The 144,179-nt window shown below is 42.2% G+C and overlaps 2 long non-coding RNA genes across 4 annotated transcripts in view; one reads left to right on the top strand and one right to left on the bottom strand.

Moving 5' to 3' along the window:
• The window catches only part of LOC105071831 (uncharacterized), a 19,783-nt gene extending 2,813 nt beyond the window's left edge, over positions 1-16,970 (bottom strand). Inside the window, exons 1-4 of one of the 2 annotated variants that reach the window (XR_835562.3) lie at positions 16,548-16,970; positions 10,739-10,877; positions 6,909-7,071; positions 1,104-5,302 (exon numbers count right to left, since the gene is read on the bottom strand). This is a non-coding gene — a long non-coding RNA (uncharacterized LOC105071831). Of the gene's footprint in view, positions 1-1,103; positions 5,303-6,908; positions 7,072-10,738; positions 10,878-16,547 lie in introns of those variants that run through there. The other variant, XR_006726204.2, reaches the window with a different exon arrangement.
• Positions 16,971-25,972: 9,002 nt separating this feature from the next.
• LOC141574068 (uncharacterized) lies at positions 25,973-109,419 on the top strand. 2 transcript variants are annotated; one of them, XR_012500676.1, is made up of 9 exons: positions 25,973-26,451; positions 73,781-73,885; positions 73,982-74,081; positions 79,936-81,906; positions 83,816-83,959; positions 84,228-84,488; positions 85,792-85,896; positions 87,897-88,130; positions 106,112-109,419. It is a non-coding gene; the product is annotated as an uncharacterized LOC141574068 (long non-coding RNA). The 2 variants fall into 2 exon arrangements; XR_012500675.1 differs by having other exon boundaries at positions 83,816-84,488.
• The last annotated feature ends 34,760 nt before the right edge of the window (positions 109,420-144,179 follow it).

Raw genomic sequence — 144,179 nt, 5'->3', positions numbered from 1 at the left:
TTAAAGCTCAGTCAGTAAAGGCTCAGAAAGTTAAGTGACTTGGTTCAGATCACACCACCAAGGAACAGTGCAGCAGGACGTACAGTTGGGCTGGTGTGATCTCGAAGGGCTTGTTCTTTCCCCCGTGGTCACCTGCGCTTTGTGGCACCGTCTCGCTTCCTCATGTCTCTCCTCATCGTTATTCCTTACACTAAGCTCTTGGGTGATACCTCATTAATTACAAAGATCGAAGAGTAATTTTTTTTTTCATGTAAGAAAACCCTTATACTAGCTAAATGATCTCATTCCCCAAAGAAATCTTGAGAAGTGTGTCATGAAAGAAAGAGCACGGTGGGCAGTGGGAAAAGCACGCCCCCCTCCCCTCTGGGAGCATCGTACGTGCCCGGGATGGGCATAGCAAGGTTTCTGAGAAGCACTGTAGTGAAGACATGGTTTAACTTGGTGAGCACGCTTAATAAGCTCAGGTTTTTCCCAAACTTATTTGACCAAAGCATCCAATTCGCCAGGAATATCTGTTGAATTCCTCAGAATCTGTTTTATCTGAGACATTTGGGAACAAAAAAGATCATCTAATTAGTTTGGGAGACAAGATAGCTTTTTGCATATTTGCCCTACCTTTTGCAAAATTGAAGGGAGCCCAAGGTTCTGCCCCTGCTTTGAGCACCTCCTGTTCCCTGTCTTCCAAAGTCCCTTCCTCGACTTCATTCACAATCTTTTCTCAAATATTCCCCCAAGGATCTTGAGTATCAGAGGCTTTGGTGACACTGAGGCACTGGGACAATGTTGGATACCAGGGGTGGGGGAGGGTGATGGCTAGGGACATGTCTGGGGTCCTTTAAATCATATCAGGAGTCCTTTGCTGTTTGGTTTTTTTTTTTTCAGTTTATCCCTTCCCATCCCCTTCCCTCCTGGTAACCATAAGTTTGTTTCCTAGAGTCTTTGGAATGACAGATTAAAACAAGATTCTTGTTAAAAGGTGCTTTATCTGGATGACTTCAAAATCTGTGGACTTGGCTCTAAGTCCAGCATTCTTGCTCTGTTGCGTCCCACTGCCAGCCAGTTCCGAATGTTTCATCAAGGCACAGCATGAAGAAGTCTGGTCAGATCAGGAAAACGAAATGAATTTTTGCAGCTTAACTTCAAACTGGGGGTGGCGTTTCTTTTCTTGACTCAAGAGGGCTTGACTAAATCCTCCATCTTGAAACTAGTTAAAGTGAAGGTAGGTTCCCCCAAGCTACCAATCAAAAGTAACGCCTCTTTTCTCAGAGTTCTTTTTTTGTGTTTTATTTCATGATCCTCTAATGACCGTTGGCACGTCTGCCACAGGTCATCATCATAGAGGACTCTGTTCTTTAAACTCCTAGGTAAAAAGTCCTCCATAGCCAAGATCTACATCATTTCTTGTAAATCACTGACCACAGCATCCTGCATTCAGTAGGTGCTCAGTGACTTGCTGGCATGAGCAATGGCCTGGTTGCTATGTTAGCAGGAGCGACAGCTATGAACCTCGAATGTGGGTTCACTTCCAGACCGTTCCAATGCACTGTAGCATTTCTGATTCTAATTTTGCTTCTAGAGTTTTCTGATTTTAGTAGCATACAGAGGCCATGGAGAATGGAAGGGCATACGTCTTGGAGTCAGATGACCAGAGCTCTGTCATTTACTGGTGTACACTCGGCTGGTTGGCTTTTTATGCGTCTATTTCCTCACCTGTAAAATATGTACTAATTTCTTTTTATTGAAGTACAGTCAGTTACAAGTGTCAATTTCTGGTGTCCAGCACCATGTCCCAGTCATGCATATACACACACTAATTCGTTTTCATATTCCTCACTTGTAAAATATGGATAACAGTGAGCCTTTCTTCGTGCATTTGCTGTGAGGATTAAATGAGGTTTATTCCATATGAAGTGCTTGGAACAGTGCTCAGCGAACAAGAAAGCTACCAGGGACACGTAAGGGAGATCCACAGAAGAAAAGCCTTAAGTCATGTGTCACGTTTGTAAGGGACGGAGAGGCAGGAGAGAGATCTAGTATGATGGCACGTGTGACTCAAAAATACAATATACGTTTGAACTAAGAGGTGCTGGGATGTTTTGGAAAGAATAGCGGGATGGAAATCAAAAGATCTGAGATAGATTCCTCATCTGAGCAATGAGATGATCACAGTCTATAAATAATAATCAGTTCAAGATTTGCAGTTACTAACTGCTATATACAAAATAGATAAACAACAAGGTCCCACTGTAGAGCACATGGAAGTATTCAATAACTTGTAGTGACCTAGAATGGAATAGAAAAGGAAGATATGTATGTGTATATATATGACTAAACATAATGCTGTACCCCAGAAATTGACACAACATTGTAAACTGACTGTACTTCAATAAAAAAAAATCTAAAAAAATAATAATTATGAAGTAATACATGTTGAACTTGGCCATGTGTGAGGCCAAGTGTGCTCTGAGGGCTTTCCCCTTCTTACAACAGTGCTGTAGGAACTGTATCAGGTTTACATTTCCAGCATATCTTCTTTCGGATTTAATTGAGACTATTATCGCCCTCCTTGGGCAGAGAGCTTGGGAGTTCAGCTTCATCTGTCAGCCCCTAAATTGAGGTCACTCTCTCTCTCTCATAATCTGACTCCAAGTCTCACGCCCTACGAGGCTCTCTCACCCTGACCACATGCAGCTAAACCATGCCATCAGGCACATTACCTACAGCCATTCTGAAACAAACACATAAGTGGTTGATGAAAAGGGTGCTTGGGACCACAGCATCAGTCTCCAACACATACCTGTAGACCCAGCCTACTCCCGACTTCTCTTTCCCCAGGACAATTAGTGTAATCTGATGACTCCGAGATCTGTTTTGAATTTATTCTTTATAATTTAAGCAGAAAGAGGGGGCCAATAGGTAACATTGCAAAATGCTGCATAATTTTGTGAACTGAGAGCAGCATAATGAAGACTATTTAGTACATATTTGAAAAGCTGTGTGGAAAGCATGGAAGGTGTGTGGAGATAATTGTTGGATTGTCATGGTAATTCATGAGATTGATCCTTGTGGAAGGTGTTTGGTATTTCAAACCTCGTGGAGAGAATTTTCACCATCTAGTCAACATTAATTTGTGAGTATTCAGAAATAGGGTCTGGAGAGGGAGTGCAAGAATGCATGTGGGGAAAAAAAAAACCAAACAAACAAAAAAAAATGACACATGACACCCAACACCCAAATGGGATGAATGCTCAATTTGAGTGAGAAATGCAGTGATCTGTGTTGTCAGATAAAAGCCCAGGTTATCACTCATTTTGTTAAGCAAAAATACAGCGTGAGGAGGATATCATCTTTAATTATTTCATTTCATCCCAAGGATAGATTCAAGTGATGCAAATCTTAAAAAAAAAAATATGTTCACTTGGGTGAGATTTAAATCTTTCAGCTTACACGTGCTAGGGAAATCCTGATTTCACAGTATAATTTTGAGCTTTCTCTTCTCTGTCTTCACAATATACTGTTGAGCTTGAAAAGGCTCTTGCCTGCCAACCTTCTCTCTTTCTCCCTGTGGCCCGGGTCTCCAATCTATACAAGCTCCTTGTGCTACACCAAAGGTAGAATTTCCTTCTTGCATCTGACAGCTGTGGCTAATGGGCTTTATTTTCAAATTGAAGAAGTTAGCATCCAGAAGAGATTCCAGAAATTTCTAACCACCTAATGAATGACACAAATCCCTGAAAGGTTATTGATGAAAAGGTGGCAGCTGATTAGATATTTGAAGGCAGAATTTTAACGGAGCCTTACAGACTTCTTCATTTGAAGGTGTAAGGGGCAAACGCACTATTAGGGTCCCAAGGAGTTTGTATCTGGCGGAAGGTAATAAATCATAAATGTGAAAGAACATGCAAGTGCGTTTACATTTATAAGGGCCATTCGGTGTAATGAGCCATTATTGCCAGTCTTACTAGGAGAAGCCCACATTTCCAATTTTGGAATTTATGTGTTTTCAACAACTAGTTTTTTTTTCTTTCTTTCAGAATCTATACAGTATAGGTATATCGTCATAAGGGGGCATCTGAAAACATCCTATAGAAGGACGCTGTTTCATATGTTTATAAAACTTCACAAGCCTTTACTAGAATTGAAGAATTTATAGAATTCTTAAAGAATTAATAGAATTGAACTATTTACACACCCATACGCACAACTTTCCTCTCTTTTTTTTTCCATTCTTTTTTATTGAAGAATAGTCAGTTTACAATGCTGTGTCAATTTCTGGTGTGCAGCATAATGTCTCAGTCATCCATATACATACATATATTCCTTTTCATATTCTTTTCCATTCTAGGTTACTACAAGGTATTGAATATAGTTCTCTGTGCTATAGAGTAGAAACCTGTTTACCTATTTTATATATAATAGTATCTGCAAATCTTGAACTCCCAATTTATTCCTTCCCACCCTCCATTCCCCCTGGTAACCATATTTAACTTTCCTCTCTTGAATCTTAAATTTGTTCAACAGACATTTAATGAACGCATGTCCTGTGTACTGGAGATACAGAGACCTCATTTAACTGAGCACGTACTTTTAAACAATATTAAACGGATCCATTACATAAGTAACACAGACTCACTTAAGAAAATCTGGACAACTGAGAATTTTTGAAGATGCTGGTGCACCTCCTTGTGACTTTGGTTCACCAGTTTCATTCTCTCCACTTTGTATTTTATGTGAAACGGGATTGTATTATGCATCCTGTCTCATAGACTCTCTTTCTTCACTTAATATTGTTAACATGTCCCCAGACCAGTGACTATCCTTGGACAGCAGGATGTTGAACAAGCACTTGCTAACTCATCATCTGGTTGTACCATGTTTTACTTAGCCTAATGTAACTGCTCAAGAGGGACATTCACAGCTTTGTTGCTCTGGTAAATAACACTGTAACAACTGTCCTGGTGAATACACACTGCAGTACATTTCTGTCCCCGTAGGACACATTTTTAGCAGTGCCATTTCTAGATTAAATGAATGAACATTTTGAGGGGTTTAATACAGTTGAGAAAATTGCTCAAGAAAGTTTGTACCAACAACCCCTATGTTACTCGATTTCATGCTATCTCGTCCGTCTCCTGGGCAGAATTTATCACAGTTGCAAATGAATGCTTAATTTGTTGCTTTATGTCCACATCTTCCATGGGAATGTAAGTCCTATGAGGACAGGGGGCTGCAGACTCCGACACTGCTGTAACTTCGGCACCTGGCGCTGTGGCTGGCACAAACAGACGCTCAATAGATGTTTCTGAGTGAAAGGAGGGAAGAGGGGAAAGATGAGCCAAGTGGGAGGGAAAGAAGAAGAAATTTGAAGTGAAGGGAGAAAGAATGGAAAGATAGAATCATTCTGGCTCAGTTTCTTTTGTTTGTTGTTGTTGTTGTTGTTGTTGTTGTTTTCAGTTTGTCAGTTAAGGGGGAGTGGTTAATAGGTAGGTCTTGCGTTGTTTTCAATCTGACATTTTTCAGCACTGGAAATTATAAATAATATAAATAGTATCTATCCAGGTCAGTGAAAATGGCTTTTAGAAATGAGAAGGATTTAATGGAAGAGAACAGGTAGAAATGTGTAGATTAATGCCTGATTGCACAATGTGATACAGGTTACTTCCTACTGGGGAAACAGAAACCAAGGACTGCCTTCCAGTGTGGATGCAACACCTGGTGATAGAACACTGGACATAGCGGGCTTACCTCGGGCACAAGGGACATGAATGGAGGGAGGATGGCAGGGAGATAAGAGGGAAAAAATAACAAGTAGACAAATATTTGCACTTATGCTGCAAACACAGATTGGCAAAGCATTAAAGAAAATGAATGTCTTCCCTCCAGTGACTGCTGGAGAGGACACGGAGAAGTAGAGCCTTTAAGGGAAGCAGAGGAAGAAATATTGGTACAGATAAGAAGGGCCTGCTGTTTAAAAGACTAGAACACAGATTCTTAAACTAACGTGTATGTACTGGGTTGAAGACCGTTCAACTTAGAAAAAGGAAATTGTTTTTCTTATGTAACTTATTTCATAGACTTTCTTGAAAAAACTTTTTTTTTCCCCTGCCTCAGGAGGAAAGGATCTGGCCCCTTTGAGAGGATTTTGGAGCTAATACTAGGCTGTGTGCCAAGTATGGTAAATACATTGACATGGGAGAAAATCTGACCATAATATCACGAGATTGGGACTATCCAAGAGGGAACCGTGTGCATCAGTGGAAGCTAATGCAGAATTGTATATTTGGCTGGTGCACAACAAATATTAAATGTTAATAAAACAAATTCCACTGTTTTCAACTCTGGGGAGTGGAGGCTGTGCTCAGGGACTTTTGTTTTGAATCCCGTAACTAAAATTAGTGTTTTAAAAAAGTACTGTTCCTCTATGAAACTACAGAAATTTAAATCCTCTCTGTTAGGTTTATGCTGGGTTTAAGAAATGCAAAGGTGAGACTTCAGGAGAGGAGGTTAAGATAAGATTAGAAGGAAAAAATCAAACAGAGGGTATTTAAATACCATACTACGAATGAGTAATATATTCAGCCTTGTAAGAAGGCTTGCGAGATCTAAAGGAATAAGCGGAGCTGTGGATAAAAAGGAATTTAAAGCAGGATAGGCGCGTTGGAGACGGCGGTGATTAAAGGGTACCATTCAGAGTCTTAACAACGTGAGGCAAATAGCTTATACTCAGTGTGGTGGCTCTTAGATGAATTCATTCAATATTTCCCGTTTCTTTAAGAGGATGTAAGAAAGTCATTTACTCTGTACTGGGCAGGAGACACCGTGTTCCAAAATGGGGCTCTTAGCGCTCCAGCTCTAGGAAGGGAGGGCTCTCCGTCAAGGGGATGCTTTATTTAACTTTGTCTCCTTACCTGCCTCTAAATTCTGGATCCCTCCAGGGAAGCCAGGTTGCTCCTGGGGCTGTTCATGCCTTGAGATGTTAACTGAAGTAGAGAGCGTGATGGCTCAAGGAAGTCTCATGATTCTGCCAGTCGTTTGACGGTGGAGAAGAGAAGGGGGAGAGGGACACAGAGCCTGCAAAGTTGCAAAGGGGCTTCATTCCACAGGGTTTTGAGTTAGGTAGACCTGAGCTTAAACTGCAGCTGTCTTTTGTTGGTCAAAACTCTAGGCAAGTTACTGAAATTCTCTGAGCTTTATTCCTCCCCAGAGAATAATATTTGTGCATTATAGATTGAAGACAGAATTTAAAATAATTCTGTATGCAGTGACCTTAATAGAGCCTGACACAGTAGAAACATTTAGGAAGTGGTAGTTTAAAACCAAAGTAACAGGAATAGAACAGTGGCTGCTTCATGATCGATGGTCACACGATTTGGCCTTCTAAGAAACATAAATTTTGAGTTCAATTTTTGTTTTTACATTTAACTAGGCAGTGGAAAAGAGGAGAAAGAATCTTGCAGTGAAGTTAGAAGGCTGGGTTTCTCTGCATGACCTTGAGCAAGTCATTAAACCTTGTGGGCTTTGGTGTTCCTGTATTAGCTTCTTATTGCTGCTGTAACAAGTTGCCTCCAACTTAGTATCTGAAAACAAAGTTAGTTTATTGTGGGACAGTTCTGTAGTTCAGAAGTCTGGCACAGGCCTCGTTAGGCTACAGGGTGTTAGCAAGCCTGTGTTCCTTCTGGAGGGTCTAGGAGAGAATCCACCTCCTGGCCGTTTCCAGCTTCTGGAGGCTGCCCGCATTCCTTGTCTTGTGCCTCTTTCTTCATCTTCAAAGCCAGCAACTGCTGGTGGAATCCTGTCCCCATCACATGCCTTTGAGCCCCCTCTCCTGCCTCCCTCTTCCACTTTTAAGGAGACCAAGGTAACCTGGGAACATTGCTCCATCTCAAGGGCAACTGATTAGCAACCTCAGTTCTGCAAGTCTAATTGCCCCTTGCCGTATAAGGTGCCTGTATTCACGTGTTCTGGGCATCAGGACATGGATATTTTTGGGTGGCTGTCATTCTGCCTACTACATTTATATCTGTTAAACAGAAGTAATGGCTAGTATTGTAGAAGTTATTTTAAACTAAAACATGTTGCCTTTCCATTCATTGGCTAAGCCTGTTTAGCACAAGGGCTTTTTTCTTTTATTCTGCATCTTTCTTACGTAAACCATGTGATTAACCCGTGTTGATCGTCCCCAGCTTCTTTTTTTTTAATTAAGAGGGAATAAAAAATACTGTGAAGCAATGTGTGTAGACTATTTTTAGATACTTTAATGATTTTTCTCATTTTATATGGTTTTCTCACTCAAGCCTAGGTCAACTACCTTTCCAATTTCCAATTTAATTTTCATTGAAAAATTATTTTTCACTAATATTCACCAATTTATGTAACATATGTATGCCTTCAATAACATGGCATAAGCAATTACACTTGATCTTGGTTTGCATAGAATTTACCCAGCAGAAGCACAGGTGTTTAGGCAATCAGGCGATCCAGGGACTAGTAAGCATCCGTCACAGTGTTTTACTGAAGCCATGGAGATTGTTGAGTTCGTTAAGCGGAGATTAATTAAAAGAGCTTCTAAGATAATAGACACTAATGTTATTGAATGCTTATTACGTACCAGGCACCATGTGATATGTTTACCTGCACTGTATCTTTTAATTTTTATTACAACCCTTTGAGGAAAGTTGAACCTGATAAGAGAAGTAATTTCCCCAAAGCCAAGTAACGAGTAGGAATAAAGTTAGGATCTGAAGTCTGACTCTGCAGTTAATCACACAGTCTTACTCCCAGTCTGTTACCCACTCTGCCGTACAAACCTCACGGGCCACATGAAGGATTAAGGAGCACTCATGCAGAAATGCCTGGAGGACCCAAGGCTTGGTCATGGTTGGTGTTTTATCCCATTTGGCTGATTCAAATCTAAGGATTTAGCTTAATAATTATCAACCAGAAGCAATCAATTATGCAGCACGGGCTGTCAGTGAAGTCCTGTGCCTGGAAGTGTTAAGATTTATAAAAAGACATAATAGACTACATATAATAATAGCTATGAGGTATTGAGCACTCATTCTGTCCCAGACCCTGGGTTAAGCTCTAGCATATGTTATCTCCTTCAATCCATGCCCATAACTCTATAAGTTGATACTATTACTATCCCATTTTACAGTTAAGATTACTAAGCAAAGGGAAGTGAAATTGTTTGCTCCAGGTCAGAGAGGTGGCAGGTGGTAAGGCTCTAAGGGGATCTGATGCAGTTTATCAGATTCTAAAATTCAGTCCTGGAAATCTTTCTCTGAGGAGAAAGGTAGGTGGAATAATACAATAAAGAAACAACTGACAAAATTTAGCCAATTGTCAAATTGGCTTAGTAACTTTTGGTTTCCATTTTATTATCTCCCCGAAGTCCTGTTACACCTGCAGACATTGACGTAATCTAAGCGTAATCTGTATAATTGATCAAAAGCCAACAATAATAGGATGCACACATGTTTTGTAGATTTATCGGTTATGTTAAAAATTTTTAGAATTAGGAACTACTTGAATGTAACACCAATTATGATAGCCATGTTGAGATGAAAATCTGATTGGGTAGAATACTGAGTCCCAGAATTCTTGGCCAGTTACCAACAGCCTTCCCATTTTTGAAGGAGACGCAAAAAGAGAATACTCTTGAAAAAATGCTCAGCCTGCATTTTTACAGAGAAATTCTGACCCTGGACTGTGAAGCTGAACCATGATGACTCTGTTGGCTACACTGGCCAAAGGTCTTCCTGAAAAACAGGTTGACCAGATATTTTTGCTCTGCTCCCTAGCTGGGTCTACAACCTAATCAAAGTTGTAAATGGTTTCCATCTAGGCTCTTTCGAGCCTTCAGAGTTCCATGGACCTCTGAACCATGCTACCACCCAAGAGCCCTTGCAAAATGGAAACAGAACAAGTGGATTGAACTCCCACTTCTCCTCTCTAGTTAATCTGGGTGGCTGTCTATCTGGTGTGTTTATTTAAACTCGGGATTCCATTTTGTTTGATTAAATAGTTCTGAGGCTTTTTTTCTCTCTCTTTCTTCACTGTTCTAGGTATTGGTCCTTTGAAGATAGAGACCAAAAAAGATGAAGCAAAGGAAACAGGTAATAAGAAGTGTTACCCTCGAGGCCTTTCCTGGACCGCTGAAAGCAATGTGTGCTGATCACGTGACCCCTTTGCCCTTTGTCCAAGGATGTGTCGGCCCTTTCTCATTTCCATCACATGTATCTCTCTTTTCTCAGGAGAATACAAGCTCCAGAAGCAGGACCGTTGTCCACCTTCAGCACTTTGGTCCCCGTTCTCAGAGGAGCATCTGGTTATTGGTAAGCATTTATATATTTGTTTGAATGAATGAATAAAACCCAGGTGCATAAATTAATGAATGAAGAGTCGTTGGGGAGGAGCAGACTTGACAAAGGAGGGCAAATTAGGGCAGGGAACGGCGACATTTAACATGATCAAATGAAATGACTGACACAGGAGTGGAAGTGCTTTCTGCTTGGTTTGTATCGTGATTTTCAAGGTCAGTATCAAGATCATGTCAGCTTGGGAAAGTGGACATTTCTTCTCCCCTTTCAACATACCACCAGTGGGTCCACTTTAAAGGAGACTATTTCCGGGTGTAGTGTGGCTGGAATATCTCTTGGAGTTGAAAGGGCAGAGTTCTGTCCCCTCACAGTAATTTTCTAGCTATGGGATTTGGGAGCAAATCACGTAAACCTACCTGTGTAATGAGGTTTGTAACGCTTTTGCCTCCTACTGTGAAATCAGAAAGGTAAGTCCCCTTTTCGAGAAGGGAAATGTGAAATAGATCTCTCTTTCTGTCTTCCTCCATCTCCATTTCCCATCTCTTCTGGCCCAGCCTTGATGAAAGGAATCATAAGTTAGGCGAGGGATTTTGCAAAGAGAGGAAACAATCCTAAGGACCTAAAAATACCTTTTTGTTCAGGTGCTCCGATGGGCAGCATTTTTCTCTATAAACAAGACAGAGGAGGATACGGAATATTTAAAACTTGTGAATGAAATATGGGGCAATGGTTCCAGGTAAAATTAAATTTGATTGTGATCAGTTCTTTTTCATAAGCTCGATAATCTCCCCACGTTTTCTCATATTCAATGTAAAGAAGATAAACCTCAGAACCATCAAATATTTAGAGTGTACAGACTTTCTTAATTTTAATTTAGGACTCCAACCTTTATCCCAGGACTTGAGTGAATGCTAGAGCTCTAGTTTTAGAGAAAATGTGTCATAAAGCTACGTTGTAGAAAGAGTGTTCATAAAACTTTGTCTTATCACTTCTACTAATTGTCAACAGCCTCACAAGTTCCCCCTCCCCACTACCCCCTTTTTCAAAAAATCTGTGAAGGAGAAAGCAGTTCAGCTTGTGTTTAAAAATTGACTCTCACGTGTCGTTAGAAATCCAATAATTGCCAGAGCCTCTTGGTCTTGGTTATCTTACAGGCTTGTTGTGAAAAACCAAGTGAAACGATGGCCTCCCAAACTGTTAACTGTACAAGATGGAAAATGCGCGTCTAAGACATTGGGTGGTGCTGTGGGTGGTCTGAGCTTCAAGTGTGGGCCACGTGTGAACATCTGTCAACCATGGGCTTTGGAATAAACCAAGACACTTTCCATACATTATCACTGTCTCCTTGGAACAACCATTAGAGATTGAGCCTCTTAGATGCCCTGAATATTAGGAAGATTATGACCTAAGTTCCTACTTCATGTGAAGTTCAAAATAATCAGTAAACAATACACATATGAATGAAAGTCCTACAAATTTCTGCTTTCCCCCTCAATTACTATTTAGACTTTTAACTTGTAAAATATCCATTTCTTATCCCCCCCAAATTAATGCCTTTGCCAGTGCCCCAATCATGTACTGCATTTGCCTACAGGGGACTCAGGCACGGGATTTATATCGTCTTCCAGATGGTGAAAATTAAATAGTAAAATCCATCCCGAACTAGTTGCTAACCACCTTAATCCAACATTTTTTTTTCAAAAGAACTTTGGCATCTTCTAAGATTGATTTTTTTCCCTGGTCCCAAGTTTGGCTAAGTGAACCATTAAGAGAGAAACAAATGGAACCACGTAACAAATTAAGACCCGCCTCAGGCACCAGCACACTTTTTTTTTTTTAACTCCCATCTGCCGAGCTCAGGTTTCTGAAGTGCAATGCGGCAGAATGTGGGTGTGCGCTTTTCTGCCCTTGTCTTCTCTCCCTGGAGATCCCTGTCCTTCCTATTTGAAGGCATGATGTGACATGAGGACCCAGTGCCCAAGGGCGACCAGAACATTGTGCAGTCCTGGTGGCCGGGAGCCTTGTGCGCAGACCTCATCTGGGGGGCAGGTCCCCTTGATGGATGTATCTTTCTTTCCATCTCATACACCTGTTCTCAGCCGCTCCCCGCACACAGCCTGTGTCTGCGGGCCCCGCCTGGCAGCGAGTATTGATGGCGGGGGCTGGAGGACTACTTTGAGGAAGACTTAGGGAAAAGGAGTCCCTTCGTTTCTATGGGGTAATAAAGAATCCGGTAAGGGTCCTGTTTCTGGAACACAGGTGCATCCTGAATTTATTCAGCACCTGCCCTTGCAAAGCAGTGCACGTTTTCTCTCAAGTCTGTGTGTGATGTGTCGGGGGATGTGCTGCCTTCTCTATGCCAGGAGGATGCTGGGATCCATCCTGGGGCGGGGGCGGGGGGTCTCTCTCCTCCAGCTCTGACACCTGTGAGATTCGCATTCATGGTAAATCCCTTGCACTTTCCCTCCTCAGTGTCTGGGAGAGAAGTGCTCCCTGCTGTTGACCTGGATAGGTGGCTCCAGTCAGAGCTGTCTTTGAAGGTGTGGGTTAAAGGATGCTATCCCCAAGTTTGTATGATTCCAGTGGCTCCCCATTATGGTTGGGAGAAACCCATCCAGCTCGTCTCTGGGACCTCACCCCTGATCCTTCTCCCCAAGCTCAGTGGGCTCTGGTCCCTTTAACAAGCCGACATGTGCTGGAGTGAGATCCTTGCCTTTGTTCTTCTCTCTGTGTGGATCACTTCCTTCTAACTCTTCCCCTGGCCAGACAAGTGTCATCCCCAGTGTCACCTCCACAGGGAGGCTTCTCTGATTCCCCTGATCTAAGAGCCCAAGGATGCATCCTCTCCCATCAACTCTTTTCATTTTTGTCACAACCATTAATGGAAGCTGAAATTACCTTGTTTATCTGTTGTTTGTCTGTTTTTCCTAGAAGGATGTATGGTGATGGTTAGCAGCCTTGTCTCATGTATTGCTGTATCCTTCGCAGCTTGAAGAGAGTACAGCAGGTGTCCAATGAATGTGTGTGTAATGACTGCATAACAGCAAAACAACATGGCGGCCGATACTTAACTTACTGTGTCCGGTTACTGGTCCAGGTGTTTTTATATTGACTAGTTGAATTCTCACATTGGCTTTATGAGATGGATACAATTAGGACCCCCATTAACAGCCTAGGAAACTGAGGAACGGAGAGAATGACTAATTTGCCAAGTGTGTTGATGACATGACCGAATGGACTCTTCTCTGGCTTTGTGCTTTCTGGGTGGAGCGTAAAAGATCAGCCACAGACATCTTTGAATACTGTGATCTGAAAACTTGGAGCTTTTACTGTGTCGTGATGGTCCCCACTCAAGTGAGAAAGCTCACAGTTCCTTTGTAGGTAATTAACAAAGCTTATTTAAGAAGTAGCATTTTTTTAAAGAAAGAATTCTCTACGTCTTCAGCACTGGAGAATCAGAGCAGGAGTTACACAGGGACACAGCACTGGGTCATCTGGCAGGTACCTGAGACTCTCAGGGACTGAAACAGTTTTCATTTTCTTTTCATTTTTTTTTTCATCACACCCTTAAACCCTGTACAATTAAGAAAATCCCCTCAATATGTTCAGATTAATAAAGCAAATATTTTACAAGCTGGTTTTCTTTCCTGAGTATTAGAATGAGCAATTCAGAGCAACGTGAACCCTACTGGCTTTATTGAAATATTAAAACATATAAATAATTTATATAGAGAAACTCACAGAAGATATGAAATCTTCAGAACATTACATGTATAAATTATATACACTGTTTGATTCAAGAAGTTTAATATATTAGGAAATATCCCTCTCTCTCTCCCATGCTCAGCCTACTCTGAATAGGATTTGAGGGGAGAGAGGTTAAAATGAATACGGAGAAAGGATATTCGGATTCCAGACTACCGGTTTTCGCAAAGAGCAAAACCAACCATTGTTCCCAAATCAGCCAGACGTGTTCCTTGGGAAAACAGATGCCTGTTCATGAGAGGCCATAGTACAAGTGTTATTGCTGGAATAAAAATATCCAAGCTAGGTTGGGTCTCATTCCCTTCCCCCACTCGACTCCTTTGTAATGGTTGTAATGCCTGCAATTCCTCCTTCAATGCTTTATTCTCCCCTAGACCTGAAGCTCAAGGAGGATGTTGCCTGGCTCACTGCCGTGTCCCAGTAGCCAGAGCTGTGTGATTGGAGGCTCATTACTCAACCTCTCTGTGCCTCAGGAGCCTCATTTGTCAATTGCAGGTAGTAAAAGTAGTTAACTCAAGGGTTATTACGGGGAATACACATGTCAAGGCAAGTAATACAGAATAGTCTAGACGTCCAGAGTAAAACCCAATTTCAGTTGTTATTATTTTCAATAGAATGTTGGTTACTCGGGAGACGGGACTTCATATCTTTTGTCCGCTGATTCCCTAGTACCTATAACAATGCCTTGGACCTAACTGGCACCTTATTAGTAATTCTTGAATAAATTAATTATGAAATTAATATTTTAGACCCTTAATGATTAGATTCTAATGCGGGGCTGCAGTATGGTGAAGGAGCACCACGGCGCACACACGCACACACTTTTATTTTTACGGTTCACAGTGTAAACGTCTGTCCAGCTATTGGGAGGACAACCGAACAGCACGAGGTGTCCTCACAGCTCGGGACATCTGGGACGGCGGGTCATTTGCCGTCAGCTCTCAGCTGTCTTTGAACTTCTGCCTCTGGCCAGTTCCCCAGATGTTTCCTGATGCTCTGAATCAAAGCCATAGCTTGCTTTCATTTTGCAGAGGGGCAGTGCAACTTCTCACATGCATTGTAGCAGGGAGGTAAATAGCCTCTCACCTTAAATGCCAATTTATTGTCCCCACTCTGTCACACTTGATTAAAATACAGAGTTTGCCTCCAAGGCTGAAATTAGCTTTTCATTTTGACTGACTGCCATCCAGGTCTGAAAAATAGCAGCTCGTTTGTTTCAATATTTACCACATCTCTTCAGAAGAGGTTTACATTATGGCCAATTAGGACTTAATTGTTACCCATAACTCAAACATTTGCTGGCTGTTAACAGAGTAAAAGCCATCTTTTTTTTTTTTTTTTTTTTTTTTACTATCCTGACTTCCACAACCCTTGGACCCTTGGAACACAGACTGGAGGATAACCTCTCTCCCTTAAGATGGGACTGGTGGAGAACGTAATGGTCCTTTCCGCTCTTTGCTTCAGGAAGTGGCTGGAGGCAGGCGTTAATTGTCCAGTTCAATGGAAGATGGGTGAGCCCGGGTGTCAGGCATCTGTTGTTTTTACCTCCCTGATCTGCATTTCCCAGTGTCCTGCCAGCAGAAATCTCATTTGGTTTTGGAGACATTCTCTGCTGCTTGGATTACACCCTCCTCCCAGCTGGGCTTCCGGCTTCCTCCACTGGCCCCCACCGTATCCTCAACACAGCAAAGCAGAGCGATCCTTTTAAAATATGTCCAATCACGTGATTCCTCAGTTGCAAAGCCTGCAACACCTGCTTGTCTCACTCAGGATTAGGGCCAGTGCAGTGACTCGTGGGGCCCTGTGAGCCTCCATGCCCGGCACATCCCATGACACTTGCTTGATTTGACATATTATACATTTATTTGTTTATTGTCTGTCTCCTTTTTTGAAGATATAAGTTCCAGGGCGACAGGGATGTGTTTGTTTATTTCTGTAGCCTAGTGTCATTATTATTTCTCTCTTACTTTATTGGCCACTGTCTTCAGGTACCTGGTACCTGGTACCCAATTGCCCTGCAGGCCCCGGCTTCCCAGTGCCTCTGAGCAACTTCCCCCTTCTCATGACGCTGCAGGTGGCAGAATAACCCATCCTTTATTATTATCGTTATCCCACATCACTCTCTTCCCCTCGGTGCGTGGTGCAGAGAACTAATTGACTCTGAGGTAAGAGAGGACTTTCACACTAGAAAGTTTTTACTGCATCCAAATGCATGTCTAATTGCAGGAATTTTAGGCAGCACGTTAAAGTTTTGTGTTTGCAGCAGATGCCTGAGAAAGGGACATTGAGGAAAGCTTTCCAGGAGTAGTTTAGATGACGGCACCCAGGAGGTCTGTGGGCCAGGAGATGTCCCACAAATGACAGGAACCAGAGGGACGTTTCTTTTAGCCTGACCCGTGTTTAAAAGGAAAAAGGACCAATATTGAAAAAACGAGAGATTTCATAGAGAAATCCACTTACCAGCTTTTCCTGAAAAACTGGACAATCTTGCAGATTTCTTCCCGGCACCGCTGTCTGGAGCTGGGGCTCGTGTGGCCGTTTTGGTGTCTGCGTTCACCATGGCCCCGCCCCCCAACCCCCTGGGGCCTCTTCGCTCATTTACGTGGTTGGGCCTGTGTTCACGTCAGTGACCACGTCTTCAAGCCTCAACTGAACATGTCCCAGGCTTAGTTTCTGAGTGAGTTGGAATCTCTTATCTCAGTCTTAGGAAATGCACCCCAATCTAGTGCTGGCAGGCGTGGTTACACGTGTCCCTTCGGTGTGTCTGGCGGGTGTGTCCGTGAGCCCAGCGAGCCTGCGTGGTCTTCCTGCTCTGATACTCTTGAAACCACTTGCTCTGCAGCATTTAAAAAAATCACTGATGCCTGTGTCCAACCCCAGACCAACTGAGTAGAAGTTCCTGGGATCGGAGCCCAGTCTTGGCAATTCTTTAACCTCGCCAGGCAATTCTAAACGTGTAGCCAGGGATGAGGTCTGTTATGAAAACACTCTTTGGCTGATTCCCGTCCCAGGGGAAAGTGTAATTCAGTTAGGGTGGCCTGGGGTGGATGTGGCCCAAGGACAAAGCCCAGGATGACTCCGGTGACCAACCTTCACACCATCTCTCCAGGTGTGGGCGTGGCATCCTCGCCCCCCAGGTGAAGTAGCAGCTCTAATTGGCTGAGGTTTCCCTTGGCTGGCTTCTGTCTTTATTGGAACAATAAAAGGATAAGAAACACGAGGAGTGGAAAACAAAATTGACTAGCGCGGCCAGTTCCTGACCTGAAGACAGTCTCCTTTGTCTAATGGAGTTCTAAGAGAATGTAACTTTTGGGCGTCACTATTTTTGCATTCGATTCTGGACTGGGTTTGAAAGGCTTTATTTAGAGCTCAACCTTGCTGTCCCTCACCAGACTTGACTGATAATTGAACACAGTGATTCTCTTTTTCTCTCTCTGAGTTGAAATTTATAGCATCCTCCAAAAATGACCCCAGACTATCAGATACGTGCCAGAAAACACAGTTAGAGACAAGTCCTTACTGCCTCAGGACTGCAAGGGAGATGGCTAATCTGCAGGGACCTGAGAGGTGGCGGGGGGTCCACAGGTCACGCCCACCTGGCCTTCTGTCTTAAGCAGGTGCTTTATTGCAGGAAAATTTCAGAGTGCTGTCCTTCTGAGATTGTTGTCATGGCTTTGAAGTGCTTCAGCTTGCTCTGGGGCCGTGGAAGAGAAAACTTTCAAATACCTTTATGTGAACACATTTTTCCAGCAGACCGCAATCCGCAGAAGAAGCCTGCTTACAGACCAAGCCTGGAGTGCGATCAGTGGGACGAGGTGGAGAAAAGTTACCTTAACTCAGTTAGCCGTGAGCTTGTGCCGGGCTGAAAGGGCGACTGTGAACGTGGTGCAGCTGCTTAATTTCAGACTGTTTTATGCTCCAGCATCACTCTTCCCTCCAAAACTCTGCCAAGATTGTTTTACCAAGAGCACTTGCTTGAAAGCCTTTTTTGGGGAGAAAAAGGCAGATAATGTGTTCCATCTGTCAGTGAAGCAGCTACTTAGAGACAGCGCTTTGATGATATTCCTTGAAAGAAAGAGAGATTGGGGTTTTAACCACTATCCGGAATCTCTCACCTCAGGAAAAGAACACCGCACCCCCCTTGTTCCTACTGCACATTTGGACAAAGCTGAATTAAAGTAGGGTTATTCATCAAAAATGGCTCGCTCTTTTCGTTAGAGCAGGCGCTGTGTGATTTGCTAACACGGAGAGGAGTTTCCCAGGCGTGTTTATCCGATTTGGCCTGAGATGTTCTCCTAATGATTTAGGCAACAGCAGTGTCCCTGGACCCACTCCTTCTGTTGGTCTCCTTGAATAAAGCAAATGAGCTTTAGAAGAAGGATTTCAAGTGGAGCCCCGGCCGCCTTCCCCGAATCCACAAGTCATTTTTACTGAAGACTTTGCCGGTCAGTTGGAAAGCCTTTGAATAATTTTCTGAATTTATTTGTGTCCCTGGTTTACTGGTATAAAACCCCATAAAGAGAAAATACAGTTACATTTTAATCCAAATAAATCTCATTCATTCTTTGCTAAAGTAAAGTGTGCGGGTGAGCAGAGGGGCTTCGGAGTTGAATGACATCACCTCGGCCTCAAGAAAATCCTAGTCTAGTGGGAGAGATGAATGTAACGAACTTTTTTTTTCTTGTTGTGGTTTGTTTACTCAGTGCCTTTTCTGGAAATGGTACCTCCCCCCACGAACACAGCTAACGGTCAGTAGACCAGCTCCTCGTTACCACATGCTGCTGCTACCTTTGGTTCATTGCTCAGGCATGAGGACCTTGTTCTGGCCGGGCAAGTGAATCATTTTCCAAGAATTTTGGATTTGGGACAAAAACAAGAAATTGTCTAATAAGTCACGCGTCTGTTACTTCAACACACATTCAGTGGTGAAGGTATCTAGGTGTCAACAGTGCAACAGGAAAGAAATCTCTGCTTTCATGAAACCTGTGATGTGCTGGGGAACCAACTGGCGGGAAAAAATTTTAAAGTCCTGGTTTGTTGCATTTGTTAATTTCCATCATGTAACTATTCTTGCCATGACCAATTTCAAGCTACCAACCGTTTAACAACCGGCTCCCTAAATTCCTGGTTATTTGACAGTTGGCTGTCATGAGCCCATGTGAGCTGGCCCTGGCGCACAGCCGCACGGAGCTCCCGTTGTAAGTGATTAGACAGAAATGACATGTTAAACTAAGAGGTAAACACAATACTTTCAGATTTGGAGTAAATAAGCAATGGATGGGAGTCAGTTGTCGAATGTTCAGGGATTCTGTGAGCCACAATCGCGTATGGCAAGTGCCCAGCAAGTATTAGCTCGGGAAGTCCTCTTGTAGGAGTTGGTGTTTGAGCTGAGTTATAAGGAGGGAGAACGATGCTGTCAGGTGAAATGCTTTCCAGGCAGGGCACAGCAAATCCTGAGGACCAGGAGCAGGAGAGAGTTCAGTTCTGTGTGTGTGGCGGGGTGGGGTAGGGTGGGGGCTGTAAGTGGAATGAATGGGAAGTTTCTGGTTCCTTGCAGACCAGAGAAGTATGGAAATTCACCTTGCAGAGAAAGAGAGGGAGAGGAAGGGAGAGCGGGAGGAAGCAGGTCCCACAGAAAGATAGAAAGACCTAGATAAACAAAGACAGGAAAGTCTTCCCTGCAGCTGAGCCCCTCACTCGAGACGTCTCGGGGAACCGGGCGATTTCCTGCCTTGGGTCTGAAAGTATCCAGCAGCCCTTACAGTAAATTCCGCCCCTGTTAGAATTTTGTGACTTGTGACCAAAACAGTTGTGAAATAACTTTTGTGTGCTGGTACGCACACGCATACGCACACGCACACTTCATTCCCACCCCACCCCCCAAGCCTTGAAGAATTCAGTCTCTTGGCAGATGATGCATTTACAGTCTAAGCCCAGAAAATGTACTGCGGTGCTGGAAGGTGTTGCTTACATGCCAGTGTTTGCCACCGTGCTTAGCGTGGCTCACGGCACCCCAAAGCCTCAGAAAACAGTTAATGGAGGAAAGAATAAGGCACTCAGCTATGTTTTGGGGAATGGTTGTCAAGTTTGAGGACGCATCAGAGACAGCCTTGTTAAAAATGCAGGTGGAAGGACTCTGCCTCCTAGGATTCTGTACTTTTAACAATCACCCTGGTGACCTAGGATCCAGGGAACCTAGGCCAGGCTTCAATAAGCTTGGGTGTAGCAGAAGGACTTGCTGGAACAGCATAGACAGCAGACTTGCAAATTATTCTCACGTTATCATTCAGGAGGTGGCAAGAGCTGGCAGAAATATAGCCTGGGGCTCCATGTTACAGCTTAACTCTTAGATTCCGGGACGCCATTTTCCCTTGGGTTCTGAGACACGTGAAATGAGAGGATTCGATGATCTCAGCTCCTCCTCCTACTTGCTCCGACCTTCTGTGACCTGCTTGGTAACGCGCCTGCCTTCCCCTTGCAGTGATTTCTGCCTTGACAGTACAGCACCATCCCGCAAGCCCCTTGCTTCCTCTAGGTGATGGTTCTCAGGGTACTGATGAGAAAACACCTCCTCAGAAGTGGCTATTCTGTCTTAGAACTTGGACCAGGTTCTCATTCCCTTTCAGTCACTGTTTTCCCATCTGTACAGTGAAGTTGTTGAGCTGTATCTCTGTAATCAAAGGGGAGAACATGAGTCTGAAATCATCTTAGATGAGAAGAGGATGTGATATTAAACAAATTGTATTCAAGAACGTTGGCACTCTTTTAAATTATTTTTCAATCTTTCTGAAAAAAATTAAAGGCTCACTTTGGGGTTACTGTGGCTACAACACTTTAACCGCTGATAATTATCCCTTTTTTGAGAAAAAGATAACTTCCAGTTTTGGGTTTTGTATACCTGTATCTTAAAATACGTCAGAACTGCCTCTGAACAGCACACCTGTAGCCCCGTGTTGTTTCTGTGGGGCTGGCAGCCTGGGCTGGCTTCTCTGGCTCAGGATCTCTCTCAAAGTGTCGATCAAGGTGTCAGCCCGGGCTGGGTTTCATCTGAAATCTCAACGGGGGAAGGTCCCACTTCCACGCTCCCTCAGTGCCTACTGGCAGGACTCAGTTCCTCGTGGGTTGTTGGGCTGAGCTCATGACATTCATTCTGGTTGTTGGCTGGAGGTCACCCTCAGTTCCTTGCCCTGGGGGCTTCTCTGTCGTGGCAGCTGGCTTCATTAATGCCAGCAAGAAAGAGAGACTGTTAGCAAAAGGAAAATTGCTATCTTTTGTAACCTAATCACAGAAGTGATTTCCAATCACCTGCGCTGTATCCTATAGTTAAACACAAGTCAAGGGTTCCCTACACTCAAGAGCAGGTGACTCTACAAGAGTGTGAGTCCCAGGATTTGGGGCTCGTTGTGGCCGTCTCAGAAATCTGACCGCCACTCTCAAGCTCGCCTCCTTAATCCTGTTTTTCTTAGAACATCCACTACCACTCCCTGCACGATAAGTGGATGCATAGCTCAAGGTCATATCAAAACTAATCTCATCTGTAATAGATTTGCCATTACAACAACGTTGTAACAGGTTCACAACATCAATTCAATAAGAAAAGATTTTCCGACTACGAAATTAAAGAAAATATAGTTGAACTGAACTCACGGTGGAAGCATTGGACTATTGGTCATGCCTTCTACTATTGCATTCTTTCCACCATCACAGATTTATCAGGGATTTGCTATCAGAGACTTGAATAGTTTCTCTGGGTCTTTTGTCTCCTAAATCCTTTTTTTAAAAAATAAATGTGCATTTCAGAATGTTGCCTTGATCTTCTCTACTTAGTGGCAGGTGAAGTAAGGGGCTAGTCAGGAAGCGGCCATCAATCAAGCGAGTTCCACACCAATTTGCTATAAATTATTAGTACAACATGTCAGCCCTTGGGATCATAGACCTTTTAATGTAGGTGCCTTAATTGTATGCATCTTGCTTATATTAGATGAAAGGAGTGTAGAATTTTAATGCAAGTGGTTAAACATGATCTTCCAAAGAGAATACTGTCACTCGGGGATAATTAATTAGCCTTTACACAAAGGAAAGTTTAGTTAAACAAGTTAAACAGCACTACAAGATGTAATTTGTGAATTCTGGACTCTGATAATTACACAATTAAAGCGAAGTCTTCCTGTCATAAGAGCATTTTCCTTCAGTTTTGCTCTGCACTTCAAAATTTCTTCTAGGGATTAATTCAGGAATGGGGACATTGCAAGTGTTAAAAATAGAGAAAATGTGAAATAGCCAGAGAGTTGATTTACCATTTCTTTTGTGCCAGAATATGTGTAGTTCATTTTGTCCATGCATGGGAATCATTTAATTTAACAGCACAATAAACATTTAGAAAAACATTAATATTTGATTACAAAGTTGTATTATCACTGTTTTGTCATTTCTTTTCAAAATATATTGGCTTTAACCTCTCATGGAATTACCATTTTGAGAACAAAAGGAGAAGTAAATTCTCAGCATATGTCCCAACCTAGAAAGCAGGTATCAGTCATCCTTAGAGCTTTAGAGCTAAGAAAAAAAACAAAACAAAACAAAACAAACAAAAAAACACCTCTGATTATTTAGGACTTTGGAACAATTAACATACTTTTATAATGAAAGAAAATGTTCGTGCCTCAATTCTGTCAAATATTTATTTCAGTCATTGAACTCAACTCACTGAGACCAGTTGCTTGAGTGAGTTGAAAGAGATTGTAACTGAACTGACAAATAAGGGCTGTCAACTTCCATAGTGTAGCTTGAATGAATAAATTTTGAAAAAAAAAAAAACATTTAAAATAAAATACTCCATGTTAGATTTTTATCTATTACTTATACTATATTTGCTTTTTATAGTTGGTCATAAATTACTTATATAAGAAGATAAGCCACAGTTAATCAGAAATCTTGGGAAAGTAGTTTCTGCTAACTGAAATACTTGCTTAGCTCAAGATGCCACCAGCAAAGACATCTTGGTTTCATATTCTGTTGTGCAAAATATGACCCCAATTCATTTCTTCAGAACTTCTGTACTGAGCATCGACATATCCCAGGCCTTGGTTCAGGTACTTAGGATACACTGGGAAGCAAAACAGGCGAGAGTCCTTGTCCTTGGGGAGCTGCTGCGCCGGAGGGGAGGGCAGACAATGAATGTAACAAACTAGTAAATTAAGTGTTTTTCTCTTGAGGGGGTGATAGGTTACTGGGGCAAAAAGAAAAAATGTGTGCATGGTAAGGGGACTCACCCGTGGCGAGGGTGGGCAAGCACTGACTGCTGTGTTAAATATTGTGACCGGGGTGAGCCTCCCTGAGTTGCTGCCCATAGAACAGAGCACTTGCCAGTGGAGGAGATGGAAATGTGGGGGAAGAGCGCTTCAGCCAAGGGAGAGGCAAGGCCAACAGCTCCAAGTGGAAGTGTGCGGGGATTTGGAGCATTTGTTTGCTGGGCTTATCTGTATTACATTGTATATAACGGCCAGGATGGAACTGTGATGTAATGAGAGCTTTAGGGCAACTTAAATGTTCATAGTTCAGTCCTATTCACTGGAAAGGTCACAGAGTCGGGGGTGAGTTTGTACTGACTCCAGGTACTTAGAACACGTGAGGAATTTTAGAGCATCCAAAAAAAAAAAAAAAAAGAAAAGAATTTGACATCACCTTTGCCCTCAAGGTGACTGGACTAGCTTTTGTGAAAGAAAAATACTGGAGAACGACATTGCTCTAGCAACGAGGTGTGAACCGTGCCGTCAGCACTCGTAGCGGGAAGGTGATTGGAAACACATCTGCTTGTTAAGGAAACGACAGGCCAGCCGAGAAACAAGCACCACTCGGAGGGTTGGAGTACTCAGATGTATTACGCCGGCGGGCTCAGAGGGGCTTCTGCTCCGAAGCTCTGAGCACCTCCAAGACGTGCGTGTGAGGTTTTATAGGGTAAAGTACAAGCTTGGGGTATTCGGCCAATAGGCATGGAACAGCTTTAGCAGCATCATTATCACAAAAGTGGAGGCAGGGAGGCAGCAAACCAACATTCCAAAGCCAGATATGTCTCTTTGAAAATCCAGCTGGCTAGCAAAAATACATGAACAGCAAACCAACACTAATTGACTTAGATTTATGAGTTAGTCCAGCAGAACTCAGATCAGTATTCCAATACTTAGATTTGTGAGTTATCTTGTTAGTCCAGCCTGGCTTTTCTTGTCAGCCCGGCTTTTCTTTCACATTCTTAGACTTGTGCATTATCTTGTTAGCCCAGTTTGGCTTTTCCTTCACATGCTCAGGGAAGCTTTCTGGAAGCGGGAGAAGTTAAGCTGGATATTTAAGTAACAGTGAGAGCATGAATTAACGTGGCAGCTGGTGCTGCTCTCCATCCCACCCTCACTTATCACACTCACCCACTTTAGTATAAATTACTGGGCCAGGCACTGTGGTAGCCCCCAGCGTGTCCCCCGGTGGTCCCTGCTTCCTGGTGTTCACACCCTCTGTGTGAGTGCCTCCCTCAGTATACCAGGTTGGTCTGTGTGACCCAGGGGAAATGATGGTATGTCACATCTATAATTATCCCCCTCAGTGTCTCTCTCTCTGGTTGCTTGTTCAAGCCAACAGCTGTGTGAGTGAACCAGCTTAGAAGCTGATTCCCCAGCCCCAGTCAAGCCTTTGGATGACAGCAGCCTGGCTGACAACTTGGCGGCAGTCTCATGAGAGACTCCAAGCCACAGCCACCTGGCTGTGCTGTTCCCGGATACCTGACCCCCAGAAATCATGTGTCCTAAATGTTTTTTCTTTTAAGCCACCAAGTTTGGGATAGTTTTCTTTTCACAGCAATAAATACTTCATACTAGTCCACATACAGCATTTGATTTATTTGGCTATAAAATAAAACTGATGAGAAAAATTGAAATCTCTCTTCCTAAAACTCTTGAGGCATAAGAAGCATTTGAGGAGTGGTAGTGCTAGTTACGGGCGCTAACCAGAAAGACACTCTTGGCTGCTGGGATCCGTGGCGAAGCTGCTGCGATCGCTGTCCACCTAAGCCGGGAGCCAGTGAACATCTGCGGGCAAGTGTTTTAAAACAGTGCAGATAACTGAGTAGAGCTGGAGATCACTCAGGACTCTCTGGGTCCCCAGATGCTTTTCCAGATTAACAATACCGATAAAACGGTAACAACCCAATAATAACTACCATTTATTTAGAAGTTAGAACGTTGTACAGATAACACACTGTCTTATTTCAGCCTCAGGTAAGTCTACCAAGCAAGGGCTTTTCCTCTTCTTTATGAGTGAGGCAAACAAGACCCAGCTCAGCGTGTCTCCAACTCAGATTCATCTTCAGCATCTCCCTGAAAAGGCAGAGCTTACTGTCTCCATTTTGCAAGTGAAACAAACTGAGTGTCACAGAGAAGACGTACTTTTAAAGGCATTTTAAATAATTTTCTCAAGGGTGCACAGTTATGTAATAAGCTGCTAGGCTGGAATCTGAATCCAAGAATCTGTGTAATTCAGAATCTATGTAACTGCATGTCTCACATACCTTCACTATGTCTCATGGAGCCAAAGCAACTGACCCTCCATAAAATAGTTGTTGAAATAAACATACATCACAGAAAAAAGGATGGGATAAAAATAATACCAACATGATCATGGTGATACTTGCCTGACGCCCAGCCCTGTTTCTATGCAGGTATGTGGTCTTGGAGCCTCAAAGACCTACTTTGATAAGAATATTCTGGCGATTGCATTCCCTGCTCCCATTTCTATGTATTTTGGTATTGGGGATGGGGGAATGAAGACTTTTTCTCAAAATGACAGAAAACGGATCAGGATCATTTGCATGGGGAAGGCCAGCTGGGGAGAAGGGAACATACGCTTGCATTCAGGAAAAGTTTCACAGGATGTAAAAAGAAACCATCTGCTTTTTCTTTTTGTTCTTGTTTAAGAACAGCTTGTGTTTGCAACTCACAATTTAAAACATGGTAATAACCTACAGGACTTTGTGAAGCATGAATCGTACTCCTTTTTTTTTTTTTTCCCCTTCCTCCTCATTTTTTTTTCCTACTTATTTTTTCACTCTGTGTTTGCAGAAAGCAGAATGCAAAGAAGATATTTGCATGCTGCAACTTGGATAATAAAATCCTTCTGATCACGGCTGAGTTTGCTTTTTTCTCTGTGTTTTCTGGGCACTCCAGGATCCTGCAATGAAATCCAGACAATATGAATCAAAAGTCATGCTTGACTTTGCTGCAAGAAACACCCTGGGCTAAGACCGTGGCTCCGTGCACCTCCTGTTCATCCTGCGCAGAGAAATATTCCCGCCACCCTGCTTTATCTGCAGCAGCACCTGGTAAGGACTAGGAAATAGGTTTTGAAAAAAAACAGCGGTTTTATATGTTTACTCTTCTCATTAGCATTCATCTCAACGGCTTTGATGTGTGCCTTCTCTCCCTCCTGAAGTTTTCTTAATGACTCAGACTTGGCCCCAGCTTAAGTGCATGAGCTTACCATTGGTGGGAAGAAAGATGGAGGGGCTAGTGGAGTTCCCAGTGGAAAGGGTCTTAAAGGACTTTGGAGTCCGCAATCAGACAACATTGCGAAGTGGTTAAGATCAGAAAAACGACTCTCTGAGTGAGAACCTTGGATCCTCCAACCTTCCAGCTCTGTGACCTCAAGCAAGCTACTTAACCTCTCTGGTCTTAGTTCTCTTATCTGCAATATGGGAATAATAATATTACTCACCTGCAGTTCTCTTATCTGCAATATGGGAATAATAATATTACTTAACCTCTCTGGTCTTAGTTCTCATATCTGCAATATGGGAATAATAATATTACCCACCAATATCTAATTAATATATTATTAATATAATAATAATAATAATAATAATAATAATAATAATAATAATAATAATAATAATAATAATATTATGGTTGTTACAAAGGTTCAGGGAGTGAGTTGGAAAGTGCTCAGGATGGTATCGTGAACACAGGGAGCAGTGGTGGAAGAATCAGGACCTGTGACCGGAAGTCCCCCAAACTGAGTAATCCCCTGTCATGTTTCCCTGTCGGATGTAACACTCCCGCATGTGGACACACAGGGATGTGGCATATATAACTTTAAAAATACGTGCATTCATATTTACATAATTGCACATCAAATGTATTAAACAGCTCTCAAATAAGGACTGTAAAGTCTACCCTGGGGCTTCTTGGCCTCTGCCCCACTGCAATTCTGAGCCAGCTCACCCTCTGTTGTGGGGCTGTCCTGAGCACTGTAGCGTGTTGAGCAGCACCCCTGGCCTCCACCCACGGATGCCGATCGCCCCTCCCTCCCCTGTTATGATGACCAGAATGTCTCCAGAGATTGTCAAAGGTACCCGGGAGTCAGAATCGCCTCCGTTAACCGCCAATCTAATTGTTCTTGCCCAACCTTAAAATCTCCAGTAAACACGGTCCTAAATTCTGATGAGGAAAAAGCAAGGAATTTACAAGGCGTCGTTGGGGGGGCATCTCAGTGGGAAAATGTCCTCTGGTCCTGTTTGTACTAAGGCTTCAAGGAACAAATTCAAATTTCACTCTTTGTATGTATGCCAGTGCAAGTGCACTGTGCTAAATTTATTTCAGAGGAATCACTGCAGACTCATTAAGCACTCAATTTCCTGTCTCTTTGTATGAACCTCCTTTAAATTAAGATGTTATCTTAACGCGTGGTGGATGGGGTACTCAGGCATGTACACCAGACTAGTGAGTTTTTCCTTTAGAACTGGAAGGTTCAGGATGGGGGGGAATGTAAGGGTTAAAACTATTTTTGGAGTGATTTTTGAATTTTTTAATGTTTTGATATTGCATTTTTGGAAGGGGCAGCAAAGCCCTTATCAGTTGATGGATATTAGTTGCAGCATTCGTTAGCCTTTCCCAGAGGTTTTAAAAAATTAATTACCAAGCTCCCATTCATCAAATAGTTTAAATTATTCCTGTTTATTCGCAGCTTTCCAAGTAGCTAATTGACTCTTGTCGAATTCGAGTGATCGATGCAAAATTTTATTTTCTTTTGTTTTAAAATATATAAATGAATGATTTTATGCAGTGTGAACAATGAACGCAGCTGCAGTTGGGATGATATGATGTTTTCATACTTGGGTTCTCATCTGCAAAGGCATAGTGATGAGAGATGAAATCACAAATAAGAAAGGCCCAGAAAGACAGGGCTACACGTGGGAGCAGAATACACATCTTCTCAAGCTGGGCTCCTGGTCCGGAAGCAGGCAGCCGGGCTGGGCTGGTAGGACATTGTCTGCATATAACTGAGTCAAAGATGCTGCAGGGGAGGTGGGAAGCCAGAGAGCTATCTGTTGCATGGAGGCAATGCCAGGTGGAGACTACTCTGGAAGGGATCTAGAAAAGACATTCCACAGGTTGATGCCAGGGGCTGTGGCTTCCACAAGGTTGAAGACCTGGGGAGGTATGAGGCCACGGTCTCAGCCTTGAAATCAAGAATTGAACAAAATCATCCCTAACTCCGTGGTTGGATATGGAATCTCCTCTCTGTCTCCACAGACATGGAGTCTCAAATCATTAAAAGACCATTGTTGGGCAGGTGAGGGTGTAGCTCAGTGGTAGAGCACACGCTTAGCATGTATGAGGTCCTGGGTTCAAGCCCCAGTACCTCCATTAAAATAAAAAGCAAATAAAACAAATTACCCTCCCCCCAACACTGTGATATCACAGGAAAAAAGTGAAAAATATAAAAATAAAATAATCCATCCCACTTAGAGGTTTTGTCTGCATGTCCAGTAAGTGCAGATGTGCTAAGTCAGAACAGTTTTGTGAACCACGCACATGAAGTTACCTAGTGCCAAGAAAACTGTGAAATAAACAATTAGAGCAATTAAACTCATCTGGAAAAACCTAGTTTAAGGCAACAAGAAGTCCTTGAGTGTGTAACATAGTGCGTTCATAGTGCCTTGCTGTCACAGCACCTATGTTCTCATGGCACGTTTAAGAAACTCAAAATACAGAAATTGCATCCACAAGGAAATACAAATCCATAAAAAACTGTAAAACAAAAGCAAGCAGCAATGGAATGAGAAACATGGCGATCAAACAGAAATCTTAGCCATGATTCAAAGAGGCATTCATTACATGGCTGAATTCTAGAATAGACATTGTCAAAAAGAATTTGTGTGGCCAAAATAAAATTGAGATTTCAAAACACAGAACAAAAGTATGAAAGACCAGTAAGATGTCACAGAGACTGAGAAGTTCCAATATATGTATGTTAAAGAGTAATTTTTTAAAAAAGAGGAAACCATGATTTTCAAACAGATATGAGATGAACACAAGTGAAAGATTTGATTTAACTCATTATTAATGAGGGAATCTATAAGACGTTACAACTGGTTTGGAGAAGAAGCCAAGGAAGGGCAAATTTGCCCTGAGTTAAAGGAATGCTGACATGAATTTCCAAATAGATGATGCCCCGCAGGCTTTGTCCATGCAGAGCTGAGGTTCGTGCATGAGTGAACTGAGACTCTGTGGGTCACAGTTTTCGTATCTATGGATGTTCTGTTCTGGGGGGTGGCAAATTATTATGCTCAGAGACCGAGACTGTCTTGCCAATAGCTTTTTTAACATAAATTCACTGCTATTTAACATAAGCTAATAGCATATAGAATAATGTCTCTTCGTGAGCCAACGAAGAATAACATTCTCCAAACAAAGGATAAATTGATTACCCTGTTGTTCCAGGCAAGAGAGGATGAAAGAAATAAAGTCCAAATTTAGTTTGAAGTATTCCTTTGTAGGAGTTGGTACCAGGGAGAGAGGGCTTGACCAAAAGAGCTGACTTGTGCAAAAAGGAAGGTCCCCTGTTGCTAGATGTTGGTTGCTAGGGAACCAAGGCGCCATGCTGGCCGCAGGCTAGGCTGCTCCGAGGGTTATCACTCCAGGGATGTTGAGCTTTGTGCCACAGCCTTTGAGGATTCCTCCCCGAGGCAGGAGCAGGTGTCCCTTCTCTCCTTGAGACTGATGCACATTTAACAACACTGCCTGCCAAGAGTAGCCTGGCCAGGACAGAAACAAGTGTCTCAAGGTCTCTGAAGACCTACATCAGCAAAGGGTAGCTTCTGCCCAGAACAAAACTCTCGGATACTCCCCACAGGCTCCCGGCGTTTGTTTTCTAAATGTCCCCCCGCCACAGCTGCCTCCTCGCCGATTCTTATCAGTAAGCCGCCAGCAGCTGAGCTACTAAGTGCTCATCAGCCCCAACAGATGAGGTGACATTCTGACACAAATCGCCTTATTCTTTTTTTTTCTTTCAATTTTTTAAATTGAAGTACAGTTAATTACAATGTGTCAATTTCTGGTGCACAGCACAACGTCCCAGTCATGCATATACATACATGTACTTGTTTTCGTATTTTTTTGTTAAAGGTTATTACAAGATATTGAACATAGTTCCCTGTTTTATACAGAAGAAACCTTTTTAAAATCTATTTTTATATATAGTGGCTAACATTTTTAAATCTCAAACTCCCAAATTTATCCCTTCCTACCGCCTTTCCCTGATAACCATAAGATTATGTCTGCAAGTCTGTTTCTGTTTTGTATATGAGTTAGTTCATAGTTTCCTTTTTTTTTTTTTTTTAGATTCCACATATGAATCATATCATGTTTTTTTTTTTCTCTTTTTAGCTTCATTTAGAATGACGATCTCTAGGTCTGTCCATGTTGCTGCAAATGGAATTATTTTATTCTTTTTTTATGGCTGAGTACATTCTTATATCAAATCAACTGTACTTCAGAAAACAACTTTTTTGGTTTGATTTTTGTTGTCTTTGTCATGAACAAGTAGATTAAAACTTCACTTCAGTCATAAACAAATGGATTTGAAAATGTATCAAACCAGTACGCAAGGGACAAGGATTCTTTCCCATTGCTGTTAGTTACTTGCCATTCGTAGAGTTTGGAAGCAGCTCAAAGGCAAGGAAAGACCAGAATCAGATAACACAGAAGGGTACACTCAAAGCCAGGGGTTGGCAAACTGTGGTCTTGGGCCAAATCCAGCCTCCAGTTTCACTGGAACATGGCCAGGAACCTGTTTGCCTGTTGTCTCTGGCGGATTGTACACTGGGTGGCAGAATCAAGTGGCTGCAACAGAGACCATGTGACCTGCAAAGCCTGAAACACAGTTACTATCTGGATCTTCACAGGAAAAGTTAGCCCCTCCTATTCTCAACAGGGCACAGAGTTCCACTGAAGAACAACATTTCTCAACATGAATAATAGAATTCTAAAAGAAAATAATGGAGAAAATGGTAAAGAAACAATATATTTTTAAAAAATTGACATTTATTTTCCTAGATTTGAAGCAAGACATTAATCCTTAAACCAATATTTCACTCTGAGAACAGAGAGATACATAAAATTAGATTCACCTGGTCACATTGTAGAAAAAGCTGCAAACATTAACAGAAGCAGGAAAAAAAAAAACTAAGAGAAGAAAGTGTGGACAAGGGGAAAAAATGTTCAATGAGAGAATAAATTCCGAATCAGAAATTTAATGGAAAAGTATTTTGCATGTGTTATCTGATCTGATCATTGTAATTAGTCTAGGAGCAGGGACTGAAATTGCCACCGGTCTTGAGCAATAAAGAAATTGAGATCAAAGACACACACTGGCAGAGCTAAGGTTGGAACTTCGGTCTTCTGGCTCAAGAAACATGAGATTTGGCCATTCTGCTCTGCTACCTTGTTCTTATAAAGACATAGATTTTTTCATTTTAAGGGTGAGTAACACATGATCCCCAGTCAGGAAACACAGGCTGAGAAGTCAACTAGCTGATGGTGTTAGTATAGAGACTTCTGCAGCCAAGAAACAGCATATGCAAGGACTTCTGGCTGGAGGTGATACAGGAAAGACAAATGTGGGGTGAGAGCAGGGCAGTGTACCAGGTCTCGGTTAAGCCCCTGGGACGTGTCCCGCCAAGTATGGGTCCTTGGCTTTGCGCAGGAAAGAATTCAAAATTGAGCCACAGTTGAGTAAAGGTAGATTTATTTAGAGAGATGCATAGGCTGTTTCAGAAGGGAAGAGAAAGTCCACAAGCTGTGGGGGATGGGTGCTCAGGTTAAAGTAAAAGTAGGTACACACTCCATAGACAGAGTGCAGGCTGCCTCCAAAGACAAGGGAGCAAGTGAGGCGCCACGAGGCACCACGTTGCCAGTTTTTATCGGCTTGGTAGCTTCATAGGCTAACAAGTGGGAGGACCATTCCAACTGCCCTGGGGAAGGGGCTGGCATTCCCAGGAATTGGGTCACTCTGACCTTTTCTGGTCAGCCTTGGAACAGTCATGGCGCCTGTGGGCATGTTATTCACCATGCTAATAAATTACAATGAGCGTATAATGAAGCTCAAGGTCTAGTGGAAGTCAAGTCTCCATCTTGAGCCTCAAGGCCTACTGGGAGTTGAATCTTCCACCATCCTGGTGTTGACAGCTGTGTCATTCCTTGAATGGCTATGCCCTGCCCCCTCCCCTCCTGTCTCGCAGGGAGGCTGCCACCCATCCAAGAACTGGAGGAAGAGTTACAGGTGGAGAGGGAGGGGTGAGGGGCAGACGGGGCTGGAGACCCGGTGAGGCTCTGCAGGCTTTCAGGTTGTGCCAAAGATTTCACATGATTCTAAGAGCAATGAGAAGACACTGAAGTTTTAAAAACAATGTGAGCAGTGGGTGACTCGATCGCATTTGCCTTTTGAAAAGAGCCTTTGGGTTGCAGTGTGATGACTACTGGAATCCAGCCAGAACGGATGTGGGGAGACCAATTAGAAAGCTGCTGACACATAACAGCCACGATTATTACATGCCCAAAGGGAGCTGCGAACCAAATAAATCTAGGAACTTGCGGTATTCGGGACTGGAAGTCGTGAAGGCTAGGACGCGGGCGTGATTATTTCCATATGGAATCTCGGTCCCTTTCCCTGGCTGGCGTGTACTTTCATTTAGATTCTTCAGGATTTGGCCTTACTCACAGATGGAATAAACTTCCCTTGTTCGGGTGCCTGAATTCCCAGGGCGAGCAAACACGGTGCTGTGGCTGATTCTCCTTTTGCTTTTCACGCCTGCGCGCTTTGCGCGTCTCGTCCCCAGTCCAGCACTTCTCACGTTGGGTTATAATGTCCAGTCACCTCCGCCTTCCTGCCTAAAGTGAACCCCTCCAGAAGGAAGACTGTGGTTTACCTCTGCCTCCCCACTGCCTAAAAGGGCCGACCAAAAATAGTCGCTCCACTCAAGTTGTCGACTAAATGAGAGACTCCGTTCTGTGCAACAGATCGTTTCTTCTGCCAGTTTTAGCAGCTCTCATCAGTTACACGTTTCTAGACTCACACTGATTCCCAGGCTCCTTAGGAATTGAAAATCTGTAATAACCCTATTATTCATTTAAATCAATACTGTTTCTTACATAGAATATATAGACCATTATGTTGTGGGCGTAACGCGGTGGGCTGGTGACTCGGGTTGGAAAAGTATTACCAGAGCCCGCAAGGAGTTTAGGAAAGTTTAATAGGGGTGCTGCTTTAGGTAACAGTGGGGCCACGGTGAGGGGTGCCTGCGTGAGCCCTGAGGGTGGACGTGCAGGGTCTTTTATTGCGGTGGGGGTGCTGTGTATACAAGGAGTAGGGGCTGCATGACTAATTTGTGCACAGGTCCCTAATTGGTTGTAAGATCTGCCAGGGACTTCTCTGAACAATAGGTTTTACTTTGGTAAGGGCAGGATGTGGCCTAGGGTATTGTGAACCGGGCTGTCTCCTGGGGCGATGGGTTTTGTTAGGGTAAACACACAGCCAGAGAAGATGCTTTACAGCTTGCAGAAATGCAGCTATGCGCAGGCTCCTGCGAGTGGGGGTGAAGGTGTCAGTAGGCTCCAGGCTCATAGAGAGCCCAGGGGTGGGGGGTTTATGGCCAGGGGCTCTGCACATCACAGATGTTTTGAATGACACTTCCAGAGGCAACTGAATTCTTCTGCCTCAGTGATAAACTAATCCTTTCTGTAGAAACGTGTGTTGTTTGTTTTTATTTTCCTGCACAACTTGCTCTTTGTGTGAGCTGGTACCTCTGATGCAGGAAAAACAGATGTGGAGCATTAGGAGGGCTGTGTCCCAGGTCTTGGTTGAGCCCTGGGGACGTGCCCCGCCAAGTATGGGTCCTTGGCTTCGCACAGGAAAGAATTCAAAGCTGAGTAAAGGTAGATTTATTTAGAGAGATACACAGGCTGTCTCAGAAGGCAAGAGAAGGGCCAGGAGGTGTAGGGGATGGGTGCTCAGGTTAGAGTTAAAGTAGGTACACACTCCATAGACACGGTGTGGGCTGTCTGCAAAGATGAAGGAGCAAAAAGGGCCATGAGGGGCAGTGTTGCCAGTTTTTATGGGCTTCGTAGCTTCATATGCTAATAAGTGGAACGACCAGTCTAACTACCCTGGGGAAGGGGCTGGGACTCTCAGGAAGCTGGCCATTGCCCACTCTTTGACCTTTTACAGTCAGCCTTGGAACTGTCATGGTGCCTGTGGGCATGTTATTTACCATGCTGATACATTGCAATGGGCGTGTTACAAAGCTCAGGGTCTACTGGAAGTCAAATCTCCATCTTGATGCTCAAGGCCTACTGGGGATTGGGTTTTCCACCTTCCTGGTGTTAACGGCTGTGACTTCTTGAGTGGCTGTGCCCTGCCCCCTCCCCTCCTGTCTCACCTCTGTGGGTCTCAATTTTCTCACCTACAAAACAGAGATAATATTTATCCACTGTGCCCGTTTTCATAAGGACAAGTGAGATCATATGAAGTATGTTGAGCACATGGTCGGTACAAAGGCATTAAATTCCCTTCTATTATTTTTGTAACTCTGCCTGTTATTCTTGTTTTGTTTTGTTTTTTTGTCCTCCACGTCCCTGTCACACCATGGATTATCTAACTGGCTGGGTGTCCTTTTTAAAATTCTCTGAACTTGCATTACTGAATCTCCTCCAATATTTGCTCAGATTTTGCCTTTTATGCCTCTAGACAGAATAAATCAGAAGGCCTCTATCCCCTACATCATGAATATTTTGATTTCAAAAACGCCCCCCAAAGTTTCCCCTGCGAGAGGACAATTCAAAGTTTTCTCATCTCTCCGTTATTACCTCTTTTCTGCATGGCTTGAAAACCTGCAGACGGTATAGCGCTCCTCGGTTCCTCCACCCCGTTACAGCAGATGCACTGTTATCCAGGGAAACTGGGCAGTGCCAGCTTGGGCAGTGAATAGCCGGAAACAGTGAAGCCTTTTATTCCAGGCAGCGCTTTGTAGGGTCCGTGCATCTGAATTCAGGATCTGCAGATGCATCTGTTATCCCCTCCTCATCCACCCCCATCCCGCCTCCCCCACCCCAGGTTCCGGACTTTCTTTAACCGTCTGTTTTGCCTGAGTTTCCACTCTCCCAGTGTATTTTGATAGGCTATTATTTTGAGTCCCAGGTGAGAGTTTCTTACATTCGAATATCCCACAGCAATTCTGTGCACCTTTGTTGCTTTCAGTTGTCAGATGAAGCCCCTTTTAAGATAAACATTTTAAGCAACACACTCTTTTCACCCGGGTGGTCAAACTAAGTTGAAATGAATGCATTAGCAACCCCTGCCTTTCTTTGCGGGTCTCAGACAGCCCATTTGGTGCGTTACTTAGCTTTGTTCTCAAGGTGTCATGTCACGAAGTTGGAAGGGCCCTCACCCTCTGAGTCAGAATTTGCACGTCTTTATGTTCTGAAGTCTCCTGGAATTTGTGTTTCCGCTAACATTATTTCATAAACTTGGGCAAGACAGAAACGGAACACTTCTTATGTCCTGGTAACACAAGCACTGGGATCAGGAAGACACTGCTAAGGGTGCTAATTGAATTGTCTAGGGCAGAGATTCTCACGCTTTAATCTGTACATGAATCACTTAGAGATCTTGTTAAAATGCAGTTTCTGACTCAGTGGGTCTGGGGCTTCAGATTGTCCACTTCTAACACATTTTAAAGAAGCTCCCAGGTGGTGTCGGTGCTGCTGGTCTGTGGCTGTAGCTGCGGCTGTAGAGGCTTCTCCCAGCTCTCCTGTCCACTTCCTGTGATGCTCACCATCCAATACGCCGCCCGGGTAAGGCTCACTGACAGCCGTGTTTGGGAACTGCATTGGTGCTCCAGGGCTGCCGTAACAAACGACCTCAAACTGGGTGGCTTATCACAACACAGATTTGTTCTCCAATAGTTCTGGAGACCAGAGGTCCAAAGTTAAGGTGGCAGCAGGGCTGTGTTCCCTCCAGAGGCTCTAAAGGAGATTACGTTCCTTGCCTCTCCCAGCTACTGATGGCTGTTTGCATCCCGTGCCTTGTGGCTGCGCTCTCCAGTCTCTGCCTCTGTCTTCCCATGGCCTCCTCCTCCTCGCCTTGTCTCTCCTCTGTGTCTCCTTTAAGGACACCTGTCACCTGTCATTGGATTCAGGATTGTATTAGGGTTCTCTAGAGAAACAGAACAAATATGATATCTATCTATCTATCTATCTATCTATCTATCTATCTATCTATCTATCTATCTATCTTATCTGTCTGTGTTAAATACATCAGCAAAGACCTTTTTCCACTTAAAGTCACATTAACAAGCTCTGGGGGTAGGATATGGACATATCTTTTGAGAGCCAGCATTTAGCCAACTCCAGGAACCATGTGACTACACGACACCTTCACAATGTCCCATTCAAGCCAGAGAGCCTGCAGTTCCAGGTAGGTAGGCCCTTCATTTGAATTGCAATCTACTGGGGAAATGAGGGTGTTCTGCCTGGTGTGCTGTCCGCGCCCTCTGGATGTCTGCAGACGGCAGGGGGAGATGGGAGAGGACGAGACTGTATCAATACCAGTGTTCCAGTCAAGGAACAAAGTAAGTGAAGGAGGAAAGTGTGGGTGAGAGTAAAATAAAAACCAAAGACAGCAGAAGCCAAGGCAACCCTAAAGAAACTGAGTATCTGGCTCCCATCCTGAGGCCCCACTGGCAAGTCTCTAAAAGGCACGTGGACCAGCTGAGGATCCTGTTAAGGTGCAGCAGGTCGGGGGTGGGGTCTGAGATTCTGCACATCTGATGTGCTCATGCGCATGGCTCATCCATGGACCACGCGAGCAGCAAGAGCTTAGGCTGCAGAGTAAAAGGCATTAACTGAACCGGGGACCCCTCGCTAGGGAGCAGACCCTTCAAGTCTATGAAGATCTGGACAAAGTGTGTGTCTTCTTTTCAGCCTCCTTAAAAAATTCAAGTCTCGTGTTGCCAAACTTCTGACTTGTCAAAAGTTATATAAAACTCTACATATTTATCAGCATTGGCAACATACTCAAAAATTTCAAAAATAGCTAGTGAGACAAATAAATCAAAAATATATTTTTAAAAAGGACTGCCAGTGTTTAACCTCTGGCCGGTGGATCTTTTATGCCCCATTCGTCAATCAAGCAGATTTGTGACTCCTTTTGTATAAAATTGTAATGATTAAAAACATTGACAATGATAAAGGAGAAAAAAAAAAGACCAGCAATTTACCATTAAGTGTTGAACTAGCGTGTTTTCTGTTTTGTTTTACACAGCTCTCCAAGTGGGTTGCTGTTCAGAATACACCATGTCAAGAAGGCAATGAGATATTCCAAGGGCTATTAACTACTCCACCAGAGATCTAGGAAGATCACTGCGGTGTTATTTAGTGTTGGTATTTATTTAATTCTGGTGCAGAAGGGCAAATTTACCATGCTCAATGGTCCTCAAACTCACACTGGCTTACATGAGTGTGGCTTAGTGGCCCATTGACAGTAGACTATGGAGTTACCTTATAAAACAAATAATGACAGGAGAGAGGACAGCCTGGAGTAGTTGATTTTAATATTTTATACATCTGAAGAATTTTTGTTGTTGTTGGTAGAACTCAGAGTTACCATGGTTTTATCAGCTGATTTGTTTGATAGTTGAAGTTAAGCTGGTTGTGGTCACTGACAACCCCCCACCTCTCTGTGGTCTTAACTCCATTGTGAATTTAGATGAATGAATCAATCCTAAGCAAGTCTTTAATCTTTTGCACAATGCTAGGGGATCTGAAACAGGCTAACTGGTATACCTTAGGCATCCCCAGAAGAACACTGCTAATCCTTTGCATATATAATCTAGATCTTGAGGTTTTAAAAACTATGAACATTGATGTAAATGCAGTGTCCCAAGGGATGTATAATGAAGTTGCTGGAGGTGCAAGAAATACAGCAACTGTTTGCAACTCTCCACGTGAAGTTAGAGAGCCGTATCGCAGTATTTCACTGTAATGGAGTACAGAGAATACGACTTAACTAGCAGAAGAACCAGCCTCATAATCTAGGCAGATATTTCACAATATAGCTTTATTGTATAAAACTTAGAGCCATTCCTGGAAAACCTTGCAAAAGCATCCTATCACTGCAAAGAAAAGCGTGTACTCTGCAGAGCTCAGAAGTGACCAGTTCAGGATCTGTGGCTGAATTAAAGCCTTTGGGAACAAGATGTTTGAGGAACTGAAGTACAGAAAAGGATTTGGGGGCTTTATTTTTTGTTTGTTTGTTTCATATTCTTTTTCATTAAAGGTTATTACAAAAAGTGGAATATAGTTCCCTGTGCTCTACAGAAGAAATCTGTTTTTTTTCTCTTTTAATCTATGTTTATATATAGTGGCTAACATTTCCAAATCTCAAACTCCCAAATTTATCCCTTCCTACCCCCTTTTCCCCAGTAACCATGAGATTGTTTACTATGTCTGCAAGTCTGTTTCTGTTTTGTAGATGAGTCCATAGTGTGCTCTTTTTTTCTTTTTCATTCCACATATGAGTGATATCATGTGGTATTTTTCTTTTGCTTTCTGGCTTCACTTAGAACGATAATCTCTAGGTCCATCCATGTTGCTGCAAATGGCATTATTTTATTCTTTTTTATGACTGAGTAGTATTCTATTGTGTAAACAGACCACAACTTCTATATCCAGTTCTCTATTGATGGACGTTTAGGTTGCTTCTACGTCTTGGCTATTGTATATAGTGATATTCTGGGGGGCTTTATTTTTTACCCTACTTGGTTGTTTCCAAGAAGTTTTGTTTTTTTTTTTTCCTTTAAGTAAGATGAAAAAAAAAAAAACTCAGTATGCAATCTATGAAGTTTAACATTAAAAAACTACATAAAATTAGGAAAAGATAGGCCAAACACATGGTCCTGTTTACCTGAGGAGCTCACTGTGAGTTACCAACATTAAAAGCCTGCTACCTTCACTTGATGGATAGCAGCTTCCTGGAACTCTGTCTTAGGAGAAATTCTGAGGCTGGTTGTTAATACATTGGGAAAGAGTGCCACAATCGATTAACAATGTCTGCCTTGGGCATGGGAAAGGAGTAGAAGTAAAGTATATGCCATCTATTTGCATGGATTATTTGTATTGATACTTAAAGGGATTCTTTTACTTGAAACTTTATAGAGAATACAAGGGTCAATTGAGAATGTCTGAACCCTCTCTACTGAAAGAGAACTGAATATAATTTATTAGACAAATTACCATAAATAAGATATAGACAGACCACGTGGAAAATAACAAAATCTGATTCTTGACCTTGGCAATGGATAAATCTCAGACCTTGGCAAATCCTTTGTGAAAATCCCGTGGGAGCAGTTAATGGGCGTTGCTACCAAAGCAGCAGCAGTAAGACAATACTGAATGGTGTGGGTGTGAGGATGCTGAGTGGCTGACTGGGACCACCCACTAGTCAGGTGACTTCTCCAGCATATCAGTGATCATGATGTAGTGGGCCTCTGACAGCTCACAACTTACTTCAGTAATGAAACCTTAATGTCACACTCTGTGGTAGACAGAATGACAGCAAAGATGCTCACACCCTCATCCCTGTGAACCTATGAACATGCATGTTACTTGGCACAAAAAAAAAAAATGCAGGTTTTAAGGTTCTAAACCTTAAAAGTGGGAGATTATCTTGGATTGTACAGGTAGGCTCAGTCTAGTCACACAAGCCTGTGAGAGCAGAGATTTTTTTCCTGGTTGGAGGCAGAGAGATGCCACGGAAGAGAAATTGGAGAGATGTGGAGTGAGAGGGGCACGACCTGCCACTGCTAGAAGGGGCCCCTTAGAAAGCGTGAGAAGAGAAGTGTCAGCCTCGGGGCTGACAGATACCAGCCCCCACCGGACAGCCAGCAGGGAATGGGGAACCTCAGTCCTACCACCACAGAGAACTAAATTCAGCCAATAACTGAATAAGCCTGAATGTGGAACCTTCCCCGTAGCCTCCAGGTGAGAGTCCAGCCTGACTGACAATTTGGTTTGACTTTGTGAAACCCAAGTAGAAGACCTACTCAAACCGTTTTGTGCCTGGACTTCAGACCCACGGGAACTATGAGTAATAAATGGGTGTCATGTTAAGCTGCTAATTTGTTACAACAATAGAAAGTGAATCTACTCTCAAACAGTTGAGACTGATATGTCAAAGTTCTTGAATATCAAAGATCTTAAATTAGGGCATATTAACACCTGTAATAGATAAACCTTGACTCTTTGTGGCTTCACACAGTACATTTTCCCATTCATGTCATGGCCAAGTGCAGGTCAGTAGATTCTTCCAGGTGGCTGTCCTCAAAGGGTGAATCCAAAGAGTAAGGCCACCTTCTCCAGCACTTAGAATTCCTTGTTGCTGCAGAGGGAGAAAGATTCTCTGCCCAGTCACCCAGGGGCATTGAACAAATCAGTCGCTTGACTCTAACCAGCAAAGGAGAATGCGAGGTTTTGTGTGTGTGTGTGTGTATAGGAAGAAGAAATGTGATCGGCACCCATTAAGCCATTTACTGCCATAAGTACATTCTTTTTAGATTCTGGCTCTTTCATTAATTAACGAGCTTTCTTTACTAGAACATTGAGAAATATATGTGTATTTATTTATTTGAAAAAAGGAATTACTTTTCTTCCAGTTTGTTGGAAGTCATTGATTTTGCATCACTCTGATCATCCACTATTTGCTAATTCTTGCAACGTCCCAGGATAGCCTGTGTCCTCCACTCCCCTATGAGTGTGTAGACTGTCACTGATTCCTTAGTGCTGTAGTCTTGCTGAAGAGCGTTCTTAGTTTCCTTGCCCACAATTGCTCCGTAGTTTTTAGACCACTTTAAGTTTACAGTAAAATTGAAACAAATACAGAAATTTCTAGGCTCTGTGAGCTGCATGCGACCAGGAGGGAGAGAAGCACAGTGAGGGCCAAAGAGCACTCAGAGCTGGCTGTGGGCAGGTCAGCATCCAAGCAGTTTGCTAACGAGGTCCCAAAGGCCCACTGTGGGTACCACACTGGCAGCAGCACACGTCCCCCCGCCGAAGCTCTGTGAGAAGCCCAGCAGCTCTGGGCGGCTCTGGCCAGCAAGAGGACCCGAGCACAGCCCGGAGTCAGGCTGCAGCCAGCGTGGAGAGAACCGGGCACGGGCATCCTGTGGTCAGGCAGGCAGGGAGGTGGCTGATGGATGCAGTGAAATGAAGAGCTGCCACTCCCAGCATTAATTTCCTGCTCTTTTGGATAAATACAAAGGAGCATGATTGCTGGATCAAGATAGCAGCTATTCCCAACCTGATCTATGGATACTATACAATCCAGTCAAAATTCCGGCAAACTGTTTTGTGGATTCTAGAGTTTGTAGGGAGAAGAAAAAGATCCAGAATATTCAACACAGTGTTGAGGGACTGACATTACCCGACTTCAAGGCTTACGATAAAGTACAACAGTCCTTACGGTGTGGTATTGGTGACAGAACAGACAAATAGGGCAGTGGACCAGAACAGAACGCCCGGGAACAGACCCACATAAATGCAGTCAACTGATCTTTTACAAAAGAGCAAAGGCAATACCATGGAGCAGAGATAGTTTTTTTAATCAATGATGCTGGAACAACTAAACATCCACATGCAAAAAAACAAAAAAAAAAAAACAAAACCCAAAAAACAAAAAACCATCAAATCCAAAACCAAACCAAACCAAACCAATCTAGACACACACGCTGCACCTTTCACAAAGATTAACTCAAGATGTAGGAGACCTAAACATAAAACGCAAAAGTATAAAACTCCTAGAAGATAACATAGGAGAAAACCTAGACGACCTTGGGTGTGGTGATACCTTTAGGTATAACACCAAAGACATCATTCACGAAAGAAATGCTTGACAGACCGAATTGCATTGAAATTAAAAACTTCCCTGTGAAGGACAATGTCAAGAGAAGAAGGAGATAAGCCACAGCTGGGAGAAAAATATTTGCAAAAGACACATCTGATAAAGGTCTGTTATCCAAAATATACAAAGAATTCTTAAAACTCAATAAGAAAAAAAAAAGCCAAGCTGATCAAAAAATAGACTAAAGCCCTTAACAGACACCTCATCCGAGAAGAAATACAGACAGTAAGTAAGCATATGAAATGTTACTCTGCATCATATGTTATCAGGGAAATGCAAATTGAAACAACAACGAGATACCACGACACACCTATTAAAATGGCCAAAGTCCAGAACACTGACAACACCAAATGCTGGTGAGGACGTGAAGCACCAGGAACTCTCATTCATTGCTGGTGGGAATGCAGAATGGTGCAGCCACTTTGGAAGACAGTTTGGCTGCTTCTTACAAAACTAAACATACATTTATTGTCATTTTTTCCAATGGTAGTTTTTAAAATTGAAATATAGTCAGTTTACAATACTGTGTCAATTTCTGCTGTACAGCATAATGTTTCAGTCATACCCACATTTACTTTTAACTGTCAGCCTTCACCAGTTGCTTTTTCCACAAGATGCTCTCCATGGTTGACACGTCTCTTTTCGCTTGTCTCTCTGAATCTGCGCAATGATGAAGGGGAGAGATGGTGAATGTGACATTTCCTTTAACCCTGCACTTCCCTCTCTCCCAGCTTTTGATGTGAAGAGAACAACTTCCTGGCTGGTAGGACATGAAACAGCATCTGATACTGGAGAGAAGTCATCGCTTCTGCTGTGACTCCTCTGTCGCAGCTCTCTTCTCCTTCTGGGTACTGTCCTGCTCCTCATGCAGCTGCCCGGGCTGTTTGCATTTAATTGCATATCCTTTCGCGGGGTAATCTACAGGAACACCAGGGGACTGGTTTCTCTGATCCTGCCCTTCCCTGAGTTTTCAGTAATTTAATCGATCCAGCAGGTTCCTTGTCTGTTGCAGAATTTCTCATCCTTGGCACTAATGACATCGTTTGGACTGAGTAGTTATCTGTTGTGTGCTTGTACGTGGCGGGGGGGTGGGGTGGTGTCCTGGTCATGGCAGGATGCTTTCCAGCATCCCTGGAGTCTACCTGCTGGATGCCAATAGCAGTCCTGAGTGGTGACAACCCAAAGTACCGAACATTGCCAAATATCCTCTGGGGGATAAAATCACCCCGATTTGAGAACCACTGGCCTAGAGTAAAGCCACCAGTCCTGATGGGCTTGTTTGACTCATCTGCAGACCATGGTTCTACATAGACCACCACTCCCTCTTCAGGGGAGCCTCTTAAAGCAAAGCCTGTCCTAGCCCAGGTCAGTTTCATGATGACAGCAAAAATGTATGCTTTTTAAGGGGAAGTCCTACGTGTAGTCGGCAGATTGGCACCCAGTGAAGTCTCCTCTCCAATTCTGAAAAGCCTAATTAAATGAGCAAATTCAGTTGGAGGATTCACAGTTGTTGGTGATCACTCCCAACTCTGCTGCACTCACAGCCAAAAGGGTCCTGGACAAAGAACTCCTCATCCTGCCCACAGGACCAAGTTCTGAAAGTCACGACGTGGCCTCTCTCTTCCCGGGCCCCGTTTCCCACAGTGTGATCCTCGCACGCTTCGGTACACTAGGTGATCCCAGGCGGTGTGATGCATAGACCTTGACATTTCATTAGAAACATATTCACCTTAATTACATATGTTGTGTGTGTTGGGAGGGGGAGTGCAGCACCAGCACACCAAACTCACAGTGCACCTTCTTTAGAATAAACGTGGGTATGTACACAAAGTGGGCTGATTTACTGAACGTTAATAGGGCAGAGTATCAAAGTGTGTACATACGTATAGTTTCCTGTAGCTGCTGTAGCAAATTATCACAAACGTAGTGCCTGAACAAGCACAGATTTACTATCTTGCAGTTTGGGAGATAAATAGTCCAAAATGGGTCATGTGGGCTTAAGTCAAGGTATTGGCAGAGCTGTGTTCTTCTAGGGGGCCCCTGGCCTTGTCCAGCTCCTAGAGGCTGCCCACGTCCCTTGCCTTCTGGCCCCTTCCTCCATCGCTCCAACCTCTCTGGCTTCACATCTCCTTTTTCTGACTTCAAACCTCTTGTCTCTTTCTTATAAGGACCTTTGTGATTATACTGGTTCTTCCTGGAAAATCTAGGATAATCTTCCAATCTCAAGATCCTCAGTTTAATCACATCCGCAGAGTCCCACTTGCCACATAAGATGACATATTCACAAGTTCCTGAGATCAAGATGTAGGCACCTTTGTGGGGAGAAGCATTGTCACAACATATAGGGAAGAAGCTGTCAAGGTGATACATGACTGAGTAAGTGATGTTGAGGAAATCTTGTTTTAGTTATTTATTACTGTGTGGCAAATTACCCCAAAACTTAGTGGCTAAAATAACACACACTTAGCTCATGGCTTCTAGGGCTCCAGAATGGGTAGCAGCCTAGCTGGGTTCTCTGTCTTGGGGTCTCTCGAGGCTGCAGTCAGGGTGACAGCCGGGGCCACAGGCATCTCAAGGTTCCCCTGGGTCAGGACCTGCTTCCAAGTTCACTCATGGTTGAACTGAGGTCCCAGCTCCTCATTTAGCCTTGGGCTGGAGGCCCCCTCTCTGCCAGGTGGGGCAGCGCACAGCTTCCGTATTCATGGAAGCGATGGAGTGAAAGAGTGAGAGTGTGAGCCAGAGGGGAGTCGCCAGCCTGTCGGGAGCAGGATGTGACTGCACACGGCGTGAGTCCAGGAAGCAGGAGCACTGGGCGGGTGGGAGGGGAGTCGTTTCAAAATCTGAAACATTTGTCTCAGGTGCTCAGGCTTCTGCTACGTGACATGCAGTTCCGCCCTTTAGCAGAAAAATGACTGACTACTCGATAGATCTGCTTTCTTCCAGGAATCTGGGCGTCCCCACCCCCTCTGTTTCCAGTGTCCCCACTGTAAAAGCTGGCCCTCTTGGTTTCCCTTGGGGTCACCAGTCCTGTCCCTGTTTACCCCGCTCTGTTTTCAAATGTCCTCTTCGTGTTCCCACTAGATCCCTAAACTATTGATGATTTAAAATTTTTTTATGTAATTTTAATTATTTTAAAATTTAGAGAATTCAGTGTAAAAATACTATATTTTTAAAATTTATGTAATGTTATACATTTAAGAAGCATCAGTACAAGAAGAAAGAAACCTATAAATATATTTGCTTAAATTAAGTTAAACCAGTATCTGAGCTCCTGCTCTTTAAAGTATTGGGAAATTCAGTTCCAGAAATTTTGAGGGCAGGAATAGAGCTTCTCCACTTCCAATTAATGAATCAAAATTTTAATTATCTGTGTCTTTCTCTCTTACTTTGTCTTTCTCTCCTTTAGCCTCCCAAACCCCCTTCCTCACAACTCTTTGGGTTTCATTCTGATAATCAAGGTCTTTTTTTTTTTTAGTGCATGTTTTACAACTGGCTAATTTATACTCTGATTTTTTTGTGGTGTGTAAAGTAGTCAGAGAAGCCTGGCTCTTTTATGAAACCAGATGGTGAAAAGGATTGGAGGGTGTTCCTTACAAAGTGTGAGGGTCAGTTAATTTCTCTCTCTGTGTGTATTATGATGCACTGGAGATAACCCTTATGAATTTCATTTGGTGACCTTTCGCAGCTGTCAGGCCTCAATAATTTTTACCTGTTTTGATATTCCCCCAAACTGCTGAGGACATTATAACATAAAAAGAGCTGGTGAATAGGCATAAATCTGTGGGATCTTGAGCAGTGGTGAATGTGGGCGGAGGGGGTACAGAAGGCAGGTCGTGTCCTCTGCCCCCTGGAGGGACTGCATTCTTGGGAGATAAAGCGGCATTTGAAAATAAAGTGTTTTTATCCCCTTTGCTTTCATTCATATTTAATAATAACCAATTATCCAGAAAATCCAGAAAGCTTTATAAGAAGAGCATATAATGTTTTCTATTTATCAAAGGGGAACGTGGCTTTAAAAAATAACTGGGAATCTCTGTCCTTGCTAGTTGTCTTTGAAGCCAGTACTAGGCATGTTTAAGCTTCTTGTAAATTTTGGGATGGGGGTGGTGGGGGTAGGCGGCCAAAATGGCAGAGCCACCCTACAGCCGTCTGCGTGCTTCACTGTCTGCGCCCTACCCCTTCTTGTGAAGGATTTCATGTTTCAAACTACTCAGTATTCCTTCATGTAAAAATAAATGTAGAAATTAGTATGGAAGGCAACCAAAGCACTGCATTTGTATTGCACTCTAAATATTTCGCAGTTTTGTTTTATAATCTTGTAGAATGGCTCCGTAGATCATTTGATAAAAATGACATTCCTGGCAAATTTCTGATCAAGATGGGAGAGTGTCTTCTTTCTAAAGTGATCATTTGTATCTAGATTATTCTACCGTGTTAAACAGCCCTAGTAAAAAAAAATGACATGACTATTTTATACTAATAAATGCTGTTTTTTTCTGAGCAAGACATTTTAAAAAAGGAAACTGAAAAGTCCTGCCCTGGAGTGGGAATATCATTTTCTTGAAATACTGGCTTCTTGTTTTTATGCTTAACAGTTAATATATTACTCCCAGATCAGTGGCCAAACTCCCCCTGATTAAATCATCTTGAATTTATTCCACATTCAGGCCAAAAGACCAAACAAAGCGACGACAACCAAAAAAAAAATATCTCTAAATGTAAATCATTTTAGAAAACAGGAAGTCAAAATCTGCTGCCTTAAGGGAACCCGTGCTCCGCACGGAAACTGAGGTACTCAGTTCTCCAACCTTCAAATTGTCCTGCAGGGATTTTGCCACGCGTGAATACGCCCCGTTGGAGGCGGTCAGTCACAGTCCTGGGGTAGGTGATGTTCTGCTGTCTAAGGACCAACGACTGCGTCTGTTCATTTCGGGGCATCTACTGAAGCCAGTGGGAAAGGGCTATGGGAACGGACGTTCTGGATGGAGTGTCCCAGCTTCTCTCTGACTTCTCCCTTACTTGCCCTCTTTTTTACGTTGTAGTGTTTTCTATTTTTATTTTATTTTTTCTTTTCTGACTTCCTTCTTTTCCCTCCCCACATCTTTCTTCAGCCTGTGAGCCCTCATTATCTTCTCACAAGGCTTGCAAACACAGTTCTCTGGGATGACCATTCTGATGGTTTTTGGAATTGTGCCCACGCTGTCCATCCATCATGGAGACACACAAAAAACAGGCGTCATCTCCCGCCTACAAGTTCCTGTCCATTCAAGGCCCCAGCTGCTCCTCTGCTTAAGCCTCAAGGGCGTGCACACAAACTTCCCTCCCCTACGAAACCTGGTCCTGCTTTAATGGAGAGTAACCTGGTCTTCAGCTGCCCCCTTAGTTACAGAAGCTGAAGAGAGAATTTAACCTGAACTAGGTTCACTTAATTCAGTTCTTCTGATACTGTTACTTCTCCTTTTGAGTCTCTGATCTTAGTTCCAGCTCTCCAATCTATTATCCTTTCATTTCTACATGAGTTTAGAAGTAAACATGACTCTAAAACAATGATGACATCTTTCTCAAATACAATTTAATTCCATCTATTGAGTTTCTTGCTCATTTACAAATTAATTTATCCATGTCACATTTCATTCTTAACTTTGACATTTCATTTCCAACTTAGGTGTAGCTGCATCTTTCCTGAGTTATCTATTATTTCTGCTTCCAAGTCATCTCTAAAATACTTGTCATCCTCCATCATTTGATTATTTTATTTAATTAAATTTGTTATTTATGTTTAAAAAAAGGAGTCAGTATGAATGAGTCTACAGTGAATAAGTTAAATCATGTTTTAAAACTCATTTAAACCCACTGGACTTCAGATGTTGCAGTAACTTTGCTATTTGTATTTATAATTATTTGTACACCACATTCCTCTCTTCCTGAGGAAGGAGACCATAGTTTTTGTCTTCGCATCTTCTGTATTTGGCATTCAACAGGCATTTTATTAAATGGATAGCTAAAAGTAATATCTAAAATGAACATGAGAACATTCTTACACAGGAATCATTAACAGCCCTGAATCTAAGAAGATGTTTATTCTGTGCTTACTATGTGTCAGATACATTTTCAAGTACTTTGCGTGAATTAATTTATTTATCCGCCAACAGATTCATGAGGTAGAGCTGTAATTATCCCTATGTACTAAAGGGTAAGTCACAGCTAATAAGTGGCAGAGCCAGGATTAATTGGATCTTAACTGCTGTGCTCTATTCTTTCTAAATAAAATGGGAAATGGTTGTTTCCATTTTCTGGTAGCAGACTCTGACCAGGGGTGTCGCATGCTCAACGAGAAATTCACTTGGGGTGTTTATGTGCAGACTCAGGTTTCTGACATTCTAACCCTCTCCAAACTTCAGAAGCATCTTGAGTTTTTCTCTTTTATGAAGGAGAGGGGAAGACTGGATGGGGGTGGGGCAGGTTGGACAGGGTGAGAGGGAGGAAGATTGAGAGTAAGAGAGAGAGAGAATATTCGTTTGTGTCTCTAATACCAGCAATCCAGGCGCCGCCACTTACCATGGATATATAGTCCATCATCATGAGGTTCTTTCTGTTACATATGTTTGAGCAGAGTAGCAGCTTCATTGGATTTGTATTTTAAAACGGATCCCTCTGCCTCCCTTTGTGTGTGGGCTTTTCAAAAACAGGGTGGATAAAGATTAATTTAAATTTTTGTTTAAACTGAAAAGATGGATTGTGTTTAATGAAGGGATACTAGATAAGTATTTGTTGAATTTCATTGCCTGAAACACACACATACAACAAAAGTTGAGGATGGTTCCAGCCACGTAAGTGTGCTAGTCTTTTGCACCTCGGTGTGGAAAACAAACACAGAAACTGGAGGACTCTTAATGAGGAACCCTTCTCATCATTTGTGATGCTTTCAAGATGTGTCAGAATGTTTTCCTTATCAATTTTTTTTTCTGAAATGATGAATGCATTTTTTCCCTTATAAAAAGTCACGTTAAAAACTACTAGAGGTTTTAAACATTTGTGCAGTAGAAAAGAATAGCCCGGGTCCTCAGGCACAAACGATTTTCAATTCTATACAGAGAAGTCTTTTCACATCCTGACACTTAGAAAGTGAATGATTCCAAAGAGCACACGGAATTGTGCTGCGGGCTTTCCTGAAACTCCTTGGAACTTGTAACGAACCCAAACATTTTTATCAGCCCCATAACAATGCACAAGTCAATAATAAAGGGGTGATTCAGGAGCCAATCCAAATCCAAATGACAGTGGCCTTAAAAACAAACAGCCCAATCAAAGTGACACTGATGCTGCTTTGAAACAATAAATACCACCTCTGTCACTGCTTAACTGCTCCAACCGCCGCCGCACTCTCGCTGGCTGTCACCTTAGAAAACCCCTGAAGGAAGAAGAGAAAAGCACCTCAACAGATTTCACTTCCGCTGCAGCCTTAACTTCAAGTTGCCTTGAACTTCAAGTCAGTCTCTGCGTGCGATTTTGTAGATGCTGGTTGTTCTAAACTGAAAGAGGGTTTTTCATTTCACTGCCATATCACCCTGATTCTCTACGTTTGTAAATTGAAAGGGTGGGGCGTATTGTGTAAAACAAAAGGAACACCTAGTTTATCTATCTACCGCAACTATAGTATCCTCTAGTTTTGACCTCCAAGTTCAAGGAGAACACTTCGGAATGCTTTTCCTCTTTTCAGTAAAGGGCTATTGCAAATGCCTGGGTGGTAATGTTAAACCTGGGTCAGAGTCATCGCAGTGACTAAACTGGTTTACTAATAAAAAGAAAATTATATAAAAGTATATGATTAAAAATGAAAAGAAATATATTGTTATATATATGCACACATTTTTGTAGGGGTGGGGCGATAACTGCCATCTTGCATAAATTAAGACTCCATGGTCTTAGCCGTGAAGCTCTTTTAGTATCTCCCAGGTGTTTTTAATACTTGTAAAGGAAATCATTAATCCATTCCTAAATCATAACAGTGAAATATCTGCGATAATTTAGGAATGTTAATGTCAGTCTGGCAGACTACGTCCCTTCCCCTCTCTCACCCCGAGATTCTTTCATTCGCTCCTCGAGCATCCATGTCTTTCTCTCATCACTGAGTTCAGATAGTATTTTAATTACTGGGGATAGGAAATGTCTAAAAGATGTCCTCTGCTGTATAGTTAAGCTTTAAGAGGCAGGCTAGACATGCATATCTGGCTATAGAACCAGGCAAAATATATTCTTAAAAGCATGTAAGCAGCAATGTTCATTGTTGAAGAAAAGGAAACTAATGGTGATTACCTTCCTGGTCATGGGAAACCCCAACAATAGGACAACTTTACGTAATTTTCTTTGCCAGAATAGAAACAGCCCCGGCATCTGACTCCATTAGCAATAGCGACCCACAGGAAGGGTATTCAATTTCCCTGACTGTCCTTCCTTCCTTCCTTCCTTCCTTCCTTCCTTCCTTCCTTCCTTCCCTTTCTTTTTAAATCAGCCTAACCTGAGTCAAATAACTGCTTGACATTTGAAGCCTGAATCTTCTAAATCCTTTTAAACCCACAGTCACAATGGAAACACACAGCCATAGGCATTTCACAAATAAACAAAACATGATTATCGAAGGGCCTAGTGGTGACCACGTGACACAAGGAGAAATGCGAACAGCACGTTGGATGTGGGTGGTCTTGTGGCTCCCGGCCTAGGAGGACACCATGAGGATGCTCTCTCCAGCATTCACTCCGTGCATCTGTTATGAAGATGGATTTTGTTGTCAGAGAACGTGTTATAAGTCTCTTCCGTGAACTTATTTACTTTATTTCATGAGGAAGAAGAGGAAATGTTAAGCATTGACTTAAGAGTCAAGTCTCATATATTTCAAGACTATATATACAATCGTTACAGATGTGGACACCCGCCTCTTTGCTCAGTTTTCATTGTTCCTTGCTATCTTCCGTCTCTGCTTTTACCAAACAACGTAGTCAGCCCTTAAGCTACTGCTTAAACAAGACTTGATTTTAGACTGTTCTTAAAAGAAGAATCCTCACTATGTCTAGAGTCAGAACCGCATGATAATGTGGATTTCCACCCCCAAATGGAGTAAGGAGCCTCAGGGTGTGTAACAAGCAAGCTGCCCTTTAACATTCATGGCAATCACAGAGGCGAAGTGGATGGTATGGGGTAAATCCTCTCTGACTGCAGCTCCTCTCTAATTACATTCTCCCAGACGCCAAGCCATCCTTCCCATGGCACACCACCGAAATAAGGAGAGGTCCATGTTTCAAACCAACAATTTAATTACACTGAAAGCTTGTCCGATGATAAGATCTACTGCCAATTCAAAAGACCATTATACTTTTTCAATGATGTGTTTATTTTGGAAAATAAATAAACTAAATAGTGACTTTTGGAACAGAGGATTAGGGGAAGGTGAAGATGGAGGAACTGCAAAATGGAAAACTTTTAGGAGGCCTAAATTCCTCAATTAAATAGACAAATGCTCTTTAGAGACGGTAAATGTTATATGCAAGGGTTGTTTGGAATGCTTGTAAATCCAGCGTAATCTGCTTGAAGCCACCCCCACCTCAAGCCACCTAATGCAAAACTAAAATCCAAGCATCATGTGACTTGTAAAATGCAGTTTCATAACCATGCAAGCAAATATAATTTAGAGTTAGCCCAGAGAAGGGGGAACAGGAAACAACTGTAAGGTAAGGAAGGACAGGTCAAATGAAGGAAGAGCCAGAGTTCAGAGCACCTCCGTGGTTTTAACCGCCACTGTGGCCAGTTTTCTTTGGTGTGAATGCTGAGTCGGTGGAAAGGACTGGCTTTCAAACATTGGTGTTAGTGCTCAGTGACGTGCAGTTAATTAAGCACTTCCTCCTCGTAGACCTTATGCTATTTGCGCTCACACAAACAAAGGTTGTAGTGTTATTTTCCTGCTTAAAAGATGAGGAAAGGGGCTTTAGTGGTATTAATAAGTAACCCAAGCACGTTATTAGTGATGAATAAAGACAAAAATCAAACCCACGCCTCTCCTTCCAGCTCCATACGCTGTCTCAGCACTGAGAGCACTGCGCATCTGCTGTGTTAGTGAAGGGGCTTTGGGTAGTTATGCCAGTACACCTCCTTGGGATGGGTCAGGATGTCTGCCTCATTTTAAATTCTTTTAAATTCTACTTACCAGCTTTCTTAAACAAGATTTGGGGAAGGGCAGGAGATAATTTTACATTAATCCATTCTTAGGGAAGAAACTTCACTATGTCTTGAGCCAACAGGACCCAAAGAGACAATTTTCCCTCTCAAAATGGAATATACTAAATGGAGCTGTAGTGAGATCCTAGTCGTAGTATTAATGTGATTGTGAAAAACTGCAATAATTGTTTAGCAAGTAAACAGAATGCCTTTCGTGTGCCCCAAGAATATTTAGAGGTATTTGCGGTTCCTTTCCTGCTTGGTATTCATTGCTACCATCCGCTCACCACTTTTTGGTGGGATAACTTACAGTGCAACTTCCTTTTGGAGAATTATTGGTGAAATTAGAAATAAAGATGTCTTGATCTTCCCTACCCAGCAGAGAGCACATGACCCCAGCTTGCACTCTTAGACTCTTGATCTGAGCATCTTGAGTCTTGAATGGAATGGAATCTAACAAGGATGGAGAAAACAAACAATGGGGTTAATTCCACCCAGGAGCCCATGCCCGGATGTGATGACTGATTGACATCTGCTACCTGGACATCATTTGTTGCAGCGTTTGTACCCCTTTCAAGCTAGGTCTTTGAGCTCTTTAATGAGTCTGATTATGTCCCTACCTGAAGTTCACAATCTCTCCCTTTTTTTATAAATCCAGTCAGTTACAACGTGTCAGTTTCCAGTGTACAGAACAATGTCCCAGCCATGCATAAATGTACATATATTAGTTTTCATTTTTTTTTATTAAAGGTTATTACATGGTATTGAATATAGTTTCCTGTGCTGTACAGAAGAAACTTGGTTTTTTAAAATCTATTTTTATATATACTGGCTAACATTTGCAAATTTCAAACTCCCAAATTTATCCCTTCCCATCCCCTTTCTCCAGTAACCATAAGATTGTTTACTAGTCTGCGAGTCTGTTTCTGTTTTGTAGATGAGTTCATAGTGTCCTTTTTTTTTTTTTTCAGATTCCACATATGAGGGATATCATACGGTATTTTTCTTTCTCTTTCTGGCTTACTTTCACTTAGAGTGACAATCCTAAGGTCCATCCATGTTGCTGCAAATGGCATTATTTTATTATTTTTTTATGGCTTAGTAGTATTCCATTGTATAAATATACCACATCTTCTTGATCTAGTCATCCGTCGATGGACATTTAGGTTGCTTCCAAGTCTTGGCTATTGTACATAGTGCTGCTATGAACATTGGGGTGCATGTATCTTTTCAAATTAGAGTTCCCTCCAGATATATGCCCAGGAGTTGGATTGCTGGATCATATAGTAAATCTATTTATAGTCTTTTGAGGAATCTCCATACTGTTTTCCATAATGGCTGTACCAAATTACATTCCCACCAACAGTACAGGAGGGCTCCCTTTTCTCCACAGCCTCTCCAGCACTTATCATTCATGGACTTTTGAATGATGGCCATTCTGACTGGTGTGAGTGGTATCTCATTATAGTTTTGATGTGCATTTCTCTGATAATTAATGATATTGAGCATTTTTTCATGTGCCTATTGGCCATTTGTATGTTTTCATAAGAGAATTGCTTGTTTAGGTCTTCTGCCCATGTTTGGATTGGGTTGTTTTGTTGTTGTTATTGTTGTTATTGAGTTGTATGAGCTATTTATATATTCTGGAAATTAAGCCTTTGTCAGTCGCATCATTTGCAAATATTTTCTCCCATTCCTTAGGTTGTCATTTTGTTTTGCTTATGGTTTCCTTTGCTGTGCAAAAGCTTACAAGTTTAATTCTGTTCCATTTGTTAATTTTTCTTTTATTTCTTTTGCCTGGGTAGACTGCCCTAGAAGAACATTGCTAAGATTTATGTCAGAGAATGTTTTGCCTATGTTTTCTTCTAGGAAGTTTATAGTATCTTGTCTTAGATTTAAGTGTGTAAGCCATTTTGGATGTATTTTTGTGTATGGTGTGAGGGAGTGTTCTAACTTCATTGATTGACATGCAGCTGTTCAGTCTTCCCAGCACCACTTGTCTTTTCTCCATTGTATATTCTTGCCTCCTTTGTTGAAGATTAATTGACCATAAGTCTGTGGGCTTATTTCTGGGCTCTGTATTCTGTTCCATTGATCCATATGTCTGTTTTTGTGCCAGTACCATGCTCTTTTGGTTACTGTAGCTCTGTAGTATTGTCTGAAGTCTGGGAGGGTTATTCCTCTAGCTTTATTCTTTTTCTTCAGCATTGCTTTGGCAGTTCTGGGTCTTTTGTGATTCCATATACATTTTAGGATTATTTGCTCTAGTTCTGTGAAAAATGTCCTGGGTAATTTGATAGGGGTTGCATTAAAGCTGTAGATTGCCTTGGGCAGTGTGGCCAGGGATCACATTCTTGTGATGGAGACAGTGACAGGCAGTTTAGCTTACATGGCACCACTTCCAAGAAGCCATCCTTGACTGGCCCTTTGAAGTAGGGGCCCTACCCCAGTCACTCCCTATTATAATATTGAGTTTTAATATCCTTCCCAGCAGTTCTTATTGTCTGAACGTATCTTGTTCACTGGGTATCTTCATAACATATTTGAGCAGTTTGTCCTCATAGAGTTTTCTGCCAGCCACAGCAGCATAAGACATGGAAGATGTTTTCCATATGTCTGGGAGCAGGAAAAAAACTTGGTTTTAGGATATCCAGAGGGTGCGAAGAGGCCTCATAGTCAGGAAGAGGAAGGTGCAGCTGGTTCCATGGACCAGCATGTAAAAGCCAGACAGAAACGAGGGTGTCTATAGACTCCAAGGTGAAAAGAAGAAAATGGAAAACTCCAGATTGTAGCCCCACTCTCCAGTTGGCTGCTTCAACACTAGGTGCGTTCTCCTGCAGAAATAAAACACAGTCTGAGAAAAGATGTTTTGTATGCTTGAGTTTGTAGACTGAGACTTACACCTAATAAAGACGATTGTGAATTCCTCAGAAAATACAGACATGCAAAATGTAAAATGAGTCTCTTCTAACCCTATCCTCCAGAGATAACCACCAGCATCTCTTCTTATAATTACGTCAGCAGTGAGAAAGAAGGCGTACATACATGCCTAGTTAGAGATGGACAGAGACCTCTAGACAGAGCTACCGGCATCTTTGAGTAAACAAATAGCATAATACCATATGTGCTATTCAGAATCAACTTTTAGACATGAGGAAGCAGCTTTTTTGAATTTGAGAAAATGAAATATGTTCATCATTGATAGGTTGACAGCTGACAATGCCAATTAGGAGTAAATGTGTATTTTCTTTTTCCATATAAAAATGAGCTGTGGGACTTCAGATCCAAATTGCTCAGCATAATCAAGAGGCCACCAGGGCAAGATGAACTGTTCCTGCGAGAGTGGGTTCCAATTCCTTGACAAGAAGGATGAACTCCCACTGGCAAACTCATGAAAAATCAGACACTTAGTGCATGACTTTGGAAATGGAAATTGTGTACGAGAAGTTTATTCTCTGATTAATTACAGTTAGAGCACTCTAACCCAGAATAGTCATCAAAACCCCCAAATTAATTTTTCTCTGAGACCTTTGGATATGAAGAGGCAGAAAAAAATGCTTTATTTTTTATTATTATTATTATTATTATTATTATTATTATTATTTTCCTCTCAGAAACTGTCTTCTAAAATAATCTAAATCTCTGTGAAATATGCACAGACACTTCTTTCAGTGGTGAAGCACCAGGTATTTAAAAGTTTACCCAGTCCTTTCAGAGAGGTTGTGACTGCCAGATACGTTTCTGAGGGTATCAGAGTTAATAATGTAATTATCCCAGTGTTTATTTGGCCAGATTTTTTAGGTTATCATTCATGGGTTTATTTATTTATTTTTTTCCATGATCAAATGTAATTGACTGAAGCTTTCAGGGTTGAGAGGAAAAAAAAGTCACCGTGTGTACTTTCTTGAATAAGCACTGTGTTTCAGGTTTAGGGCTGTCGCCTCTATCCTGGGTGTAACTAACTGGCTTGAGTGTTTACATAAACCAACGTGTAGCAAGCATGTGTGCGCGTCTTAGTCCGTTCCGGCTGCTATAACAAGCCAGCACAGACTGAGTGGCTTACAAACAGAAATTTCCCATGGTTCTGGGGGCTGGGAAGTCCTAGATCAGGGAACTGGCAGATTCATTGTCTGGTGAGAGCCCACTTCGTAGATGACTGTCTCTTTGCTGAAACCTCACATGGTGGAAAAGGAAGGGAGATTTCTTGGACTGCTTTTATAAAGGCATTAATTCATTCATGAAGGCTCTGCCTCTGACTCCCAAAGGCCCCAGCTCCTAATACCACCTCCTTGGAAGTTAGGTTTCAAAGTACGAAATTTGAAGGGACACAGACGTTCAGGTCCTGGTCATGTGTGCACATATATACACAGAAATAAATGTCCTATTTTTGTTAAGCTAGATATTTATAGGAATGCAAAATGGTGACAAATACTTAAAATGACATTCTCCATTTCTCCTGTCTAAATATGATGATAAAATTAATGTTAATTTATGCTGTTACAGTTAGCCAAGTGTCTAAGGCTTTAGTGACTATCAGATGCAGCCTATAATACGTGAATATCAAAGCAAGACTGAGGAAGTAGAGTGTGTACATGCCCCATCTTTACACTGGGGAGGAAAACAGATTTGATGCATTTTCTCTTTTTCCTACATAACCTAAAGCATCAGCACAGATCAACCAAGAGATGCCAAAGGGGAAGGGAGTGATGGTTGAACTCACAATTCATCTCAGGTCCTGGGGATGAGACCACAGTGCAATAGAAGACGATCTGCTGACCTAATCTCAGATTCTGCCGGAAGAAGTAAAAGTCTGACTTCCAAGGCAATCAACAGACAGAACTGAGCCTCCCTTCGGAGCAGGGATGCAAGACTAATTATGGAAGGAGGCATTTTTCCAACAACCAAGGGAGGGAACTGGTGGCAGGAACAGGCTGGGTGGACTCGACAAGTGTCAGCTCGGTTTTCCAGAAGCCTAGCATTTTGGATGAAGTGATTGAGCTTGATGCTCTTACAAAGAACTTACTCTTTTAGAGTTTCCATCAGATATTAGGGGAAAAAAGATTCCCACTCCAGTCCATCTGGAAGCATTTCTCGAGTGGGCTACAGGGAATCCAGCCTGGTGGGACGTACAATGGTAGAGCCAAAGATTCATAAAAAATAGCCTTTGTGAGGACCTTGATTCCATTTTCTGAGGTCTGACTGCTGGCAGATTTTAAGCCTCAGCCCTCTCTCTTCCCCTTCCGTCCACATCTGTACAAGCTAAGAAGAAAGCCTGCTGTTGTCTCCTTTGGCACCAACGGGGCATTCAGACCACGGCAGCCCCTGCCCGGGAGGGAGCGCTCACGCTGGCGGCATCCTTACCCGTAATGCAGACCCAGGGCGGCCGCTTTCCTTTGCTCGCTCTCAAGCCGCTTCTGACCTGCCTGAGAGCCCTGCCCTGCTCTCCCAGAGACCTCAGCTGCACAAGTAATAAACCTTTGCACACCATCTTTTGGTGTGTGTGGCATCTGCCCCAACACCCGAACCAAACTTTGGGTGGGGTCCACCCTGATTTCTGCAAGATGACCGTGACATGGACGCCATCGTTGGCAAAAGCAGGTTAGAAAGAGCTAAAAGGTAAATATGTCCGAAATGACCTTATTTCATTAATTTGAGGTTCAAATACAGGCAAACTAATGTATGGGGTAAGAAGGCAGGGTAAAGATTATCTCTGGGGCGGGGAGAGAGGGCAGTAACTTCGAGAGACACGGTGGGGGTCTGAGATACTGGTCAGCTTCTATTTCCTGATATGGGTGCTGGGCATCCAAGTGCTTACTATTACTAGCAGCAGTGGTGGTAAAAATGTATCGAACTGCGTCAGTATGATTTATGCTGTTTCTTCATGTTTGCATTTATCAATAGTTTATTTTTTAAAAAAAGAATACAGGACAAAAAGGCATTTTCAGGTATATTCAAATTAAGAAAGCCTCACCAAAATTACTCTGTGAGAACAATTAAATGATATACTTTGGTGGGGAAAAAAAAACCTGAATCCATGAAGTTTGTACATTTTGACCAAAATATACGCTAAATGCAAAGGTTATACTTCATGTGTTATTGTCAAGATTAAATAAAATAATGCATATACAACATTTAACATAGCAAGTAGACAATGCTCAGAAATGTCCATTACTTTTCTTACTTGCCAGGAAAACATGGTCCAAGAAATTTGACTAGTGTTCCTTTACTTTCTTTCTACTTTCCCTAATAAAGTAAGTAAATACATAGCCTTTTAAGGCATAGTCCGAGCTAGTTAATCAGATGGAGACAATGATATTAACTAAACAGATTAGAAAAAAGAAGTCATTGCCACCAGGGTCACCTTTTCAAACCCGAAGCTGAAAATCCATAATCCGCCTACAAAGGATCTCTGCCATGCATGAGAGGGCAGAGCAGTGGTTTCTCCTGCCTCTGGAGGAAGATCTATCCGCTGCAGGTGTCAGTTCGGCCACGGAGAATAATTTAATCATACTTGTAAATGACATTCCAACAAAAGGTCATCAGATCTATCAGGCCCTCATCAACTTAGGAAAATGAGACCTGCTTTATTGATGCTGGAAAGTGATACACTGCCTGACGCTGCTTCGGGGAGTCAAGCAAATGTGTGTGAGCCGAGCAGTGGGAGCTCCAGAGCCCAGGCGAGCAGAACAGAGAGCAACCGTGAGCCTCTCCAGTTGCAGATTCCCACACCAGCTGCGGGGTTTCTTCTATCCTTTTCTTTTTTGGTTGTTCTTACTGTAACTAAGTAAACATGTTACAAAGTGATAGCATAAACAAAATCACTTCCAGAAACCAGAAATCGGGATCCCACTAAAGAAGGCATGGAGAGGGGAAAAAAAGAGAGAGAAAAGAAGGAATTGTCAGCATCTGTTGTTCAGTAAGGCAAGAGGCATTTGCTGTGATGATGGATTTACTTTCCGGGTTAAGAGTGGGTGGTTGCAGGAGAGTGAGGCACAGCCTGTCGCTCATAAATGGAGCTGGAGAAGCAGGTGGATGCAGGGGTTTAGATCCAGTCTCTACCTCTTAGTAACCATGTGCCCCTCGGCAGGTTACTTGACTTTTTCTAAACTTCAGTTTCATCATCCATAAATTGGGATCATACATCTCCCAACTTATAGGGTTGTTGGGACAGTTAAATAACAAAATGTAGTGAAGGGCGAGTTGCAATGAACAGAGCAAGAAACCAGTAATGTGGGTTACCTTGATGTTATTCAGATAACAGTTCTAGGAGCTAACTGCTATGATGTTCCTAGTCTTTAGTTAAGAGACTCAACCCAAAGAAATGATCTCAGTTTGAATATTAGTCTTAAACTGTTAAAACAGATCACTGGGGATGGTTTTTGCATTTATATTGTACTCAGATCAGCAGGCTTTGGATACATCACGATCAAAGTTGCAATGGAGGAAGAAGAAATAGTTCACCTAAATGAATTAAGAAAACAGAAGGAAAGTAAGGATGGTGTATTGTTTTCTGCTGCTGCATAAAAAAATTATTTTTCACTTAGCAGGTTAAAGCAACACACATTTATTATCTCCTGGTTTTCTTAGGTTTGGAATCTGATATGTTATAGTTGGTTCTTCTGCTCAGGGTGTCACAAGCCAGTGATCAAGGTGTCAGCCAGGGCTGGGGTCTCATCTGAGGTTGGGGTCCTTTTCCAGGCTCACTGGCTGCTGTTGGAATTCAGTTCATTGTGGTTGTAGGACTGAGGTCCTCAGCTCCAACGTTCCCCACCATGTGGTCCACTCCACAGTGTGGCAGTTTTCTTACTCAAGGCCAACAGGAGAGCATCTGCTGCTTCTTCAGATCTCTCTTTCCTCTATCTCTGTCTTTACAGCCTCTTTTAGAAGGACCCACCTGCTTCTGTCAGGACCACCCACACATAAGGAGAGGGTATTATGCTGGGCACGCACACCAAGGCATGGGGACTTTCGGAGCCATCCTAGAATTTGGCCTAAAGCAGATGGAGAAGGGAAAATGCCATAAAATTACTGGAAGTTTGCTTAGTTATTAAAGCAATATTAGACAGCTGTGTCTCCACTGGCAAAAAGTCATGGTTAGTCTCTAAACCTGCTTTCTCTCTCATTCTGAGGATATGATCTCTCTGGCTGCAGCTCTATGAGGAGGAATAACACACTCAAACTGCATCTGCGAGGAAATGAGGAAGCAATCACTATGGCCACGTATGCCAAAGTATCTTTGCACAAGATCTCTCTTTCCTGATTGTGCATGAACCCCTCTTTGCAACCCTACTTCTAACACATCCAGAAGGAGCACCGTTTTGGTCTCACCTAGAAGGGAAAATTAGAACTGGCCTAGTTTAGCAGGCAAGTCTCCAGTTGTGTGATCTGAGTCATCATGCCCGAGTTCAGAACCTGATTCCTCTTCTCACTTTTCCTGGAGTTTAAAAGGAATCTGTGTTTTCCCTGTTGTTTGAATGGTGGCTTCAACTCAACCACAGTCTGAATTATCACCAAACCTCCAGCCTGACATGTTGACTTATCCAGACTCCTTGCCACTCCTCTTCCTACTAGGGGACCCAATGGTAACAGGGAGTTAAGTCACGTCTCCTTCCCTCCGCCGAAACCATGGCATCTGAGCCAGTGCATATCCAGGGCTTGCCAGATTTATCTTTCATATTCGAGGGGAAAATGTGTGAACGGTATGAGCACAGAGGAAAACTCTTAAGTCCGTGGGAGGTGCGCCCTTCAGGGTCTCAGCCAGTTACCCAGGATTCATTATGCAGTGGTTCAGTGTCTTTCTTCAATATTAGTTTTGAGGAGTTTTCAGTCCCTTCAGGTATTTCTACATATTTTCTCCTATCATTTCCTTTTCTTAGTTTTGGTGCATTGATTTGAGATGTTGGAGCTGGTGACAGCACACAATATACGACACAACCCACACACACACACACAGACATACACACACACACCTCAGCAGGCATATATATATTATGATCAGATAATAATTTAAAATGTTAATACCAGCGTGGGCTTCCTGCCATGGGGCTCTCATGGCACCGTCTCTCTCCTTTGGTGCACTTACGGGTTGTACTGATACATGTATTTGGGTGGTTCCTTGGTTGGTTTCCCTTTTCCCTCCTGAGCGCCATGAAGGCAGGGACTCAGTTTGTTTTGCTCACTATTACATCGTGATCCTCTACAGCGATTACCATAGAGTAAAAGGGTAGTATGTATGTGTTGAATGAATTAACGTGGAGTGATTAGTGAATGGATTTCAAGCCCCCAACGTATTATCTAGCTAAGATTCTCTACATAATGGCTTTACTTAGCTTCTCAATATTGTGAGAGACCCTGACTTCAGTCAGTGCGTGTTCATTTAAAAAACTGTAAATTGCTAAAACCACGAATAAACCTTTTCCCATTGTGCTATTACCAAGAAATAATCATGATTGAAGTCTGATGTATAGGCTTCCACCCCCGTTAGTCAGTTATTGCACAAAATCGAATGTGCATGATATTTATTAACTCGCTCTTTCTCTTGATGTATTGTGAACGTTTTAAATGAAATGTGGTCCTTAACTCAGGGCTTCGTGAGTATCTGGGATCCCATCACAGAGATGAACAGTAATTCATTTAACTGACCCTCTGTTTTCTTGCACGTGAAATTTCCTTCTAAAATCCTAGGGACGTTGAGCTATGCGGATGCACTGCCAGGAAGACAGGCTCATGACATGTGGTCCCCAGGGATCGTCTTCCACCTCACCCTCCTGTTAACACGGAGTCTTAATAAATTATACACAGTCTTAAAATATTAGGTGAAAACAATGGATTTTTCAATTTAGTGTTTCTTTCCTAGATTAGTAGTGTGATTGAACATTTTGATGGTCTGTTTGATGCATCAACTTGGCTGAGCTCTGGTCCCCAATTATTCAAACACTCATCTGGGTTGTGGTGAAGGTGACACAAGTCTGTAATCAGTTTATTTTACGTAAGAAGTGTTATCCTGGATAACCTGGTGTGCCTGAGCCAGTCTGCTGAAGGGCCTTAAAGGGCAGGGCTGGGGCTCCCTGGTCAAGAAATTTTGTCTGTGGACGGCAACCGATCGGCCAGCCCCACAGTTATCTAAGCCAACTCCTTGCGATAAAACCCTTAACATGTATCTCCTACAGGTTCTGTTTCTCTGGTTGGACCTTGACTGATACAAGCAGTTTTTTGTGCTTTAATTTTATGAATCGTCCATTTATTTCACTCGCCCGCCCACATCTCTGCTGGCCTATGCTTCATTCATTAATAGTGATGCTCGTTCCTTTAGCGTGTAAGGTGGTCTTTTCCCTGTGTTTGTACTTGGCAGCGCCGGCCCTCTCTTGTTATTCTTTTTCAGGACTAATTCATACATAAAATTTTCACTAATTTCAGAAACAATGGGAAATTGATTGGAATGAAAGTAAATCTAGAAGTAAAATTGGAAGATGTCGTATCTTTAGAATATTGCCTCCCCATCCAGCAAGAAGAATGTGGTAGAATAATGTTCCTTCAACCGTGTTCATGCTTTAGTCTTGGAAGTCGGTGGCTACTGTGGCCTTACACGGGGAAAAGAAGTCTGCAAATGTGATTAAGTTAGGGATCCTGAGATGGGGAGATTACCTTGGATTATCCAGGTGGGCCTAATGCAGTCGAGAATCCTTGTAAGGAAGAATCTATTGTCAGTTGGGTTTTCTGTGTCTGGAAATTAAATACCCCTCATAGACACAGTTCTTAATGTGGATTTATGCAGCATTTCAATTTTAGCTGAGCAACCTATAGAATAATATATATATATTTTAAAATGGCTCATCAACTACTCTCAAGTTGATGGTTAGCTTTATCACTTATTTCTTCTTAATCTGAAATCCACACAATTCAAGGTGCTTTATTCTGAACACAAAACGTTGGGTCCTTAATTCAAGGATCGTGACACACCAGGAAGACAGAAAGTGAACAGCTGAAATACCTGGAGGAAAATAATTTTAAAAGATCGGGAGAGAAGAGAATAACTCTAAGAAAGTCAAAGATTTTGCCACTTTGCCTTTCCTTGTAAGGAATCTGGAGGCAGTAAGTAAGACATGTGTCATAATCAGGACGCAGCGGCCAGGAGGGATGAGAGAAACTGGAAAGTTATGCCTTGTTCTTCTGGCCGGGAAGCAGACATGCTGAAATAAAATCCTAGAAACTGACACAGAGGCAGCTGAGAATAAACAACTTGAACTGTTTTCACATTAATTAAAGGCTGCGGAGCACAGATGAAGGGAAGGGGAGCCGCCCTCCTCCCACCGGTGAGCTGGGCTCTGCACAGATGCTCCTGTCTGAGGGGGGAAGACAGTATTCTGAGGACAGTAACCAGCGAGACGTGTGGGGCCCTGCATTTCTGATTGAATGGCAATTGCCTATGTTTAAGAGATAGTCTAGGTGTCCCCTCCTTTTAAATAGCACACACTCTAAGGAAGGAAAGGCATTACAGAAATTTTAGAATAAGAGTGAGAAAAAACAAAATAAGGAAAGCAAAAAAAATCCTCGTCACTTAGAATCTTATCACCTTGCCTTCATCCTCACTGGTGTGCTCGTCTGGTTTTGCCGCGGGCACGATCATGGTACTATATGACCACTTCGCTTTACAGTATTGGTAACAACGGTAATGATAGTAGCTAGTATTCATTGGAAGCTCACAATATGAAAAGTGTTCTGGGTTGAATCGAGGACTCCCCCCACTAAATTCATATGCTGGGGTCCCTCCCCTCCAGTGCTCCTGAAAACTTATTTGGAGAAAGGGTCTGCACAGAGGTAATCAACATAATAGGAGGTCATTAGGATGGGCATAATCTAGTGTGACTGGCATCCTTAAAAAAGTGAGAATCTGGAGAGAGACACGCACACAGGGAGAACATCGCATGAAGATGCAGGTAGAGACGGGGGGTGATGCTTCCAGTAGCCAAGGCTGCCAAAGACGGCCAGCAACCACCAGACTCAAGGGGGAGGCACGGACGCTCTCACAGCCCTCTGTCAGAAGGAGTCAACTCTGCCAACATCTTGATCTTGGACTTCTGGCCTCCAGGACTGTGAGACGATAGATGTCCCTGGTACTTTGTTATGGTTGCCTGAGCAAACGAATCCACCAAGCACTGTGTTAAACAGATTGCACGTAATGATGTATGGAAGCCCTCCGTGAGACAGTTACTTGTCTTATTCCCATCTTGCAGGTGAGAAAGAAACAGACTGTAAGAGATTAAGTATCTCAAGACGATGCACACAGCTCCTCTAAGTGGGGAGTTCCATGTCCCTGTATAGTCTTCATGATTTCTGTGTTTCTCGGCTGTACAAAATCCCGTCAGTTTCATGTTACTGTAATTTATTTGGTCCTTGTCCTATTGTTGGGCTTTAATGCTGGTTTTAATATTTTTTTATTACAAATAACACCACAATGCACACACATCTTTGTGCCTGGAAATTTTTCCAAGTCTTTTAGATGGAGTGTTTCTTCTTTCCTGTGGTAAATCATCAAGTTTATAAACATTTCTATAGTTATTGTAAAATGTATTTCAAATTTTCTTACAAAAGACTCCTAACAGTGAACTTTACTGATAGGCATGCATAACTGTAGATATTTTACAACATTTACATCAATATTGGGTTAAAAGTCACAGTAATTTTTAAATCCAGTTAGGTTATCATTTTCTGTTTTGAATTTTGTCTTTTTGATTTAAAATCTACTTTAACAAGTATCCTAATTGTGTTCTTTCTCAGTCTTTTATTAGAAATGTATTAACTTTGGAATCCCAGTGACAAAGCTAGTCTTAAATCCTGAGGTTATACAGAAAAATGAAAACACCAACTATCTGAGATAATCAACTGAGAAAATTGATGAAACTGAAGTCTTACTGAAGTGGCATACCGATTTGGTCAAAAGGCTTGGCCCGATTAATGTAAATGGATACAAGTCAAATGTATATGTCACAAATTGATCAAATGACAGTACTGAGCGTTCAGCTGTAATTTCACAAAACTAACCAAGATAAGTGGTAATGCGTTTCATTATTACAGTATCAAAACCACATACATACAGCCTTATGGTTAAGTTTAAAACCGTTAAATACTTAAAATGTGGAAGCTGATTACTTGGAAAAGGGAAAGTAGCCCAAAGATGTAATATTTTTTTCTGACCTCTAAGACATGGAGGGAAGAATTCAGTTTGCAGTTGGAAAGTAAAAAAAGCTGAGTGATTCTCGGATACACCAAATTCTCTGCTAGGCTCTATTACGGTCAGTGCAAGAAACAGAGCAGCTTAGATGTGTGGGGCTTGTGCTGTGGTTTATCTGAGTGAATGTGCTAAGGGAAGAACTATCCTTTCTTATCTGTGGGGCTCTTACTAAGTGGCCACTGAGGGGCATGACGTGGGAGGGAGGAGAAGAGAAGAGGAGAAAAAGAAAGAAAAAGCAAGAGAGAGAGAAAAGGAAGGAAGACGACAGAGGGAGGGAGGAAAGAAAGAAGGGATGAGAAGGGAGAGGGAGAGGAAAGAGAAGCAGGCTGGAAGGAAAGAAGGATAAAGACAGACAGAAGCCACTAGTTTGTTCTCTACATCTGTGAATCTGTTTCGTTATATACATTCATTTATTTTACTTTTTAAGATTCCACATACCAGTGATAACACAGAGTGTTTGTCTTTCTCTGCCTGACTTATTTCACTAAGCGTAATACTCTCTAGGTCCATCTATGTTGTTGCAGATGGCAGGATTTCATTCTTTTTGTGGCTGTGTAATATTCCATAGTGTGTATATGTGTATATATACATATACATCTCACATTTTCTTTCTCCCTGAGAGAAGTGGGGAGGGGTAAGATGGGGTATAGAGTTAAGAGATACAAACTACTATGTATGAAATAGATAAGCAGCAAGGATATATCGTGCAGCACAGGGAAGTACGGCACAGGGAAATACAGCCATCATTTTGTAATAGCTTTAAATGGAGTGTAATCTATAAAAATATCGAACCATTATGCTGTACAACTGAGACTAATTAACATTGAAAATCAATTTTAATTCAACAAAAAAACATAGGGAGGGAGAGAGGAAGGGAGGAGAAAAGAAAACGATTCATGACATATGGATAAATGCGTGAAGATTGTCAGCACACGCACAAAAAGAAACTTGCTTCCGTATAAACTCTTTGATTATTTTTAAAAGCCCAATATTTTAATTGAATTAATGGATAGCGCATTATGAATAGAAATTAATTAAAACAATAATCACATTCAAAGCAGATATTCATTTTGTTAAAAATGTTTAATACGATAAGGAATTTTTAAGCAGTAATTTCATTTAGACGTTCTAAGCCAGGGATTTCTCTGAATTAGTCAGTGGCATCAAAAATGTGCAGAGCACTCAGCGCCACTGTGACGGCGGAGAGGAGACGAAGGCAGCAACAAACTGCCTTCAGGATGGAAAGGCAGAGACCAGGGCAGCCCTGAATCCATCAAACAACGTTTCAAACGCTCCTAATATTATTTATACTTAGCTAGTTTAAGAGAGATTATCCTTAAAAAATGAAAACCCGTATTTTCCCTCTCCTGCTGTGATAATGAAAAACACTAAACTGATTTTTGGTCAGAGTTTTCCCAGATTTATTTTCTTCCCTTCGGCATTACAATAAATGATTAGGCAGAAACAAAACAGGGGCATCTTCCTTCTAGATGAGCGAGCAGTAGCTCAAAGGGAAGTGGAAAACCACGGCTGTCTCTTAGCTGTAATCGGCTTCAGCTAATACCAATAAAGCCTGTCTGGGCGGGCGTATTTATAGACTCTGCAGAGAGAGAGAATGGATATAAATACTTGAATACCTTTTATATAGCAGCAGTGTCTATTCTAATGTGGGTTTTTGTCGTTTCCAGTAATTGGTGTGGATGCCCAGAAGAACTGAATTAATTGCATGAGCAAACTTATTATAGTGTTTAGGTTTGTTCTAGACCAAGTGGGGAAAACGTCCTCGGGCTAGTGTGTAAAGAGGTATTGGTTAGTTCACTTCTTCATTCTTCCAAACATTTACCAATTATTTTTCTTTATCCAAATATTTTCCTATGGATCAAGCACAACTCTTGGTTCTTGGAACAGGGCAGTAAATCTATTGTCTGTTGACAAAAATGCTGCAAATCATCGACAGTAGCTGAAAGCTGTCTAAAACAAGAAGCATCTGTCATTTTTCATACATGTACAGGGCGTCTGGGTTGCTTGCAGCCCTCCCCCAGGCTCACTCCTGTACCGGAAGTCAGCCCCAGAGAGGGGAGGCAGCCCCTAATCTTGGTTGGACTCTCTGTTTGGGGTTGGGTGGCTTCTGGCTGGTCTAGGCTGGCCTCGCCTGGGACGGCCGGGCACTTGTGTGTGCGATCGTTCACCCTCAGTGCAGCAGGGCTTGCTCTCCTGGTGGAGCCAGAGTTCTGAGAGAGAGAGCGGTAAACCCTTGAGCCTGTTCTCAGAAGTGAGCCACTGTCATTCCTCCGCGTTGTGCTGCCTACAGCAAATCCAGGCCAGCCTGCATTCAAGGGTGGGGGCGTAGACTTCTGCCTCTTTTGGGGGAGGAGGCGCAAAGCCACACTGCAAGGGACATGGACCCAGGAAGGGACACCACTGGGGACATTTTTGTAATCCATCTCCCATAAGTGATAACTGAAACCTACCAAACTGGAGGTGGAGAACATAAGTAAATAACCAAGGTAATCTCAGGGAGTGATTAAGTGCTCTGAAGAAAACAGGGTGATGGAATAAAGCAAGGAAGGTGACTGGGGGTACAGAATTTAAGGAGGCAGTCACTCTCAGAGATAAAGTGGATAGATGGTATACATGGCAGTTGAACATACACATATTATTTATAAGTATATGTATATTTTATATATATATATATATATATATATATATATATATTTTATTATATATAAAATTGTGAGTGCTTGGAAGTGAGGAGCACGGTGACTCCTAGCCCTGTTTGGTCCCACTGCCTTGATTTAGTGCCACTGCATTGATTCAGTGCTTTTGTACTATCTGTGCAAATGTCAACCCAGTGGAAAAAAGCAGACAGCATCTTGACATTATTATGAATGTGGTTTTGACTTCATGCACTTCCTAAAAGGCCGACCTCTAGGAGTCTACAGGTCATACTCTGAGAAACCTGCTATGGTTCTTTTCTGATCTGGTTTTCTCTCAAAAAATCCACCTGCCTCTTCTTGCTCATTCTTATGAGCCAGCTCTGTGTCAGAGCTAGTCCTGTGTTCAGCAGAGGGTCGGGTGAGCCCATTTGTAGACACTGCTCTAACTCTGGAGGGCTGGCAGACACCTGGTCTACCTGATGAAGTGCCTCGTCCTGCACCCATGGTGGCCCTTGATAGGGGGTCCCTGTGCTGTCTCCTGCTTGGCTTCACTCCAACCTCACAGTTATCATCATTCTCACTTCAGCACTTGGCAGCCACTACCAACCCTCTGGAGCTGATAAAACATGTCATCCTATCTTCAGCCAAATAAAGGGCTCTAATTTCGTGCCCGTGGGATGGATGTTTTTGAAAAGATATCTTGTGGCCCCTCAGAAGAAACTTCTCCTCCTTTTTTCTTTATCTGTGGGACTAGTTTCTTCTTGGTCTCAGGACAGTAGTTTTAAACCGTGAAAGTCCCCGGGGAACACTTAACAGTGATGTTGGACACCTTCCCAGGCAAGCTGAACCCCAATCTCTGGGGCTGGCCTGGGCATCAGCGCTCTGAGCCCTTTCAAGCTCCCAGCTGAGTCTAACCTAAACGGTTGCGTTACCGGTTCTGGATGCCACCTGGAGTCTGTCACTGAGGGCTGCCAGTCGGTTCTCTGTGCTGGGAACGCCCTCTCTGCCCGCGTGCTCTGGGGAGAGCTGACCCCACCCTTAGTCTCAGGAGGGGCTATGTGACTTTGGCCTGGCCAATCCCAGAATATCACATTTCTCTGGGATGATTTTATGGGGTTAATTCCCAGAGACCTAAGAAAGATCAAAAATGTCTATAAAAACCATGGCTCTTATGTTTGGCCACAATTGCAATCAGGCTGGTTATCTGAATTTAAGAGAATCCCTGTCTAGTCTGTTCCCTTGGAAGACTGGTTTGCATGAACGCTTGCATTCTACACAAGGATGTCTTTGAACATGCGGTTGTGTCTCCGTTGGAAACAGTGGTCTTAGTTCAATAGTGGAACAATCGTCTGATAACACTTGAACGTGGACTGCAAAGCCAATCCACTACTAACTAGTAAATCTCTTTGCATGACAGCCTGTGGTGCACGTAGGTTGTCTCTGTCATACCCATTTAATGTTTTTTCTGTGCTTTGACAATATAATTGACTACAATTAAAATAAAGTTTATGGACCCCTTTCATGGTTTTCTAGTTGAAGGGGAATATAATTAGATTTACTTGAGGTTGATTCTCCAAATGACACTGTAGGTACAGCGGACAGCGGACACACATCTTCTCTTGCAGAGAACATATGCATAAAATCATTTAATAAAAGAAGTTACACATCGAAAGCTTTCAAAACAAAGTTGATAAAAATAGGATGTGACAGATTCTTCCCTTTATTTCTTAGAGCTCCTGCAATTACGTCTGATTCTCCAGGACATGAACTGATAAATGATGTTTTACAGAGGTTGGAGCGGGGCAAGGGAAGCATGAAAAAAAAAAAAAACCTTACAACTTTAATGTTTCTCATATGTTCCCATAAGATAATGCAGTTGGGCTCAGGAAGTTTTATAACTTGAATATACAAGGTTTGTCCAAAGGTTGAGCTGTAGGTGGCCTCAGCCCATACCAGTTATGCTGTTTATTAGAGAAATAATGAAAGACCAACATCAGAATGATGCTTTTAAAATTACCTGCTCTTCGTAAAGTGTGTTTCCCAAATTAGCCAGGAAAAAGCGGTGGGGAACAGCTCTGCGAAAATACTAATGGAAGGAAATTAGGCAGCTAAACAAGGACAATAATGGGCTTTTTAGACAACAGTCTTGTGTTTAACTGCAGCCAACTTTAACCATAGGCAACAGAAAATCTTGAACAGGAGACACAAGAATTCACTTGTGTTACTTGCCACCGAGGAACTCAAATGTACCGTTGAGTTGTCTGCATTGATGAACTTGACTACAAAGTTGTCCAACTTTCACTTCACTTTTTGTTAGACTGGTAAATAATGAAGCTTTCCCCCATGGCACTGGGCAGGATTCCGTACCAGCCGTTGTATCTGTGGTCCTTCCTACTTGATAATGGCTATGACTGAACTACCATTAAGAGGAATTTACCTCTGATTTGCTTGTGAGCATGGAAACAGTTTTCACTGATCCAGCTGAATGTCTGATGATACGGTTTACACATATTAACAGACTAGCACATACGTAAGACTTTTGATTAAGCAACAGATGGTGCCAGTTTTGATGTTAAAAAATGAATGGGTAACTAAAATTACATGTGAAATGAGGTTTTCAAATTAAGTGATTTAAACTCTCCATTGAAGACTTTTCCATTGAAGACTTCAAAGTTCTATCTTAAAATTTTATTTAAAAGGTGCAATTACAAGTATGATCCAAAGCAGAGAAGGATATGTGTCAAAATGTAATGATGCCTACGAGAGAGAATGGAGAGACTTTAATTCTATAGTGTGTATTTTCATTTTTTCCCCAGTTTTTCCTAAATAAGCAAGAATTATGATGGGAAAATACTGTAGCCTGTTACATTTTCTCTCTCAATAGAGAGTGGAGTGGGTGAGGGTCTTTTAAGGAAATACTTCCTGTGTAAGCTCAGATTCAAATGCAAATTGTATACGTTGTTAGTACAACAGCTAGCAACAAGGAAGCTGAAGGGAGAAGTTATTGAGCACCTACTGTGTACTGACTACTCTGCATACATTATCTATAATCCTCAAAGTGACCTGGCAAGATCGGATTTATTGTCCTCATGTTGCTCTTATAAAACTCTGGGACTTGGGCAGATAATATAATTGGTTGTGGTCACCAGGCTGATTGCTGGTGGAACCCTCTTTGCACCTGTGTTTGTCAACATCTCAAGTCCACACTTTCCTAATCAGACTTCTATTTTCCTTCCTTCTCTCCTGTCAAAACTGAAAACTGTTGAAATGGAAACAAATCATCATGATTCATTCTTTAGTAATTGATTGAAAGTCTAATTTATTTGTATCATGTTAAAATTTTAGCAGCTATATCTAACTTTGTGGAAATGACATTATGTTTTTAGAAGAATTTAGTAGAATTGGCTGCTGAATTCCATCAGATCAGTTTTTGGCACTTAATCATAGAACCGTATTATTTTATTACTTTCTTTTCTGCCTACTTATATGCTGAATTAAAATGGTATTTTTCTAATATTGAATTATTTTTTAATACCTGAAACTAAAATCCACTTAGTTCAGTGTGTTCTTTTTAAAAATGTGATGTGGATTGTCTTTGCTGGAACTTTGTGACTCTTGAGTCAATATTCATGGGTTTGGTTTATAGGTTTTGTTTTCAGTGCTATCCCTGTCAAGCTCAGGTATTTAAACCATAGCGGTTTTGTGAAAAGAATTAGGAAGCGTTAATTCTAACTTTATGCTTCAGGACAATTTAAAAAGCTCATGAATTATCTGTTTCTTGAAGGTTTGAATGAATTCATGCATGAAATTGTCTGGAACTTTATTGAGAAGCAGATCTTTGACAACTTTCTCAATTTCTTCCTTGGTTTTGGGTCTATTCAAGTATTCTATCTTCTGTTGAGTCAATTTGCAATACAGTACTTTTGTATTTCTAGAAAATGGTTTATTCACAGTCCCAAATTTATTAGCATATATTTGAGGAATTATTCTTTTAGAATCCCTTTAATCAGTTCCATTTTTCACATCCTTAAGTTTGGATGTTAATGTATTCTTTTTATTAAGAAAGTAGTTTATCTATTTTTTATTCAAAGACATATTTTTATGTATTTATCATTTTTACTTTTTCTATTTTCCAGTACATGAATGTATGCTTTTAGGTGTATTAACTGCATTTTTCTTCTTTTCAATTCTTTTTGTGCACTTGTCATTTCTACTTTTTCTCCTTTCCTGTAAATAAATTTGTTTTTATATTTATTAATTCTATTGTTCTGCTTTTCTTAGCTTTTTCTTTGAGTTCTTTTTCTTGTATTTTTATCTCGAACACACTATCCATTTTTGTCCTTTCTTTTCTGGGCTAAGGAAAACGTTTATGATGCTGCCTTTTTTTTCCTCTTTTTTTAAAGCAACTCTTTGGCGTCATTCTACACTTTATATAGAGAGCTTTCAGTATCACTGTTCTAGTCAGCAATGTACTTTTGATTATCATTGTGGCCTAAGAGTTATTTAATATTAAAGAATACTTTCTTTTAAATTTCCAGGGGTCAAAAGGTTTGGTTCTTCATCTGTACTGTGTTTCTGGGTGCACAGCATTATTACTGGGAACTGTGGGTGACTATGTCTTATTTCTAGTCTTTGGAATTTTGAATTTGCTTTGAGTCTAACTTAGATTAGTATTTATAAATACCTATGTAGGCTTAAGAAGCAGCTACATTCTGTAGCTGTCTATAGCAATATTTATGTTCTATACCCATGGACTGTGTTATTATGTAACTTTTATTTTCTATCTTTCTGATTTGTCACAGATGTAACGTTATGACATGCTTCCAAGAACTCGTGTATTTATATGATTTTTGTGCTCTTGCTATTTTTTTTAATTGAGTTATATTAAGTTTACAATCTTGTGTCAATTTCTGATGTAAAGCATAATTTTTCAGTTATACATGAATATACATATATTCGTTGTCACATTGTTTCACTGTGAGCGACCACAAGATCTTGTATATATTTCCCTGTGCTACACAGTATAAATTTGTTTATCTACTCTATATATACCTGTCAGTATCTACGAATTTCGAACTCCCAGTCTGTCCCTCCCTCCCCTCCTCCCCTCACTGGCAACCACAAGTTTGTGTTCTATGTCTGTTTCTGTTTTATATTTAAGTTCGTCTTCTATTTTTTTTAAAGCTTAATACATATTCCGAAGTGTGGGATTCTTATAAAGGTGATGGTAAGATGGTTTAAAGAGTAAGCTGTTTTAAAAGGCATAGAATTAGTATCATTGGATAACATGGTGAGGAAGTTCTTTCCTTCTCATTTGTCTTCAGGTTTTCACTGTGACAGAAGAAAATCCCAGCTTGGTGGTGGTAGCATATGTTTCTGACTTCTCTAACTCTGCTCATTCCATGTAATAACAGAAAAGATCCCCTCAGGTGAGAATATTAAGCAGAATATAGAGATGCTCTGTGCATCTGGTTTGCCCTGACACACACATTCTCCAACCCTCTTCCCTCTGCCCTCTGCCCTAGGAGGTGACCAGGATGTTCTGAATGATTTGACTTCCTTGTCCTCTGGGTTTCTGTTGGATCCCACCAACAAGGCAGTGGCAAGAGACTGGAGAGTCGTGAGGTAAGGGTCTTCACTTCCCTGGCTCCTTCTCTGCAGGTTGCTTCAGGTCAGCTGCACTCCATCACCAGATGCAGTAGCTCCTCTCTGCTGGTCCTCCCCATACTGCTGTTCACTCTGTGTCTAGTTACCACTCCATTTCTTTGCAACTTCTGATCAAGGGCCGTGACTGCTCCCAGCTGTTGCTCCCTGCACGGCACTGCACTATTACTTGCTGATTTCTAAACTTGCCCCCTACCAGCCCACAGCTTTATAAACAGTCTTTTTTCAAAACTCCTTTATTATCCAGTTTGAAGGTGCTATTTCCTCCTATTTCTTCAGTGACAATAGCATCTGGGGAAATCTACTAATGTATTTTTTCAGGGTTTGTGTAATAATTACCTTGTTTTTTGTTTTTGGGGTTTTTTTTTTTACAGCAGTAGAAATTGGTTTTGTATTTGTGATAATGATGTAGAACTTCTCTTCAAATGTTTTTACTTAATTAAAAAAATTAAATTTAAGGAAATCATATTAAGAATTATAAATTTTGTGAAGACACAGCCTGGAACTAAAATGTGAATCATGGAAATTTGGAGAACACTGCCTTCTACATTCCAGTGCTCCTGAATTTAGTAGGTGGAGTTTTTTCTGTTTTAAATCACCCTGAAGCCTGACTTCTCCCTTTGTTTAGGGCTTCCCTTCTTTAAACTGCAGTCAGTAATACCAGGCATGACGATATGATCCCAAGTGTTTTGCTTCGTTTTTTCCTATTTCTCTGGTGTATTTCTGCCCATCCTTTTGTTTCAAAAAAATTCGAGTGTGGGCTTTGTAGTACCGTATATTATGATTTTTTGACTAAATCTGAAAGTCTCCTTAATTTACATGAAATTCAATTTATTGTGGTTGAGACACTCCTTGCTCCTATTTTATCATCACTACAGGCTCAGTGTGTCTCCTCGCTGTCTCCTTTTCTGTGGTCTATTCTCATGTCAATATTTTCCTGCGTGTTTCGCCTCCTGCATTTTGGCAGAATCTTAATGTTACTTTTATGTCTTTAATTAGCATATTTGAATCCTACATGTCTCAGTAACTTCAGAATAAAACAACGTTCACTGACTCCTTTTGTAATAAGATGAGGTAATTAGTGCATTTCCCTTCCATCTCTCTCCCACCTCCTAGTTTTGCTAGTATGTTCTGAGAGTCTGGTCTCACTGGGACCTTGGACAGGTACTAACCTTCCCTTTTCTTATGTTCTTCACATGATAAGCAGGTTGCTATACGCATAGTATAATTGTGAAGAGTAAATAAATTCATACCTGTGAAGTGCTTAGACCAGAATGCATAATAAGACCATAGCAGTGATGGCCATTGTTACTACTACTGCTATTCTTATATTATTTTTTTAGCAGATGAAGATTTTTTTAATTGATGTATAGTCAGTTACAATGTGTCAATTTCTGCTGTACAGCACAGTGTCCAGTCATGCATATACGTGTGTGTATATTCATTTTCATATTCTTTTTCATTAAAGGTTATTACAAGATATTGAATATAGTTCCCTGTGCTATACGGAAGAAATTTGTTTTCTTTAATCTATGTATAGTGGCTAACATTTGCAAATCTCAAACTCCCAAATTTATCCCTTCCCACCCCTTTCCCCAGAAACCATTAGATTGTTTGCTATGTCTGTGAGTCTGTTTCTGTCTTGTAGATGAGTTCATTGGTGTCCTATTTTTTTCTTTAGATTCCACATATGAGTGATATCATATGGTCTTTTTCTTTCTCTTTCTGGCTTACTTCATTTAGAATGACAATCTCCAGGTCCATCCATTGCTGCAAATGGCATTATTTTATTATTTTTTATGGCTGAGTAGTATTTCATTGTATAAATACACCACTGCTTTATCCAGTCATCTGTTGATGGACATTTAGGTTGCTTCCATGTATTGGCTATTGTATACAGTGCTGCTATGAACATTGGAGTGCATGTATCTTTTTTAATTAGAGCTCCCTCCAGATGTATGCCCAGGAGTGGGATTGCTGGATCATAGGGTAAGTCTGTTTCCAGTTTTTTTGAGGAATCTCCATACTGTTTTCCATAATGGCTGTACCAAACTACATTCCCATCAGCAGTGTAGGAAGGTTCCCTTTTCTCCCCACCCTCTCCAGCATTTATTGTTTGTGTACTTTTTAATGATGGCCATTCTGACTGGTGTGAAGTGATACTTCATTGTAGTTTTGATTTGCATTCCTCTGATAATTGGTGATATTGAGCATTTTTTCATGCGCTTACTATTTGTATGTCTTCATTGGAGAATTGTTTGTTTACGTCTTCAGCCCATTTTTGGATTGGGTTGTTTGTTTTTTTGTTATTAAGTTGTATGAACTGTTTATATATTCTGGAAATTAAACCTTCATCAGTTGTATCATTTGCAAATATTTTCTGCCATTATGTAGGTTGTCCTTTTGTTTTACTTACCATATCCTTCACTATGCTATCCTTCACTATGCAAAAGCTTATACGTTTAATTAGGTTTCACTTGTTTATTTTTGCTTTTATTTCTATTGCTTGGGTAAACTGCCCTAGGAGAACACTGCTAAGATTTATGTCAGAGAGTGTTTTGCCTGTGTTTTCTTCTAGGAACTTTATAGTGTCTTGTTTTATATTTAAGTCTTTAAGCCATTTTGAATTTATTTCTGTATATGTTGTGAGGGAGTATGCTAACTTCACTGATTTACATACTGCTGTCCAGTTTTCCCAACATTGCTTGCTGAAGACTGTCTTTTCTCAATTGTATATTCTTGCCTCCTTTGTCAAAGATTAATTGACCATAAGTCTGGGTTTGTTTCTGGGCTTGATCCATATGTCTGTTTTTATGCCAGTACCATGCTGTTTTGGTTGCTGTAGCTCTGTAGTATTGTCTGAAGTCTAGGGGGCGGTTATTCCTCCAGCTTTGTTCTAGTTCTGTGAAAAATGTCCTGAGTAATTGAATAGGGATTACATTAAATCTGTAGATTGCCATGGGCAGTATGGCCATTTTAACAATATTGGTTCTTCTAATCCAAGAGCATGAGATATATTTCCATTTCTTTAAGTCATCTTTAATTCCTTTAATCATTGTTTTGTAGTTCTCCATGTATAAGTCTTTCATCTCCTTGATCAGATTTATTCCTAAATATTTTATTGTTTTGGATGTGATTTTAAAAGGGATTGTTTCTTTCCTTTTGTGATATTTCACTGTTAGTGTAAAGAAATGCTACTGATTTCTGTATGTTAACCTCCTATCCTGCTACCTTGCTGAATTCTTTTATCAGCTCTGGTAGTTTTTTGTGTGGAGCTTTTAGAATTTTCTATATCTAATATCTTGTCATCCACCTATAGTGATAGTTTTACCTTTCCAATTTGGATCCCTTTTATTTTTCTGGCCTGACTGCTGTGGCCAGGACATCCAGTACTGTATTGAATAGAAGTGGAGAGAGTGAGCATCCTTGTCTTGTTCTAGATTCTGGTGGGAAGGCTTTCGCCTTTTCACCGTGGAATGTTTTGCTGGTTGTGGGTCTGTCATAAATCACTTTTATTATGTTGAGATATGTTCTCTTTATACCCACTTCGGTAAGAGTTTTTATCATCAGTGGGTGTTGAATTTTATTAAGTGTTTTTTCCGCATCTATTGAGATGATCATGTGATTTTTGCCCTATCCTGCAAGAGTATCCTTTAGAAATAGGAGAGGGAAAGAACTTCACAGACAAGCAAAAAGTAAAAGAATCCATCAGTAGTAAAGCTATGCTGAAAGAAATAGTGAAAGGTCTAAATAGAAAAGAAGCAGGACACTAAAGAAACAAGAAAACCCTGAGTGGAAATGTGACAACTGCATTAGATGGTTCTTTCAGGGGACTGCTCTTCTTCTTTTAATTGGGAGTGGCTCCTCTGCTGCTTCTTTTTACTTCTCTCTCTCTGGCACTATGGGTTACGGAGTATCAGTTATCTACTGTGGTCTTGAAGGGCTGTTTTTTCTTGTTATTGTTTGTTTGTTTTAAGAGGATGCGTTCCTGTGTAGACTGTGTGTCTGATCTCGTGAGGGCTGTTTTTAGTATGGATGGTTGCCAGGTCTGTCTTCCATGTGTGTTGGCTGCTAGCCTAGCCCTTTGCTTGGGGATGTGGCTGGTGTGGTGATCAGAGCCTGCCCTGGCTGTTGAGTGGGGCCTCCTTTTAGTTCTGTGGCTGTCACAGCCCTGACAGGGGCAGGGTCTGTTCCCCTTTTGTTGGAACGGAAGCTTCCTGACCCATTTCTGAGCTGTGGTGCGTGGTAGGTGGGGTTGCAGCACTTCAAGTCCTCTTTGTTGACGCTGCCCTTGTCCCTGCAGGAATGTCAGTACTCTGCTCCCTCAGAGCTACCAGTGCGGATCTGCTGACATCTAGGTCACACACTTGAACTGGGGTGCACCATCGGGTCAGAGCTGTCCCCTACACCGTACGAGGTCTGCTGCACACTACACCTGCACTGGCCCTGCTGTGCCCTGGAACTCCACTCTTTGCTCATCCGTCTTAGAGGCACCGGTCCACAAAGGCACCCATGGAGCAAATCGGTCCCCTCTGCTCTGAGCCTCTGGGTATGGATTGAGGTTTCGATCCCACCTGGGAGCTGCGCACCAGTGACCATGGTGGCTGTACCCACGCCCTGCCTGTCTTCTGGTGAGAACACGCCAGTGATGGGGCCGCGGGGACAGTGGCTACAGCCCAGCCGCATTGCACCTCTCCCCCCAGCGCACACCAGCAGTGTTGCTTGTTTATGGGGGACCCTGGCTATTCTGTGTACACTCCAGCCCCCTGGGGCTGCCCCTGAGCCGTCGGCCCCAGCCCTCTGCCCGGCTGCCGTCCAGAGCTAGGATCTCAGGGACCCTTGGTGCTGGTGTCTCTCAGCTCTGTCGGTGGCCAAGCGGCTGCTCTGCACTCCTTGGAGGCTCCCCCTCCGTCCCCGCTGACCTCTCCGTTGGAGAGGGGACGTCCCAGCGTAGGAGCACTATTCTTCCTTTGCTACTTCCTCCCTGCGGGACAGGTCCTGCAGTAAGTTCCTCCTTTTCATTTTTTCTCTTCTACAAGATTTTGTGAGGAATTTTGTCTTTTGAAGCAGGCGATGTCCTGTCAAAGTCAAGCAGGAGTTCTGAGTGTCTGGGTGGGTCCGTGGATGTGTCTCTCTCGGTGTATTCGTGGGAGAGGATGAGCTGAGAGCATCCTTCCACCCCGCCACCGTGCCCCTTGATGAAGCTTTTCTTTCAGGCATGATGACCTAGGGTTACTTACACCTGTCTTGTCTGCTATGCTAGTTTCTAGCCCATGTGGCTATGGAGCATTTAAAATGTGGTTAGTCTGAACTAAGAGGTAACCTGAGTATAAAATATACATCAACTTTTGAATTTAATTTGAAAATCAGAATGTAAAACATCTCACGAGTAAAGTTTCAGGTGCGGTTCGTTTGTCTGTGCCGTCTTCCTTTCGCAGGGGCTCAGTGCTGCCGAGTCGGGGGTACAGTCTGCTCCGCGGGGTGCCCCCTTCCCTGGGAGATGCACTGCAGGGTGCAGCCCAGAGACTGTATGACTGACATCTTGTCAACGTGTTAATCAGAACTAACCAGCCCCTGCTCTCACCTTGGCACATCGAGTTCCTGTCCATGAGATCGTGCATTTCCGACTTCCGTGTCCAGTGTTCTCAAGCCCCTTTTCTTCAGTACGTTTCCTTTCCAGCAAGATCACCAGAGTGCGTGTGTATAATGCAGCTGCTGAAACCCTAATACCGCGTTTCCAAATCTGAGTATATTTCACCTTGTTCCAAAAATCACATTTACGCAGGACAAGGCCTTGTCATTATATTTATTTCAGATCAAATCACAAGAGCAACCGAAGAGCATGTTTCGTCCATCGTTGGCTGGAACTACTCTGAGGTAAGAACAGTCTTGTCAAATTGCAAAGAAGAAGTAGTAACACAAACACCCGTGCCTTGATCAGACCACCTGTGTGCGGCAATCCATTACATGAAATTCATGGAAAGGCATGCCATGTATCAGAAATCATTTCCCATCTATTTACAAAAATTCCGTAAGTGAATTTCTAAGATCAAACCTGGTGCTCCTCGAATCAGTGGGATGTTCCATACATTATTTATCAGCTAATTCCCAAGAACGATCTCAGAAGCCTTGATCTCGTAGCCCTCCCAGCCCAGCTGGGTGCCCGCCAGCTTCCAAGCAAGTCACAGGCACTTACATGCTACATGCCTAAGCCGTGATTAATTATGAAAGAAAACATGCTTTCCTGTGCAAGCTGAGAAGATGGCAGTACCTGAGATGGCCTGGTAGCTTTGTCTTTGACTTTGTGTTCTGATGTCAAGATACCTGTTCAGTGTTGTCAGTTTAACCAAGCTGACCTCCTTCTTTCCTTCCATCCATCTTTAAACCCTGAGGTTCCTTGTGTCTGCAAGACAGTTGGACAGGGTATCATTTCTATGTCAATGATGCCTATATTTAAAATCATCTTACCCAAACATAAGGACACATAAATACAGAAGATTTTTAATTGGCTCTCTTGATGAAGGATGTGCCAAGACAAAATTGTTTTTTTGTCACTGCTATTGCTAAAGGGCAAGAAAGAAAATCACGCTGAATCCTTAAGCACCAACTTATTAGAATAAATACAACCCTAAGCTTTTGTTCTTCATGGTTTTTTAAAATTTTCCTTTTTTGAGTGCTCGTGTGAAAAACCTGATGGCCAGTGTTCCTTGTATGAGAGGCAGTTTCTTAAAGACACCTGTTCAAAGAGAGGAACAAATGGGTACTAGGTTATGTGAAGTACCTCAGAAAATTTCTGAAGAAAGAGTTGCAGTGAAACAAATATTGTTTAAATTGTGAAACAAACAGATGCTTATTGGCCAGACTGTGTGTCTCCCTTGCTGGGACAAGTATTGCTCTCATTTTCTTGGATGTGTTTGCAGTGTTGGCAGAAATGCACCAGGAGTAGGAAGTCTCTGAGGGCAGAGAGGGTTCAGTCATGCCGTGGAGCCATGGTGTCAGGCTCCCACCTGCAAAGCCTCCAGCCTGCTCTTGGTGTCTCTGGCATATCTTTGGCCCACATTTGGTTTCAGCTGCAGGTCGGGTGACCACTTCCAACTCGCCTCCCACTGAGTGCCCCAGCTCACGTGCGCCCTGCTAGTCTCTGTAACTTACGCTGTAGGACTGACCTGAGAGTCCCCAAGTGCAAGTATGGGGATGAAGGCCCCACGACCAACCCTCAACCAATGGGAGGCAAGAGGCAGAGGATAACCGAGCCAGCCTCCTGGCTACTGGCTAGACGATGTTGGGAAGCATGACGGATTCCTGACGTGGGAGCGGGCGCAGAACTGAGCAGCTAGAAGCTGAGGAGTCCAGGGAAGTATAGGAATTCTACTTGATGATGATGATGATGGTAATGATAATTTGCATTGTAGACAATGTTTCTTTATGTAACAATAGTTGCATTCTGATCATTATTGCTAACTTTTTTTTTTTAATGTCAGACACTGTGCTAAACATTTCTGACGCTTGGGTAGACTGTGAAATGGCCACAATCATTGCCACACCTTGGATAGTCCCCTCTCACATTCATTCTGGGATGAGACAGGTGCCTCACTTTGACAAATGAGACAACAGCCCATGCGATGCAGGCAGAGGCTTGGAAAGTGCTTCACATCTGGGTGTTCACTCTCCTGCTTCACCTGGACACCAGGGCCACCAAGAGAACGAGCCTGAGCTAGCCTGTTGGGAAAGCCACGCAGAGCAGAGACCCTGCACACAAGCCCACAGCCTGCCAAGCGTCAGACAGGTGAGTGAGGCCAGCTGAGAGCAGCTGACTCCAAGTCATGAGAAATAATAGACTTTTATGATTTTAAGGTGTCAATCTAGGGGTGGTTCATTATCAATCAGAAGCATCAAAAGCTAACCAATATAGACCCATTATTTCCTATAATCCTTTCAGTGTTTATGTGAAGTAGGTGCTGTTACCACCCCTGTTTCACAGGTGGAAAATGGGGGGCTTAGGTTGTTCTCCCCAGAGTCATACACACATGGTAAAATAAATGACAGAGCATTGTCAAACAGTAGTTTTGCTTGATCCCAAAGCTAACTGCCTCCCTGAGGTTGTCATATGAATCAAATATTTTTGAAGTCATTGATTAGTTAATTCATTGGCTCCCAAAATTCTTTTGAATACCTACTTTGTGTTAGGTACTCTGTAAGAGACAGGTGGTGCATCAATGAATAAACCTTCAAAATAATCTCAGAACTGATTAAAGGAAACAGACACGTGACCAAATCAGGGCAGTGCAGGGCAATAATACAGGTATCTACAAAGGCTAGTAGGGCGTCCTGATAGCACTGGGAGGCAGAAAGTGGATGACAAACAGAATTTAACAGTGTATTAGAATTTTGCTGGAAAAGTATTTCTCTGCCAGGCTCCATTGCTGCTGAACATTTCAGATGTATCTCTGGGGCCCAAACACGAAAGTGATCTAAATGCTTTTCACTAAATCTTATTTCAGCTAGTAATCGTGGTCTTCCCTATACTCACCTATATATTTTCATTTTAAGAATTAATTCCTTTTTAAAACTTTAAGTCTGACAGCTGCATGCAGTTCCTAACTTGCATGACGCAGGGCAACAGAAACTTACACAACATTGTAAATCAACTATAAATCAAAAATAAAAAAAACCCCAGCTTGTAAACACACTCTCAGAACTATTTCCCCTGCTCCAACTGTCTTAGTTGCCCACAGCCATGGGGGTCATTGCAACAGAAGCTTGAAGTGCTTTGGGAACACCAAGCATTCATCAGTTTATCGTGGAATATTATATAGTGGTTAAAAAGAACGAGGAGGCTATCTAAGATTACAAAATAACACATTGCTATGTGGAAACACTGGAGCAGAATTATACACCCAGCAGGTAACATTTATGCTATTATTAATATTATTAGCCAAATACACCCTGCCCCCCCCCCCGGCACACCAATTTGAATCTAATCCTATGCTTTAAACCACTTCTCAGTATAGTGTTTTTTTCTTAGCCATTGCAGCACTTTTTCTATCATTTTTCTGAAGGTCACCACCTGCCACAATTCTATGTATGCATGCTTTATGCCATTTAATTGTAAAATCCTTGAGTTCCTATTTGCTAGATGAAATCATACATTCATGGGGGCCTGGGAGGGGCGGAATAAGAGTCAGGTGGAAGAGACTGACCAGGAGAAGATAAGCTTTTGATCTGTTTTTAAAAATGCCCATGGTGTCTGCTTTTCAGCTGAGAAAGGAGACATCAGAAACTTCTCTTTTGTGCTGAATGCCTGCCTTTCCCTGTAACTAAGATGATGAACGTCTTTTTAATTAAACAGACTTTGAGAGTTGGCGTGGCATTTAGCCACCAGGCATGACACTGATGCTATAGAAACACAGTCTGGGTTCTAATAAGCCAACTTCTGAAATAAAACTTGACCTGAGCCCAGGTGCCCCCTGTCCTTAACTAGAGTCGGGCAGGTAGCTGAATCCTTCTGAACAACAGCTTGATCACATGTCTGTTTCTACGTCTGTAAATATGTTTTAACTCCATGTAGTTCTGTATCTGTATACATGGGTGGTTCTCCAAAGAGTATTTCTCATTTTAAACAGGGAAGAGCTTTTCTGGAGTAAGTTAGAGAGAAGATCTCTGCTGTAGTTTATCTTCTGCTGAATTTCTTCCAGGTTGATTGTTCCTTATACGAGCACCTGCTCTGTGACAGATCGCCTGCTGGACCCTGGACATGCAGGGATGAATGAGTAGCTATCAACCCTCCCGACATGGAGCTCCATTCAAGGGCTGGAGACACAGAAAGTCCATAAACGCAGGTCAAGAAAGGAAGTTAGGACCACTTAGCTGGGGTGCGCAGTGAGTCCCCTCAGGGAAATGACATGTGAAATGAGGACGGAAAGATGAGCAGGAGTCCCTGCAGGAGACACAGGGACTTCAGGTCAGGGGAACAGCATGTGGAGAGGATTAAGCCCGAGAAAAAGCACTGGCTTGATCCTGGGGCAGAGAGGAGGTCACTATGACCAGAGCAGATTTGGTAAGCCGTTTTGGTGAAAAGCCAGATGATAAATGTATTAATCTTTCCAGGCCGTGCAGTAGTCCCGTCTATCTCAACCACTCACCTCGAGTTACAGAGCAAACGCAGCCGTGGACAATATGGAGATGGATGAGGTGGCTGTGGGCCAATAAAACTTGACTTACAAGGACAGACAGGAGGCTTGCCTGAGCCTGAGTTTGCCAGTCCTTGGACGAGAACTATGAGTAGAAGGCAGTGGGGGTTCCACGTTGAGGCAAGTGATGGCCAGAGCACGCGACGTCCTGGATCTGGAGCCCCCAGGGAAGAAAAAGGTAAGTCCTGGGCAAGCCCACCTGGATGGAAGGTTTCCTCCCATTCGGCACCTTTGTGATCTCAGGAAGTAGCTTAGCCTCCCTGGATGTTTGTATCCTCCTGGAGCAAATCCCGCCTGCCTGGTAAGGCAGTTACGAGGACTAACTGAAACAACATACATGTCCGCTAAGTAATACACACATTCAATTAAGTCACTAAATCTCAGTTCCCTCCATCCCATGTGAGGCATCTGTTATGGCCTGGAATAAAAGAGGAGGGTACTCGGCTTGTGGAGGGGCTTGGCTGTAAAGCTCCGCCCCCTACGGGGCCCTCACAGGGTTCCCACAACCCAGCCTTTGGAGACTGGCCCCTAATTCCATGGGGCGTCTTTACAGATGGAAGGAGGGCCCTGCTGCACATTTAACTTCTCAGTAACTCTGGAGAAATGATGTGAAAACATTTTTTACTTAATTGCACAACACAGGTTTAATTTAGTTTCTTTTCCTATGATAATTTTGTGATATAAAAAAAATTTGTTTTTAATTAAGAGCAAAGGGCATTTTACATTCTGTGTCAGGTTGGGGTAAACATTATTGCTTCTAATAAGCAAAAACGAGGGAAACCTTCCTACCCCTTAATGTCATTAAAAGAATTACTTCTGTTCCAAACTTTGGGGCCCTGGGGACTGGCTGGATAAAATAAGAAGGAGCTGTAAAATTGTCTTTTTTTTCAAGTATATACAATCATATGACTTAATTATACTATATAATTACTAATATATATTTTTAAAATTTTATGATTGGACATCTCAACGTTGTGTGTCTGTGCAGTTTCACAAGCACGTGGGTTTTCAACACACTTAAAAGATTTTACCATGCTTGCCTAGTGATTTGCTTAAATGATGACAAGCAGACTCAGGAATTTTATTTCTAATCCCACTTTCTAAATGACTGAGCCAAGGACCGTGAATACATGAGAAATAAGAGGAGAAAACTACTACCAGGGGGGAAGAAAAGCTTCTGACTCCCCTGGTGCCCAGCAGGTTCGACGCTCCACGCCGTACACCTTGCTACAGCCCGGAGCGTCTTCCCAACTGAGAGCTGGCGCAGGGAGAGAGCCTGAGACCCTGCATGCGAGGGGAAGGGATGTATTTAGAAAAGGATCTGAGCGATTCTGAGTTGAAATCTAGCCAAACACTGATTTTTAAAAAACTGAATAATCAGAAAAGATCTGCACATTTGGCGGTAATGTCTACTCTACTTTGTGCTTCAAAACCAGTGAGTGTAATTTAATGTGCATTAGTCTCATTTGGGTTCTTTTTAGAAATGAAGATTCAGGGCCCCGCGCACGAAGATTCCAACTTAGCACATCCGAGGCAAGACCTGGAATCCGCATCTTAATTAAGGGCCCTGGATGAATTTTGCAAAGGTGAGCTGCGTGCCGTGCTTTGAGAAGCCCTATAAGCAATGAACTGGCTCTTGAAAAACGGCCAGCTTTTTAAAAGCCAACTTATTTACAGTATATTTCTCTCCCTCTTTTTTTTTTTTTTTTGCCTAATGATCAGAACATCCCAATATGCACTCATAGACGCCAACCTGCAAATTTTCAAGAGTTAGGCCCAAGTCATTTTTCTCACAAACTCAAAAGGTCTTTTTTAGAGTTAATTGGCCAAGAAGGAGGAGAGTGCAAACGGCTGCTTTGATGTAACTGCCGCCCACTGCTGGTTCTTGCCACCTCTGAGCAGGTGTGGGAGTCATGAATCATCCCTCCTGATCACTCCTGGCATTTCGCACCTGATTGTTTTAGAGGCCAAACTGTTGTGTGAAAAATTTAACTTGTCACTGCTGTCAGGAAGTTTTCAGGAGGATGTTCGACATTTAAACATTTCTTTTTTCAAGTCAATAATCTAGGAGACTCTACGCCCATTTCTTTGGCTATTTCAAACATGCTTATCCTGGAAGGAAACAATTTTCAATGGAGATTAAATAAATACCTACACACATAATCCCAGAAAACCTAGTCTCAAATGCAATCATCATGTAAGTGCTGTGGGTTTTTCTCTATCAACTTGTCTATTATCATGAGCTAATTTAAGAGACTATTTTTTACTAGAGACATAGAATTATTTTCATTTCTCTGTACAAAATGCTCACACTAGGGACCATACACATAGGTTGCTGGCTATAGAAACTGCATTGCATACAAAATTCCAGAATGAGAATGAAAAGAATAACTAATACTAAAAGCTACACTTACCTCAATGGTTTTATAATTACCATTTCTGAGAACTTAGTACTAGAATCAATGCCCTACACATATTAACTCATTTACTCCTTGGCAGGCCTCTATAATCATTCGTGAAGGTGGAAACTGAGTCTTAGAATGTTAGGTAACATTCTGCAGACCACACAGGTGGAGCCCAACTCCCAAACGCACTCTGTTAATCATGACACAAAGCTGACTCCATATTGCTTTTGCCTGGCTGGCTTCCTGCCTTCTTAAAAGCTGTGCAAACCTACATTCAATCTCGATGAACTACTCAATTCAACCTCACCAAACTACAATTTCCATCTCCAAGAAAATGAACACAATGAACAACTTGAATGGGTTATTTTAAAGCATGAATGACAAGGTAGGAGTTAAGTGTTTCATGAAGTTCTGTGTACATATAGAGTATTAAGAACACCACCAAAACCATCCTGATATTGTCACATTAATATGGGAGCATCCAGTATCAATTCCTGCCTTAAGTCTGTTTATCCACTTGACATTCACCCACAGCTACACAAAACCTAGCTTAATTGGAGGTGCCTGGTGGTGCAGGCAATGGGGATTTTCAAAGGTCAACGCCATGAGCCCAAGCTGGTCATTGATATGACTGACACAGACAGCCACAGTCAACTTGCCTTGCCTCCTCTTCCCTCCAGAGCATTTGCTTAACATTTGCATGCAAGCATTTATGACCAAATTTACAGTTGTAAGTTAAGAGTAGGGACAAAGGTCATAGTCGCGTGGGTGTCAGGAAACTTAATTCTGACTGTGACTTCTATTTTTCTTGAGAACAAAGCCCAATGAAGCTGATCTTTAGAGTCAAAGAGGGATTAAATTAAAAAGAGGCTATGTTTCTAATTTCCCAGAGGTGCTGAATTGGCGTGCTCCGAATCTAGGCTTCTGCATTTTCTGTGGCTGTGGTTTATATGTTTGTTTCCATTCTGAGCATTGTCCTGCAGACTGGGGAGAGCTCAGGCAATTCAGGGTACAAGGCTGATTTCTCTTTTTGCCAAGTGCAAAGTTTGTTTGCAAGAAAGGCATTATTTTCTAAAAGCATTCTAGTGAGCAATTAGCACTGTGGTCCAATAGCCAGATGTGGGGGCTTCACACACACCAACCTGTGATGGCTTCTTTTGTGCTTATTGACCTGAATGCAGTGTGGGAAAGTCTGCATCTATCCTTCCTTGGGTCTCAGAGGAACACCAGCTAAGAGGAGGCCTGGACAGGGTGGAAGGAGCAAAGAAAGAGCATTCACTGATCACTTACTCAGTGTGAGGGGCTGTGTCCATCAGCTGTGGATGCTGATAACAACCGCCGCCTGAAACATCGCTGAGCATGGATTCTTGCTCATTTCTGTGCATCGTCCCTCATTCTCCCAACAACCCTGTGAGGTGAGTATTCTTTTTTATCCCTACTTTATAAATGGAGAAAAAGGATCATGGCCCCAAGAGGTTGATTAACTTGTCCAAGTCTAGGAAGGTGGCAGAGCTGTGATCTGAACCCAGATCAGGCCGCTTCCTGTTCCAGAAGCGTGATAGGGAGAAGGGTGCAGCAAAGTAGCATAACTGAAAGGTATTTAACCAGAAAGGGTAACAGGTTAGTTGATCAATTATAAGTTTTCATATTTGCAATGTAATCACTGCTTACCCTATGCTTTAGTTAAGAAAAGTAAGAAAAAAAAAAGACCCTGGGGTTGTCAGCAGGGGTCAGACAAGGGCGTCTGTCTCTCGTAACTTTGCAGTGGATGGGTATCTGCTCTTCTGAGGATCTTCCATCCATCATCCTCTTTGCAAGCATCCTCAGTCCTCCATTTTCAGTTTCCCTGGTTCGGACGGAGTCCTAGCTCTGGCTAGCCTGCACAGTTTCACCTCCTTGGCCAATGTGACTGGTGCGGGGGCAGGTACGTCACCCAGTCTCAGCAGGAAGTGTGTCCGCTCTCTGCCCTGGACTGGCTGGGCGCCCCTGCTCTGAACCTGAGACTAACGCCAGTAAAGCCAGGGGCAGGGCTGAAAGATGGGGAGAAATTCATGTGTGATGATAGCATTTCTGCCTCCGACCAACTTCAGTCTGTGTTAGAGCAGTCTCACCTGTGGCCTCTAAAATCACTTAGGGCATTGACTCTCACTTCTGGCTTCAGCCGGGTTGGGCTAGCTTTTTCTGTCACTTGTAATTGGATGTGTCCCGTTTGTTACTGTATCTACCCCATCTAAAGTGGGAGGGAGACTGGGGGCACAAAATGAGCTGTGGACTTCCACTCTGAATACCTCCACCTGACTCTCAGCTCCATCGTTGATCAGCTATGTGACCCTGAGTGAACCCCTTCATCATGCAGAATGTCAGTTTCTATTTCTATAAAACATGGACATAAAAATCCATTTCTCTGATGTTGAACGTAGGACCACAGGATGATAAGAAAGAACTTTGAGAAGAGCAGAGAACTGCATGGATGGAAGGATTCTTATCATCTAGGCCAGCTAGAACTGTAGGATAGTCACTGCATGTCTCAATCCAAGCATTTTCCTTAATTGAAGTGCTGATGGATTTACTTCTGGTCACTTTAGGTGCTATAATTTTCCCTGCACTTTCCAGGGAAACAGGAGAAGCATGATGATGTTTGTCTTATTCTGAGATAAATCAACATTTCCTGTTTCCATTATTCAGTTTACAGGAAGCATATCATGTATTTTGCACATACAATTAGGAGGCTTAAAAACCAAGCCTCAAAATTATGCTCTATTACAATGAATGTCAACCTGTATGTAGAGGAAGGAAGACAAGGAAAGTTTTCTTAATCACTGATGAGTAACTAATCACGTTACAACCCGTTTTGAGAAATGGCACCTGTGTGGTTTGCAAACAATATAAAAATAACACACAATCTGGATTGAAATTAAGGTGGTGTCATTCAATTTAAATATTTCTCATATATGAAAAAAAAAATCTGCCACTCATTAGATTGTTCTCCTTTGAGGGGAGAATGGAGTGCGTTTCCCTGATAGACGACTGTTCAGCTGACTGACTAGAGAAACGCTGCAGACGAGCGCTTGTCAGAGTTGATCTGAAATCTTAGCACCCACTCAAAAGTCTATGCAGATTAAGGGACGCAAGTCCTAGTAAAATGACCACCTGTAGTAGGATGTGTGCGCAGTTGTTAACTGGTATGTTCCAAAGTAGATTTATATGTTTCAGCCCCTGTCCACGTAGTCCCCGGAGCAGACTTGCTGTCTGACGTGCACTTGGGGGCGTACTAATTACTCAGACACAGACACAGCCTCTCACATCACTCACTGTCATCAGCACTCTGTCTAGAGCTCAACCCCCCCGACTCTCCCCCTGCTGTGCACTTACGTACTCTCAGAATTAATATGTTAAAATTCTAACCCCCTATCGGATGGTATTTGGCAGTGAGGCCATTGGGGCATAATTAGGTCATGAGGGCAGAGCCCATGAGAATGGGGTCAGTGCGCTTACAAGAGAAGATTCCAAAGCTTACTTCTGCTCTCTGCTTCCCGCTGGGTGAGGATGTAATAAAAACATGGGCTCTCACCAGACTCTTCACCTGCTGCCGCCTTCATCCTAGACTTCCCAGCCTCCGGGTACGAGGCAGGGTTTGCCAGAGAAACACAACCACAAGGACACATACGGATCTCTACGAGGAGACCTATAGGAATTGCTTCACTCAGCTACGGTGGCTGCAGAGTCCCACAGTCTGCTGTCTGCAGGGAACCAGGAAAGCTGATGGTGCAATTCAGTCTGAAGCCAAAGCCTTTTGATTCTATTCTGACTCCCAGTGGATTGGCTGATGTCCACCTGCAACGGTGAGGGTCATGCTCTCTGCTCCGTCTACTGATTCACACGCTGATCTCTTCCAGAAACACCCCAGACAGTGTTTCACTCGCCGTCTGGGCGTCCCTTAGAGAAAACTGGCAGGAAGCTCAGTCAAGTCAGGTCACCATTAATCTAAGTTCTCTAGGAGACTGCATGTGCCCTCAGAGTCAGCATCTGATTTAAAGTGCTGTTTCTCTGACAGTTAGGATCCTGGGTTCCAGGAATCAAGGGGCAGAAATGAGAGTGGCGCCACTATGTAGTGACCAGCTAGCAGAAGTTCTGCTTCCTGTTCTCAGGAGTTTATGCTCTGCTGGCCTTGAGGTAGAGCAGTTCCAGAAGGAGGAATGCTTCTACCAGGAGACCCAACAATGACTCCTCCTTGAACTGGACGTTTAAACTGCCACCCGGCTACTTTTGGACCCTCGTGTCGTTCATAGGCTAAGAATGGAGTTACAGTGTTGGCTGGAGTGACTGTCCTGAACTGCCACGGGGAACCTGGACTACTGTTCCACAGTGGAGGCAAGGAAGGGTAGGTCTGGAACAGAGGAGATCCTTAGGGCTTCTCGTAGTATTACGTTGCCCTGTGATTAAGGTCAGTGGAAAACTACAACCACTCTAACCAGGCAGAACTACTAATGGCCCAGATCCTTCAGGAATGAAGATTTGGGTCAGTCCTCTAGGTAGAGAACTATGACCAACTATGACCAACTATGACTTGCTGAAGGCAAAGGGGACACAAAATCGCTAGTAGAAGGAGGTACTTAAAAATACCAGTTATGACCACATAACTGTTTAGAGAAATTAGGACTGATGGCCATGAATACTTCTGCTTTACTTTATTATGAATATATGTCTTTACACATATATTAAGCAAATATCTGTTTTCTTTCCTCATTCTTTTATCATATAAGATGTATCAGCTTCATATCAATATTTAAATACTGTTAATTTAAAATCATAATGTTTAAGTTATGGAACATCAGGAGAAGAGTAGCCATCGCTCAAGGACTTCCCCTCCCCTTCTGGGAAGGGGCTTAGCGCAGTGTCAGTTGTGTGCACTCTGACTGTATCGTGGTAGGTGGGGTTACAGCCTTGCCATTATCTGTATTTGATGATTAAGTATGGTTTTAGGAGATGCATGTGGGTGACAAGAGAGGATCTGTGATGGTTAATTTTGTGTGTCAACTTGACTGCACTAAGAGATGTCCAGACAGCTGGTAAAACATTATTTCTGGGTGTGTGCGTGTGTGTGTTGAGGATGTTTCTGGAAGAAATTAGCATTTGAAATTGGTGGACTGAGTAAAGCAGATGACCCTCGCCAATCAACTGAGGGTCTGAACAGAATGAAAACGAGGAGGAAGGGTGAATTCATTCTTTGCACTGGAACATCCATCTTCTCCTGCCCTCTGCTATTTGTACTCCTGGTTCTCGGACCTTCAGACTGGGATGAATTACGTCACAAGATTTCCTTGTTCTCCAGCTTACAGATATACTCATGTGAGCCGATTTCTATAATACATTTCTCCTTCTCCCTGGAGAACCCTGACTAATACAATTCATAAGGACTTGCTTTTGGTTCTTACAGGTCTGAGTTAAAGTTCTGGCTCTGTTACATATTAGCTGCATGATCTTGAGCAAGTTACTTAATCTCAGCCTTAGTTTTCTCAAGTATAAAATGTGTATGTAGTATCTACTCCATGGTAGGCTTAAACGACATAAGCATGGAAAGCATTTAGGACATTGTCCAGCACAAAATAAGTATACCCACATACACAAGCACACTCAGGATTAGCTCTTATTTTTGTCCTATGATTAATTCTAGAAAACTAAAAAAAGTGTAAGAATAAAAATCACTCAGAATTCCATATCCAGAGATTTCCAACACATATTTTTGCTCTTAGTAATATTTAAAATATTTCTTTTTAAGAAGTAACAAAACAGGGATCATAGTGAAGAGTGTGTTCATAGTGTATCCACTGTATCATGAATATTTTCCAATCTTATGAAATATTTCTTTGAAGTATGCTTCTATGTGGCTACGTGCGTTTTCATCATAGCAATATATGAAAATAAGTGATTTTTTAAAAAGGCATCCATTTATGATAACAGCTCTCACCAAAGCGAGTATAGAGGGGATATATAATCAACATAATAGAAGCTGTTTATGACAAACCCCCAGCCAGCATAATACTTAATGAAGAAAAACTGAAAGCCTTCCCACTAAAATATAGAACAAGACAAGGATGCCCACTCTCATCACTTCTATTCAACATAGTTTTGGAAGTCTAACCGCAGAAATCAGACCAGAAGAGAAATAAAAGGGAACCAAATTGGAAGAGAACAGGCAAAATTATCACTATATGTGGATGACAAGATACTAGATATAGAAAACTCTAAAAGCTCCACACAAAAAACTACCAGAGCTGATAAAAGAAGGTTAACATACAGAAATCAGTAGCATTTCTTTACGCTGACAATGAAATATCAGAAAAGGAAAGTAAAGAAACAATCCCTTTTAAAACCACATCCAAAACAATAAAATACTTAGGAATAAATCTGATCAAGAAGGTGAAAGACTCTGGGGAATTCTAGAAACATACAAAGAAGAACTCATACCAGTCCTTCTCAAACTCTTCCAGAAGACTGAAAAGGAGGGAATACTCCCAAACTCATTCTATGAAGCCACCATCACCCTGATACCAAAACCAGGCAAAGACACTACCAAAAAAGAGAATTATAGGCCAATATCACTGATGAACATAGATGCCAAAATCCTCACTAAAATATTAGCAAATAGAATTCAACAGCACATAAAAAAGATTATACATCATGTCCAAGTGGGGTTCATCCCAGGGACACAAGGGTGGTTCAACATATGCAAATGTATCAATGTAATACATCACATCAACAAGACAAAAACCTTTGTCCTTTCAACAAAAACCACATGATCATCCCAACAGATGCAGAGAAAACATTTGATAAAATTCAACACCCATTTATGATAAAAACTCTCGCCAAAGTGGGTATAGAGGAAACGTATCTCAACATAATAAAGCTATATATGACAAACCTACAGCCAGCATAGTACGCAACGGTGAAAAACTCAAAAGCTTCCCACTAAAATCTGGGACAAGATAAAGATGCCCACTATCACCACTCCTATTCAACATAGTCTTGGAAGTCCTAGCCACAGCACTCAGGCAAGAGAGAGAAATAAAAGGGATCCAAATTGGAAAAGAAGAGGTAAAAGTGTCACTATATGCCGATGACATGTTACTGTATATAGAAAACCCTAAAAGGTCCACACAAAAACTACTAGAGCTGATCGAAGAATTCAACAAGGTAGCAGGTTACAAGATTAACGTTCAAAAATCAGTTGCATTTCTTTACACTAATGATGAATCAACAGAAAAAGAAAATAAAGAAACAATCCCCTTTAAAATAGCACCCAAAGTAATAAAATACCTAGGAATAAATCTAACCAAGGAGGTGAAAGAATTATACACAGAAAACTATAAACCATTGATGAAGGAAATTAAAGAAGACTTTAAAAAATGGAAACATATCCCATGCTCTTGGATTGGAAGAATCAATATTGTTAAAATGGTCACACTGCCCAAGGCAATCTACAGATTTAATGCAATCCCTATCCAATTACCCAGGACACACTTCACAGAACTAGAACAAATCATAATAAAATTTATATGGAAGCATCAAAGACCTAGAATTGCCAAAGCATTCCTGAAGAAAAAGAAAGAGGATGGAGGAATAACTCTCCCAGACTTCGGACAATACTATAGAGCTACAGTCATCAAGACAGCATGGTATTGGTACAAAAACAGACATATAGACCAATGGAACAGCACAGAGAGCCCAGAAATGAACCCACAAACTTTTGGTCAACTAATCTTCGACAAAGGAGGCAAGAAAATACATTGGAATAAAGACAGTCTCTTCAGCAAATGGTGTTGGGAAAACTGGACAGCAGCATGTAAAGCAATGAAGCTAGAACACTCCCTTATACCATATACAAAAATCAACTCAAAATGGATCAAAGACTTAAACATAAGACAAGATACAATAAACCTCATAGAAGAAAATACAGGCAAAACATTATCTGACATACATCTCAAAAATGTTCTCCTAGAACAATCTACTCAAGCAATAGAAATAAAAGCAAGAATAAACAAATGGGGCCTAATGAAACTTACAACCTTCTGCACAGCAAAGGAAACCATAAGTAAAACAAAACGACAACCTACGGAATGGGAGAAAATTTTTGCAAATGAAACCGACAAAGGCTTGATCTCCAGAATATATAAGCAGCTCATATGACTTAATAAGAAAAAAACAAACAACTCAATCCAAAAATGGGCAGAAGATCTGAACAAGCAATTCTCCAAGGAAGAAATACAAATGATCAATAGGCACATGAAAAAATGCTCAATATCACTAATTATCAGACAAATGCAAAGCAAAACTATGATGAGGTATCACCTCACACCAGTCAGAATGGCCATCATTCAAAAATCCAGAAATGACAAATGGAGAGGTTGTGGAGAAAAGGGAACCCTCCTACACTGCTGGTGGGAATGCAGTTCAGTGCAGCCACTGTGGAAAACAGTATGGAGATTCCTCAAAAGACTAGGAATAGACTTACCATATAACCCAGGAATCTCACTCCTGGACATATATATATAGGAACCCTACTTCAAAAAGACACCTGCACCCCAATGTTCATAGCAGCACTATTTACAATAGCCAAGACATGGAAGCAGCCTAAATGTCCACCAACAGATGACTGGATAAAGTGGTGGTACATTTATACAATGGAATACCACTCAGCCATAAAAACTGACAACAACGCCATTTGCAGCAACATGGGTGCTCCTGGAGAATGTCATTCTAAGTGAAGTAAGCCAGAAAGAGAAAGAAAAATATCATATGAGATCGCTCATATGTGGAATCTAAAAAAACCAAAAACAAACAAAACATAAATACAAAACAGAAACAGACTCATAGAACAGAAACTTGTGGCTGCCAAGGGGGTGGGGGGTGGGAAGGGACAGACTGGGATTTCAAAATGTAGAACAGATAAACAAGATTATACTGTATAGCACAGGGAAATATATACAAAATCTTACGGTAGCTCACAGCGAAAAAAATGTGACAATGAATATATATATGTATGTTCATGTATAATTGAAAAATTGTGCTCTACACTGGAATTTGACACAACATTGTAAAATTATTAAAAATCAATATAAAATGTTTAAAAAAAAAGATAAAAATAAGGTGAAAGACTTATACATGGGGAACTACATAGTAGCACTATATACAATAGCCAAGACATAGAAACAACCTAAATGTCCATTGACAGATGACTGGATAAAGAAGCTGTGGTATATTTAGACAATGGAATACTTCTCAGCAATAGAAAAGATTAAAATAATGCCATTTGCAGGAACATGGATAGACCTGGAGGTTGTCATCCTAAGTGAAGTAAGCCAGAAAGAGAAACAGAAATACCATAGGGTATCAGTCATATGTGGAATCTAAAAAGAAACAAAAAAGAGGATGCTAATGAACTCGTCTACAAAATAGAAAGACTTGCAGACATAGTAAACAGTCTTACGGTTACTGGGGGAAAGTAGGTGGGAAGGGATAAATTTGGGAGTTTGAGATTTGCAAATGTTAACCACTATATATAAAAAGAAAAAACATCTCTTCCGTATAACACAGGGAACTATATTCAATATCTTGTAATAACCTTTAATGAAAATGAAACTAGGTCTGTATGCACGACTGGGACATGGTGCTGTACACCAGAGACTGACACGTTGTAACTGACTGTACTTCAACAGAAAAAGAAAAATGGGTTTCCTATGTACACATGTTTATTTTTAAAATAGTTTAAAAGATAATACCCTAACCCCTCACTGAGAAAAAAATAATCGTTCACGTTTTTATAAACAGCTTGTATTTTTTTCTGAGTACACACACCTTGGCATTTTTTAAGAAAAATGCTATCAGAATATACATTCTTTTTGCAACCTATTTCTTTTCCAAAGATTATACCTTGTCTCTCTTTCATCTAAATAATCATACTTCTATAACACTACTTTTTATAACTGTACATGTTCCCTTGTGTGGCTATACTGTAATTTACTTTAAAAATTATCTGTAATTGAAGATTTAAGCAATGGAGCATAGAGATTAAAAACAGAGGCTTTGGAATCAGAGAAACCAGCCTTCAAATCCCAGATCCATTACTTGCATTTTGGTACCATGTAGAGTTTCCTACCTCTGCTGTAAAAAAATCAGACTTGCAGCTAATTCTTTCTACCTCACAGATGTGTTGTGAAAATTAAAAGAGAAACTGTATGAAAAGCACTTAGCAGAGTGAATGACATAGTAAATGCAGTTTACATGTCGTTAGTGTTATTACTAAATTATTACTGTCATTATCATTATTTTTGGTGTAGAATGTGTGGGCACAAGAGAGAACAAAAGAACACATATGGGAAAGAAATGCTCCTCCACCGGGGGAAGTGACGGCTAACATGGTGAAGTGTCTGTCTTGTCCCACATACAGTTTTAAGTTCTCTATACACATTAACGCGTTCAGTCTTCATGCAAAGCATACTATTACTAAACTCATTTTACAGATGAGAAAACGGAGGCATGGTGACCCTAAGTAACTTGTTGCACTCAATCTTTCTTTGGAGCCCATGTTCTCAAAGACTAGGTTCTGTTGGCCACCTAAACAAACTTTCCAATTACTTCCCAAACCTGAAACTGGTCTGGTCTAGTAGGTTGAGAACGCCAATGTGGCCCCTAAATTTTTTTTGCCAGTATTGGTGTAAAACTGTATTATATTAAAAAAAAAAAGAAAAAGAAGAAAATTGGAAAGGACAGCGGGAGAAAATAAAAGCTGCATTTTGATGATGACCACGTTTATTCCTGTTCAACATACTGGTTGTGCAGAGACTAACACATTACATCCTCACAGGGACCAGCTGCAGGTTTTGTTACTTTCTCCAGTAGGTGGGAGAGGCCAAGAAACTTTCTCAAACCAGCACAGCCAATGTAATGGAGCTGTGATATGAACCAGGACCAAATAGGACACCAGCACTGACCCTTAATTGCTACCCTGGACGGTTTCCATGGAGTAGCCCCCAGCATAGGGCGGCTGCAGGACTCGTACAGCTGGAAGGTGGGAAGCCCTGAATGCCAGCTAGAGAGTTAAAACCCCTTCTCCATAGTCAGTGACTCTTCGGATGAGTGAGAAACTTTCTCAACAGGCCGAAAGAGCTGCAAAGTGGAGATGGTGGTATGCGGCCACTATTCGTTTATTTAGTCAGTGAATATGTTTTGAATACCTACAGTGTGCAAAATAGCGGACAGAAGGATGAATAAAGTGGACAGGGTCCCTGAAGGCAGTCAGTGTGCACTCCAGGGAGGGAAGTGTCGCTAGATACCCGGGTTCAACCAGGTGAAATCTGCAGAATTTAATACGCTGTGTACTGAGTATATTAGCTTTATTTTAGGAAGCGTGAACAACACTGAGAACCCAAAGATGAGGGTTGATGCCAGTGGCTGACAGATTCCCACAAATGAACTGACATACGAGAGGAGAAAGCCATTTTCTGTGTTTTAAATATTCCCTTCCTGTCACATTCCTGCTGCTGTGCCTCCAATATCATGAACAACAGAAGGAAATAGAAAGAAATGAACACAGCAATATTAGTTTTGCAGCTTGGGCTGTGTAAGGCATCAAGACATTCTCATTTCCTCACCAGCAATACTGTTCACACAGCTGGGTCTGCAGGACGCACACATCAACAATTTGTCAGGGAATTATTTGATGTTTAATACCACCACCAAATCATTTGCTTTTGGAAGAAGGTGGGAATTTAACTCCAAAATGTATTTTGGGAATAATTTCCAAACACCACCAAAACACAAAGGAACCTTGGACAGTTACAGTCCCTAGTTTATTTTTAATAGACTCCTAGATTATAAAACCATGCCAGATTTGTGAGTTTTCATGTTAGAAGCTTCCAGAGGGTCTCTCACTGGAGCATCATCAGCAAACAGAAGAAATTTATGAGAATGCAGGACAGGTCACTGGCAGGTCACACCTATTAAACCCGAGTATCCTCTGGTCCACTCCAGGGTGGCAACCTGTTCCCTGCTGCCCAGCCAAGTGCCTAGAGTAACCGTGCCCCAGAGGACTTGAGTCTTACCCATGAGAATAAGTTACTTTTGTTCTAAGCCAATGAATTTGGTTGCGTGTGTATGTCTGTGTGTAGCATTATTCTGCCAATAACTAACTGATACAGTTTTAATTCATAATTCCCTTCATTTGTGTTCCCTTGTTGGGGGCAAGGGAGACATATGTTTACACTCTTTGAAACTTAAAGGAGGAATCAGGGAGGATTTTCTTTCATTAAGACAATAAATTAACCTACAAAACACTGAAAAGTAGTAACAATGACATGACGTTATTTGAAAATCATGTTTTTCTTCCCTCACTGCTAGGGTGATTTAAGTTGATTTCTTTGCTGCATTGGAATAAATCCCTGGTCCTTCCCTAGGAATTGTTGACTATCTGTAAGAGTTAAGGCCAGGGCAAAGTGAGTAGCTGCGATTAATCAAAAGTCCTTGGCCAGGTAAAGCTTTGGTTTCTTTTTTGCTTGGACTATGAGATATTCAAGGGTGGGGCTGTGATTTTTGCCTAATGTGCAGCCAGCGTGGTCTTTGTGAAACACTAAACTCATACCCTCCTCGCTGTCTCCATCAGCTTTTGTTTCTTTTAAAAAATGTTCCTTTCTCTACATTGAGATACCATCTCATACTCATTAGGACAATCACTATAACACACACACACACACACACACACACACACACACACACACACACACACACACACAAAAGCAGTGCCAAGATGGCAAAACAGAAGGACACACTCTCGCATGAATACACCAAGAATTGTATCTACAGACCCATCCATTCGCACAGAACACCTACTGAATTTAGGCAGATAATCTCTTACTTCAAAATATAAGGAGATTCTTCACAAAAACCAGTAGGAGAAAAAACAAGGAAATCGGTCCGGGACCTATCCTGTGGGGAGGGAGTGGCAAAGGAGGAAAAGCGCTCTCACGCAGTGATGCCCCCTCTTCAGCCGGGAGGTTGGTGGGGACAGGAAGGGATTCACAATGGCAGGTTTGGCTATACATTACGGCACAGTACGGCCCATGTACTGCACACAGACATGGGGCTGAAGTCTGCGATGACCCTGCGGCACACCATGGATCCAGGTGTGTGACTGCACACTCACTGCAGTGGGTCATGGTGCCTGATGCTGGCAGACCTATGCTAATGGCCCCGCGGGTGCAGAGCCTGGGGGACACCAGAGCGGGCTGCCAACACTCCCCCAGCTGAGGCAGGGACAGGCAACATCAACAGAGTACTTTGTAAGCCCACATAACACATGACGGACACTGCCATGGAGGGCACTGCCCCGTGACCGTATCCTGCAGAGGTATTCTTGGTGGCTTTTCTTCCTGGCTGAAGCACTCCAACCCCACGCACTGCACACTGCAGCTCAGAAATGGGTCTGGAAGCCTCTGTTCCAACAACAGAGGAGAAGACCTGGCCCCCATCAGGGCTCTGACAACCACAGAACAAAAAGGAACCACCACGCTCAGCAACCACCACCAGGGCAGGCTCTGGTCACAACACAAGCCACTCCCCCAGTCAGAGGGCTAATAGCCAACACACACATAAGAAAGACATGGCAACCATCAATTCTAAAAACAGCCCTTGTGACAAAATTATCAGATGTGCACAGGAACATACCCAACTCAAAAAAAACCCAGCTCTTCAAGACCAGGTAGATAACTGATGCTCCTAAATTCATAGAGTCAGAGAAATACAAGTAAAATGAAGAAGCAGAGGAACCACTCCCAATCAAAAGAACAAGAGAAGTCTCCTGAAAGAACAGAAAATGAAATAGACCTCGACAGTCTACTAGATCACGACTTCAAAAAGGGGGAGATAAAAGCACTGACGGGAACAAGAGAGACTATGAATAGAAATGCAGAATACTATAAAAAGGAACTAGAAACTATAAAGAGGAGCCAATTAAAAGGAGAAAATTCAATGGCTGAGCTAAGAGCCAAGCGAAAAGTAGTCAGGAGCAGACTAGATGATGCAGAGGAATGAATAAGCGACTTAGAAGACAGGACAACAGAAGTCACCCAATCAGAACAGCAGACAGAAAGTGAAAACCAATGAAAGCAATACAAGGGACATAGGAGATAATATAAAGCGTGCCAATCTATGCATAATAGGGGCCCAGAAGGGAAAGAAAGAGAAAAGGGGATTGAAAAGATATCTGAAGAAATCATGACTGAAAACGTCCCAAACCTAAAGAAAAAAAAACACCTATCCAAGTACAGGAAGCACAGAGGGTCCCAAACAAGAAGAATCCAAACAGACCTACACCAAACCACATTATAATTAAGATGGCCAAAGTTAAAGATCAAGAAATGATTCTAAAGGCAGCAAGAGAAAAACAGTTACAAAGGAACCCTCATAAAGGTTCTCAGCTGATTTCTCTACACAAACACTACTGGCCAGAAGGCAGTGGCGAGATATGTTCAAAGTTCTGAATGAGAAAAAGCTGCAACCTAGGATACTCTAACCGGTAAGACTATCTTATAGAATCGAAGGAGAAAGAACTTCACAGACAAGCAAAAACTAAAAGAATTCAGCAATACTAAACCTACCCTAAAAGAAATGTTGAAAGTTCTACTCTAAATAGAAGAGAAGCAGGACCCTATAGAAATGAGAAAACCCAAATGGGAAGTGCAGTAGCTACAATGAGTTGCAAGAGAATAAACATGAAGATGGGAAAGAGGACATGAAAATCATTAAAGGTGGGTGAAGGGAGCACAAAAATGTAGACTGTTTTCCTTTTTTGCTCTTTTTAGGATGTGTCTGAGCTTATATGACTATCAGTTTAAAGCAAACAGATAAGCAGAAGACCTAAACAAGCAATTCTTCAATGAAGATCTACAAATGGCCAATACGCACATGAAAAAATGCTCAATATCGCCAATTACCAGAAATGCAAATCAAAACTACAATGACGTATCACCTCATACCAGTCAGAATGACTATCATTAAAAAGTCCACAAACAATAAATGCTGGAGAGGGTGTGGAAAAAGGAAACCCTCCTACACTGCTGGTGAGACTATAGTTTGGTGCAGCCATTATGGAAAACAGTAAAAAAATTAAAAATACACTTATCCTATGATCCAACAATCCCACTGCTGGACATATATCTGGAGGGAACTCTAATTTGAAAAGATACATGCACCCCAATATTCACAGCAGCAATAGTATGCAATACCCAAGACATGGAAGCAACTTAAATGTCCATTAACAGATGACTGGATAAAGAAGTTGTGGTATGTTTATACAATGGAGTACTATTCAGCCATACAAAAGAATAAGATAATGTCATTTGCAGCAACATGGATGGACCTGGAGATTGTCATTCTAAGTGAAATATGCCAGAAAGAGAAAAATACCATATGATATCACTCATATATGGAATCAAAAACAAAAGAAAATAAAGAAGACACTAATGAAGTTATCTACAAACTGAAACATATTCACAGACATAGTAAACAAATTTATGGTTACAGAGGGGAATGGGGTGGGGAAGGAAAAATTGTGAGTTCGAGATGTGCAAATACTACTATATATAAAATAGATTTAAAAACACATTTCTTCTGTATAGCACCAAGAACTATATTCAAAATCTTGTAATAACCTACCTGTAATAATGAAAAAGAATATGAAAACAAATATATGTATGTATATGTATGGCTGAAACATTATGCTGTATAACAGAGATAGACACAGTGTAACTGACTATGCTTCAATAATAAAAAAAAAATTAAAAAACACAAATGTTGGTGAGGATGTGAGGAAAGTGGAACCCTTGTGCTTCGTTGGTGGGAATGTAAAATGTTGCAGCTCATATAGAAAGCAGTTTGGTAATCCCTCTAGAAATTAAAAACATAGGACCACCACCTGATTCAGCAGCCTCCCTTTTGGGTGTTTATTCAAATTATCGAAAGTAGAGTCTCAAAGAGATATTTATACACCCATGTTCATATCAGCATTATTTACAATAGCTAAACCGTGGAAGCAACAGAAATGTCTGTTGATGGGTGAATGGATAAACCAAATGCGGTATATACATCTGATAAAATACTACTCAGCCTTAAAAAGGAAGGAAATTCTGATACCCGCTACAACACAGATGAACCTTGAAGATACTACGCTAAGTTAAAAAACCCAGTAACAAAGAGAAACACTGCAGAATCCACCTGTGTGAGGTCCCTACAGCCGTCAGGTCTATAGAAGCAGAAAGTAAACATGGTGGTTTCCAGGGGCCAAGGTGAGGGGAGATGAGATGCTGTTGAATGGTTACCACGTTTTAGTTTTGCTGAATGAAAAGGGTTCTGGAGATTGGTTGCACAACAATGTGAATGTACTTAACACTATTACACGGTGCACTTCAGTTGGTTAAGATGGTTAATTTTTTTATGTTATATGTATTTTACCACAATTTAAAATATGTTTCTTTCCAACATACGATTAAAGCTGAGGTGGTCTGAAGGTATAGCCAGACAACTTTTTCCTAGTCATTTTTTAAAGTATTGACAGAAGGGCAAGGACCCTTGTCCCAGCCGCACTCCCGATTAATGGCAGATGCGTTGCCGTGTGTCTGTGTGGACAACCGTTACATCCTGATGACTTGAAGGTTCCTCGACTATTTCATTTTTGGCAGCTGAATAAAGAATGACATCGTGTGAATGAATATTTTATGAAGGAGACGTGGCAGCTGTGGAACACGAATACCTGCTTGACTTTTACCGCAGCGAGCAGTGTAATGTCAGACTGTCACCTTGTTTTAGCCGACAAGTTCAGTGGCTACGAGGTGTCTGGGTCCGGCTGTCTAACAGGGAAATCAGAGTTTTTATTCCCATCTGAAGGCATCTGATCCAATAAGGTGAGCTAGGAATTAAAAGACTTGACTAAACAGTAATTAAGAAATGGCTGTTCTAACTAATCCCTTCAAAGGCAGGAGAGTCAAGATTTTGTTGCATTAGTTCAAGTTATATATTGCAGGTTTGGACCGGAGGAAATTTCTTTCATTCAACAGAAGGGAAATAGTTGTTAGAAGCTGATGCCAATTATATAGTTTGAAGGATCTGTGTTTTTAAAAGTGGCTTTAAAGTTTTTCTGGTTCAGCACCTGTGGGAAAATAGAGGCACCCTGGAAGTTTCTTCAGATGCATCACTGATGAATGTTTTGCACCAACATGATCAAATGACTTAGCATTATATGCAATGAATGTTGCACCAGAGTCCAAGTGACCAGGGTTCACCTTGACTCTCCCCTAATTTTCTTCACCTGTTTAATGGATCTGGGTAAGCAGTTGACGGGCTCTTAGATCCTGGGTTCACAGGATCTAAGATCCGAAGCTGAGTCCACAGACTAGCAGCATAGCATCACCTGGGTGTTAGTTAACGACACAACATCTTGGCCCACCCCAGACCTGCTGGATCAGAACCTGTACTTTAACAGGCTCTTTAGGTAAACTGAATGCATATGAATTTTTGGGAGGTGCTACCCTAGACCAATGGTCCTCCAGCTTCAGTCTTCTTACTTACCACTTTCACAGTGTTTTACATAACTGTATACTATTATTTAATTGATGCCTCTTAACTGATTTTTAAACTCAAATACATTTATTGAAAACTAAGAAGTATCATTTGCTGGATGTACAATGTGATTGCATAAAAATTTACAATGAAATAAAATGATAGTACTGTATTTCTACAGGTTACTTGACACAGTTGTGAAGATTAAATGAGTTATTAAGTGTTAAGTGTGGGAACAATACCTGGCATATAATAAAGGTCCTCATCAGTTGTCCTTCTAAACGTTAAGTCATACTAAGTCACTACTTCATTAACCCCCTCATGGCTTCCCATCTCACACACAAGGCAATGCAGACGCCTTTGTAACTTGGCCTCCAGCAACCATTCTGACCAGACCTCCTATCATTCTCTCTTCTGCCCACTTCACTGCAGTCACCTCAGCCTCCTTGCTTTCCCTGGGATATACCAGACACATGCTGCCTCAGGACATTTGCACTTGCTTCCCTTCTGCCGGGAACACTCTGGTTCCAGATATCAACTTGACTTGCTCCTTGATTTCACTGAGGTCTCTGATCCAGTCTCTACCCAGTACCCTTTTTATTTTCCTTTCCAGCATTAGACATCAGTATTTATGTTTTATACTCTTTCTCTCTCTCTCCACTACAGTACAACCTCCAAGAGAAAAATGTTTTCCTCGCAGCTAAATACCCGGCAACTAGAACAACCCTGACACTTAGCAGGTGCTTTGCTTAATAAATAACTGAAAAATGGATGAATAAATAAATGATAAAAATTATGTTAGTTTAATTGTTTTAGTTAATTCTTGCTGGATAACAAACCACCACCCCAAAACTAGTGGCTTAAATCAAAGACAACCTCCTTTGCTGAAGCCTGTGCGGTTGGGCAAGGCTTGGAAGGGAACATTTGTCTCTGTGTCACTCTTTGCCAGCTGGGTCAGCTCAAAAGCTGGGGCAGAAATTAATACATTACTTAATCCTGGTCTAATCAGGAAGCTTCTGTTGGGCTTTTATACAAAGTACACAGCTCCAAGAGTCAGATCTCAGTTCAATGTGAAAATCATCAAGTTAAAGCAGTCTGAAGACACAATAGATGCCTGGGCAGGAAATGAAGTGATTTCCACTGATTCTTTTTAAAATATGCTGCGTGACCACAGGACACAAGTATTATGGGGGATTCCGACACTGGAAAACATGTCCATTCTATTTCCTTCGACTCCCAAGGGCTCCAGCTTCTAAGAATCGACAGTATAGTCCACTGCTTCCCCAGACTTCACAGCTAACCATGCTGATAAAGGTTTTTTCTTTTCTATTGGGAGCCCTAATATTCTTATCACACAGAAGAGTGGTTGAGGACCTAATTAGTCTGCAAGGGAGATACATATCCTGGTTCAATTAAATTACACAGCCCTGCAAAAAACAATTACTTATTTTTTAATAGGTACAGTAATATGTCTGGAAACAGCATTAATTGAAGTAGAGAGTTAAAGCCGGAGACAGAGGTAGAAGGTCGTGTGTTGTTTCATGATCAATGGCTCAGCTCCTGGATGTGCTGGTGGGAGCTGAGGATTTCACCAGGCATCTCTGATGCTGCGCGAGTAACTGAGAAGCACAAATAAATGAGGGGAGAGATTTATTATCACGGCTCTCAGTCTTTATCAAATTAAAACTTTGGAGTCTTATTTTTTAATACCTTGAGAAAGGTTATCATGACAGAAAGAGTACTCTATGCTCAGCAATGCTTTTCACATTTGTATGTTTAATAATTGCAGATATATTTATGGACAGCAGGTCGGTGAAGAACTCAGGACTGAGACACATGGATGCAGACCTGCTTCTTAGCAGCACTGTGACCCGGAGGAAGTTGCCAAGCTCTCTCAGCCAGCCCCGTGTTTCTCATCTTCAAGGTGGTGATAACCTAGTGTCAGCCTACTGGAGACGTTATGAAATAACCTGATGCATTTAAAGTTCTTAGGACATAGCTGTTGCTCAGTACGTGATGATGACAGGCAACTCGTTCTGACTACTGAACAGCTGTTTCTGACGCATGTATACCGAAGACCCCTTTCAAATAGTCTGCAGACCTTAGGATGTTCAGCCCTTATGCACATTTATACTTCCATCCACTTACGTGTCTCCCTATCATTTAAGAAAATTTAAAGAGTTTCATCGTCTACCATCTGTTCTAGGCGAACTATCCACTTCCTAAAATTAGCATAAGAGCTAGACATTAATAAGACAGATAAAACACAAAATGTTACCTATACATTCAGAGCTTAATAAGTAGTAGGTAACTGTCCTAAAATGATATGCAGGTGTTTGGCCAAATAAAACTGGGGATACATTAATAATTTCAATTCCATTTGTTAATCTAACAAAACTCTTTGTTGGTCAATTAGCCAATCATTCGTTTATGACGAAACCAAGATTAAATATCTTGCTCACCAACAATTTCACTCCAGTGAGACTCACAAGACTGTGTTGAATGGAGACAGTTGAGTTTCCTAATTGGCTTATAAGGCATATCCAGGCAACTCAACTTCAACCAGTCACTGGCATTCTGATAAATCAGTATTGCCAGGTTGCTCACAGTCCCCAAGAGTTAGCTAATATTACCAGCCATTTTGCAACTGTAGTAAAAGGAATCTTTCATGAGCTACTTGAAATTTGAAGATAATATAAATACACAGGAAATTTAAAACCTCTACTTGAAGGTATGGCTTAGTGTGAACAGGGGCAAAATTATTCAGCCCCGTGTTTTGAACCCGATTTCTTAATCTTGGTGCTACTGACATTTGGGCCGGACCATTCTCTGCTGCGGGGCCTGTCCTGTGCGTTGTAGGGTGGCCTCCACCCACCAGATGCCAGTGATGCCTCCTCCTCAGTGTGACAACCAAAGTGTCTCCACACATTGCTAAGTGTCCCCTGGGAGGGAGGGAAAAAAATCACCCCCTGTTGAAAACCACTGTCCTAAACCAATGATTCCAGTAATTTTTTTTTCTTTCTTACAGAACCTCCCTTCTTTTTTTTTAAATTGAAGTACAGTCAGTTACAATATGTTAATTTCTGGTATACAGAATAATGTCCCAGTCATGCATATATATATGTGTGTATATATGTGTATGTATATGTGTGTGTGTATGTATATATGGATACACACACACATATATGAAAACATATATATATATTCCAAAATTTTTGAAAGCAATAAAGATCCCTGCTAGTCCCTGTAATTTGATTGCATCACAGAAGAAAAGCAAAATCTTGTACTCATGACACTTACTATATTCCTGAATCCTACCTCATCTTTCTCTTTTTCCTCATTCCTGCCTTATACTAGGATTTTTTTAAGTTTAAAATTTCCCCTGGATTGAAAAGTTAATGGCAATAGCATAGTTTATTCAGCGAGGTATGTCCCCTGCTGAATAATAGGTGGGTGCAATTTGATTGGCCGTAAAAGTCATGCATTATAAAGTGCCCAGCATTTGAGAAAATGGTTATAAAAATCTAAATCCCTACTGCAGTACAATGAGCAATAATAAGGTTTGAGTTGTGAGATAAGAGGAGTGAAATACGTCGGGAGCATCTGTATTAACTACGTGGTCTGCAAAGCTTGTGGAAGCGGAATAGGAAAATGCAGTACGGATGGTGAACGTCCCACCAGCCGAGCGGTAACAACAGTCTCAGGGAGCAAGGCTCCCGCCTTTCGGGCGCAGCCTCTTGTCCCTCGGGACCTACATGCCGTGGTCCACGTGTGGGATGTGTTCTGTGTCTTTGATGCCGACGTACTTCAAGGACTGTGTGACAGAGTGCCAGTGCTTTCTGCTTGGGGTCGGAAACCCAGGAAACAATAAACGTTTATGGAAGGCGGTAAAACTTTAGGGCTCCATTCACAACAAACGTTAAACACATGACGTCCTGCTGAAGCACAGGCATCGCTGGGGCCCTGCGCGGCCACGCTCCCCCTGCGCGGCCGAGGCTCCGGCTGGGGCTCCGGCTGGAGGGGACAGGCTTCAGGTAGAAGAAGGTTCTTTTCCCTCTTTGACAACAGGCAGCCCCCATGGCCCAGGGGCTGTTACTGTTGGAAAGGCCTTTGAGCCCAAATGTTTTACATAGGGTTCCTAATTTTCTCTTGTTTTAGGGGCTTCGCTCTGGCCCCCCCCCCCCCCAGGTTCTCTAACTTTCCCGACCACCCTCGCGGTGCCGTCCCGTGTCCCGAGCCCTCTCCTGAGTTCCAGGCGTCCGTCTTCAACCATCTTGAAGGCATATCCATGGAGACATTTACTGGGAATCTTTCTCAACCTTACGTGTTCAAAACTGCACCAAACCAGCTTTCTTCTGAGTATTCCCACTTCTCAGCTGTTACCGACTCAGCTGGTCAAGTAAGAAACCCTGGGATCTTCCCTGATTCTGCTCTGTTGCCCAATCCTCCTTCCCACACGGTTAGCGCTCTCATCTCTGCTTCCAGAACAGAGCCTGTATCTGCCCACTTCTCTGCATTTTCACTGCTCCCCACCTTGTTGAAGAAACCTGTATGTCCCCAGTGAGGACTGCTGGCCCGTCTGCTTCCAGCCCTGCCTTCTGACAGCCCATTATGTCTTTACACAGCAGAGTCATAAGAAAGCAAAAAGAAATCAAAGTCAGATCACATCATTTTCCTGCTTAAAAAGAAAAACCAGGGGGAGGTGCCAAGATGGCAGAGCAGAGACTCACAGCTCGCCCTCTCGCACAAACACACCGAGAGTTACATCTACAACCCACTGCACCACACAGAACGCCGACTGAACTCTGGCAGTGTCTCTCACTTCGAAATATAGGAGAATTCTCACAAAATCCAATCAACAAGTTCATACTGTAGAACACAGGGAACTGTATTCAATACCTTGTAGTAACTTATGGTGAAAAGGAATATGAAAATGAGTATGTGTGTGCTCATGTATGACTGAAGCCTTACGCTGTGCACCAGAAACTGACACACTGTAAACTGACTATACTTCAATTAAAAAAAACATATATGTGTATATATATGAAAAAAGAAAGAAAAACCAAACTCACAGAAAAAGAGATCATATTTGTGATTCCCAGGGGTACGGGGAGGGGAGGGGGAGTGGGTGAGTGTGGTCAAAAGGTGCGAACGCAGTCATAAGATACTTAAGTACTAGGGATGTAATACTACATAAGGGTGACTACAGTTACCACTTCTCTATTGTCTGAAAGTTGTTAAGAGTTGATCCCAAGAGTTCTCATCACAAGGACAAAATTTTTTTTTCTTTTCTTTTTGTATTTATATGAGATTTGGGATGTTAACTAAATTATCGCAGTAATCATTTCACAATATATGTAAGTCAAACCCTTATGCTGTACACCTGAGACATCCACAGTGCTGTACGTCAATTATATTGCAAATAAAACTAGAATAAAAGCTAGAGAACTAGAAAAAAATAATTTTAGGCTATTTCAATAAAATTCTGATGGGTAAGGGCCGGGAATAGATTCTTTCAATATATTTTACGATCAGCAGGCCTTTTTAAAGCTTAGGTCTTCTATTTTGTCCTCCGAATGATGACAAAGGGAGAAGAAAAAGAAAGGTGGTTAAAGGGACAGAAAATAGGTCATTTGGAAGAGAGTTTTTAAAAAAAATTTTCTACCTTGAAAAAGAAAAAGTTAAAAAGAAAAAGCAAAACCTTTGTTGTGATCTGACAGGGGCCTATTAAATCACCCCTGCTTACCCTCAAACCCCCCTCCTAACCCTCTCCTCTCATTCAATCCATCCTTGCCCCACAGTTCTTTCTGCTTCTCCAATAGTTGAGGATTGGCCGCCCTCCCACCAACCCCAGTGCTTTCCCTTCTGCCTGGAATCATCTTCCCCAAGATGAAGGTGTCACCAGTGCCACCCCCATCATTCAAGTTCTGTCCTAAAGCGGTCCCTTCAGAGAGGGCCTCCCCACAGGTGGTCCTATGTCAGGTCATTCTGTATCCTTCCACACAAACACACCGAGAATTACATCTACAAACACACTGAACCACACAGAGCACCAATTGAACTCTGGCAGAGTGTTTCTTGCTTTGAAATACAGGAGGATTCTCGCAAAATCCGACAAACAAGCTCATACTGGCTGCACAAGGGAACTACATTCAGTATCTTGTAGTAACTTAGGGTGAAAACTTACTGCCTTTTGTATTATACTAGTTATTAGTCTTATTTAGAAAAGTTTTCACTGAAATACCCTAACGCATCCATTGGTTGACTGTTTGGGGTCTGTTCAAGGCAAGAATGTGACCTTCCCATGTGTGGGGACACCGGTCTCTTCACTCTGTGACCCCTGCACCTCTGTAACCTTGGTGCCCAACGTGGCGCCTGGCACCCCACGTGGCAGACAACGCGTAAGTCCTCATGACAGAAAAGCCTTCCTGGATTCCTGCCTCAGTACTCTATTCGGAATTAATGATGCCTTTCTAGCATTTTCACAGAAATGTAGATCAAGGGAGAAGTGATTTTAATAATATTAGTAACTGTCAGTCATGAGTGCATGGTCCTAGAAGGGACCATCTGAAGTAGCCAAAATTTAAAAAAAACAAGTGATACGGAACTGAAAGAGGACACTGAGGTTAAAAAAATAACATTGGAAATAATTGCTGGAATGGATAATCTGATAATTTGAAAATTACAGAAGACTAAAGATAAAATTCATTAGAACCCTGTAGCCTGACAGACTCCCCTCAGCAGCCGAGAAGCAGCGCGTTGTAAGAGTCACGCACGGGAGAGCACACCCTCGTATGAGGCAAGAGAAGAGCTTTTCTGTGAGCTTCTGGTCACCCAAGGGCAGCGGGAAGGCAGATCCTAAAGGCGGACGTGGTGACGGACACGAGGCCGGCAGACACACAGTTCCCCAGACACGACTCCTTTGAAGGATCCAAGCAGTTCCGGAGTTCAGTCTGCCGAAGTGGAAGATGCTCCCTAGGAAGCCCAAGGACTTGGGGGACCTGCCTGGCAACTGCTACCCGCCAGACTGTGTGTGGAATTTATCTACAAGCCGCACTTTCACAAACTCTAAGTGAGAGCTTTAAATTGCAAGGTCACTAAGGCCTGGCAGACGCGAAGCTGCGTGACATTTACCTAGCCTCTGAATTCCTGAAACTTCTCATAATGCCTGTGACGTAGCAGACACTCGATAAATATTCACCGAAAGGATGAACGCAAACACGCAAGCATGGGAGCCGTTAGACTTTGACACGGTTTATATTTTCGAGACACCACCTCCCCCAGAAGGTTCCTCCGCTCAACAGGCTGTATTAGTTCCTTCTCTGGACTTTCAGGACCCTCCGTGTCACTTACTTGAAGAGCTCACGTCTCTACTCTGACCGCTAGACTGTGACAGCAGAGAGGCAGGCGTTCTTGGCTGACCGATACATACACTGTCTCACACGGAGCGGGCTTCAGTAGATGTCTGCATAATAAGTGATCTGTACTTTGTAGTACATTCACGCCCACAAACTCCAGGATCTATCAGAGTGTTTGGTACATAATAGGCACTGAAAATTATTCTTATGAAAGAATGGGTCAAAAGCCCTCTGTCTTTAGAACCAGTCTGAACACTGAGATAACTGGACCCAAAACTCTGGAGACTAGATCTGACATCCCTCACAACCGAGAGTTAGATGAAGACCTTTTGAAATCTTAAACACTGAAAAGACTCTGCAATTTAAAGTGAAAATAAGACATATGAATAGTGAAATAAATTTTAAAAAAAACCCTTGTTTCTAGAATGTGAGGTTATGAAGTCCATCAAAGGTAGAAGCTCTTTTGGGCTCCTTTGGGTACCTGCAGCCTAAGAACATGCTGTCTGCTCTGTGATTTATCTTATATCGAAAGAGACTTGCCCAAGGTCATGCAGCTAGTTAACGGGAGAACCCAGCACAGGCTCATGACCTTGCCTTGAGGATGCCCTGCTCTTAATCCTCACCACCAGGTTATTTCTGGACGTGTGTCTGGGAATGCCACCAGCCAGTGTCACCTCAGAAAGCTGGAGTCAATCCAACTAAGGCAATCTTGAACAGACTGGCTGGCTGGCTCTGGGCAGGGCTCCCTGAATTCTCACAGCACAGCCGAAAGTCCCTCCTGTTCACCCCCAGGGAACCAGCCAGCTCGGCTACTGCCCGGAGGTTAGTTCAGGGCTGGAGAGAACAGCCTCAGGGGAAGCAGTAAACTCGGAAAGGCGAGGTGGTGCACTGGCTGCCGCAGCTGAAGGATGCTAACGGATTTCATCTCCAAAGGGTACGTGGGCTTGGAGCTGGGGGAGCTTTCAAAGGAAGGTGGGAAGTCACAGAACAGGGAATACAAGAGGAACTACAACCATCTGTGAGGGGTGACGGGGCCTGGGTGGGAGGTGACAGAAGGGATGTTGTTTTGTAACAGTGTATTTCCTCAATCAGATTCAGTGTCAAGTTGGACCACGGACCAGTGGTTCTCCTGGGATAAAGACAGCAGCTGAAGTATGTAATTTTAGTTTCTGCTTCTTTAATTCAGAATTTCTCAACCTCGCGTTACTGACATTTGGGGTGGGATGACTGTCCATTACAGGGTGGGGGGCTGCCCTCCCCATGTGGGTGGTTAGCAGCATCCTGGCTTCTACGAATTAGATGCTCTCAGGTCATCCCCACGCCAGTCATGACGGCCAAAAATGTCTCCAGATCCTGCCAGATGTTCTCAGGGCAGGGGTGGGGGCTGCAAAATCACCCCCACTTGAGAATGACTGCTTTGAATTAACTGACACTATTCATGGTAAATGAAATCCTCAGACGCTTCCAACATCTGCACATCATCCCTCAATATCTCATGTTTGGGGCTCGAAGAATCTGTCTCTCTCTTCCTATATGTACAAGGACATGGGGGAGAATGGAAAAAAAAACTGGCTTCAGTGGGATTTTGAGTCTCATAAAGGGAACAACTCAACTTAACATGCAAAACTAGGAGAAGGAGAGAGAGAGAGAGAGAGAGATGTTTGAATATTGCCAGCCGCCATCAACTACACTGTTACGATGTAATTGACCTATTAACTTCCCAGGAAGATAGTAACTAGGAGGTGAATTCAGTTTGTTGTAAGAGGTCTCAGAGACATAGTTAATTACTGTTGTCAATCCAAATGACAGTATCATTCTGCGTGGAAAGTGTAAAATAGAAATTTTCTTACTGCTATTTAACGTCCATGCTGTATGTGAACTCAATTTTCTCCATTTGGAAAAGGGCCCTGGTATTTGTAGAAACAACCTAACTGTCCCTTGAGTGAAAAGTGAAGAAGTGGATTGTAGTCTATTTATAGAGTATCTTTCTGTAGATAGAATGAATGAACCAGATGTACGTAATCAACCTGGGTGACTCTCCAAAGCACCATGTTGTGTAACAGAAGGCAGACTACAGAAAGATACTTTACTGAGATACTATTACGTACATTTTTCAAATCCACAGAACAAAATTGGATATTGTTTGTGGACATATACCTGTGTAGTAAAAGTAAAAAAATGCATGCAAATGTTAAACACATAAAAGATCATCTTTTTTTTCTGAAGAGAGGAAGACGAAGGGGGAAGTTAAGAAACGGCTCTATTAGTGTATACATAATGGCTACTGAGAGAGAATGAGAGAGAGAAGGCGGGACAGCAGCCTTTGGCAACACAGTAACATGTAAAATCTAGATGACAGTAACATGGGTGTTATTTATTTTCCTTTTTGGGGGGTTAAATTTCATTTTAAAAAATTAATAAGATTGAGAACAACTGGACATCCACATGCAAAAAATAAAAATCTAGGCACAGACCTTACACTCACCACAAAAAATTACTAAAAAGGAATCACAGACCTTGTGCAAAACACAAAATGATACAAATCCTAGAAGATGACACAGGAGAAAATCTTGATGACTTTGGGTTTGGCAATGACTTTTTAGATGTGACACCAAAGGCACAATCCAAGAAAGAACTGACATGCTGGACTTCATTAGAATCAAAGACTTCTGCTCTGAGAAAGACACTGTCAAGAGAATAAAGCATCAATGCACAGACTGGGAGAAAATATGTGCAAAAGATGTGTCTCATAAAAGAACTAAATCTCAACAGGAAGGAAACAGACAACCTGGTTAAAAAAATGAGCCACAGACCTTGACAGACATCTCACCAAAGAAGAAACTCAGATGGCAGATAAGCTGTGAAAAGATACTCCACATCATGTTGTCGGGGAAATGCAGGTTAAAAACAACACCGCACACCCGTCAGAATGGCCAAAACCCACAACACTGACACCTCCAAATGCTGGTGAGGACGCGGAGCAACAGGAGCGCTCATTCACTGCCGGTGCGAATGCAAAACAGTGCAGCCACTTTGGAAGACAATTTGCTATCAGGGAACACGAAACTCCTGGGTCAGAGATAAAACCAACTTAATACTTACAGCAGTAGCAGTAGCAGCAGCCAGTGTATCCGGAAGCCTCACCCGCGGACCTTGTCTTACTGCCCTGGCTGGAACGTCCAGAACAACCCTATAGAATAGCGGTCCTCTGGTTTGCTTCTAAGTTTAGTGGTCATGCCCAAATGTTTCAACACTGAGTTTGAAACTGCTTGTCCTGTTTAGGATGTCTCTATTTATTCCTATTTTTAAATATTGATAATGGTAAATTTTACCAAATGTCTTTTATTCATCAGTAGATTTCATTACAGTTTTCCTTTCATTCTTCCTTCAGCACCCCACCCCACCCCACACACTTTCTTCCTAAGGATGCGTTCTTGTAAAAAGAGCACCTCTAGCTTGCCCTCGCTGGTGGGCACCTTTTCTTTAATTCTAGTTACTTTTCTATATATTTTTTTTTCTGGCAGAAACTCTTCACAATTTCTCACTTGTTGATCGCACCTTTGAAGTCTCCAGCTATAAATGCGGTTCCCCCTCAACTTAATGTGTCTTTTTAGGCATGTCAATCAATTAATTGGTTTAAGAGATATTATAACACCGAGGATCTTAATGTTCTTGAAATCAACCTTACTTCATGGTATAAAATTGCCCTTATACAGTAATGGGCTGAATTGGCTGATATTTTATTTTTGTGTCAATAGTAACACATGAGATTGATATCTTGTAGCTTCTCACATAAAGCTTTGTTAAGCTTTGATTTCAAAGTTATGCTTCATAAAATTAACTAGAAATATTTTATTCTTTTGCTCTGCTCTAGAGCAGACCGCAGAGCACTGAGGATTTGAACAAATCAGTCACGAGCTCCTCTAGAGATGTATTCATTTAACAACTGTTTTTACCACCCACTGCTCTCCTTTTTGTTTTTCACTATATATTTTTTTCCTTGAATAAATTTCAGAAATTTATATTTTATGAGAATTAAACGCTTAACTAAGAGTTTTCAGCTCATTAGTGTAGAGTAAGGCCAGCAATTTGTGCGACAGCCCAGTTATTTTCCAAGTTAGGTGATGGGAACAGGGTTTGCCGCGGTCCGCTGTGCTTCCGCCGGAAGCTATTTCATAGAGTTGGTAGATTAGTGCAGCTGGCGTTTGCCTGCCGTGTCTCCTTCTCTTAATCTGTATCCTGTAATTTTCCTGAGAAAAATACAAAATCCCTTGCCTGCCGAGGCCCTCCCCTTCCGAAGTCCCAGGCTCTCAGGTGGTTTCCCCATGTTTCAACACGCCTTCCGTGTTTCAGTGGAGAGACGGGGGAGGCAATCTCTGTACTTGTTTCTGGTTTCAGACTTAGTCAGAAATCCCTCAATTGCCACCTATTAACTTCTTCTCAAGATGTTAGCTTTTCCAGCTCAAGCACGAGCTGATCTCTTTATGTCTTGGTCTCTTCCTCCCGGTCCCTCGTCCTCAAAGCCTGTGTCCTCCACGTGGTTGAATGGATCAGGCTTTGGTCTGTTTCATGTCCGTCCCCTGTTCCTTCCTTATGGACCCCGATTTGCCTTTGAACTCCTTTGATCACACTCACAGAATTGTCTAACTTGGCTCTGGCAGATATCCTCCTTCTCAATCTATCTGTGGGGTGCCTGTGGACATTAAAATAGGACTTCTAAAGGCACACATCTGAAAGGAAAAATGTTCTTTTGCCAGAGAATAATGCATCACTAACTCTCCACTGTCCACCCAGCTCCACGTCAGGGGAAATTTTGGAAGAGGAATGAAGAGAAGGGGGAAAGAAATCTAGAGGAAGAAGAGAACAAAACAAAGACCAGCAGTTCCATCCTTTCTTGTCGCCTCTATTTATCCCATTGCCTCTCTCTGCAGTTTGACCTTGTAAGAGCCAGTGTCCGAGAGAACTGTGGACACTGATCCCACGAAAAGGAAAAGAACCAGGCGGCTTCCTGCGAGCAGTGACTCAGCAAACTCCTTCCGCTGCAGCCTGCTCGTCCCTCCCAAAGTGCAACTGAGGAAGTGGTTCTCTGGGCTTCAAGGCTGCCTTCGATGCCGAGCTGGAGCTGGGAGTTGCAATAACACTGGTTCAAGTGTAGCATGACGTTCAGCTTTGAGAGGGAACTTCACCTCCTTAGAAGCAGAGCAGCTGCTGGGAGATACAACTGGACCTTGGAGAGATGAAGGGGCTGGAAGACATTCAAGTCTGTGTTTGTAAAAAGCCTGGAGAAGGCAGAAGGCAGCAGTGAACACAAAGGGAAGACACAAAGGTCAGCGAGCCTCCAGCGGGGCTGGGAAAATGCCTCTTCACCACGTCGGGGGGAACGCGACTGCTCCGCACTCTGGAGGTGGCTTTGGCATGGTTCCATGATGAGGAGATCATCCATTTTCATTTGAAGTCATAGCATTTCCAGGTTCAAAGTAGAAAGTTGCTGACATAGAATTCTCGCCTCTATGGAACTTGACAGATAATTTTTATTATTTTTTTAAATTAAAATAACTTCTAATTGTGATTCGTCCTCTCTCTGGATGTCTGGCCAACTTCCTGGCTTCAGTCCCTCCAAACTCTCTGTTGAAACATTTCCACCTTTGTTTGGAGGATCCCACTCCATCCTTGTCCTTATCCTGAAGTGCCCGGACTTTCGAGCTCTGCCTCCTGTGGCTCCTCCTCATCTTTCTTCCCCAACGTCTGTATCTGAGGTACCACCATCTCTCCAGGTCCCCCACGGCTCTCAACCATTCTGTTTGCAGCTTTTTTTTAATGGACATATAGTTGGTTACAACGTGTTAATCTCTGGTGCAGAGCACAATGTCCCAGTCATGCGTATACACACATACATTCACTTTGATATTCTTTCTCATTAAAGGCTATTAGAAGATACTGAACATAGCTCCCTGTGCTGCACAGAAGACATTTGGGTTTTCTGTGTTTGCAGCTGCTGCTGTGACGCAGATGACCCTGAACTTCACCTGCAGCTACCTTGCAACTACATAGCTCTTTACAGCACGTTTGCACATGTTTTTTAATATAATTATTTTACGTAATCCTCCCCACTCTCATTTGTCTTAGAGGACGTCTTCCAAGCACCTCTTCTGAATGGAACATAAATCCTTGAAATTAAATTGCTCAAAATGGGAGCTCTGTTTGCCTGTGAAACACGTTCATCAATATAGCATCATCAAACCTTACGGCTGGACTTTCTTTGGTGAATCTGAGATTAATATTAGAGTTGGCTCCTCATTTGACTTTAAGCTTTGGTATCTTCATGTGGTCCCTGTGATTACTGCCTTAACACGTACCCTTGTCAGGTTCTGGCTTTCTACTGCTCAGTCTTATCAAAACTCACTATTCAGCATCCCATTTTCCAAGTCTCTACTGGGGCATTCACTTCTAAGTTCCCGTATATGGCTTGGCAGTTCATAATGAAAAAGCTGAGGACCTGGGTTAACATCCAAGCTCTATCATATTCTGTGTGTCCTCGGGGGAAACCTCTTTACCTTCTGCAAGTGGAGATGATGGAAACCCACTTGAAGTTGTTGTATAAATCAATCTGGACTCTTGGCATATAGGCATCACCCGCAAAGGACTGGTTTAAAAGGGGATCATGGCAATTAAAGAATTATGTGTGGAAATGTTCGCATTGTGAAGAGAGACTGAAAATAAAAATGCATCAACTCACTGGTGAAATTTCACCCACGTTAACAGTCATATTGCAGGCGGTACTGGGAGGCTTCTAACTGAAACCTTCAAATCGTTGTTTCAGTAACACAAGCTATTTCAGCACAACAGAGAGACTAGCGGTGGTGTTAGGAGACACTAAATGCAGCCAAGAGGCATAAGGTGGCAGGACCTCACTTTGTTCTATTCAGACTACTGGGTCTGTCCTCTGGCGTGATTCCCTGCCATCTTCACCTGCCACATTTACCAGAAGCGGCCTCTTCTCTTTGTTCCAGACTTAAATTCACCAGTTTACGTGATGGTCCTAAGTCTGAGTCTTCCGCATCTTGCCTTCTTTGACCTGCTACCCAGAGCCACAATGAGTACAGCCCTGTGACTGAGAATTCAGACTTTAGACCCAGGCAGATCTGCATCTGGATTTTTGTTCTGCCAAGGGTTTGCCTGTGATGCTGGGCAAGAGGCTTAACTGTCCCAAGCATTCCTGTCCCGTTCAGGACTCCCCTCACTGCAGCGCCACCAGGTTGGTGGGAGGGGTACATAAGTTAATCTTATCCATCACTTAGCACCTAAGATGTGCTCAACGAAAAGAAGGAAGCCAAAACTCCATCAGCTGTTTTTAAAATTAAACTAAAAAAAGATTTTTGGTGTTGAATTTCTTTAAGGCAATTTTTCATTGAAAAGTGAGCATTTCTGGGGTGAAAGGATACTTTAAATCAGCAGTTCTTTTCCTGCCACTGTGACCATGGGTATCACGCTCCCCATTTAGTCAGTTCTTTGTCATCACGTTTTAACAGCAGACTAGCCTCGTCTTTCTAATGCTCAAGAAATTAGAGGTAATTCAGACTGACAACATACATGCCGTACGACCAGAAATGAAGATCTGCAGAAATACTAATCGGCTCCAGGAGCAGGAGGAGGAATGCGAGGGCAGAAGGCAGATGGAGGCGATGGAGAGGAACGAGGTATCCTCCAGAGCTTAATTCTTTCAAAAGAACATTTCTTCCCCAGACTTGATCTGGTTTCCGAGGCTCCGAAACACGAGACCCCCGTGATCATGCTGATGCTCATTTTTACTGTCTCCATTAATCATATTAACTGGATAATTGCTGACTACTGAGTCTGAGGACCTGCAACATGTGGTCATCTGAGCCATGAAATCAGCCGCACCCATCATTCAGCTAATAAAATCACAGGAGTGAAGAGAAAATAGTTCCGTTAATTTGTCTCTGTGGATTCCCAGTCTTGGCTTCAGTTTGCATCCTACTGAGCTGCACTTTTCCAAAGCAAGTGCACAGCCTTTCGGGACTGTGCGCTGAGAAAATGGGAAGCCAAAGGAAAAACATGGCGTATTAATTATGTAATTCTTTCATTCACTCAGCAAACATTTGTCAAGTGTTTACTTCTATGCCAGGTACTGCCTCAGCCCTGGAGAATCAGCAATGAAGACACAAGTCACAAGGCCAGTTCTCTGGGTGCCTATGGAATAACGTTGCGAAACAGATACTAAAGCAATCGTCTCACAGAGCCGGCTGCAGCATGGGTTTGTCCTCAAAGACGTGGTGGAAAAGTCAGTTAACTGGAATCGACTCAAATATTTTTAAAGTTTATTCTACATTAAGGAAGGCATTTTTTTTCTACTGTATAACAATAATATATAAATTACTTTTTCCAGCTTTATTGAGGTGCAGTTGACAAATGAAAATGCATATATTTAAGGTGTACGTGTAGGTTATTTTTTAGGATAAAATATAAAGTTTAAAGAACACATCATCACGTTGGGCTGAGCTGCACAAGCTTGGGGACATGAGTTTGCTCTTCTCCGTCCTTACAAGCTTGTTAGTGGAAATGTTTGAAAAGGACTGAAATAGACAAGGCCAGATGATGTTTGGGAGGAAGATGACTTATGACCGGATCAATGACACCTTCTGGAGGCCTTTCTTTGTGAAACTGTCCTGGACCACTCATTCATGTAATGACAGCAAAAGGGTGATCTTGGCTAACTGCCTCCTATTTGAATATCTCATCTGGCAGGTTTTGTTCTTTCAGGAAGTGTACATTGTAGCCTTTGCTAAACTAAGTGAGTTTTTTCCTTCTATCCTTGGTTCTATCAAAACCTGCATAGGGACAGGATTTGGTGCTGTCCACACATATGTCTTGCAATAGTCTTTAATACCTACGTGAACCAGTTTTGATGAGGAAACACAGCAAAGAATTGTTACAAGACTTATTTTTTTTAGCAGCCCCAAAGCTGAATGGCATTCTGTAATCTCATTTTTGTCAGCATGTTGAAAACAAATGCTATCCGTGGGGAAATTTAATATCAACTATTGAAGAATTTATATTTGCTTTTAGATCTCTTCTATCTCCTCAAATAACAACTGAATATTGTCAACAGGTAGCTTCCTCAGGTCGGCATGCCAATCCATTTATCTTTGTGAGGTTATTGCAATGGCAAAACACATCAGAGCGGACACCTCTGGGGAAATATGGAGAAGTAGGGTGAAGGGAAGGAAAGCAACAGATTGAATATTTATTCTTCTTTGATATTATCTATACAAATGGTAACTCTACCATAGTGTTACCTCTTGTGTTAAGTGTAAACAGAAAGGAGAAGAGTAAAATGCTATTTGCATCAAAGCATAAAGAATCATTGTTTTCTCCTTCCTTTATCTACTTACATCAAGTGACAAAATTACCAGCCCATTCCTAGCATTAAAGGTGTACACAGTTTTAAAACGAAAATAGACCAAGAATGGAATTCCCTTCAGTGGTATTTTTCAATTTCATTTTATGAAAAAACACAGCTGTTGAATTAAAAATGATTTAATATAATTGAACCCAAATCAATAGACACTAAATTGTATTATTTAATTGTATGAATAATCAACTAAATTTTAATAGTAAAATATTAAACTCAAATAATTTAAATTTAAATGATAATTCTAGTACTAATAGACTAACATTTTAGTGGAGAGTATGCTCCTAACCTTTTAAAGAATAAAACAAAAAGATCCAGACTCTGTGATTTACATTTCCTCATCTGTTTCTTTGAAAAATCCCTATATTACCATCCCATTTAGAGAAGAGAAAACAGGGGCCCATGCAGTAATATTGCCCAAGCTCTCTCAGCTGGTACATGGCAGAGCCAAAATTTTGTAACCAGTTCGGTCTGACTTCAGAGCCAGTTCATTTCCCACTATACTCTGACATTTCACTCATGTGTTCATTTATTTGACATTTGCTCTAGTTTAAGACGTGGACTGTAACGAGTAGATGCTGTAGGGAAGGGGTGAGGGGTGCAGTATGAGGCAGGATGACAGCTGGGCATAGTCCTGCTCTGTAAGGTATGTGTTGACTTCATCTGCCCCTGATTCATTCCTCTTTCTTCCAAAAAAAACCATCTTTTCCTTTCTGAAGACATTTTTAGTTTAATTCTCATTCTCTGTGTTTCCAGTAGAACCATTCAGAGCATCACATTCTTCAGCCACAATTACTGGTTCATGGATGAGTCTGTGACCCAAGCTGAGCCAATGGGAGTCCTAGTGGAGACCTGAGGTGCTCATTGAAACTATTAAGAGAAAGGTACCATCTGTTTGGTTGATAAGCTGGTGGAATATAAGCCTGGGGTAATATGTAGCCTTCTTACTACAGATGGAGAAAAGCTACTTAGGAATTAAGTCAAATGTGATGAAAGCTGATCTGAGACAGAGAGGAACAGGTTAATATTGTTCTGATCTGAACTTCTGGATCTAGCCCTACCTGAAGCAGGTTTACTCCTGGCATTCCAGTTGTATGAGCCAATAGATTCCCTATTTCAGTCAGTGGAACTGGGTTTCTGTCACTTGCAGCTGTAAGAGTCCCTTCAAATTCATGTCCTTATGGTAGACAAGATGCAAAGTAAACAAAAATAATTCATGATAAAAGGGATAAGTACCTCAAAATGATACAGGTATGTTAGATGTGTGATGAGGATTCTTATCAGCTGTGATGATTAAGAACACCTTCTTGAACCCATATAAATGAATTAATATGTAGCTATTCTAGGAATTTAAAAGTTGACTTCAAAAATTGTCAAAGGAATTGGTTGAAACTCAATTAAAAGCAACACTTAAAAGGAATAGATTTTTAAAGTAATGAAAGGTGCTAGATTATATATTACAATATTTCCAAGTGATGGATTCCAGGATGGAGAATTATTTTTCCTCTAGTCTACTGCAGTAAAATTTCTTTTCTTCAGTGTCCAGTTACTTAAGTTGTCCTTGCACAAAAAAGTGGATTATTAGTATAAAAGCAACTGTTTAAATGGAGAAGTTCTGCAAACAGTGTTTTATTATTCATTTTGCTAATATTGGTATGTCCCTAACGTTCTCTGTTTTGTAGTTCCTAAACATGATTCTGCCTGTGACTTCCAAACAGAAAACAATGGAGAACACTGGCAACTTCCTGGTGAAATTGATCAGACTGCCACATTGGATAATTAACACATTTTAACACAGTTTATTCATATTATCTATCTATAGCCATCAAATTAAAGAGGTACTTGCCAAAGTCTCCCTTTTAGACTTTCTGTGGTCATGAAAACCACAGGTCCTGGCAAAATTAATATGCAAAGAAGAATTTGTATGCAAAAGAATGAGAGAAGCCAACCAACAAAAACATAAAAACAGCACGTGTCCCAGGCATTTTACCCACCAGAAATGTACCAGAAATGTTACGTCAGTTTTTGAGGGCTCTATAAATTCATAGCTTTATTTCTAACTTTTGAGGTCAGCCCAACTCATCAGGCTAATAAAGATGAGTTACCAGGTGTGATTTACAAAATCTATCCTGGGATGGGCAGCAGTGACAAGGCAAGGAGGCTTGGGCCAGGCTTCAGACACATTAAAAACACACAAAAAACCCCAAGTTTAGGTTTCTATCGTCAGGTATAAATGAGATTATGCACTCAGTTACAAAGGAACATTGACAGGACTGAAAGAAGGCAGCATTAAACTTTAAACCTGGTTCCTCAAACCAGCTCGTGCTCCAGAAATTAGCGTGAGTGTATTTTTTATTCAGAAATTTTATAATTGTCTTCTGTGTAGCATGCATATTTCATCATAAAGCTTTTGTTAAAAGCATTACTTTGTTGAAAGGGAACATCAAACGACACCACAACCTTTATACTTCTGATGGGAAATTTATGATGGCGTTTAAAACACTGCACTATTCCAAAGATGGGAATTACCCAGATCTTCATTCCTCTCTGAGATGCCCTGGTATGTAAGGGCATGTCTAGAAGATATGACCCTTGTTCATCTTTCTACTCTTCTTTCCCCTGAGTTCTCAGTTCTTGGCTTTGTAATTTCTGCCTTAACCCCCTTTCCTGGCTCCCAGCTGATCTGGGGGTTTTACGTGCTTTCCTTGGTCCTAGGGCCTCGGTTTTCCTTATGCTTCCCTGTATTTTCTTCTCCACTAGAGCTTTTGGTATTACCTAAGGTAGGAAGTTCCTGCTCTACAGCTGAAGACCCACTAAACTTTCCTTTTGCCTCTAAAACACGGGCAACTCTAGTTTTCCATGAAGGTGGGTCCCACACATACTCATCATCACAGCACAGAGTAGCTCCCACTTCCTCTTGGATACCCACGATGCGGATAAGAATTAGTTCTCTATTTCAATATGCCTCACTAAGAGCATGTTATCGCAGTCTTCCCTTACCCATCGTTTCGGTTTTCTGAGATTTCAGTTACCCACAGTCAACCCTGTTTTGAAAATATTACATGGAAAATTCTAGAAGTAAACTATCCATAAGTTTTAAATGGAGGGATGAAATCTCGGGCCATCCTCAACCATCAACATGGTCCGCCCCTGACATCCAGCCATCGACATCACCAAGGCTCCATGATCCAAGATCGCCCAGCAGATGCAGTGTGTCCTGATGCATCCAGGAGGTCAGCAGTGGCCCAATGCTCCATCACAGGGCCTGCGTCATTCACGTCCCTTTGCCTCGTCATGCAGACCTTTCATCACGTCCCATCATCATCATAAGGGCCAGTGCAGCAGCATCAGGCATTTCGAGAGAGAGAAGGACCAACCTCAGTCACACAGCTTTTATTACAGCATATTGTTATAGTTGTCTTATTTCACTATTAGTTGTTGCTACTACTCTCTCACTGTGCCTAATTCATAAGTTAAACTTCATCACCGGTACGTATGTACGTGTAGGGAAATACACGGTATATACAGGGTTCAGCACCATCTGTGGTTTCTGGCATCCACTGGGGGTCTTGGACAGGGACGGGGACTAACTGTAAAGTGACTTCTGTATGCTATGTATTGTTTCTAGACACCAGCAATTCTGGTCCTTTTGCAGGCCCACCTGAGATATGATGGAAATCAGTTTTCATATGATAAAAGCCAACGTTAAAGATTAAAAGTTTCTGACAATTAAAACTGATGATAAAGATAGAAAAGGCTACTGGGCTCTCTGGGACCATGAGAGAGGAGGCTCGTCCAGCCCCGAGTCCCTTATGATTGCTGGAAAAAAGCCTTTCCAGGAGCAGCTTTATAATTTTTTTTTTCAAAGAAAGACTTTAAGAAAGGCTCCCAGCAAACTAAAACATAAAGAATATGTATGAAACGAAGTAACACACAAAAATACAAATAAAACACGACCCCAGGGAAAGCTACCACGAGAGATGCGCTGGGGATGTGAAGTCACATTTTCAGAAAAATGCGATTGCAAGCATTTCTAGGGCTGTTCGTGCTGTCATATCATCACAGAAGAAACTGACCCATAAAAGCAAAGAAAAGAGAGAAACAGAGAAAGAGGATTTTATGTAAGTGACTGAGGAGAGAACTGGAGGTAAAAAACCAGAGTGGGGAGATGTCAGAAACCACAGAAGAGAGCATTTCAGGAAGGAAATCTGGTGGCTTTTTAAAGAGGTTCTTTGCTTTGGACTTAAGAAGAGTTCACCTTGAACGAGACGAGGACGGAAGACCGCCTGGTACAAACAAGGCAGGCATGGTCCCTGGTACGTGGCAGCTGCTTAATAAACACACATTTCCTTCATTCTTTCATTTGCTTCTTACCAATGCTTGGAGCCAGGGGAAGCCCACGGGGAGAACGCTAGTGCTCCGTGACCTCAGCTTTCCCACATGTCACCCCACCCTCCCCAGACTGTGACGCCAGGAGTGGAAGGTACGCGCTATTTTCCTTGGTCAGGGCCTGGTTTATTTTTTGCTAGAGGACCAGCTGGTTATTGACCATGATGGTTCAGCTACTGAACACTCGCTCCAAGCTGGACAAGCACGGAGCTAAGAATCGCGCATGTGTGATGCTATTCGCTGATTTCAGGCACAATTTGGGAGGTAGGACGATGAACCAGCCATGTAATTACAATTATATGCTTCGTTAATTCAAAATGTCATTCACCCCGTGCTGTCTAACATATGAAATAAGTTACACCGCCTCCCGCCCACCCTGCCAGTCCCCACTCCGCCTCCTCTCGTGTTCATAAACTCTTTGATAGAATGTTTAGTGTGAATTTTTTATTCTGTGTAACTCCAAGTGACTGATAGCCCCCAAATGTCAGATCTTTGCCGGGAGAGGCCTGTGTGAGAATCTCTGAAGCCTAATTGATGCTTCAGTCACACTGTGCCCTGAGAGATGGCACAGGATGACTTAATCAGTGCTGAAAAGAGGACCAAAAATCACTGTACTGGAACAAAGACAACCCTTTTCAAAACTTCCTTCCTTAAAATAAAATAAAGTGAGATCCAGACCAAGAGCATCTCACTGCTTGGAAGAAGAGAGCGACGGGCCATCCTCAGGCTCTGGGCCACCAGGGACGTCACACACGACGCCTGGGTGCTTAGTGCAGAGTGTACGGGAGCCCGGAGAGCCCTTCCTCCCCACGTCTCACTGAGAAGGGCCGCTCCCACTTCCAAGCGGCTGTCATCGGCTATATCATTGCTTGAAAATTGAATGAATATCTGATGAGATCCAAAGGAAATCCAAAGGCGGCGTGTGCAACTCCCAAGAGTCTCTGGGGAGAAAAGCAGGAGTAAGAGCAAGATGCCAAGCTGAGCGCAGAGCCGTCTTCGTCTTAGGCATCTTGTGCTGGGAGACAAAATGCCACACCAGGAAATGGGTCATTTCGCATCTCATTGGGTTAATCCGCCCAGATAGTCACAATCCAAGTGACTACTCAGTTACTCGGAAATCAGTTCTTTTAGTTAAAGGCTGAAGTTTTTCTTGTGTTAAATATGTTCCGCGGGTGGGGACAGGGTGCCAGGACCAAAGGCAGGGACCCACGAAGCCCACATTTGATGAGCGTGGGGAACGCGCCAGCCATCCCGCTAGTGAGTGTCACCAGAGGCAAAAGACGCCGGCAGACTTGGCGGAGCTTTGAACACTGTCTCTCGGCAGCTTTACTGTTTCTGTGAACATGGACGGGGAGCCGTGGGGCAGAAGGCGGATCAGGGCAACTTGCACAAATTTCTGGGCCCATGGTCTGGAAGGGAGCAACTCTTGGGTCACATTCTCAAGGCAAACAAAATAAAGCAAAACTGTAAATAATCATTTTCTCATGAGGTTTTTTTTTTTCCCCCATGGTAATTGTTACTGATTTTGTGTCCGCTTTTAAATATTGTTCTTTTCCTTGTATCCAACGCAGCAGGGACACACTCTATAAAAGCAGTTTCCACAAATCTGATGTGAAATAAATGATGCATTTTCAGGTTTTCATCCCTGAAACCTTCCTGACTTCCTCTCCAACATCATGTTACCATTCTCTCTCTTGTATTCTCCCTGTGTTTTGTGCAAAATAGACTGTCAACCTGCTGGAGTCAGGCACCATGTCTGCTTATTCACTACTGTTACCTCCAATGCCTATATTATGTTGCACAGAAAGTACCTCACACAATATTCATTGAATGCATGCATGGAGGGATGGGTGCATTAAGCTTTTATAATTTTAATTATTTGTTTCACTACTTTCTTGCCCCCTCAAATGTGTATTTCTGAGGCTGAGGGACATCTCATTTTCCTTGGTCTTTCCAAAACATTGAAGGTTCACACTGATCTTTAAAGTTTTATGTTTGCTCTTCTTTTATTGGGGATATTATCCATCACCAATAAACAAGGTATCCTGTTTTATCATTTACTGGTTTTTCTTCTTGAATTCTACTTCATCCATCCCAATTAGTATTGAAACCTCTGCTTTCTTTGCTTCTACAATAAACTGGCATTTCTTTGCCCTTTATTTTATTTAGAAACTTTGGGATCATTTAATTTACCTCTTGTAAATATCTTAGTAAATAAAGTCCATTTTAACTCTTTATTATAACACTTATCTATCATCTAATTTTGTACTTTCTATCACTTTGTCTCCAACTCAAATGAGTTTGAGTTGTTCATGAAGATTATTTACAACATATTTCTTAAATTCTATTCATAGCATCATAAGTATATATATGTATGTGCGTTCTTCAACCTTTATTTCTGTCACTGGTAACGACAATATTGTGATACTTGAAATTTAGACCAACCCTTTCATCCATGGGGTTAATTGCATGCTTTTTTTCCCCCCTTTTATTGCATATCTCCTTTCACTCAGATAATTATTGTCTGGGTTTTTTTTGCTACTATATACTTTTCATTCAAGAGTAATTTCTGACATATGTCTCTAATCTTGTGTCTAGATTTATAAAATTATGTAGTCTCAATACTGTGCTTGGCTGCCTTAAAAGTTTGCCTCAGATACTTTTATATTAAGATTTCCTTGTTCTCAAGCTCTTAATTTTGTTTCATCCCTTATAAGTAAGGTGTATATTCACCCATCATTATTTCTTCTCCAAGAAAGCTCCATTTCCTGAGCCCTTGATGACCCAAACACTGCCTTTACCCACGAGCAGCTACACGGCAAGGCATTCATTCTTGGGCCGACCACAAATCCCTTCCCTTTCAAAGCTCCGCAGCTGCCCTCTGGTTGTAGAACTCCCGGTGTGGGTAATAATTCTGAAGCCGGCCTGCTCTCTGTTGCTTTATTAGGGGGATTTCTCTTTTTGTCACTAGGATTCTTGAGGCTGTTTTACTTCCCTCACCTAATCTAAAAATTATGACCATGGGTACCTAGTCGTAGTCCCCGTCTCCCTGATTTTGCTGAGGACACAGCACACTTTCTCAGATTTCCTTTTCGTGTGTTGCTAAAATCAGAGAGATTCCTGTTGCTGTTGTCATCATGAGCAGATTCCATACTTCTTGTTAGTTCGGTTTCGGTTTTTCCTTTTGGAACCCTGAGCACAGGTCTCCTAAATCTTCAGTCCATGTCTCTAAATCGAGTTCACGTCGCTCCTTTCTCTGTGTGCTCCGAAAGCTTTCTGCCTGGATCCTCTACTGCAGGGCTGAGGGGGTTCGGCTCCTCGGCGTCTCGAGTCTGGGTGACGGTTCCACGCCTCCCTTTTTAATTTCCCTGAAGCATCCCTAATCTCCTCCGTCTCCTCCAATGTAAACGAAGTGCTCGGTGCCCTCTTCCCTGCGACTCTCTGCTTCTGTTTCAGAGAATGTCCGTTTCGCACTTTGTTGAGGCCGATAAACACACTTGCACCAACTCCTGCTGGTGGCCGCACAAGCAATTTCCAGAGGTGTCTCTGTGATGCTTGGGGGTCATGTTCCCCTTCTAGATTCTCTTCTTCTAGAAAACACTTTGTTTTCCTCTTTGCTTCTATTTGAGCGGAGACCTCTTCAGAGTGGATGGGGATGGTCTTTGACCAAGTTCTGCAGCCACTTCAAAAGGGGCCCAACAGGCTCTTTTACGGGTCAGGAGAGACCCAGACCACTTCCATTTTTCAGGCTTCCAGTATATTTAAAGTGAAAAAACAAATCCTTTTACAATATTAAAAACGTTGTGGTATATTTAAAATACTCAGACTAAAAACTACTTACTTTTTTAATATGTCCACACAGAAAAGTGACTGCATTTAGAAAAATACCTAAATACTGGGTTTTTTGTGAATTTTATCTAAATGTCCATCTGCATGTCCTTCCTCGGCAGCTTCCTGGTCAAGTCCCTTTTCCAGGAATACAGCTGGAGGTGAGTCATGGACCAAGCATGGTAACCAAATATATTCATTTTAACCTAATTATCCACTTTCAATGTTCATTCCTCTCCCGTATCTTGTTGTGCTCTTTGATGCATCAGCCTTCTTTTCTGTTCAAGTTTTAAAATCAGTGTGAGACGAAATAAAACAGTCACCAGCTGGAGAACCAAACATGACTTTTACTACTGCAAACATCTAGGCTGGGGGACAGAGCTGTGCGAGGGCGGAAACGGACCTGAACCCGCAGAGCACAGTGACGTCCCTTCTCTCCTCCTCTAGTTCTCAGGCTGGAGAGGGACACAGGGTATGACGGCATCACTTGATTCAAGATCTTGTTAGACTAGCTCCACCCAGTCAAGGACCAGAGACACCCCCTCCTCCACTGCCTTCCATCAGTTGGCCTCCCCTCTACGGGGAAGAGGCCAGGAATGTTTTGAGAAAAGGGGAAAAATGATTATCCTCGAAGGTAAAATCTTCCTCTACCCACAGTGCTTAGACCTCTGATTATCTGAATGAGTGAAACTCTTAAAAGAGAAAAAAAAAACCTACCATGTCCAGCAAGCTGCGACTGCCGTTTCCTGTTAGTAGCACGGTCCTTTTGGGACATGGCTCCCTTCTTGGGACACCTGCGCCCCTAACCTACCCCCTCCCCCGCTTTCTGCTCTGTTGTTTCCTGGGAGTTGGTGTCTATAAATAGAGAAAGGGGCAGGGTCAGAGAACTGCCTCACCTTCTGCTTTTTTGCAACTAAGACCTAGTCTTAAAACATAAATGCAAGGAAAAGATTAGCTAGGCCCCCCTCCTCCCCAGTCCTGTTACGTACGCTGCATATACTGCGGTACCCCGTGGTTGAGCTTTTTCTCAAAGCCTGGCACTAGGTTCTTTGGGTGCTAATTATCATTTTCAGTTGTTTCAATTTTCTGGTTTTTTCTGTCTCTTCATAGATATTTCAATGGAATGATGTTGGCTGGGATAAATTTGATGCCAACTGAAATACAGTAACTTCCATTTTTGTTTCTTTCCAAAAACGCAGAACATGAGAGTTTCACACTGGCTTCCGCTTTTAAAGAGATACAGAGTTTATTTTTTCTTTGTGAGGCTTACCTTCGATGCACTGCACCTAACTGAACCAACAAAGATAACTTGATTTAAAAAAAAAGAAACATCTGTTTGGGGGCAGACACACTATTTCACATTTTATATCTTTTCTGTTTCCTGATTTTCAGAAATGGGATGCTTTGGAATTAAGCGGTTTTCCTACACTCAGGAGAGGAAAACCAATGATGGTAGGTGGATGGGGAAATGATGTTTGCTCATTGGAAGAGCGTCCTCACCCCCCGTTTACAAGACTGGGCTTTGCTGATGCAGAAAAGCTAAGCAGTGGGGCCAGCACGCGCGGCTGTCAGGTACGGTCCAGACCGCACTGGCACACGTGTCATTTTTCATCAGCTAATTGGTGACAGTTACGTCATGCTTTTTAAGATATGTTCCCACTGACGACTTAAAAAGAATGATGGCATAAAGAAAAAGAGTGACAAGTTACATTATGTTCCAATTAGCACATCTTCCTCTGATGCCATCACAATGGGCACCAAAGACAGATTTGAACACACATTTGGTCCATTTCATTATGGGAAATGGGGGCTCTTCTCCATCCTTAAGGCTCCAATTTTATTGCTAACGTAATTGTCATAAAGCTTCTAGGGGAGTACAGCTCAAACTCTAATATGAACACAAATCACCTGAAGATCTTGTTAAAATGCAGATTCTGTGCTTTGGAGTAGGGCGGGAGATGCTGTGTTTGTAACAAGTTCCCAGGGGCATCCCACCCTACTGGCCCACAGACCACACTCTGAATAGCCAGGAGCTAAGATATATCTCCCATGTGTGTATTAACACACAGGTAAAGATGCTTCTTAAAAGGCCATGGACAACCCAGGCAGTTGATAACATCCTTTTTTAATGCAGCAGTTAACCTGAAGAAGCAGGATTTTTTGGTTTGTTTTGATATGTTGCTTCCAATGTGTAAAGTAATAACACTAAATGGATTGAAAAACATCATCAACCACTCATGTTAAATATTGGCCTTAAAAATGGCAAAGGCAGGAAATAGTTACCAACATGTAAAACTTTGTAGGAGGCGAGAGTGATAAATGATTAGCTTGTGAAGAGGCAGTAATTTAGAAAACCAACCAGGGCACTGAAGGAGCTACAATATTCAAACTCCCATCAGTCACTCCCTAAATTCCAGTTTTAGCTCTCCCCTGAAAGAGGAGAGAAAAGTTGACGAACACACTTAAGAAAAAGAACTCTGCTGTAAGCCCAGCCATCTCCCTTCGTTATAAGTGAAACAAATCAGGCATATTTATGGCGTGCCTCAAAAGTGAGTCACGCTTGGACTTGCTTTATTTTTCACACCAATAAATCTACGCATAGCCCTCAACATTCTTTCTTCCTCGTAAATCATCTCCGTCCACACCCTGCATCCCCAGGTCCAAATTAAATGGAGATGCTCACCTCTGTGAAGAAAGTGAACCAGGGAACTTCCCGGAGAAAGTGATACTGACTGGTACTGATAAAAGACACCACGCGTTATAGCAGAAGCCATCTCCCCTGATGTCTCTCCTGGGGAGGCAACGTGATTGAGAAGAGGCAGAGAATGTCCATCGACAGTGACTGGATAAAGAAGATGTGATGCAATACACACACACACACACACACACACACACACACACACACACACACACAATGGAATACTACTCAGCCATAAAAAGAATGAAATATTGCCATTTGCAGCAACATGGATGGACCTAGAGATGATCATACTAAGAGAAGAAAGTCAGGAGGAGAAAGACAAATATCACAGGATACCACTTACATGTGGAATCTAAAAAGTGATACCAATGAACTTATTTACAAAACAGACTCACAGACCGAAAACAAACTTGTGGTTACCGAAGGGGAAGGGGGTGGGGAGGGGTAAGGTAGGAGTTTGGGATTTGCAGATACACACTGCTATATATAAAACAGATAAACAGCAAGGTCCTACTGTGGAGCACAGGGAAATATATTTAGTTTCTTGTAATACATGTAATGAAAAAGATTATGAAAAAGAGTATATATATGTATGTATGTATGTATAACTGAATCACTGTGCTGTACACCAGAATTTAACACATATTGTAAATCAACTATACTTCAATTAAAAAGAAAAAAAAACATAGGAAGAGGCAGAGAAGGCAAGCTGGCAGAGAGTGTGCTTCTCCAGATGCCTCCACATCCACAGAATTTCAACTGTGACCAGCGTTTGATTGGATTGGAGCCTTCTGGGGTTTGTATAAAATCACATGGGAACTTATGCATGGAATTTAATGAGGAGAAGGCCTCTGAGATTAGATACAAAAACCATTAAAAATTTACAAAAGAATGATACAAGATCCCTAGGCTGGATGGTTTTGTTTCCCATCCTGAGTTTGATTAGAAATGGCCCAAAGAAAGTAGACGGGGGCTGACTGAGAGCTCCGACTCCTACGGCTCCCATTTTTCTCCAGGTGTGTGAACAGTGGCAGTTTATACTCGCATCCAGAGTTTTACAGGCCTGCTATGCATGAAAGCATATTCAGTTTTGATCCCACAGTTCTGTGAGGTAGGTACACTTGATCCCAATAGTTTCTCAAATACGGAAGAGGAAGCTAAGGCACTGAGGGGTAGAAGTTACACCAACAGCTCACAGAGAAGTCAGGGGCCGACTCCCAGGCTCCCTGGTTGGCTGATAACCTGCTGCCCCCTCTGAATACGCCTCCCCTCCACCACTGCGACAGCATCACAGTGATCTCAGGCCAGACTGAAGTAAACGGAAGATTCATCATTTCTGAAACATATCATGCCTAAGAACACAGGGTCAGCTGAAAGAAATAAGGAATGCATTCTCAGACACAGAAGTCTTTCAACAACTAAAGTCAGGCAACACAAAAATAAAGAAAAAAGTTTTTTTTTTCCTACAGAAAAATAATCAGATTATATCAACGCTTAAAATTGATGGAGAAAATTAAATGCCACTGATCAGAGTAAAAGAAGTAATTATTTACTGGAAAACCGTTGAAGTGAGTGGAGGATAGGGTGGCAAGTAGGTGCTGTCACCACTGGTACTTTTCACCTTGCTCTATCCACCTGTCAGTTACTCATTTGTCAAAGAAATTAGGCTAAATCCCACCACGAACCTAACTGCCTAAGAAACTGCCTGTGGATTCCAGACCCGAAATTCATTCTTAGCTCCCTATGACTCACCTGTCTAACTCTTCCTGAGCGAATGCACTGCCTAACTCACTAATTGATTTGTATTTCATTTTATGGCCTCAGTGTCTACAAATTTGTGTGCTTTTTAGCTTACTCCAAATCAATATAAAAGCACTGTGAATTAAATGTGTATGCTCAATAAATAATTTTTAAACATGAACCCTCTAAAACCCCAAAACGATAGACATTGCTCTCAAATTACCATCCTACACTGCAAAAAAAAAAAAAAAGCTCTGAAATATTTTTAGCCTCCAAATTAAAACTGAGTCAGCAATTAGGGTGTCTGAACAAATCACAGATAAAGATCCTAAAGTTCTCGGTCACTTTCTGATAAATTTAATTACATAGACCTTCAGGACCATGGTATCAGCTGTGAAATAGGGGACTAATCCTTGGGGCACCCACAAACTTCATACAGACATTTTCCCACATGTGTTACAAAAAAGTTCAGTGATGAAGGAGCCTTCTAAATCATCTCTCTGTTACACTTATAAACATGAGAATATTTTTGACAGATCCATGACAGGCAGTGTGTTTCGTTACTCATCTTTCATTTACAAGCCTAATCCAAACTGCCATAAACTGAAGGGAGATTAAGTAGATTGTAAAACTAAAATGATCAGAGCTATTAAGCTTCAGGTACAGCTTGATCAAGGGTTTAAATTATGTCACTAGTATATTCTCTCTCACACACACACATTCTTTGTCTCCTTTTTCTCACTTACACTCCCACATATTGGTTCCAAACTCAGATGTTTTCCTCAGGGTTGCATGGAGGCTGCAGCAGCTCCAACCCTTACATCCTCTCCTGTTCCCATCTGGAAGAAAGAGTGCTCTCTTTTGGAAAACTCAGCAAATTCTCATAGCATCTTAATGACTCTTGATAGGTCACATATTCAACTCTAAACCAATCTCTACGGCCAGAGGAAGTAGTCTCAGGTTAGTTAAGAATGTGACACATTTGAGACTGGGAGTAGAGTCAGCTGCACAGAAACAACATGAACCCAGCGTAGGCTGGGTAGACCATAAAATTCAGGATGATTGCCTCAAGATAACTTGAATCTGAGGTCAACCAGGGGGAACAGCATAGCTAAGAGAGAGACTCATTCTCAGGACAGTATTTGGAGCTTCATCTGAAATTAAATCTACTCTTGCATATTTGTTTCATGTTTTCTTTTGCTTCAGCCATTTGTGTTGGTTTTTTTGTCACTCATCATAAAGGAGCTCTGAGAATCATATGGGGCCATGTGATGCTGAGACATTGGACAGAATTTCAAATCTTTTAAGTTGTATTTTTCCAAAAGCTGCCACAATTGAACATTTGATCTAATCTCTAGATTCTTTCACTGATTGGCCTTAGAGATAAATACACACGCTGGTATTGTGGGCAAAATATTTTAAGAGTGTGCTTGTGTATGTGTTCTGTCAAGTATTTTTCTTGGCAGAATGTCCAGAGTTTTCAAGAGAATCCTAAAAGGGGTCAACAGTGACAACATCCATTATGGACCTGTTACGGTGTAAGCGTTTTTTTCTGACCTTGGTCTGACCGTTCAAGCTCTCTCTCCATCACAGAGCAACAGCCCCTCTTCTCTCTGGGGAAGGCTGCCTAACGCATTACTAAGTCTAACCTTTGCTCTGATTCATGCACCTTCTTGTGTTTCAAATGTTCTTTCTTTCCTTACACAGCAACTCCCCACCCTCCCAACACACACACCAAACGTCATGTGTCTGATTATCTAAACCTAAAAGCTTATCTAACTTAAGACTAATTTGAAATATCAGTTCAAGTAGATCTCAGAGAGACTGCAGGTTTGGTTCTGGACCACCACAACAAAACAAATTTCTCAATAAAGCTAGTCACAGAAAGTTTTTGGTTTCCCAGTACACACAAACGTTACATTCATACTATACTGTAGTCTATGTAAAGTGTGAAATTGAATTATGTCTAAAAAAATGTACATACCTTAATTAAAAATACTTTATTGCTAAAAAGGCTAACCATCATCTGAACCTTCAGCGAGTCTTAGTAGTAACATCAAAGTCCACTGATCACTGATCACCATAATAATAATGAAAAAGTTTGAAATAGTGCAAGGATTACCAAAATGGGACACAATGTAAGCAAATGCTGTTGGAAGAACGGTGCCGATAGACTTGCTCAATGCAGGGCTGCCACGAACCTTCAATGTGTAAAAAAATTTAATAAAGGGAAGCACAATAAAGCCATTTCTAAGTTTGGGTGACTTGAGGCCCCTCATTCTTTTGACTCTCACTTCCTTGAATGCCTTTAATGGGAGACAAAAATAAGGAGAGAGAACTTAGGTTTAGAGTCAAGCTCAGCACAGGTTCCATGGTGGACCCGGGCCATCCTGGCCGAACTCTGAGTCAGAGTGCTCGGTGCCGCCTTGCCGGGATGACATTCTAAGGGTTACACTGTGAACAGGAGCTCTTCTGTGCGAGGGGCATTAACTGATTTATTCAGATAGCCTTGTGGGTTGGACTAATTGAGTAATTAAGAATTTGATTGCTAATTACCTGCACTGGGGAAAAAGCACAGGCAGAAGCCTGAGGTAAGAAAGTGAGAAATTTTGTCAGAGTCAACCATCAGCTGCCGCGAGAACTGGGTCTCCCTTGCTGTGAAACTGTCCAACTCCTGCCCCTTTGGAAATTATTCTTTCTTTAGCAAACTCTTTATGCTGTTGGTAAGCTGAGTAACTTGGTACTCTTGTTTTTTGATTTAAAAAAATGCATTTCTTTGTTTTTATACATGTGGGCTTATATATGAACATTTAACGTTAAGTAGAAGTACTTAAATTCACCATAATTAATAAAATTTGATAATAATGGCAAAGCTTAATCTTGTTTGTACTGCATAGTAAGTGCTAAGTATTTCACATTTATTAGTAACTCATTTAATCTTCCCAACAACCCAATGACATGGATTCATTTTCACATTGCCAGTTAAAAGGGTAATGTATTGAGAGACGGAACTATCAAATAGCTTGTCCAAGGCTACAGACACTGAGTGGTGGAGATAAGATTTTGAATCATGTTGTCTGAAGCTACAACCACACTGCCAGATACTAACGCTGCTGTCTACCGTGTTCTGGCCTCCGTTGATTCAAGAAGGGTGCGGATTGACAGATCTTTGTTCCTCTTACCTAATCATTTTTTCCGGCTGCTTTCAAGATTCTCTTTTTATTTTTGGTTTTCATCAATTTAACTAAACTGTGATATGTCTCGATGTGGTTTTATTTGTACTAGTCCTGTCTTATGTTTGCTGAGTTTCTTGAATTTATAAATTAATGTCTCTCATCAAATTTGGGAAATACCTGACCATTATTTTGTTGTTGTCTACATTCCATTGTTTCTCTTCTTCTGAGACTTCAATTACATACACGTCAGACCTCTGGATACTGTCCCACAGGTCTCTGAGAATTTTTCTTTAACCTTTTTTCTCTGTTGTTCAGATTGGATAATTTCTATGTCTTCAGGTCCACTGGCTCTTTTCTTTGTTGCCCCTTTTATGTCATGAAGCCCATGCAGTGAATTTTTTTTTAATTTCCAATGTTATATTCTTAAATTTTAGAATTTTATTTTTGAAGTAATTTCCCTTTATCTGCTAAGAGTTCCAATCATTTAATTTATTTCAAGCATATTTTTTTTCTTTATGTTTTCAGCTTAGTTATAAGAACTGTTTAAAACCTTTGTTTCCAATATCTGGGTCAACTCAGGACTGGTCTTCATTGATTATCATTTCTCTGGTGCGTAAGTCATATTTCCCTGTTTTTTGGAATAATGAATAATTTTGACTATATCCTCAACATTGTGACTAGTGTGCTAGAGAAATTTTAGATTCCGTTATACCCCTCTGGAGAGTTTTTTTTTTTTTTAAGCAGTTAGTTAACTTGGTTGAACTCAAATCACAGAATCCCGTCTCTCCTGCTTCAGGAGGCAGCTCACACGTCGTCCAGTCCGCCTAGGCTTAGACTGGTTTGGGAGCCAGCCAGCGGTCTGGGCAGGGTTGATAGCATTTGGTGCTTCCTCCCTCTATGTCTTTTCTGGTATTTCCCCCACTTCACTTCCCCGCAGCTGTGACGGCCTCGCGCACTCCCGTTGTCCCAGCCGGCCAGGCTGTGGGTTTCAGACCGTAGTTGTAACTGCCCCGCCTCGTGCAGACAGGGCACGCCCTAAGGGTAAAAGCCACTAAAAAAGAGAAGCTCACCCAGCGCCGCTTCTTTCTTGTGTGTTTCCTTCGCTCTAGTCTCAGCCCGCTGTGACCGACCCTCTAGCGTCTTTGGTTGGCAGTCTTTCTCTCTTTTCCACAATGCAGAGTTGCTGTCTGAGGAGTAGCTGGACTGGAAGGAGCGTCGTGGACACACCAGCAGGTCCTACCACTCAGGCTGCTCATCGCTTCTCCTCTGTCACATGCAGTTGATACTCGTAAGGATTAACCCAACCAGCTGTGCTGAAAATGACGTTTCCCAAACCACTGTGGTAATCTTCCTGTGATCTCTAATTAGCGGGTGGAATGGATTCACTTTTGTTTACTCTATAGGCCCATCATTTTTACTGTCTTCTCAGCTTCTCATAGGATATAGCAGAAAAAAAAAACCCCAAAACCCAAAGTCGAACCTTTATGTAAAACTTTACTGCGATGCTACATATGATCAGTTATCTCATTTTTTTCCCCAACAGCTGCCTGAGTTAGGCTTTCTGTCGTGCCCGTTTAATCCATGAGCACCAAAGGACCCCAAGGTGGGGGAGCTTCTGGCTTGTTCAAGACACAAGAAAGCCAAACCCTTCGACAACTGTGATGTACAGACTCCCAGGTGACCCCTGATAATCCTCTCCCCCTAGATCCCGTGCCTCTGTGTGATTCCCTCCCCTGGAATGTAGGTGAGACTGGTGACTTGTTTCTAATCAACACCTATGGCAAAGGCGATGAACTATCACTTCTCTGATTAGATTTCCTTCCGTGACAAAGGTAATGGAAATTACTACCTTGATTAGAATACATTACATAAGACTAACTTGCCAGACTGGAGCAAGATTCTCTTTGCTAGCTTGATCAAGTGAGTAATCAAATGGGGGAAGCCCGCGTAGCGAGAAACCACGGGTGGCCCCTAAGAGCTACAGATCTGAGGGTGCGCAAGAAAATGGGGACCTTTTTCCTACAGCCACGATGCCAACACTTCTGCCAACAACCTGAGGGAGCTTGGAAGCAGATCGTTCCTCGGTCAAGCCTCTGATGAGGCCGCAGCCCTGGCTGACACCTGGGTTGCAGAGCGGTGAGATCCTGGAACAGAGGACCCAGCTAAGCTGTACAGGAACTACGGAGGCAAAGAAACCGTGAGATGATAAATGAGTGTTATCTTAAGCCACTAATTTTGCAGTAATTTGTTACACAGCATAGAAAACGTATACAGCTATGAAATCAGTTTTCCTTCCACAGTACCCTTGCAGACTTTCACAGAAACATGTACAGCCTTGTTAAGGACTCAAGCCTTCTGCACAGGAAACAAGGAAGAGCCACCTCATCTTGTAGAGCTGGCAAAAAATGTCTGCTGATTCTGGATGTTCAGCAAAAACAGAGGCACACACAGGCTAAAGCAATAAAATAAGATGGGGGGGAGCCATTTTATCCAATACAACTTCATTAATCATTGTTGACTGTTTACAAATCAGTGTAAAACACTCTGTCTACAGAAATAAAATTGTCTTGCCTGTCTTAGCTCATTATCTCACTGAGAAACAAAGAAATAAACAAGAAACAGTCCAGTGTGCATTTTCACTGTATTTGGTAGGTATATTTGCAATATAGGGTTGTGGCACCCCCAAACATATTTGGTGGGACACGGTGGGCATGTCAAGGCCATAGCAGTCACCCTGCAGAGCAAATCCAAGGGTGGTCCACTAAGACTACCCAGATGGTCTGCACTGCAGCTGCATCGGCAAAATTTTGAAGTTTGTTTGAAATGCAAAACTGTGGGCTCTGCTCAAAATTACTGAATCAGGACCCGCAGAAATGAGCACAATCCCTTGCTGATCTGTGTTGACATTACATTTTGAGAAGCCCTGCACTGAGAGCCCGTGTGATGCCCATCAGTGGAGATTCGCTAAATCCATTAAGATGCTCCAGGCACTTTAACAGTGGTTTGAAAAATCAGCCCCAAGTTGGTTATTTGGTTAGAGTTGATCATTTGCTATTGACCTGCTTCTTTATGCAGCGTGTTCCAGGGAGAGAGGCAGGACCAAAGGTAAATGAGACTCTTGAGCAATCAAGAGGAAGCCAATTTGTATGAAATAGAGCAAATCACAGAGATTAGCCTTTGGTGAGTGCTGAGTGAGTCTCTGAACCTGTCCTCTGACCCTGAGACAACCAGCACCCAGGTTCCCAGGCCTGGGAAGCCGGCAGTAAACAGATGCTCAGGCCCCACTGCACACAAGTGAGACCAGAGTCTCTGGGTGTGGGTGTTGGACATGGGTATTTTTCAGAGCTCCTCACATGGTTACTCAGGTTTGGGTACAGTGATTGGGTGTCAGGTGTGTCACATGTGTGTCTGTCAATCCAAGGTAGTGATCCTGCAACTATAGTCAACAGGCTAAATCCAGCCCCATGCCTATGTTTGTAAATAAAGCTTTATTGGGACACAGCCACGCTCATTTGTTTATATATTGCCTACATCTGCCTTCATGCTACAATGGCATGGGCACCAGGCCTGAAATATTTACTATCTGGCCCTTAAAGGAAAATGTTTACAGCTCTGCTCTAAGATAAGTTCATATAGTGACTGTTAAGAAGGATTAGCTGAAAAACCCCCATCCAAGGGAGACTGAATTTTTGCTTTCTTGGTCTTCACAGGTAGAGCATTGAGAATTTTAGCAAGTTTTTGTGTGAGTTCACATATTGAGATTAAGGTATAATTTTTTTTTTTGCCAGGAATTCTAGTGAATACAGCCTACCCTGTGAAGAAAAAAAAAGAGTGATATTCTATCCAGCAACTAATCATAAGTCCTACCTACTTATTTCAAACAAAGCATTTAAAAATAAAAATAGGGTTTTTTTTTTAATAGCCATGGTTGGTTTCTACGTTTTTAAGGCAAGAAGAAAACACATTGCATGGAACGTTGCAGCAACACTTCACCTCTTGAAACCATACGACCTCAGGAGGAGCCAGGCAAGAGCATCATGTAACGAGTGGTGCTCGAGGGGCGGTCCCTCATCCAGCACCGTCGCGTCAACTGGGAGTTGCTGGGAACTCAAATTATCAGGCCCTACCCCGGACCGAGTGAATCAGTAGCTCTGGGGGTGAGACCCAGAAATTCACATTCTATCCAGGTGACTCTGACGCACATAAAGTTCAGGAACCAGTGATCTAACAATTAGCAGATTTAATAATCTAATATTGTGATTATTCATAATTACTTCCTTTCAATGACTAATCACAATACTTTTATACGAACCAACAGTTTTGGTTCAGCAATGAATTCATTCCATACAAAGTAATAACAATGATAATAATTACAAAAAACCCTGCAAACTCTTTTCAGAGTTAAGGCATCTACTTCCACGGCGCAGATCAGCTTTGGACTCTCTAGGGAGAAAGCGGGGGAGTGTCCAGCGACTGTCCCCCAGGGCAGCCTCACCACTGCTTTAGGGCGGGGGTCCTTTTCTGACTGCTACAGGGGATTAACCATGATGAAGGGTTTAGCTCGTGGCTGAGTATTCTGGCTGCATCCCTGCATGGACTGTTTCTCCTCTGTGTCTCTGTCTCGAGCTGCTTCTCCTCTGACCTCACCCAGCACCCCGCAGCGGGGGTCGGGGGACACAGGAGGAGTCAGGAAAGGTCTTCCCTGAGGTCCCGCCGAGGAGACCCAGTGTTGCATTCTCCTCGCTGCACTTCTTGTCAGGGTGGAGGCTGCCTCTCCCTCCAAAGGGGCGGCGCAAGGTCATCACACCCATACTCGTGGTCAGCTCAGGATGCCTCTGGCAGCCTCAGCTTTCTGCGCAGGCTGCCTCATCCATCCAGGAAACCCTTTTGGTCAGGATATAAGACAACTCAAGATCCTTCTCTTTGTCTATGGTGGTGACCATGTTGGCCATGAACATTCACACACCCTCTACAGTGACAGCCCGAGGGACTGAAGGTCACCACGCCCGCTCCATCTGGCCAAGTGGTTAGCTACGTATAGACATGGGGCTTTTAGATACAGCTATGACACCTGTCCCCTTTGTCCCAGAAACTCAGGAAAATATGCAGCTTTCCCTCTTCCAACCTTCGCTGGGATTGCAACGAGGAAAAGAACTCCAGTGCCTTGCTCACAGCAGTCCTATGACTGTCTCCAAAAACCTTCCCCTCCTCTCCCGCTCTTCTCTCAGTCACTCAACCTTTCATTACGGCTGGAAGAGGGGGCACAATGGCAGGTCACAAAAGTGGTCCCCGTCTACCTCCTTTGTAAGTTCAGCTTTGGCATATCATGGCTTTAGAATATAAGGGTAGCTTCCACACTATTTCATTGCTTCAGCCAAACTAGACATAGGAAGAATCCTATTCCAATATATTTTCATAGAAAAAGTGGGGGTTTTTTTTGTGCTATGCAAATCAAGTTCTTTTTTTTTTTTTTCTTTCTTATTGACTCCCCTCTTCCATAACTTGACCCGGGGTCTATCTTTGAATATTCATCTGTTCTATCAAGGTAATTTTCTTTGCAAAGAGAGTGCCTTCCTTAAGAGGAATTTGGGGGCCAGCGTTATGAGTACAACCACGCTGATTTTCTGTCCTCTCTTTCCTTCTGAAGAGTCAAGTGACACTGGATAATTCGCTTAACCTCTTCAAGATTCCCTTTCTCCTTAAGCAGATACTAATAATGACCTCTTGGGGAATTAATCATAAAGGTCATGAATAATCAATTACAATGCTGGGTGCAATGACAGCTTTTGCTATTTTTAGGGAGAGAATTTCTTTATTATTCCTCCTTTTTGATTGTCTCTCAACTTCTCCCCTATTGACACCAAGGGTGAGATAACTGTGGTGGCTGCTGTCCTGGGCATCGTAGGGTGGTGACCAGTACTCCTACCCTCTACCCACCTGATGCCAACGACACCTCCCCCCGCTCAGTTGTGACAAACAAAAACCTCTTCATGTCCATGTTACAATGTCAAATGTCCTGGGGGCGGGGGGGAGGGAGTCCTTCCCCACTGAGGACCTCTGCTCTCGGGAGAGAGACCTAACATGTCTCTGTGGGTGTGTATGTGTGTGTGCGTGTGCGTGCGTGTGTGTGTGTGTGTGTACAGGCTGTCAGAGGGAGTGATCTTAGTTGTATCTTTTTTTAAGTTCACTTCAATAAATGTACGAGGACGCATGCTTTGCAGGCCCTGTTTTTATTCTGTATTTTCTTTTACGAAAGGTTAGGTGGGCCTCACCTAGTTTCTTAACCTCAGGCAGCGACACCGATTGTCTGCCTGTCCTTCACCTTTAGAAAGCACTGTATTGCAAGTTGGGCTCTTCCCATTTCTGACTCAATTCATCTGCTCTTGATTTGCAACATTAGGAAGCAGCTGACGTGGTGAGAATGTCTTCAGGATGATTTTCAATAAAACTTTATAGATTCAAGACTGTTCCCCACCCATCGATACATCCATCCGGCAAAAGTCATTTCGGTGGAAATGACAAGAAAGCAGGGGAAGCAACACTCGTATCAGACAAAACAGACTCTAAAACAAAGACCACAAAGAAAGCTAAAAAAGGTCACTATGAAGTGACCCAAGGGGCGGTACAAGGTATTACACTTATCAACATACATGCACCGACACAGGGGCACCTAAACACATAAAGCACATACTAACAGACGCAGACACTTCAATCCAGAAGCGAGCTGGAAGCGGCTCGAATTCTGCAGCCCAAGACCCTACAACAGGAACTCTAAAGCACTATCCAGTCCTGCAGTCCTGGGACTTCGTGATTCCAGCACCTATATTCATAGCCACAGACCCCCACTCCTGTCTTCCTCTCACAGTGCTTTCCTACATGCCACCCACTGGGACCCCAGGAAACTCAAAATATTCCAAAATAGCCTCTGGATCAAAGGGAAATTATCCGGGAGGCCGGGGCTCTCTTTGGCTGAGTGGTGGGGTCTTTTTATTTCAACAATATTAGAACACGCTCTCGTTTGTACATGCTTTTCTTTACACCCGTCTCCCACTTTAAACTTCCCTTAAGTTTTTTTTGTTTTTTTTTTTCTGGACAGGAAGACTCGTTTCCCAGCCCCACACTATTCCTTAACTAGAACTTGTACTCCTGCCTTCTACGGTGGACACACCTGTCTTTCCGTCTCCCTCCCCCCTCCTCCTCCTCCCCTCCTCCTCTGCCCCTCCATCCAAGCA

This window comes from Camelus bactrianus, chromosome 19 (genome assembly GCF_048773025.1).
Source record: "Camelus bactrianus isolate YW-2024 breed Bactrian camel chromosome 19, ASM4877302v1, whole genome shotgun sequence".
NCBI lineage: Eukaryota > Metazoa > Chordata > Mammalia > Artiodactyla > Camelidae > Camelus > Camelus bactrianus.
Note: the sequence above shows the minus strand (reverse complement) of the source record. Positions and strands in the feature narration are given on the sequence as shown.